Source organism: Diadema antillarum, unplaced genomic scaffold, assembly GCF_040938485.1.
Source record: "Diadema antillarum isolate AM-2024a unplaced genomic scaffold, OU_Dant_1.0 scf00000057, whole genome shotgun sequence".
NCBI lineage: Eukaryota > Metazoa > Echinodermata > Echinoidea > Diadematoida > Diadematidae > Diadema > Diadema antillarum.
The window spans coordinates 2140964-2244877 of NW_027270946.1; the positions used below are offsets into that span (position 1 = coordinate 2140964).

Sequence of the window (103914 nt, forward strand, 5' to 3'; positions counted from 1 at the left end):
TTGTGTATATATAACAATGAATATAAAATATTTGATTTCTTTTCTGTTGTGAAAATCCAAAATTGAAAAAAAAATACTTAATGTATTTGTAAAATGTGAACTGAACAAAATAAAACAAAAATTACTCGAAATGTAAATTCAATAAAAGTTTATAAAACGAAAAAAGTGACAAAATGTCAAAATAGATTTGACTGCAAAGCGTTTCATAGATAACAACCTACTAAATAGCATTCTGTTTTCTTTATGCATGTGTGTGTGCGGTTTTGTGTGTGTGTGTGTGTGTGTGTGTGTGTGTGTGTGTGTGTGTGTGTGTGTCTAATCATCGTTGTCTTGTCTAAATATCAAATTTTGCCGCTATCACTATACAGTCTATATATCACGTACCAACAACAAACGTTTGATTGTTATTTGGAACTGAAAGCAATCTGACCATGTCTCATCATAAATTGTAGTGTCTTCACATAACTTCATCGGGTCAATCTGCAGTTTTGTACCAGGATCTGTCCCAGCCAATAGGTCGTGGACCGACAGGTCATTCGCGAGTAAAAAGGAGAAAACATCCCGTATTTGGAGTGAACTTCTCAAGCAACTATAACATAATGTGATGAATAAATTTACGCTCTTATTACTTCATATAAAAAGACTAATGGATTGAATACCTCATTGAATAGTACCTGTTCTCGGGGCCTCTCGTATTATTCGTGGTCAAAAAAGTGTGGAATGACTTATTTTTTAATACTTGCTATGATCTCTTTTCATCCTCATAAATTTTGACCTTCGATCTTTTCAATGATCGTTAACATGGCATAAGTGGGGTCCCGCCCACGCAATTGTGTAATTTGCGCTCGTGGACCCAGGGCGCCAGAACGAAGATGGATCGTCCTCGCAATTGTCTATTTCCGACTCAACTTCATTGTTTACGGTGATCACTTCTGTCTTTAACCTTCGTTCGAGGTCCCTAAAATCTTTTGGAGCAATCCGAGATTCCTTTGTGAGAACTCATGTGGAACAGTCAAAGAGAAAGTTGTTTTGATGAGTCAAAACCGCCTTCGATAATCAAACAGCACGCCTGATCAGCCTAATTCCAAGCGAAATTGGACAATGCATAGGCGTCACCGGGGGGGGGGGGGTGCGTTGGGTGCGAACGCACCCCCCTTCAGACCCTAAAAAAAAAAAAAAAAAAAAAAAAAAAAAAAAACTTCAGTCTGCGAGCACGCCGGACCCTAAATAATTATTAATTTTCATTTTTTTTTTGAAATTTTGCATCGGGGACAAAAAAAAAAAAAAAATCGTGGGCAAAAACAATTCGCACCCCTGGTTCTGGCAGCACTCATTTTATACATATCTACCAGTACAAGTGTATACAGTGTTTACTATTTAGATAGATTTTGGACATCCTTCCCATGCTTGGTCACTTCGACGCCACCTCGTTGGTCATACCTCCCCCAGTCATGAACATAAACCGACACCCTTGACTACCAGTGGCGGATCCAGGGGGAGGGGCGCACCGGGCGTTCCCCACCCCCACCCCTTCTTAATTTCCGAAGCGAAAAAAAGTATAGCTACAAACGGCAGTTTTTGGACTGTAAAATGTCAAAATTTTCAAGCTCGCTCGCTCCGTTCGCTGGCATTTAGTCGTAATGCCATTCTCCTGAAGTTGCTGCCAGTAATTGCCGGCAGTTCCACAAGGTGCGCCCCCCCCCCCCCTTACTGCAAAAAAAGATATGGCTACAAACGGCAGTTTTCGGACTGTAAAGTGTCACAATTTTCAAGCTCGCTCGCTCCGCTCGCTCGCATTTAAATTCTCCTGATATTGCTGCCAGTAATTGCCAGCAGTTGCGCCCGGTGCGCCCCCCCCTTAATTTCGAAAGCAAAAAAGATATAGCTTCAAACGGCAGTTTTGGGACTGTAAAATGTCAAAATTTTCAAGCTCCCTCGCATTTAATCTTTATGCAATTCCCCTGATGTTACTGCCAGTAATGGTCGGCAGTTGCGCCCGGTGCGTCCCCCCCCCCCTCCTTAATTTCCAAAGCGAAAAAATATAGCTACAAACGGCAGTTTATCTACTCTAAAATGTCAAAATTTTCAAGCTCGCTCTCTTCGCTCGCGCGCATTGCTGCAATTCACCTGATGTTGCTGCCAGTAATTGCCAGCAGTTGCGCCCCACCCCCCCCCCTTAATTTCCAAAGCGAAAAAATATGGCTAAGAACGGCAGTTTTTGGACTGTATATAAAATGTACAATTTTCAAGCTCGCTCGCATTTAATCGTTATGCAATTCACCTGATGTTGCTGCCAGTAATTGCCAGCAGTTCCGCCCGGTGCGCCCCCCTCCCTTAATTTCCAAAGCGAAAAAATATGGCGAAGAACGGCAGTTTTTGGACTGTTAAATGTCAAAATTTTCAAGCTCGCTCTCTTCGCTAGCTCGCATTTAATCGTTATGCAATTCACCTGATGTTGCTGCCAGTAATTGCCAATAGTTGCGTCCGGTTGCATGCGCTCCACCCTCCCCCCTCCTTAATTTCCAAAGCGAAAAAATGTGGCTAAGAACGGCAGTTTTTGGACTGTAAAATGTACAATTTTCAAGCTCGCTCGCATTTAATCGTTATGCTATTCACCTGATGTTGCTGCCAGTAATTGCCAGCAGTTCCGCCCGGTGCGCCCCCCTCCCTTAATTTCCAAAGCGAAAAAATATGGCTAAGAACGGCAGTTTTTGGACTGTAAAATGTAAAATTTTCAAGCTCGCTCTCTTCGCTCGCTCGCATTTAATCGTTATGCAATTCACCTGATGTTGCTGCCAGTAATTGCCAGCAGTTCCACCCGGTGCGCCCCCTCCCTTGATTTCCAAAGCGAAAAAGTATGGCTAAGAACGGCAGTTTTTGGACTGTAAAATGTAAAATTTTCAAGCTCGCTCGCATGTAATCGTTAAGCCATTCTCCCGATATTGCTGCCAGTAATTTGTCGTTTCACAGCGTCATTCCATAATCCATTTATAGGGGGACAACCCCCTCCCACAACCTCCCCCTTGCTCGTTCCGCTTGTTCGGGCTCGGTAGCGTTCATGACATCAGTGTAAGAATTATTACTAGAAGTTTATTGGAATTATACCATTTATAGGCAAATTGTTCAATAACAATTTACTTCAAAATGTACTGATACCTTAAACAAGTGGGACTGTTTCAAGTCGATAAAACACGCAAAATACCTGCATCAAATTGCACCATTTACAACATAAAAATGCAAAAAAGTGCTCACCGTGGGAGGGGGACACTCCCTCCCACATCCTCCCCCTCGCTCACCCCTCTCGCTCTTGCTTGGCCGCGTTCATGATATTCAGTGTAAATATTAAAACAGGAAGTTTATTTGGATGATACTATTTTATAGGCAAATTGTTCGATAATAATCTACATTAAAATGTACTGCTTTACTTTAAACAAGTGGGACTGTTTCAAGTCGATAAAACAAGCAAAACATGCATCAAATCCCCCCTCGCTCTCTCCGCTTGCTCGGGCTCGATCGCGTTCATGACATGAGTGTAAGAACCAATACAAGAAGTTTATTGAAATGATATAGGCACATTGTTCAACAACAAATTCCATCAAATATGTACTGCTACCTTAAACAAGTGGGACTGTTTCAAGTTGATAAAGACACGCAAAAAGCCTGCATCAAATTGCACCATTTACAACATCAGAATGCAAAAAGTTCTCACCGTGGGAGGGGTGGGGGGGGGGGGGGGACAACAGGCACTTCCACACCCCGCATCCCTCGCATACTAACACCCCCCCCCCCCCCCGCCCCAAGATGAAATCCTAGCTACACCGGTGCCCTTTCCCCGCTTGGTTTCCCTCAAAAACAGTAAAAGTCTAGGGATTTAGAGCTTCCTATATTCCAAAGTCTGTCCAAAAAAACAAAAAACAAACATCTCGTTACATTAGGGTCAAAACGCACCCTCCTTGAAAAAAAGCTGGTGACGCCCCTGCAATGTTAGTCTATACACACAAAACGTCTGTCAGCGATTTGTGTGAGATACATCACAGAAACTTTCATTCAAAGCACGGAGCTACGTAGCTCCTTGTTCAAAGTATAGTCTTGATCTCGTTGTATAGGCTTCCTCCCTTATACCTATACCAATGACCAGATGTGAAACGAAACGCAACCGTGCCGTGACACGAATCAGAACAGAGTATGATCAAACATTTTTGCAGCTGCGAAATACAATTGCCTATCATCATTTTTGATTTCATTGCTCCAATGATGACGACAATGATATCATTAATTATAGAATCACGATCATTATAATCATAACCATAAACAAAATGGTATTCATCGTACACATGCAACAAACATATCACTTTTCAATCATTTTTTCACAATTATAATTATGACGCATAAACGAAAAAAAAAATAAAGGTAATGTTGCAAATTCCATGAAGGGTGATCGATGTTACACAAGAATTCATCGGAATCACCACATAAAAAACGGTAAAAATGAATACTAATGCTAAGAACAGCAAGGCAACCGGGTTAAAAAAAAAACAGAGGTAGGTGAACTGTCAATAGTATATTTCGAACCATACATTTTAGGCGATGATCCAGAAGGTCATTCCTATAGTGAACTCGATCGCTGAACTTTTGCTGAAGTGAGAGGTCTCAGGGCTGTCTTATAGTACGTCCTGTCATCGGAAACTGGTCATTCAATAGATGCAATACAATGGACTCACAATAGAGTGTAAGGCACGTCCAGTTCTAATTTGTCAGTTTTCCTTTCTGCTCCGTTGTAACATTTATGCTACTCGTTATACAAGGAAGACGAATAGGGAAAGAGTGCGCATGACGAGATACTAAAAGCATAACTGGTTATACGGTGAACTTAAACAGCAACGTCATAACTAACGCTGATTGGCTGTTGCCTCTTGAAGTTGTAATAATACTATTTGCAGTAAATGTGGTCACTTTTATGCAAAGAGCCCAAAACACAAGCAGGAATAAATTGACACATGAAACCGATGCCGGCTGTTCTTCATGCGACTCTTGTTGTTTACTTGCTTTCGTTCAGATTTAGCACCTGTTGTCATGGGAACATTGATGCATTCTGAAAAACAAGATAAATCGATTCGCATGATCAAGGTTTAAAGATGGTCTGTCTCGTAATCTCGACGACGAATTATTCTTGCGTCGTCATTAATCACGCTTAAATCTGCAAGGAAGTATATATATGGAGAGTATGGAGAGAATTCAATTCAATTCAATTCAATTCAATTCAATTCAATTCAATTCAATTCAAATCAAATCTTATTTCATTTTTTCGAAAAGAAAATGAATATCTTCATAACATTTGGAATCGAACAAAGAGCAGTCTTTATACGGTTAAATATATATAGAGGTGCCATAAGACATGCAGTATAGCGCAGTGACTGGCGGGACCACCGGCAATATTGTGTGTGCGGCAGTTTGACATGATTAGCGTAAGACCACATCACGCTGTCATCTCCTTAACTTTGACTCTATAATAACCTGCTTGCACACATTGTCAGTGACGTTTTTGAGTTGATGGTTGTGAAGTGGTTAAACAAGAAAATGATGTTTATTTGCTGTCATGGGGAGCGATTGTTGCCTCATCAAACATCCCTATTTTGTTCATGTTTACTATAAAAAAAAGGAAAAAGCATAATCATATATATATATATATATATACACACACACACACACACACACACACACACACACACACACACACACACACACACACACACACACACACACACACACACACACACAAAACGTAATGTGCCTACCCCAGTGATTTCCAGGGGAAATGCATGGGATCAAGTGGAATAGATAGAACGGTGAGGCCCAAGAGTGCCCTTTTTGAGGAAAAAGAATTATGAGTCAAAAACATGATGATATTCTGTGTGATCACACAAAGCTAAAAACAAGTGTAATGGTAATTGCGAAGTGTCTCTTATACAGTTGACAGCTGCTGGTGATACCGGAAGTGCTGTAGTAGATTCAACAGTCGTATCATAGAAATGGAAGTTCCGTATTCCGCACACCGTTTAAGCGGCGTTTAAGTCTAAAAATGACAACCAACCCCACACACCCACCACACACCCCGCCATATCACTCCAACAACTCAATTGTTGATTATCTATGAAAATCCGCAGACACACGAGATTAAAGATTTGAAAGAAAAAAAAAAGTTGTGGGCAGCTCAAGAGTTCGCCCTAAGAAAGATGGATCTCACTCTTGCTTGCATTAAAGTGTATTTCTCAGTCTGTTCGGTGTCTTTTCTCACTCTCTTTCGTGCATGTGTGGGTGTTAACTCCATCTTGATCTCTAAGAAAATATCAGTAGACGTGACGCACTTCTACCAATTTAAGTGATTGACCGAGACCCCGAGGATTGGCGAGACACTAAGGAGAGGGGTGCGTGTAAAATCCAACGACGGCCGCGCTCGGGGCTGGGAGGTGAGAGCGCAGGGTGGTGGGAAGCACTCCCAACAGAGCAGGATGGTGGAGGATGAGAAGGTACCAATGTAGAGCAAGATTGCTATTTTTTGGCCCCACTCCCTCCCCCCTTTCCTCTCTAGCTCCCACTCTCCTCCCTTCTCTGTCATTCCATCCATCTACCTATCTCTCTATCTATCTAAGAATACTCTTTCTCTCCTTTCCTCATCTTTCTTCTCATTGAGTAGGCCCTGTATGTAATGTGGACATTTTTTAATCATTTTTTTTTTACAGTTATGGTATTTGTTCGTTGAGCTACAGGCATCAACAGACCCATACTCATCATTCGACAGTCCCTCTGTTATTTTTTTCTTCATTGTCTTGGTTGTCATTGTCCTATAGTCTGCATGTTTTACAAGAGGATGGTAATAAACATTCCTATAATTATAAATAATGATGTATGTTCATGCAAAGCGGGAACTGGTTATTCATACCACATCCCTTATCCCCGTCTTCAACCCCCCCCCCCACATTCTTTCTGCTATTACTGTCTATTGATAGATGTTTAATAAAAACAATAATAATAACAACAATGATAATGATAATAATGATAATAATTATTATCATTATTATTTTTGTTTCTCTTTATTTTGGTCCTACGTTGCATCCGTGCTCATCTTTACACTCTGTTCAGAATTTGGGACCTACGCTTAACAAGCTCGCTTTTAAGTAGGTTCCGTCATATTTCTTTAGCGTTATACATAGAACCAAACGTACGATGATTGACCACTATATGTTTTATATTCTTACATTAATTTACTGTACATCCAAGCCGGATATTATGATTCACTATGTTTTTATTATATTTGATGTACCTTCCTTCATTGAGAAGTATGAAAATAAATTGAATTGAATTGAACTGAATTATTATTATATTTATAATAATAATAATAGCAGTAATACGTGTAGTGTACAGTAGAAGTAGTAGTAGTAGTAATGATAATAATAACAACAATAATAATAATAATAATAATAATAATAATAACAATAATAAGTGATAGTGTACATTTCTATAGCGCAACAATCGATCAGAAAGATGTGCACGGTGCTTTTAGACTTTAAGGTTTTAAAAAAAAAAGGAAGGAGAAGAAGAAGGGAAAAAAGTGACATGATCTTTCCTTTTTTTCCAATAATGAAATTTTTTAGAGAATTTTTAAATGATTCCACTGAGATAACTGCCGAACAGTAACAGGGATATCATTCCAAACTTTTGGTCCAATGTGGGAAAAAGAACGAATTCCCCATGACTGTAAGGTATCATCAATAAAAGGTTTCTGAAATGTAAAAGAACTGGATGATCGAAGCTTGCGGGGAGGGTTATAACAGTACAAAGAATTCTAGAGATTCAGGTGCAGCTGAATGAACCACATGATAAACAAAAAGAGGAATTTTGAAGATAATTCGCTTTTGAACAAGAAGCCAGTGGAGAGAAGTAACACTGGTGTGATGTGAGCAGTTTTCCTATTTATAGGTCAGTAACCTTAACTGCAGCAGAGTTTTGAAGACATTGTATGTCCATCCCTTTCTATATAAATAACATTTAGTATCTCTCCTTTTGTCTTTATCTGCCTCTTTTTCTCCTTGCTTTGCATCATCTTTATTTACCTCTCCTTTATCTCTCGAAGCTTCGGTGGCAACGCTCTATAGTGCATCGTGCGTCATAACTGTGACGTCATACAAAGTAGTACGAGAGCTCTCTTAATCTGCTCTCGAGCAGACGTCTTCTTCTGGTTGAACACGACGAAATATACTGGACAACATCATGTTTTATGTATTGCCACTTCCGATTTCAACCATGACGTTCGAGAATCTCCACAACGTGAATTTATCAAAGTGGCTTTCCTTTGTTTTTCGTGCGAGAGCCGGTGCTTTCTTTTTTTTTTTCTTCTTCTTCTTTTGAGAAAAAAAAAAAACATCTTTCGCCGACAGTCTTTGCCAATGTGAAGTGGCTGTTCATCGTCTTCTGGGATCAAATTAGGAATCAATCATACTAATCACAATTCTTGTAAGAAATAACCAGAATGGCGAAATTCAGCACAGTAAATGTAGACCCTCAAGTACATTCCACTTCAGTGATGTTCTTTTTCTTTTCAGTACTGCAAAAACAAGTGAAGCTGCATAAACAAGACCATATCTGTCAGGTATGTTTATGATTTAATCGGTTTCTAATTCAGGGTTGTGACGGACAAGACTAAATGGCAAGCAAAGTACAGAAATGCATGTCCCATCATTGTGCTTATTGGCGCGAAATGAGGATGGTTTCGCTTTTCACTTTCCGTCCGTGATCTTATATGCGTGCGTATGCACAAGCGAGACTTGACTAAATGTGAGCTAGAAAAGACGTGTACTGCCCGGGTGTTCAGTCGTAAATCCACATCTATACCTTTGATGAGGGGAAAGTTTGAAAGAATCATTGTACAGCAGTCTGCAGAGCACACACCAAAAAGTGATGGTTATGTCGCGAAAAAAAAAAAGTCAGAGATCAAAGGTCACTATACGTCTGTCAATAAGTACATTGTATTAGTAAATACATTTTCCAAATGAATTGTGTAAATATAGCTATATATATGTCGCCAAAGAGCATCATTTCACAACAATCGTCTGGAGGATGCAAAAGGTATACTAGTATAGTGGCGACAATACCTTTAGGTATAATACACAGCAGAGTGAAAAAAAAAAGAGAGACAGAATTCAGGTCACAGCTAGAGTTATGACCTTGATCGATTACAAAATTATTGCGAGCGATGGATCAATGCATTTTCGATGATACGTTGTTTTACATGGATGATCGTCACGTGCAACTGATTTGGCGAGTGGCTTTTAGTTGAACTCAGTTTTGTGTTTGTGACTTGGGTTTTCAAGTGTGATTATTCCGTTCTTACTCGTCAAAATGTTTCAAACGTAGACGAATCCTGCTGGCATGGATCATCTTATCAAGTTGTCATCATATGTCAATAAGGACGTCATTATTATGATGTGTTTTTAAATTAGAATGATTATGATCAGTTATTAGGCTTTAGCGCGTAAAGAAAGAGCAATGCATACGAAGAACAAGCGTCGTTCCAAGATTTCAAGAGCTGCCCGCACAATTCCTGTCAAAATTCGTTACAGTAAATCTAATTGAAGTTTTAAGCTGCAATGAGAGCTAACAATGATATGGGCTCGAGATTTATTTTAGTTTATTCACTCTCGGAGTGCTTTCTGTGTTAAAGGAGGCTACTCTCTTATGTAAAGTTCAAATACAGGACTAGTATTGATTTTGATGGAAAGAAAGTGAATATGGATGGTATAACTATTATACAACGACTATTTGGTGTCATTTCTAAACGAAAGGTCTTGGTGTACATGCATTACAGCCTCACTACATTATCATGATCAAATACTACCACTACTACTACTACTACACACACACACACACACACAAATGTCACTTCAACCCGCACATACAACAACAACAACAACAACACCATGAAAATGAGACTTGGTTCCAAATATCATGTACTTTATCTTTGCCAATAAACATGAAGCGTCAAATGTGTTATCATGTTGGACCTGCAAGCATTTCACGATATCGAGGGACCCAGTATCATTAAGTCCTCTGATACAGTCATGGCATGCTTTTCCCAATCTTCGTACTTTTGGTGTGAGTACAGGGGATCAGGGGGACGTGGCGCCATTTTAACTGATCATTACATCGGACCGGTACCAGAACCAGAAGCAGAGAAGTCTTTGCAGCTGGTGAGACAAACAGCATTTCAAGAGACTCGCAGAAAACAAGCTCACAGTTGGAAGATGACCAAGTACCGTTCCAAATATCTGCAGTAATGTCAGCTTTCTTCGCCGTTCTTTCCCCGTCCTGTTGTAGACAAATCTAAACTGGGTCGCAATCCAGTGATTAGTTTGCTCGGTGATGTGGAAGCCGCCATACAAGTAAGTACTGGACCTTCCCCCGTCACGAATCCCACGTTCTTTCACAGGTCTTCTCTGGCTGGTCGAAAGAGAAGTCGTAGTAGACACAATCCTCCCAGGAATCCGTCTCCAGCTCCGACTGACGCACCTCAGCAGTTGTTGCACTAACGCCTCTAGTGTCCCCAAGCTGTTCAGATTGCGAAGCGTCACCCAAGCAGACGGACTCGTTAACACCAATCGAGCGTCCGTCCGCCGGCCTCGCGCCGTCCATGAAGAAAGTTGGAGTGCGACGGGGAGAAGGAGAGTACGTTTCCTTTTGCTCATGATATCGATCCAGAATCACGTCCTCATCCCCGAGAGTTTGCGTTCTAGATCTATCCGCGTTGACGACCAGCTGTGGACGAGAAGGGCTCATCGAAGGCGAGGGCGTCGGTGGAAGGCGGAGACGCGCGCCAAAATTTCGTCTCGGTGGTGTTGAACACACAGGTTTTCCTTGCCACTGTCTGTCCAACTCCGCGGTGAAACTCTCTTGGGTTAAATCCCCAGAGTTGTACGTAACACCTCTCTCTGCATTCAAGTGAGGATCCGCCTTGACGTTCTCGAACTGATACGCCTTATGAATTCTGGGTGACGCGACTGCCTCAATTACCGCCGGATTCGCAGAAGACGCCGGAGATCCTCTAAATGCGGAGAATGCATTAGCGACCCTGAAATTGCGGTAGTCCTCGGTAGATATTTCGAAGAGCGAGTCGTCCTGGCCAATGATAGAGGAGGCGTTGAGGTCCTCGGAAACCCTCGAGTTGTCGTAACTCTCGAATGAAATATCATAGCTCTCATCAATGTTTTGATAACTGAGGTTGGCAAAATCGTGATCCCAAGTTTTCATACTGATGATATTGTTGTTGTTACGTTGGGGACTCTCGCAGGGAAGCTGGGTTGTCAAGTGTTGAATCTTCTGCAATTCGCTCTGTAGGTCAGTGTCACTTTCATCGCTGCTGATGTCCACTTTGTTCGAGTTATTCTGATTGCTATGCTTCTTTCTTGTCTTCATACGTTGGAATGCTGTGACTGCTTTGACTTTGTTCACGGCAGCCTTAGCGAGGAGTGGTCGTGTTTTCGCGGCTGAGTCGGAATCAACTCTATCGCTCTTCTTTGATTCACCCTTCTGCGATTCTTCATGTTTCTTCGATGATGCTTTGATTCCACTCACGTTCGACTTGATATCAACCTTAGGTAGAAGGCTTGTGGTCTCCTCGACGTCGCTATCAATGTCATGCGTTGTGTCTATCGGAACGACTTTGGCCAGGAGCTTTTCTGCAGGAGCGTCATTGAGTTCAAGCTCCTGCTTCATCTTCAATTTCTTAATTCTGGAAACAAGTAAATGATAAAAGAAAGTAAGTCGAGATGAAAATAGTTAGTGCGAATAAAAAGATTTAATCAAAGGCATACGTTCGTCGAAGGACTCGTAAGAATTACTAGGGATCTTAGTTGATATACATTGCATAATGGCCCTTATGGCACCTGGTGTAGAGAAGGGCAAAGTTAGAGCAATTATAGTGCATTTGATTTGCTTTCCTCAGTTTGACTACTAATGTTGAGTGGGAAAACACAGTAGTTGTTCATTAGGCATATGACTTATATCGTTACTATGTCGAGCTCACAGAGGTCGCATGCATGGAGTATAAGTGAGAGGTGTTGCAAAATAACGCCCATTAAGGTTGACATAGCATTCTCATCCCCAGCGAGCACTGGGAGTAACGAAAACGCTTCTGTCGCTGACATAAATGGCGCCATTTGCAGGGCCGCTGTACTTACCGTTTGTTACAACAGACCCCTATGACGACGAGGAAAATAAGACTTGTGACGACGAACCACCCCATGAGAGAAAAGAGGATGACGTCACCTTCAAGATAGGCAGCTAGCGTGTAATGGAGAAGCAAATTTTGCGACCAAAATGGCAGTTAAAATCAATTTAATGCGATAAACGGGATGTGTTTGTAAAAGTTTTTAATAAATGGGTTATTTCCGCAGGGCTTTTGTCAATGTCGAGAAAGTTGCAGTATTATGTGTGGTAAATAAATGACGTAATGCAAGCACGGGTTTCGGACACACAACATTCTGATGTTTGTCACAAATGTAGGCCTACTTGGTATGAAAATGTACACAGATATGTTTAATGGAGCAGCCTTTATAAGATTCTTGTTGCCAGTTTGTGGCATTATCTATTAATCCATCAAATTCCTGGGGAAATTTTGTTGCAGAAATCATTATCGCATCATCATTCAAAATCACCCTCTGAATTTCACTCTACGCTTTACAAGTTACGCTTTAAGCGGACTCTTCCTTAAACAGGAATTTATCTCAAACATACATGTGGGTATACAGGGACTGTAAGAATATTATAATAGTACCATGGAGCTATATATAACATGGAAGTTTTGGTTATAAATCCATGTGCAGTCATCACTGATAAGCCTTCAACAATTCGTGATATCACAGTAAGTCAACAATATAAAGACAATATAGAGAGAATACCACCAAATTTCATTTTTAGTTAAAAAGTACACATTCGTCGAATTCCTACTGACATTATGCAATATTCAAGGGCACTATCATTCCCCCTGCCTTCTGAAGGAGGTATGTCAAGTGCTCTTTCATTTTGCCGGAAAAATAAAGATAAATTATGTTGATGATGGTACTGATTAATTCCTTAACTATGTACAAAGTCAGAAAGAAATTCAAGAAGTTCCAAATTTGGTAAGAGAAACAGAAACAGTGATCTTCTATTGCCAATCTCAGACTATTATTCACAACTTTTGAACCAATGTTAAGAGGGCCTTGAATATTTCGCTGCCGAAACAAATAATTAGATATGAACAGTAAAGGCCTCAAATGAGAGATGGTTTCTTACTCCACCTTATGAATCGGGGGGGGGGGGGGGGGGACAAGAAAATGAAACAAAACAGCACCATACCACAGAACGGTTTTTTTTTTTCGGGACTTGATTTGTTAATTGATTCGTGTTGCAAATTTCTGGTGGTATTACCTAAACGTCGGCGCACTTACACATGTGACATCGGAGGCCTTCATACCCAGCGGCGCACAGACAGGTGTAGGGCGTCCCGTCCTTCGACGGGCGGTCGAGGCACACACCGTGACGATGACAGGGGTTAGATCGACAGCTTCCCGTGGCTGCACGAAAGTCGGGGGGGGGGGGGGGAGGAGGTTAAGAAAAGAAGGAAATAAAACATTGGACTTTCGTTTTAAACGATATCTTGGGTCATTTGATTTTCGAACTGGTTCGTTTGCACGTAAGGATGCATGACTGGAGCAGCCATGGCGATTGTCAAGCGAGTCGAAACGGCCTATGGCGATTAATACATTTCACTGAGATTCAACAATTTAACACGCGATAGGGGTTTTGATTCACAGACATATGCGTCCGTGACGCAGAATTATCACGTATCGTCTGGACAGACTTCCACTTCTGTCTCATACAAGAATCTATAACCTTTTTCTTTTCTTCTTCGATTTCCCTCCCAAACTGGTTCATTTTCTTGCATGTATAGTTATTCACGCCCCACATCAGTCACCGGGCTTTCAGGTCCTTTGAACCAAAACACAGAACCCCTTACATGCCTTACGCGTGCTGTTTCAAAGCATGAATCCTGCAGAGAATGCTAAACCTCATGTCATGTCTCTTGACTAGGCCTATATCCACCATTGCAGTGATGAACAAGAAAACGAATCTCCCATAACCGAAGCCATGATGTACTTGCTGACTAGAATTCTTGTAAGCTACGTACCAGAGGGGAAAGCGAATCGAAATAGAATTACAGATCGAGCTTGCCGTTTATAATTCGGAACTGGAGTTTGTGAACTGTCAATTACGAGTAAATCACACAGATTTCATGTCCGCAGACTCCATGGTCGCTGTATCATGGTATACAATAATTGATCTATTAAAAACTTAACAAGTCAAACCTATATTACGATCAACTCGTCAAGGAATCAATGGAATGGTTCGAGGCGCTATTACTCTCCAGGCATGTATTTATTCATCAAATTTAAAGAGTTTAGTTGTTTGAATCTGCTAAGAGCCTATACAGTTCTAATATGATTTAGTGTCAGAAACATTAATTATGTAAACCTTCTCTTTTGCAGTGTTTTTTATAACGATATCATTCTAATGGGCTATATAACTCGTCACTCCCTATACCTTCTCTTCTGCCACCTCTGGAGCCATACACCACATGACAGTTATAGCTGCCTTCACTCGGATGACTGTCGTAAACGATGAGCGTGTCACCTTCAATCCGGTATCTATATGTAAAAGAATGATAATGATAATAAGTTGTCTGCCTGTGAAGGACAGTCTCAGAAGGTAAGCGTGCAAGAAAATTGAGGACAAAAGGTAACTCTGTGCTTTGGTGTCAATCAGCACTCATGATCATATGACTAGACATTTATTGCGGCTTCATGGATGAGATAATAAAATCTCACTGTGGACTTAGCTGAAAGGAATCTGCCTCTTGTACCGCCAAGAACAAGACTTTTGATGATAGTAATGGTGGCGATGGAGAGGCGAAAGAGAAAAGACCAAACGCTTGCAAATGAAAAGAAGAAGACGACAAACGTCCCTGCTAATACGCTTGTAAATGTGACCTGTTGGTTTATAACCATTCACCAATACTTATTTCCAAATGACGAACCTTGTCCTGTTGAATACCCACAGTACTCGTCACTGCGTGTGCACCTACCACTGAAATGAACGTGCCTCTTCTGTTTATTTGATTTTACCCAATTTATCAAAATCAAATCAAATCTGTTGGGGAATTGCAAAGATCCATGTTACTGCTGATCGTTCTGCTCCCACGGCTTCTCTTCGGATTCACTGTGCTTTTGCTAGTGCCTGCAATTGCTCCAATTCCTGTAACCAGGGGCCCGTTTCATAAAACTTGTCATCAGTGACAAGTTGTCATAGATGTGACAAGCTACGGAAATCCTTGCATCTGATTGGCTGAGAGCAAATTTGTCATAGAAATGTGGCAGTTGTCACTGATGACAAGTTTTATGAAACGAGCCCCAGGAGGTAATAATTTCCCTGATATCAGATTGCCTTTTTATGTATGCAGGGGTGGGGATGGTGGGGAATGTGTTCTGTTGATTTCTTTTTGTTTCGATTTTTGGGCCTGCTGCATGTGTATCTCGCATTAACTACTTCAAATTAAACGAAGAAATAGTGACAACATGACTAGATGCATTACACGATGATATAACATCCGCGTTTTTCAATGTCCGCTTACAAGGTTTAATGAATGTAATGTAAGATCGGGTAAACCTTTGAAAAAAAGCAACAGCAACAAAAGGTCATTATAACGGTTACCTCGAGCTCTGCCGCGCCATGGCGTGCGTAATTTTCTCTCCAGTAGGACCAGTCCAGAAGAGCTCCAAGGGCAGCTGGGCTCTAGTTCCGTCCACGTGACACTTTATTCGCGTCACATGACGGTCGTCGAAATCACGTGACGCACGACCTTCGTCGTAAACATTGCAATAAGAAGTTTTACTGATGTCAGCATTCATAAATCAAAACAACATGAACAAGATGCAAATTTGTATCATAGACACACACATACTCATACACTTTTGTGAAGCAGCAGATTGTCTCGAACCCAGAGAGTTAACGACCGTTCTAAAGAGTGAGAAAGACTACTGCTAGGGGCCCGTTGCATAAAACTTACCGTTGAATTTCAATGGTAACTACCGTCAAAATTAGGCATCACAGCCAATCAGCATCAAGGATTATAAAATTTACCGCTAATTTGAAGACTTACCGCTAGAAAGGAGCGGTAAGTCAAGCGGTAAGGGTTTTATGCAACAGGGCCTCGGTCTATGCACATCTTCATAAGTCTCAAGAGTGCTGAAAATATCAACTATGAGAATATTACATGAATTTATGAAAATTCCCTCCTTAGCCATTATTGTTTCAGTTTTGATTGGTGGATTTAAGAGAGACGATGGTCTCATCACAGGTTTCAAATGCCATATATAATAGTATAATACGTGCATATATGGTAAGTAAATATAAATATGATATGTAGGCCTATACATATCGATCGAGAGATAGAGAGAGAGAGATGCTAGCACGTATGTAGATGTGTAAACATACCAAAATAATCGCACTCCGTGTTGTGACATATCTGAATTTGCAGGCTCGTGCCGTCGCAGGGGCTCGTCCTCCCGTCGTCGGAGCCGACCAGGCAGGACCGCATCCGCTGTCGCCGTCCGATCCCGCAGGAGGGGGAGCAAGGACTCCAGTCGGACCAATGACTCCAGGGTTGCAGGGAGTGGTCCCCGGGAGCCTCATCCTCGTCCCAGCTTTCTGGAAGAGAGAGAGAGAGAGAGAGAGAGAGAGAAGAGGGTAGAGAGAGAAACAGGCAACGAACGAGAGATATGGGAGGAGGATGAGAAAAATAGAGAGAGGGAAGGGAGAAAGGATAGGGGGTAGAGTTGTTATAGAGAGTGTGTGTGGGAAGGGAGGGTGAGAGAGGGAAGGCGAGAGGGGGAGGAGACGGGATGGAGCAGGGAGGAGACAGTGAGAGACACGGGGGACAAAGACTTAGACCCCGTTTACAGTGCAGGGTTGGGCCGAGCCCGGCCTCAATTGAGGGCTCGGCCCGGGCTTTTAATTGATTCAAACCTTTCAATATTTCTTCGTAGTGGCGCTCTGCTTGTAAACAAACGACTACTAGTATTATTGGGAGGGCGCCGGTCGCAATTTGGTACCGCATTTGGCCCAGTTTGCGTTTACAGTGAGAAAAGGCCGGGCTCGGCCGCGGCCGAGACTACCTCCAGAGCTTGGCCAAATGCGCGGCCGATTTGGATACCGCATTTGGCCTTTTGCGCGTTTACAGTGAAGCAGGGAGGTGAGAGTCTCACCTCCCTGAGTGAAGTGAAGGCCGGGCTCGGCCGCGGCCGAGCCCGGCTTTTCAAATCACTGTAACATAAACGGGGTGTAAGACACAAATGGAATGGTATAGCATTATGATAGGTGGTCATTCTTACTTGCTTAAATTTTGGCTCACATGTACGTGTGGCGTCGTTCCGATGAATCAACAATCTGCATCCCCCCCCCCCCTTACACACAAACATATACCTTGATATACACAAACATTGCAGCAGCTCAGCGTTCGTAACTACAACGAAATAATATGTTGCATCAGTTGTCTTTCTCGAATGAGCATATAGGTCGAGACAGGCACGAAATGACCCTACAGCGGCCATCGCGCACGCGATGAACGCAAATACTATTTGCCACCCGCATGGTGATAGCATTCAACAACAACAACAAAAAAAAAGGAAACCTACCTGGGCACCTCTCCAGGGTACATCGTAATTCCTGTGTCTGCATGCTGTTGACTCCGCGGCAGCCCCCTAGGATTGGACTGTGACAGAGACGCACCCGCGTCTTGATGCCGTCATGCCCGCATGACTGGGAGCACAGCGACCAGTCGCGCCAAGCTCCCCATGCAACTGGACCGGCGTCGTGACCTCCTGTTGGTCAGTCCAATGTACAGACTGTCAAATTTCTGATGTTGTTCAATCTTCAAAATCATTTCGGTCAAATACGTTTAGAAGATTCTTACACTATAATGAAGACTTGAAATAATGACAAAGCGGTGTGGCCGGGGAAACACACCTGCGTTACATTATGGTACTGGGCGCAGTATCCGGTTATCCGTGTCTACCAGAATTGATTTTGAGTAAATCTTGTGACACTTCAAACGCTCTATCTCTCTCTCTCTCTCTCTCTCTTTCTCTTTCGAGTTCGTTACGGGAGTTACATTGGGATTCTTTATCATCAATGTATAAAATCCCACCGAGAACTAATAATGAGGACAGGACCTTAGCATTGCATCTTTGTTGCAAAATGTCTGTGATTTAAAAAAAAAAAGACCAGGGGAAACTTACCTGAAATTACAACGCGAACAGAGGAAAGTTCCAAAAGGAGAAAATCTTACATTGTAAGAGATTACAAACGGCGTACGAACCTGTGACACTAAAACGTCGGGCATAATCTCGAAGGAAGACATCATTGTAACCTCCAATCTGACTGGAAGGGGCAAAACTGCGATGCTCTGTGTCCGTTCTCGCAGATGGTAACGAGTCTCCGCGAACAGTCTGTGCTGACGTATCGTCAGTAATTCTGCTGTGCTGCATCGAAGAGGTTGATTGACCAACTCTTCGGTCGTTGTAGATACTGTTCAGATTACGCGCCAATTCGTCGTCGCGATCAGAGTTCGCCTGTCTGCCAGTATCAAGCTGATGCCCGTCGCCGGTTCCATCTTCATCCGTCGGATCGATTCGAGCGAAGGCCGAGCTCAATCTCTCGCCATGTGGCGACTCTCCAACTGTTTGTCGAGCTGCAGAATCGTGTGTCTCAGCAGACGCACCTGGGTATACCTGGGCAGCTGCTGAACCGTATGGAAATCTTTCCTCCGTTATAACTTGTCGATATTCTTGGGGTATTTCAATCTCGCTGTCGGAATTACGTTCTTCTTGGTGATCAGTATAAGAATCCACGAAATAGTATTCACCAAGGGAGCCTTCCATCGTTGCAGTGAAAATTCCCTCTCGGCTATTCCGCCACTCATCCAACCCGGGCCGCGATGCCCTTAGGGTTCTAGGTCTTGCACGTTTCCTATTGTCTATTGATAACACTTCGTTAACAGTTTCGTCATCTGCAGTGCTCTCCGATAAATCTTGATCATCTTTACGAGTATCAGGAATTGTGTCTGCACTCACAGCAGCTCGTCGTTCTTCCTCGACCACAGAACTGATCGTGTCATCGCCGTAGTCACCGCCGTAATTATACTCATTCGGAAGGCGATGCATTGTTTGGTCGACGGACGACACAATAAAGTCAGGGTTTTGTCTTCCTCCGTCGTTATCCTCAATCGGTTCTCCCCACGTATCCGATGGAATGACTCCTATTGTCACATTGCTATGATGATCGCTTGGTGATATCCTGACGGTAGACTCTTCCAAACCGAGGGCATCATTCTGACTTGTCCTTGCCTCTTCATCCGCCATAACCGACAGTATGGTGTGACTCTCGGGTGAAATGAAATGCTCCTCATTTTCGGCTATCGATAGGGAATTGGCCGCAGATGGATTCAAATTTCCGTAATCTACTGCAGGACCGTTGGGTAACAGGGCTATGTAATCATATTCTGGAGACCCATAAAGGGTTCCGCGTGGAACATTGTCGTTGATAGGCCTTCTCATCTCTTCCCTAGTTCGCGGATCTAGCTGCAAGACGCTCGCTTCATCTTCCCGAGTATTGCTGCTCACGGGTTGATCGTGAGGCCTGCCATGGCTAGGCCGGGTTCCTGCGTCCTGGTCGGGCGATTCCCTATCACTTTCTACAGGACTTCTAGCGCCTGGTCGATGTAATCGAGATCTCATTGACTGGTATCGCAGACGATCATTCCTCATTCTTTCTAGATTGGTCATGGCTTGATAACTATCAGGTGTGGTACTGACATGAGATGGTGAAGTGAACTGTTCAGTAGTTTGGATACGTGGTGCACTTGTTTGCAACGTAGCACTTGTTGTGGTAGATGATGTTGTAGATGTTGTACCACCTATGGAGAGATCACTCAAACTATACATTCCGATGTCGGACTGTGTTGGAGATCTACTTCCGTCGTATGCCCTGGAATGCAATGTATTTTGTAATCTGTGTAAATATTGCTGACGAATGTTATGCATCTTCCTCTTCTTCACAATCTTCTGCCATCGTCTGTGTTCTCTGCCTTGTCCATGTTGGTGACGAGTGGGCTTTTGAACCGGTTGCTTTTGCGTGTCTTGTAGACTTTGCCTTTCCCGCGTCTTGTCACGCAAGCGCAAACGTGCGTACACTTGCTGCAGTTTTCGCGCTTGTTGCTGGATGCGCTCATGTAAAGAGGACGTCATCGTGGGATCACTGGAGGTGGTCTCCGAGTCTTGATGATGTTGTCTGTTCCTTGTCCAAGGACGGACACGCCGCAGATGACTGAGGTACGTTTGATGGTTACGTCGGAGATTGTGCACAGAAACGCCCGGAAACCTTTTTCCTCTATTGCGATGACGACCGCGTGATTTATTGCCGAACTCTCGATGGTGGTCGACATCTGATCCTGACGGTCCATGGTGACCACCCTGCTGGCCTTGATGGAACTGTTCCGCCCCTGATGGCTGCGGCACATGAGACTGGGAACTCCACTGATATGGAACATGCTCCCTCTTCTCTCGATGTCTGCGGTCTCGAGTGGAAGCTTCTATGATGCCTATGGGAAAATGATGATAATGATAATAATGATAATGACAATAACTCACACTTAAAAAGCGCATAATAATTGTCATTGATTATCTATGGGCTTGACATAACATGTACAATCATCAATGAACAAGTAAGTTTTCAGCGCCTTCTTAAAAGAATAAACTGATCAAGGGAAGATAAGCTCCTTAATGATAGGGGTAATGAATTCCAAAGAGTGGGAGCTGGTGATGTGAAGGATCGGTTACTATAAGTCTGTGCGTTTACAGGATAGACTGACAAAAGATGTTTTGATGATGATCGAAGAGCTCGTGTTGGAATGTGATGATGAACAGGCCTGTTAGTGTAAGAATGAGAGAGAGAGATTGTTCTGAGCTTTAACCCAATGCGTGCTACATCAATTACCTCTCCACAGGTTTGTGTGTAAAATGCGTGCGCATGTGATTCACTGGCACAAAAAGGGTTAAAAGATCTAAAAAGTATCTTAAAATGGAACACGTTTTCAACTGATAACCCATGAAGTTTACGCAGAATTGGTATTATAGAGTCCCTATTAGAGCGTACACCTAGCTCTATCAATTTAGCTGCGGTGTTCTGAATTCTGTGAACCCGGTTGACATCTTTCTTCGGAAGACCATACCGCAAAACATTACAATTATCTACAGAGACTCCAACTCTCCCGCTTATGTTGAAAAATAAGCCTTAGATAGCACGAGAGAGCATCAAGAACCCTAATTATAAGAGCTTCCAGGGCCCAAGTGGGCCCTGGACCCCGGCCACAAGGAACTTGGCGCTCGTGATATCAAGTTGGAGTCTCCCGTTTGCTATCTATAGAGGTTTCAGGCGGGAGAATCTCCAGATCAGAAGGTGCTTAGGGTTGGAGTCTCTGTATCTACATGATATGTTGTTAGCAGTATAGTGTAAGGTGTGCAATTCTTCTTCTGTTTGACGAGATGTGCATCTATTAAGTATGATGACCGTGCATTGCAAAACCAACAAAAAGTCGCACGACCTGATTTTACTTGAGGACTAAAAGTATACTTAGGTGATATGGATCAAACTTAGTCTATTTTAAGTTTATGTTTTCTAAAGGATCAATCTTCTTCTATATAGTTTTAAAGTTTGGGATCATAAAACAAATTTGAATTTGTCTTACTTGCATCAGTTTTTGTAGAACACTGTCTTGTTAGTGTGCAAAATTTCAGCCTAATCTTACAATCCCTTCATATCAGTGGCTGCTATTGAATTTTATATCCTGATTTTGTCCCATTCATTGCTCAGAGCACTGCAGGGTGAGATTAAGAAGACACTAAACTTCAAAGCCTCTTTTCTCAGTAAACACTCTTCCAAAGGGCCTATACATTCTTCCCATTATGTATAGGTGGGTTAAAATCCATTTGCTACTTTTTTTTTTTGGCAGGGCCACTATCTGTACACCTATCATTTTTTTTTCCAGGGGTGTTAAAAACAAAACATTACCACAGCACCCAACCGTTCACATCAGCTTACTTATATTTTACGAATTTTCTTGAAAAAAAGAAGAAGGAATGAATGATTTATGCTTACTGATGGCAAAATTGGACAAAACAGATTTGTTCATTTATGTTACTCGTGCGTTTGGATCGCGAGTAACGTATTTATTCTCCTGTAACTGTGACATTTGACAAAACGGAGAAGGACACTTATACTCATAGCTCTCGATGTCGTTATTTATAACCGATTGTTTCTGCCGGTATGAGTGATTTCATCTGGTAATGATTTCCAAGTCGTATTTTTGCCGAAATGTAAGGGCATACAGAAAATGGGTCATATTCCATGGGCGTCACCAGGGGGGGTGCGTTGGGTGCGAACGCACCCCCCTTCAGACCCTAAAAAAAAAAAAAAAAAAAAAAAACCTTCAGTCTGCGAGCGACCTCAACGCCGGACACTAAATGATTATTATTTTTTATTTATTTATTTATTTATTTATTTATTGAAATTTTGCATCGGGGACAAAAACAACAAAAAAGAAAAAATCGTGGGCAAAAGCAATTCGCACCCCTGGTTCTGGCAGCACTGATTTTATACATAATTATCTACTAGTGCAAGTGTATTCTATACGTGTTGACTATATACATAGATTTTGGACATCCTTCCCATACTTGGTCACTTCGACGCCACCTCGCTGGTCATACCTCCCACAGTCATGAACATAAACCGACACCCTTGACTACCAGTGGCGGATCCAGGGGGAGGGGCGCACCGGGCGTCCCCCCCCCCCCCTCTTAATTCCAAAGCGAAAAAGTATAGCTACAAACGGCAGTTTTTGGACTGTAAAATGTCAAAATTTTCAAGCTCGCTCGCTGGCATTTAGTCGTAATGCCATTCTCCTGAAGTTGCTGGCAGTTCCACCCGGTGTGCCCCCCCCCCCTTTACTGCAAAAAATATAGCTACAAACGGCACTTTTGGGACTGTAAAATGTCAAAATTTTCAAGCTCGCTCGCTCCGCTCGCTCGCATTTAAATTCTCCTAATATTGCTGCCAGTAATTGCCAGCAGTTGCGCCCGGTGCGCCCCCTCAATTTCGAAAGCAAGAAAAGATATAGCATCAAACGGCAGTTTGGGGACTTTAAAATGTCAAAATTTTCAAGTTCGCTCGCATTTAATCTTTATGCAATTCCCCTGATGTTACTGCCAGTAATCGTCCAGTTGCGCCCGGTGCGTCCCCCCCCCCTTAATTTCCAAAGCGAAAAAATATAGCTACAAATGGCAGTTTTTCTACTGTAAAATGTCAAAATTTTCAATCTCGCTCTCTTCGCTCGCTCGCATTCAATCGTTATGCAATTCACCTGATGTTGCTGCCAGTAATTGCAAGCAGTTGCGTCCGGTGGCATGCGCTCCACCCCCCCCCCCTTAATTTCCAAAGCGAAAAAATATGGCTAGGAACGACAGTTTTTGGACTGTAAAATGTACAATTTTCAAGCTCGCTCGCATTGAATCGTTATGCAATTCACCTGATGTTGCTGCCAGTAATTGTCTGCAGTTCCGCCCGGTGCGCCCCTCCCTTAATTTCCAAGGCGAAAAAATATGGCTAAGAACGGCAGTTTTTGGACTGTAAAATGTAAAATTTTCAAGCTCGCTCTCTTCGCTCGCTCGCATTTAATCTTTATGCAATTCCCCTGATGTTGCTGCTAGTAATTGTCTGCAATTGCGCCCGGTGCGCCCCCCCCCCCTCCCTTAATTTCCAAAGCGAAAAAAATATAGCTACAAACGGCAGTTTTTCTACTGTAAAATGTCAACATTTTTAAGCTCGCTCTCTTCGCTTGCTCGCATTGAATCGTTATGCAATTCACCTGATGTTGCTGCCAGTAATTGCCAGCAGTTGCGCCCGGTGGCATGCGCTCCCCCCCCCCCCCCCTTTATTTCCAAAGCGAAAAAATATGGCTAGGAACGACAGTTTTTGGACTGTAAAATGTAAAATTTTCAAGCTCGCTCGCATTTAATCGTTATGCAAATCACCTGATGTTGCTGCCAGTAATTGCCAGCAGTTCCGCCCGGTGCGCCCCCTCCCTTAATTTCCAAAGCGAAAAAATATGGCTAAGAACGGCAGTTTTTCTACTGTAAAATGTCAAAATTTTCAAGCTCGCTCTCTTCGCTCGCTCGCATTGAATCGTTATGCACTTCACCTGATGTTGCTGCCAGTGCCAGTAATTGCCAGCAGTTGCGCCCGGTGGCATGCGCGCCCCCCCCCCCTTAATTTCCAAAGCGAAAAAATACGGCTAAGAATGGCAGTTTTTAGACTCTAAAATGTAAAATTTTCAAGCTCGCTCTCTTCGCTCGCTCGCATTTAATCGTTATGTAATTCACCTGATGTTGCTGCCAGTAATTGCCAGCAGTTCCGCCCGGTGCGCCCCCCTCCCTTTATTTCCAAAGCGAAAAAATAGCAACAAACGGCAGGGTTTTTTGCTGTAAAATGTCAAAATATTCAAGCTCGCTCGCTCCGCTCGCTCGCATTTAATTGTTATGCCTTTCTCCTGATGTTGCTGCCAGTAATTGCCGGCAGCTGCGCCCGGTGCGCCCTCCCCCTTTATTTCCAAAGTGAAAAAATATAGCTCCAAATGGTAGTTTTTTTTACTGTAAAAGATGAAATCCTAGCTACGCCGGTGCCCTTTCCCCGCTTGGTTTCCCTCAACAACAGTAAAAGTCTAGGGATTGAGAGCTTCCTATAATGTATGTCAAAAAAAAAAAAAAAAATCTCGTTACATTAGGGTCAAAACGCACCCCCCTTGAAAAAAAGCTGGTGACGCCCCTGTATTCACTTATCAAATGAGGCTATGATAAAACACAACAACAGCATATCAGGGCGTCATCGCCATGTAACCAACTCTGCGAGATTGTTAAGTACTGTTGACGGTGCTTGTGCACGTATAAAGTAACTTTGGTTATGGCCCGTTATAGGGTTCAATATGTCATGGCTTACAGTAGTTTCATTGTGGGAAGGATGTACACAAAGGCGTCCGAAGACTTGACCATCGCGGCAATTTAGACAGTTTGTATTATAATTATGTACCAATCACCGAAATTAAATCAATCTTTGACAATGTTTGATATCATTGTGTTAGCTCAGTATAGTGTACACGGGGACGAAGTGTGGCAATCTGAAAACATTGATATTCTCTTTCCCAACTACAAAAGATCGAAAATAGAGGCTGGAGAACTATTCTAACAGCTAACTATCATCTTCATTCGGTTCCTATCGATAAGTTAATCATCTAAATTGTCGGTTACAATATCTGAAAGACGAAATATCCATCTTTTACCATTCACGTAAGAATGCACGACAGGTATTTCATTAGTATAAAAGAATCGCGACATTCACTCCATATTCAAAGCGGTATTTGTCTGTAATTTTCAAAAAAAAAAACATGAACACAAAAACATATTGCAATATTGTAATAACATGTTGAACAGATACTTATTTTTCTTCTTCTCCACTGTCTATTCATTATTTTGTCTGTTTTCACGAACGTATGTATACGTCGTGTTTAATAAATTACTCAAACCGGGCCCGATGCATGCATCGCAGTATCACTTTTGATGGACTATCCGCCGTATTCTATGATGACGATATTAGATCACCTGTCTCGCATGTATTTGTGCCTGATGATTTCAATCCAGAAAAACAGCAGCAACAACAATTTCTCGGAATGTATCAGATCACCCTCCAGAAATAGTTTGATAGCTAGGTGTTGAAAGTGTGGGCCTATATATACAAGTAGGATCATCCACTAGAAATAGTTTAATAGCTAGTTGTTGAAAGTGTGATGGGCCTACAAGTTCTATACACATTTTACGATATATTCGACGCATCCTGTTCTCGTTTCTTTTATTTATGTCTCAACGAAATGAGTGTGGTTTAAAATGGGCTTCAAGAACCAGTCACGTGATCCCATTATGCTTGATATGGCAAAATTGCTTATCGGTCGCAATTCAGTTTCTGTGCAAGTAGACAATAAGATTAAAACTAATTGTAACTCCTTTGTGATCAATGGATGGAGAAAATTACAGGGAGTTGCCCGACAACTGGATTTATAACTGAGGAGTATCCACTGTTTGGTAGCGGCGAATTTTCCGATAAAAAGTGTTGTGTTTCTCGGATCGCCCAATTGATAGTTTATATCTTGTCTATATATAGAGTTTGACCTGCACTATTAAATTCAGTTCAGGAGCGTCGAACATGTGTGTGTGTTTGTGTGTGTGTATGTGTGTGTGTGTGTGTGTGTGTGTGTGTGTGTGTGAAATTAAACTTTATAATACGATAATTTTTATTTTGAAATATATTATTTTTAGATCTAGGTCGGAGGGAGAAATACCTACTTCTGAGGAAATCTATAAGAGAATGATAAGATTTCGGCATGAAGAAAAAGAAATTGCTGTAAAAGGAAATAAGTTGGGATTACATTTGCTGAAATGGGAAAATGTTTCTGAAACAAGGGCCTGAGCATTTTTTTTTTTCTGTAGTATTTATCATCGGTGAAGGCAATATCATGTGTTATTGGCTGCGAGCAGGGAGGGGTAAGCTGTTGATGGCATAAATGTTATATTGATTTTATCAGCAGCTTTGAGTTTGATGAGTTTGTTTGACGGATTTGTATTTGAATTCGGAGCGGTGCTTGCGTGCGGGCAGATGCTGCTTTTATGCATATACGGTCCATTATGTTTTAAGGCCGTGTCACACCATAACGCGGGCTTGTGGCGAGGAGGTAGTTTCCAGCACGTAGAAGATTTTCAGCGGGCGAACAAGATATTTGCAATTTTCATTCATGCCTTGTCATACCGTACGGGGGAACTTCTGCGGCTTGACTTGCGGGGAAACAAATTTACTCCAAGGAGCTCTCCGCAGTTGGTCCGCACCTGGCAGTATCTAGCGCGTAGTTGCCCGGAGGTGCTCACGCAAGTCCGATTTAACCGCAGCCAAGTTTTGAGCATGACCAAAACTTTTTCCGGGTGAGTCGCGGGAATGCCCGTAGAGGTCCACGCAGAACGCCAGTAGGAGACCCTTAGCGGCAGTACTTCCCAGGCAATTCCCACGCAGGTACTTCGCAGTCCCGTATGCAGCCAAGATAATGAAATTCTGTGAGATTTCAGCCATTCCATTAGAGGAATCCCTTCACTAAGTTGTCAGCCCCCACCCGCGACTGGTACAAAGGTCACACAGTATACTCGCAAGTATAACGCGTCCAGCAAGTAAGACACATGCGCTGACTCGCACAAATCCTTTTCCGCCCTCAGGAATGTCCGGTATGCTAGAAAATCCCTCCACGTAACAAGCCCGAGTAGCTTGCCCGGAAAGGTGTGACAGGGCCCAAACACGGTTGCGGGTAAAAAAAATATGCGTGCGCACCTCCGGGCGACTACTTTTGAGATACATGCTAGGTACTGTCATGTGCGGATATCTACGGGGACCTCCGGGTAGTCAAAATTGTTCTTTTATTTGCAAGTCGCACGCAAGGCTGGTGTGACACGGCCTTTACGTATCAACATTGGGAAGTCGTTTCATCAGGAATGAAGGTGGTATCGGTTCGGGTGTGTGTATATGAGTGTGTTGTATGTGTGTATGTGTGTGGGTGTGCATGTGTGTGTGGGTTGGTGAATGTTGGTGTGGGGTGGTTTAGGTTTTGGTTAATCGGGGGTTGGTGGGGATGGGGATTTGATTTAAAGAAGGATCAAATGGTATGATAGATATTGGTAGGATTTAATATTTAGGATAGATGTAGATTTGTTTTCGGTTGGGAGGGGAAGGGTTGGTCGTTTGTTTTGTTTTGTTTTTCTTATGAATGATTTCATTCTAGACTTGTATTTTATGTATTTGTTTTTTATGTATATGCCCTTTTAAGTGAGAAGGAGTTACATTATTCAATATGTTAAAACTTTCTCGTGAAGAAATTGTTAGTAGGGTTGATTTATAATCGAGTTATCTATGTTGAAGAGAGATTATTTGCAATATAAATTGACAAATGGATTTGTTTGTGTTTTGAATTACATTTGTACCGGGGTTTCTTTGTTTTGTTTGTTTGTTTGTTTGTTGTTGTTTTTTTGTTCATTTTACGCCCAGAATGGATTGATTTATGAATGATTTAAATGAAATTAATAAATATCAAGGGAAAAAAAGTGTGTGCGTGGAAGGGTGTTGGGAGAGATGGAGGGGAAGGCAAACATATCACTTGCCCCCTCCCAAAATAATGCCCGAGATGTTGAAAATTTTCATGCTTTTTTGATAATTAGAAAATTGTTCACACATTGGACCCAAAGTATGCACCAGATCGCAAATTTCAATTTTGCAATATCTCCCTTGCGTGAGAGGGGGATAACCACAACCTCCCCCGTTCGGTCCTTTTCCCTAGATTTCATTACACTTTTTGAGATTGACAAAATTTCGAATATTTCATCAAATATGTGTACCGGATCTCTCATTTCAATTCAAGAAGTGCAAAAGTTCCTTCATGTGGAAGGGAATATCCCTTTCCAATTAACCTTCCCCCTCGGTTCCCCTCCACAGATTTATTATACATTTTTGATTGGCAATTTGCCCAATATTCCATGCATCAAAAATGTATACGCAAGATCACTTCATTTCAATTCTAAAAATGCAAAAGCTCCCTCCCAGGGGAGGGGTTGGGGATACCCCCTCCCACACCCTCCACCTGCTCGGCTCATGCACCCCTCCATGCATAGAATATGTTTTAAGGATTGGCAATTTTTCAAATATTCCACTAAAAGTGTCCACCAGATCGTTGGAAATTATACAAATGAAAAAGCTCCCTCGTGCTGCCACATCCTTCCCTCGCTTGGTCTCCCTCCACAGTCTTACCACACATCTCTGATTGAGAAATTACCTAGACCCAATTTCATTAAAAAAAAGTTGATATGCCTATAGTAACTCTTGCTGGAATGGCAATTATCATGGTAACGACAAGAATCCAGCTTCAGACTGGCTGTAGCTATTGGAGGTTGCCATTCCGGCAAGAGTTGTAGTATCCTCACGTCTTTTATGAAATGGGGCCCAGATATTGCACCCACAGTGTGCTCCAGAGCGTTGAATTTCAATTCTAAGAATGCAAAAGCTCCCTCGAATGGGGAGGGGATACCCCTACCACCCCCCCCCCCCGACACACACACACACACACACACCATCACCTTACTCAACGGTCCCCCTCCATAGACTCAGTACACTGGGGATTGACACGTTTCCGAATATCCACAAAAAATGTGCATCAGATCGTTTTATGTCGATTCTAAAGATGCAAAAGCTCCGTCGTGTCGGAGGGGTATTCCCCTCCCACTCCCCACCCCGTCCACCTTCATTATACTTCATACACAGTGATGGCGCACATGCATGTGGAATACGCACGTAGGTGAATTACTAGGATTTAGCCATTCACAGTCATGTCCCTCAATATTCGTTATTCTTACTTAAGTGGCAGAAAAAAATCCCGATATTTCACTAAAACTGTGCACCAGATCGCTGAATTTCAGATCTGAAAGCGCAAAATCTCCTCCCACCACCCCCAATCCCTCGATCGTTTCGCTGCGCTCCCTCGCGCGTACATAGTCTAGTCCTCCAATATTTGAGTCCAAGTTTTATGCCCCCTCCCCAATCATAAAAACGAATCGACGTCCCTGCTCAGTGCTATTCACAATCAGAAATAGATCTATTCAGAGCAGATGGCAAGTATAAAATTTGGGAGGTTAGTCCAGTCAGTTTTGGGCAAATCTTCCGAGCTCAATGCACACAGGGATAATCCCTCATCCTTGGTGGTTTATGATGCCTTTTCCCGGCGGCGTTTTTTTTTAAGACGGCACAGATTGGGGCATGGCGCGTGTTAAACCTATGGGAAAAACGTTGGGTTAGGGTTTTTGGTTATGGTTATGGTTAGGGTTAAAGGTTGGAGTTAGGGTTAGGGTTAGGGTTAGGGTTAGGGTTTGATGGTTAGGGTTAGGATTAGGATTAGGGTTAGGTTTAGGGATAGGGTCCCCGATAGATTTTTAGTTTCCCCAATCTGTGCCGTCTAAAAAAAAAACACGCTTCCCGGCGATCACACCGAGCTAACGACTTCATCTTGCCCTGCTTACGTACGGGCGTTAATAATTAAATGCAAAATTCAGCACTGCATCTTCCACTATCAAGCTTATAGAAATGTAAAAATATCACGGATTAATCAAAAAGAAATCGAAGGTTGAGACACTCGATGTGCTAACTAGGCTAGTCCTACCTTGTTGGCGGCCGTTTCCTTTGTTGATGGCGACAACTTCGCGAGACATATCGGACATCAAGCCGATGTTTCGAGCTAATTCTTCATTGACATGGCTGTCAGCGAGACGTGTGGGTCGCGCGATAGAGCAAATGCAAAGAAAGAGCAGTAAAGACCGATTCATCTTTACAATATCATTTACTAGCGAAATGATTCAAACGCACGAATACTTGGCAAATATGGCAAACACCGCAAAGGTGATTTTCCAAGCCTTTCGTGTATAATTACATGTACACTATTTCTGTATTCTGCCCCTATAAGCGCGTCAATACAAATCGCGTCGAGGTCACAAGACGCGCATGTTGGAGAGCGTTTTCTTGTCATCTTCACGCGAGGTTACTAGTGTTTGCTGGGGACAATTTCTTGAGTCGTCACAATGGTGATATGCGCGCAGCTACGCATTGAGTATGACGTCATTAAACACCGCATTCTACTATTTCCTAAATACGGTGTACAGCCTACTACATGGTTGATGACAGGAAAAGGCAGCAGACAGGAAAAAGGAATGACTAAAAGAGAATGAATGACAGAACGAAGATAACGGAATATAGAAGGAAAGAAAAATATTAAAACTCCTTTCTACTAAAACAATAGGATCATGTGATCTGAGGTTTAAGGCCAGGTTTTCCGACACCTAGAGTCATCTGCAATTGGCATCCTCGGATATCACGAGGCCTTGTGGAGAGAACTTGTAATTATGCAGTTCGATTATGTTTTATGTCCATGGTTAAATAAGGCCTGAAGATCATCACATACGTTTAAAAAAAAAATAATAATAACTGATTTTTATAGAACTATGAAAGACACAACCAACTGACAAATTCCAGCCAAGTCGTATGGCTTCAGTTGAAAAGTTGCTGCTGAAGACATTTAGCATGTTAACACTCGGCTATATTACGAGTTATTCCAGAAGGTTCTAGAACTTCTTAGCAGCGCATGCACACACACACACACACACACACTTTAATAACTCCACATACCAACTACTATATGCTCAAACACCAGAATACAGACATACACTTCCCTCCTCATAATGGCTCCATTTACAGATTATATAGCAGAGAGTGGGATATGTGCAAAGATATTCTTAATTCTTATTTTTTATTTTTTACTTTTTATAGGTTTTTTGGCATTTAAATTTGTTTATTTTTTATATTGACTCACAGTGATGACGCACAAGTACTGACTTTCTCATGTATTCATGCATTTAATCATCATCGAGATGATTTTGCCAAGCATGAACAAATGGAAAGTGCCACACAAATCCAATGCTCGAAAGAGTTGCATCAAACAATTCTGAATATCAGAAGTCATCTCAAACACTGCCGTTGGCATATTCAGAGGAATATTTCAAGAAAACGTCCGACTGACTCTATTCCATCTCTTTTCAAGTGCACACCCAAGAAAAGGCTTCGTTTTATTGTCAACCAAACAAATACATATGTACACAATCTAGGCTCTCAAAAAAATCCTACAGACTTATATTACTACATTCATACAAAAGAAATCTTGTATTCCTATGTACATACTATTATATACACATGCGCAGTTTTCCCCGCGTCTCAAGGGCCTTCTTTATCAACAACTGAAGTGCTCTCAAAAGAATGCCTTTAGGAAAGTGAAAAAATAGATATACATAGACAATGCATTTGTATTCTAAAGTCCTATTGAAAAAATTGTTCAAACACAAATATAAAATTGAAAATGTAAGCACTGCGGATAGAAATGCTCCTCGTATTCGAAATTTGCCCCAATATTCTAGTGACATTGATCCAGAGTGATCTCTGTTCAATCCTTCTAATAAATAATGAGATGAGAAATAACCACTTCTTGTCTCTAGTTTGCTGTTCCATATCACAAATATAGAGCTATGGCCGAATGGATTATTCAAACTGATTATTGAAAAGCATTGAAATAAAAGGAGTACAATAGATCTACATACATATTTACATATACATATTTACATGGTCACTTCAAATAGACGACAAACAATTTGAATAGCTTCACTTTTTTCCCGAAAGGGTCCCTTTGCTGAGACATACAAAATGGCAAACATAACACCGTATTGCAGACAAAATTTACACAGAATTGACCAAGGTTGCAAGATGATCCAATGGCATTTTCCCCTTTCCTTTCATGACCAATCCAACTACTAACTTCTTCTTCTTTTTTTTGTACAGTATAACTTACACAAGACAAACACAACAAAAATGAGACAATATAAGTAAACGTTCATAAATATTGTGTACTGTCTGCAACAAAGAGGATACACAAGCCATTATTTTGGACTTCACAGCATTGGAAATGTTATCTACATATGCATTTCTTTCCTTGCTTTAAGTTGAAGCCAACTATGAATTTCCTCATTCATTGTCATTCAATGTTCCCCATGGAATGTTCTAATAGCGAAAAAAAAAAATTAAAGTGGCCTTAAAGAAAAAGATAACATAAGCTGAATTTGTACAGGAAGTATATTTTTCACTCACTCTTTTCCCAGTTGGCCACTGGCCAGCTGTCTGATTTGCAGTGTAGGGGTTACAAAAGGCCAGTACATTTACCCCACAACCAAAGGTTTTCAGATTCCATACATAGGCAGTGGTATTGTTGATCAAGCTTAACAGGGGTCTGAGATTCAAAATACTTATTTAAGAGATGTGTGAGACCCTTAACGCAAACCTGATAAAATTTCTAACCTTTTTTCCTTAAATATGAGAATCGTGGCTTTCTGAGCATTTGCAGCCATCTCATGGGCAGCATATCCAGAACTTGGACCTCAAATCAGAAACACATTTGGTGCCACAAGTTTTCATGTTTCAAGGCACATTGTTCCCCAATCTGACTTGGAATTCTCAAAAAACCTAAGCCACCCAATAACATTACAATCGAATCAAGAACCTCCAAGCGGAGGGAACACCCCTCAATAGTAAGGTACTCTGAACACCTTGATGAAATTTCAACTTTTACAGTGTTGGGATATTATGTACTACATGGTGAAAATGTTGGAGAACAACTGATAAAAGACTACACTACAGCACAAACAAAACAAGCACAACCTCCACCGAAACTGGGGCAAAATGCTGTGGTGGGTAAAAAAAGCAACTCTAGCCTCATCCAACCACGGCATCTGCACATTCTAAACATTGGAAGATACTACGCAGCCTTAGAACCTGTGACATCGCCTAAGAATTGTTTTTTTCTTTTTCTCTCACACAGGCTTTCAAGCTGGCAGCGTATGACTGAACGTCGAGTCTTGCATAAGCAACACACTCACAAATGATTGGAAAACAAAGTAAACAACAAACAATAACATGACAAAATAAATCACATACCATCAAAATTTGAAATCACTGGACGTGAGAGACAGCACTAGGTGTTTGTTTCTCCTACATGCTCTGGAAGTGGAAATGTCAAATGGCATGAAATAAAAAGAGATGGCATAATGCAAAAGTAATATGCTCAGTTTGGCATTCCACAAATGACTTATTGTATGTACTTTGGAAAGCAAGGAAACACGTACAACCCTCTCCTAACAAGCAAAGCAAAGCAAAGCAGATTCCACCGAATCGCATTGGAGGCAGATGTCTCAATAAATACTCCTCGTATGTTGCGCATGTCACATTGACATGTAACACACATGGTACAATGGCTTGGTCCTCTGTTGTATAAGTGTGATGGTAGAAAAAGAAATCCTCATCTATATACACTATGCAGCTTCATGAGAATTTACATCATAATTTATCCGAAGATTTGTACAGGATATATGATACATAGTTTGAGAAGTTCATTTTTTCTTTTTATTCTTATATAATAGAAAGACATTAGAAGTGGAGATGGTTATCGCAGAACACATTTTTTCATCCACACAAGTGACAAATATGTGAATTTCACCCACACACAAAACGAGTGTCATTTCAAACAAAGCAGGAAACGCCTCCCTCTACCATCTTCTGTTCATTTCTCTCGATTGATCCATCAAGTTGCCCCACTTTCTCAACTCTTTTTTGTGTGTGCTCAAACATAATTTAACATACGCATTATCAATCCTATCAATAAATAGCACGACAGAAATACCGCAAAGTCTTTGGAAATTTCTGCATTCTGTAGATGGTACCACCGTTGCATTGGAATGGGCCAACTATGTGTAGTAAGGTCAACTCTGTAGAAGTGGTTCTTCCTCAGTCAAGGACTTACATGCCACATTAGAATCTCAGCTGTGAGCTGAAACATTCTCAAATATTTCAGCTCCAGCATAACTCTCTTTGGCCTCAAAGTCAAAGTTCTCCCTTCTGCCTCAAAGGATAGAACTTCACCATGCACAATTTGACAATACCATAATGGACACATGGTCTCTATACTCTGGATACACTCTTCAATTGCAACATTCTTCAGAACTTCTAAATGTGGCATATACTAACTCGTATGACGATAAATTATTTGATGACGTTGTGGATGTCGTAATTGATAGCATCAGAGTTCTGACCGAGCAAAAAAACAAAAACAAACAAACAACCAACAATAACAACAAACTAACAGAAACTGCTCATGTGTTCATAGAAGTCAGTTTCCTCAGTTTCTTCCTACTCTTTTTTTAAAAAATTTGAATACATATCATCTAGACACGGCCTCTTAATGTTATCATTCTGTCCCACTACAGTCCCATCAAGGCATCGTGTATACGAGTATTTCAGAGCCTCATTCAAAATTGGCCTTGACGATACTAGGGGTATCGGTCCAGCTGCAGGAGATGGGAGCCAAAATTTGCATGCTGTAGTAGCACTGCTGCTGCAATCCCCTCCATTCATCCTCAAAAGTCCTGCATCATAGGTACTCTTACGACACAAGCTTTCCTGCGAACGCAGCCTGCCAAGCAAACACGTAAAAGTTGCAGATGAGCAGAAGCTGTCATCCAAACCATCTTCTCAAGGCAGAGCACAAAGGAGGGACTTCCCCCAATGGCAGCACTTTGTGTGCATTGCATTGCAACAAGGTAAGTACTGTCTTGACTTGTAAAATATGCACATGCAGCTTGGCACAGATGCTGCCAAAGGTCAACACATGGACACAAGGACCGACTGAGAAAAGCTTTCCAGCTTTCCGGAGAGGGTGACTAACCATGTGACCTCTGCAATGCTGGTATCAAAGAGTGCTTTGCGCTTCAATGCGACTCATCCCACATGAACTGCAAAACAAAGAGGGCACCATTACGCGGAACGTTTGCCGCCCACTGCCGCATGTGACGCATACATTTCGTGAGTCAAAGATTTGTTTAATATTTTCTTTTCTTTTAGTGCTTTTGCAGCCCCATTTACTTATTATTCCAACACCCCACCGTAACTGCATTGGTGGCACGATGCCTATGATGTTGTAATTTCACTAGTTGGTATACGCTGGAAGATTTGTCAAGGTTGCTGTAAATGGAGCCAAACTAATTTTCACAAGCATGACAGACCGTATAATTGACAGGCTGGGGAAATTGCAATCACAATGAAGTTGCAATCACATTATTTAGACCGTTGAGGACAAAAACTGTGTGAACCTGTGTAAGATGCATGGTTTTTCTGAGCTGATAAATCCTTTCACTTAGAAGAAATTTAAGAGAGCTTTACAAGATATCAATGGCACATTTACCAGCACTAATATAAGGGGAAAAAGCAAATAGATCATTATTCATTCCTAAACTTTGTCAAGTAAAATTGAAGCTTTCCGTTGTGAATTTGCAGTTCTAATGGGTTATCATTGAAAAAAAAAATAATGAAGCAAACTAGTTTTCAATGACTTATATCTGCTTTCCCTTTTACCAAGTATCTTTAAAAGTGGGAATCTAATGATTTTTGGTAACTGTGGCCTGTGACTCTTATGAATAGTTTGATATGGGTCAGAATGTGGGAACTTTGTTATTCAACGAAATTCTTCAGAGTTTCTTAATTCTTTAACAGATGAACAGTGACATGATTCTGTGAAGAGACTACATAAAAAAAAAAACAACACCCACACACGAGCCACATATAATATCTACACTAACCATGAAGAAAATCCTTTCAAGACAACAAAAACAAGACAAAACAAATAAAGCGAATGCCAGTAAATTCACACGAAGAAATGCATGATTTAGAAAGTGATTCCCGAGAGAGAACAATGTGTATGAATCGGAAGGGTAATGGACTACTGTACTCCAAGAGGTGGGGAGTAAAATGGAGCTGAGATTATTGCCAAAGTTTGATGGAACAGTGTCTCTTGCTCCCCCATGGCAGTGAAATTTGAAGAAAAAATAAAAATACAAGACACAAAACAAAAGGAGGGGAAAGAGAAACTGCCACAACAACCTCAGTGGCCGGCTTAAATCATGCAAGGAAGCCTCGAGTACACCTGGAATGCTCTGGTGCTGATAAGGAAGAGATTGAATGTCCTGCTGTAGAACACTAAATAGATAGATTTGAAAAGCAAAAAAAATATGTGGTAAAACCACAGGGAGGCGTTCAGAGAACTTGAAAACCCTTTGATCTAAAAGCTCTCACGAAAAAACACAACAAAACCAGAAATCAAACAGTAAATGGAGCGCAGAACTACTGCATGATCCTGACAGGTAATAAATAACCTGATGTTGCTAACCTTATCTGCTAAACACTGGATAATTTGTCACTTTAACATGATTGCTTTGTGCGTGCATGCATTTTAATCCATGCACTTTACCGTCAATCTTCTCGTCTCTAAAAGAAATGTGATTGTCAAAAGTTTGGAGACAAACGTTACCTCACATGGCAACAGGGTTCAATGGGACGTGAAAAATGAAGTTAGTCTGCCTGAACTACAAGCACCATGCTCCTTTTGATTGACTTCACAGAGACTTGGAAAAGAATCTGTCACAAGGTACCCAATCCGTCTCAGAGCAGCACTAAAAGTCTTTCAATACCCTCTTGCATTGTTTCTGAAATACGGTCATCACGCAGACACATTCACCTTCTAAATTTTACTCTTCCCTATGCCCTGAACATTTCATAACCGAGGAATCAGACACCTAGCACCAAACCATCACTCAGTGCCAACTGACAACATTTTTCTGTATCAATAAGATGCAGCATGACAGTCATTTACGGTGCAATGCAGCTAACTCTCTTGTAGCACTCTCATTCTTTGCCCAGGTATTTCACCAAGCTGCTCTATGGCCATGGATGTGTAGCACCTCTGTACCGCATTCTATCTCCTCCTCCTTCTTGGTCATTATAGGTAGTCCACGCGACACACGCTCCCTCGTGGCACAACGTCACTCTGTTGGCCACACATGGAGAGAAAGAGATGGGGCAGAGAGGAAAGGAAGAGTTGTCCGGGTTTGTGCTCCGCGACTCTTTTGTTGGTCGTCCAGCTAGTGTCACGAGTCAAGGTCCAGCTCCTTCAGACACTTGGCCAGCGTCGTCGACGACTCCATGTTGCTGATGGCTAGCCGCGCCAGGAGTAGTTCGTGCTTGCGGATCTCTCTGCAACAACAAAACCAGACGGTGAAAAATGTTGCTCAACATCCAAGTAACTGTTAACTTTGTATACAGTGAGTTTGAGTTATAATGTTACAATTCTTCTCTTTTTTTTAAAGAAAAAAGAAGCCAACAAGTTATTGTTGACTATTTACAGACACATCTTGAGCAGAAGGAAGTATCCTGTGCAAGTCATACCATCAAGAGGCACATGGCTGAAAGTGTTGAATTTTCATGACAAAATGAATGATATTCACAATACATTTCCCTTCATAATCAACTAAAAATATGAATTGTTACAACTTTCCAGCTAAAATATTGATATACAGTACTCTCCGCATAATCGGGTAGGCTCGGGCAGAGCGTTTCTTACCCGATTAAGCGGAGTACCCGATTAACAGAAGAATACGCGTCTCATTCACACACAATGTATATTTATATGCATTGTACACTCCACCAAACACCTACACTGTATGTTTAACATGCGTGCTTGCATTGCACATTATGCACACCTTACACTTGCTCAGTCACGAGTAATAATTTACACTCTTTTTATGGACAAATATGTCTTCAGAAATCTGTGTCGTTTGACTATGATAATAGACTCCTCGCTAACAGGCAGGGGTTTCCCGAAATGAACACGTCTCTTTGCGTGCACTAGTAACGTAGAACGTCGGGTTACTTTTCGAGAATTGACTGGGGAAAGCAAAATTATGGAGCAGGTGCATGGCCTGATTTTCGTTGCAAACTTCTCGTATTGTGAATGTTGTTGCAGAGCAAGGGAGGAGCGCAAGTGTGTTCAACTCCTGTCTGTCTATGCAATTGTGAGTGCCAGCTACATGTGTAATGTTCGTTTACGTGTCCAAGTCAGTACGTGTACATATATTTTCATGTTTAATCACTCCCCAAATGATCGGTTTTCTTTGTAAATTAAGCAGAGAATGCGATTAGCCATGGAAAATTTGACATGCATGATTTTTTAAAGTGTTATATGCAATAAAATGTGGGTAGAAATTCGATTAGAAGAAAATTATTTACCCCTTTATGCGGAGAGGCAACCTGATTATCAGGTAATTTTAATGTGCATTGGAACTGACTCTGACATTTCTACCCAATTAAACGGAGTACCCGTTTAAGCGATACCCGATTACGCGGAGAGTAATGTATATTGTACACTGTACATCTTTCTTACATCATTTAGTAAACTGATGCAAAGAAATATAAAATCATTTCCCGATGGCTGATTGAATGGAACTCTCCTGAAATTGCAGAGCTTCCATTTTGAACAAAATAAATGAGAACATAAATGAGTACAACAATAACTTGTCCATACAAGTTATTTTCATCAAGAGAATAACATAATTATTATGCTAACCATATCTATGTATGGACCATAAGGGGTATACGGACAAGTATGCATGAATGACAGACACGGAAAAAGAAAGAATGGAAATGATGAAAGCCAAGTGGGAGAAGAATATCCACTTGCCGAGGAAATTGTCATCTTTCCTTCCTTAATTAATAAACAGATGTGTGTCTCAACAAAAGCAACATGAGTTTCCTTGCTAATGACTCTTGAGAGCAGAAAAAGAGACCATGACTGAACAAGTGCCAATTATTCAGTATCCGTACACAAATGTATGTGACGACAGGCCTGTATTGTGAATAACTGGCCATTTCGTCCATGTGGCAGGCAGCATTGTGGGACAGTCTCAACTGTGAAAATGCCCCTCAAGTGAGAAACATTGATCTAAAGGAGGATCATCATTACCTCCTTCCCACCGCTGAGTGAGTGGCCAGATTCTTCAGTATCAGCGCTGCTGTCAGTCGTATACTCTTCGTGACTGGACCCTCATTCTCACCCTACACAAGGCAGAAAGAAAGAAAGAAGGAAATACACAACTTGACAATCAGTACAAAAATGCTATACATTTATCAACACATATTTGTTTGTTTGTTGTTGTTTTTTATGCTGGACTACATTTTTTGTTTCTTTGAGTGATTCATTCAATACAAGTCTTCCTTTTAAGGAACATGCTACTTTCCCTTACACTAAAAATGCACATATATCACCATTCAAACAACTTTTTGAATGACTGAGGTACACATAAGGCTGCCTCACAAATACAAGTTGAATGCAATTATGTAATCCACCAAATAATGCTTGCATTCCTCCATATGTTGATTTCAGGGACAGGAAATTAACCCATCAGATTAAACTGTATTGTGTTATGTGCATGCTTCTAAAGCAGCAGAATTGCGTAACTTGAAAGGACTTGAAAGTGATGACTCTCTACCTGAGCTTGATAAGGTGGAGAGATGTTCTACAATCATAATTATTTCAAAAAATTTTTTTCTGTTTTTTTGCCAATTCTGCTCTGTTCCTTCAAGCTTACAGCTTCTGGTGCTTGAACTCACACTGATCGGGCATCCTTGAACCAAAGTCAGATTTTTCCTTCCATTATGCCCGTCAGACCTGTCAATAATGTTACTCTTCGCTGATTCAAGGGCGATAAAACAATGAATGACATGATGCAAGTGCACAAATTGGAGCTGAAAACGCTCCGGCCCCTGAAGCTCAACAATGGCCTCTTTCACTGCAAGGTCAAAGTTGCCATGCAGAGTAGACCTTGGCGGCTATCAATGAATCATCCCCTTTGTGACCAGTCTTTCCAACTGCCTGCGAGCTAACTAAATGTTTCAAGTAGGGAAGTGATCCTTACCAACAGCTCCTTGAGCGATGGTGTGTGGAGGCTGCGTCGTATCGCATGGTAGGCCGTGTGGGCGTTGTAGACGATTGGAGGGGGTTGGGGCGAGGGGTCTTGCGATGGGGGTGGGGTGGGTTGTGCCGCACGCTGTGCCCGCTTCTCAATGGCAGCTTGAATGGCCTGTTCTGAGCAGTGCTTGTCCTTTACAGTACATGGAAATAAGGCAATGGTTATTTTTTTATCAACAAGATCAACTGGCACATCAAGAATTATATGTGGAAGAAAAGTGTATGTAGATTACATAATTTCTTACATTAACTCAGACAAAAACATTCTCCTACTCTATGTTGACGATACTCATCCATTTGGTGAGCTCTAAAGTTTACACATCCATCCATCAATATAGCTCTGAAGACAATAATGAAAGACGCTTCCACTTTACCCCTTCATACACGCGGGAATGGTCTCTTGCTAACTAACATATCCACTTCAAACATTCGCATACGTCAGAGCTACAGAAGCATATTACTTCAGAAAAAGGAAATGCAGGGAACCAAAGTAGATCTCATAGACAAGTTGGCCCGACACATAAATTACAGACGGAGGAATGATTACGGGGGGAAAAAAATCAAGTGATACTTTGTTGTTTTCCGTTGGGGGCGTTTTAGTCAATTGCTAATGTGGAAGATCACACACAAGGGAGTCAAGAGTTTCATCAATCTCACCATTATGTGGCTGACCACCGACCAGCGTTGCCTCTGTATTCTGTCACAGCCTTCCCACTCACAGAGCCCTCTGTAGCTGATGGAGAGTACATGGCTGATACACGTGTGAGTATGGAGAGCCTTGGCCGAGGGGTATTTCCTGGTGGTACGAGAAGCGAATAACATGATTAATCCCACATCAAAGCATTTTGTGATTAGACTAATGCATGACTGACATGAATCTATCTCAAGAATTGATTAGCACACATAAACTCTGAATGAATTGCAATGTGTGAGATTATATAGAGCCCCATACGGGCAATCAAAGACATCGACGATACCAGTTACAGGGCTCGACACTAACTTTTTTGTTTGGTGGCCCGTGGCCCGAGAGAAAAATTTGGTGGCCCCGAAAAAAAAACAATAAAAAAACATTAAAAGTCCTGTTTTTTTTAGTGAGTCAAATAGCTAAGTTTTATCCAGTCATAGTAAGAATTGGAAGTTGGACATACATCTACTCATAAATAAACCTCAACAAACTCGCAAAACTCACTCTCAGGCACTCATTCAGTCCGTTTTCATCCATCCTTTAAACAAATATAACTGCTAATTTCCGGCGCAAAAAGTTAGGAATTAATTGACGTACTTTTCAAAACATTTTGGTGGCCCGAGGCGGCCACCAAATTTGCCCTTTTTTTGAAATTTGGTGGCCCAACTTTCAATTTTGGTGGCCCCGGGCCACCGGGCCACCATTAGTGTCGAGCCCTGCAGTTATGGACAGAAAGAAAACCCTTATGATTGTATACTCCATTCCATATGAACAAAAATGTTCACTTGAACTACTGTTGAGTACTCTGGAATCATTTAAAGGAAAAGTGTGGGGTGTTAGAGGAAGAAGCTGCCTGTCACAAACTATCATACAAATTAAATGGCTTATTAGCTGTGTACAAGAGAACCATGTCAATGCATGACAAAAAGAGTAAAAAGCTTAGCATGGCAGATTCTGGATAAGGACAACAGAGTACATATCATGATGATGGAGAACTTGCTGAAGTGAATTATAGGCAATTAAAATCCTGTGCACATGTCTACTTTTATTTGGTATTTGGTTACCTTAAAGAAACTTTGTAACATTTAGTCCTCTGAAAATTGTGAATGCTTAACATCACCAGATGGCTACAATTATTACATTGATAAGCAGAAAAATTCTATTTTTTTAAACTTCACCAGATTTCTGCCATCTAAATGAACCAATAAAAAAAATACCACACACATACACACCTAAGATTAAAGCATGGCCCATTAGTCTTAAATATGTATGACAGTACTCCAAGAAGTATCAGGTATACAATATGCCAACTTACCTTATGCATCCCTTCCATTCACAGACATACTTCAGCACTGGAGCTGGTTTTCCACTGCTGCTGGACGACTTCCTGCTCGAGCTCGACGTCGAGGATGAGGACGAATGTCTCCTCTTCTTGGTGGAGCGAGGTGTTGATGGGGAGGGCGGTGCTGCAGCGGAGTGTGAGGGCGAAGCCAGGGGATTGGATGGCGCGGACTGCTTCCCGTCCGGCGACTGGAGGACGTCGTCAATGGGTCTCTTGAAGCAGGGACTCTGAGAGACCGCTGGACTGGGGACTTGTACGGTGAGAGGCAAGGAGAGGGATGATGTGGGCTGAGGCAAGGAAGCTTGGGTTGAGGTAGCTGACGTGGGATTTGCTGGTGGCATTCCTTGAGAGCTGGTCGCACACGTCGGATTCGCATCCTGGCCAGGATCGCCAGACTGATTCGCACTGTGCTGAGTCCTTTCGTTCAAAGCACTGCTGCCAGACTGTGGGACATCCCGTGTCTGAGAGTTTGTGACAGGCACTGACTGAGAAGTGTTCTGTTGGTTGTTATTATTGGCATTTGCCACTGCTCCCACAGTGACTGAAGGCACGGTACTGGGGATGGGAAAGCTGGAGCGTATATCACGGCAGAAAGCGACAAGTCCTGCTGTTTTGGGGTTAGGAGTACTGGTGTTTGGAATGTTAGGTTGGCTAAGGTTTGGTACTGCCCCATGTAAGAGTTTGTCCAGTCTATCGCTGACGGTATTATTGCCGTCATAATTGTCTTTCACTGTTGGACGATCTATGTCTCCGTTCACCACATGGTTTAAACATGGCTTGCCTAGCTTATCAGCCAGGATACCATTCTCTGCAGAGTCCCTCTTCATTCCCACAAGACTATCCATTTTATCGCCAATTGTCTGAGGAGCCTTCTTCAGCAGGCTCTCAATGTCCTTGGAAGCCAGTGGTGAGACAAAATTATCCTTTGCCAATTTGACATCATTGTGCAAGGTGTCTCCAATATAACCATTTGGCAATCCCTGCTTTGCCACACAGTCTTGGCTTCGATTCCTTGCAAGGTCAACGGAATTATTGCAATCGCCACTTTCTGTGCTTGGAGGAACAGGCAGGCCATTGCACACAACGCCAATGACCTTCTTATCCCCTTCTTCAGATATCACATGAATGGAGTAGTTGTTTTTCTTGCTTGTATCTTTGCCAGGTGTACTCTGTCCATCATCATGTCCCCCTAGTGACCTGAACTTTGCAAGGTCATCCTTTGAACTCCCATTTTTTGTTTTATCTTTGTCCCTTTCTTTGTCTTTGTCTTTGTCTTTCTTTTTGTGCTTGGATTTACTCTTCTTTGACTTGGCCTCTTTGGAGACTCTGTTTGGACTCGGTGAGCCAGGGAGAGCTGGTAAGATCGGTTGGTGATGCAACTGAATCTGTGGAATGTTTGCGATGGTTGGAGCAGTCTGAACAGATACTCCAGTAGGCAAATGTGTAACAACTTGAACGTGAGACAGAGGCATCGTCTGTCCCTGAGTCTGCACCGTCATGGGTGCACCTTGAGAATGTCCAACAGTGTTCAGAACAATCTGACCTTGTTGTGGTTGAATGACCTGCAGCTGAGTCTGTTGGGAAATTGTATTTCCAGGGGCTGGGTGAACAGGACCTTGCTGCAGCAATCGCTTGATGAGTGGTGAATCTCGGTTAGTTGGACTCAATGGACCTTGCAATCTCTGCAGTCCTTGAAGACCAGGCAATCTGTTGATTTGGACATTCTGTGTCGTCTGCACTTGGGGCATGCTGGACACTGGAGGTTGTGGAAGGATTGGCTTAGGACCGGTGCGAGGAGGACCATTGACATTCTGCACAACCAACTGACCAGAATTTTGGGACAAGATGGTAGCCTGTGTGATGTTGCCTTGCTGTGAGTTGGTTGTCATTATCATGGTTTGGCCAGGTTGTAAGTGTGGCACACCTGACACCACATTCAATTGTTGCTGCTGAACTTGTTGCTGGACCTGCCCCTGTGGTACTAATGTAACTTGCAAAGGCACCTGAGCCTGGAACTGTTGTCCTTGAAAGCTTGGTTGAGTTTGGATAACCGCTTGATGACCCTGAACCTGAATTTGTGGCTGCACTTGCACATAACTGCCACTCTGCGTCTGGATTACAGTTCCCGTTCCCGCGTTTCGAACCACAGTGCCAGCCTGAAGGTTCCCAGAGTGAGACTGAACCAAGGTACCTTGCTGGGTCTGCAAGATAGCCTGTCCAGTTTGCACCTGTCCTTGCACCTGCACATTGACAACACTTCTTGACACTACTGGCATTTGCTGTTGAAACACAAATTGTGGCTGAGGTTGTGATTGCCCCACTGTGATCGTAGTTCCAGATTGTTTGTTTGTTGCAAGTTGGTAGTGATGGTTAATGTGAACCTGTGGCTGTGGCTGACTCAGCACTCCAATTTGTTGTTTGGGCAGTGTTCCTGGTGCAACTGATTGCGCGTTCTGGGATAATTGCTGTTGTGCAGGTTCAGGCGTTGGTGCAGTCTCACCATTCATGTCAGGCGTTTGAGAGCCTTCCTCATCGTTTGTGTCCACTTCAGACACCAAGCTTTCACTCTCCTCCATTGGCACATGACATGAGCTCTGATTGAGGACTGGGGATCCTGCAATTTGGCGAATGATGCCCTCCGTTACATCAGTCCTGTCATCCCCATCATCATCATCGCCATCAACTCCCATGGCATGGACATTAGGGATCTTTTCGATCCGCACCTCTCCGTCTGGCAGTGGTACTTTCAAAGGGGGCTGACACTTCTCTGTGGGTGCATCCTCAGCTGATGGCTTTGGCGATTTGTCCGCTGCCCCTGGACTCCTATTGGGGCTGCTAGATTGTCTGGAAGGGGTATTCCTCCCCGAAGACTTCTTCCCACTATTGCTCCTGCTTCTATTGCTTCTGCTCTTAGAGTTCAACTCTGTACTGGATTCTGACATGCTATCAGAAGATTGGACATGCTGGCTGGTACCATTCTGTCCAGGAAGCGATACATAGTGTTCATGAGACTGATTTTCAACAGCATTTCCAAGCACTGAGGGAGATCCATTGTGCGCTTGCATTACAACTGTAGGTAAACTTTGTGCTGTCATAGCTGTCGCCTCACTGATGTTTGAAACAACTTGCGTGTGTTTTGTCAATGACTGTGATGTACCACTAAAGTTCTGAGGGCCATTGACAGTGGGTCCTGCTCCTTGCATCTGCTGTTGTAATGCCTGTCCGTTCAATTGCTTTGAGTTATTCTCCTGCAAGTTATAACTGAGATGTTGCTGTGGCACTCTCATATTCCCAGCTACAATATCAGCAACACTTACACTATTAACTCCCTGAGGTATATGCGGTACTGATTGCTGCTGGGGTGGTCTGGCCACAGCGATACTTGTGTATCCTGCTTGAGGTTGGGACTGGCTGAGTCCACTCTGTGGAGTTCCAACATTTTGTTGGACAGCCTGTAGATGCTGCTGTTGTGGCTGATTCTGCTGTGATTGTGTCTGTGGCTGATGTTGTTGTACCTCAGGCTGTGATTGCTGTTGTTGAGGTTGAGACTGCACCTGCTGTGGTTGAGGTTGTGGCTGATGCTGCTGCAATTGAGGCTGCAGCTGATGTTGTTGCAGTGGAGGCTGTGACTGATGGTGTTGTGGCTGTTGCTGTTGCAATTGAGGCTGTGGCTGCAGCTGTTGTGATGAAGGCTGTGGCTGATGCTGTTGTGACTGAGGATGTGTTTGATGCTGCTGAAACTGAGGGTGTGGTTGTTGTTGTTGGTGTAACTGTGACTGCGGCCTGAGCTGAGGCTGCACTTGTTCATTTGGCTGTGGCTGTAACTGTTGCTGAGCATGTGGTGTGAACTGTGGCTGGTGTGATTGATACAGATGTGGTTGCGTTGCAGGAATTTGAAGTTGCTGCTGCTGTGCCTGTTGTTGAAGCTGAGGCTGGAGCTGTTGTATTTGTGGTTGTGGAGGTTGAAATTGATGTTGTGGTGGATGGTTCAACTGCTGCTGAGGCTGTTGCTGCATCAGTGTCGGTCCAGCCTGTGGGTTTATCACATTCTGATGTTGCACGACAGCCTGGTTTGTTGCATGCTGCGTTTGCACTACTTGCTGTGGTTGTTGGTGCTGCTGCTGCTGTTGCTGCAGAACTTGTTGAAGCTGTGCCTGAGTGAAAGGAGGGGGCAGAGCACGGGCGCCTGTTGTCGGGTTAGCAGCAGTGAAAGAGATTGCTTGACTGCCTGCATGTCCTCCTTGAACTTGCAGCTGCACCTGCGTTGGAAGTTGACCGGTTTGTCCTGGCACCTGTCCCTGACTCGGCCCAGTGGGAGGATTCTGCACAGTCATGGCTGCACCATGTATGTGGCCGGGAATCTGCCCGTTGACTTGTCCCGGGAGTGGAACATTCTGCCTCTGCGGGACAGCCTGCGGGAAGATGCCTCCCTTGGGTGGGGGTGGACTGGGTGAGACAGTAGGGGAAGGCGAATGCCGCTGAGCCATCCTTGCTATCATAGCTGAGGCTGCCATTTGACCTGCATGAGACATAAATATACAAATAAAAAAGATAAGAACAATATACACAGAAACACTAATTCAAGGTATACTGTATAAGTTTTTTTTTTCCATGAGGGTTCAATTTTTGCAAATTTTGCGAATCACAGTTGGATCATGAATTTACAACACACAAAAATATTACAATGCGCTAGGGTAATAGTGCATTTACGATAGCGTCAGTGTCAATTCATGAAAATATCTGTATGCGAAAATAACAGCTTACACAGTATTTCATGTTACATCATACAAACTATAACATACTGGTTTGTTTCCTTACCAAACTCTAATTTGAAGTATGTAATTCAACACATGCATTTTCCCCACTGAGAACAAGCTACCACATGCTGTTTCTTATCAAGGCCAAACCAGTTGAATCAAGAAATTAAAACAAGCGGATGTGAGTTGCAGATGACCTGTTACAGCTGTCAAGATTTCTGATGACTATCCAGGACTTAACATTTTAAAGCTGCTTACAAAGCTCACTTGATATAATGTCTTAACAATCTTAGTGTATGTCCTGGCAAAACTCACCAGCAGGAGAAGGTGCAGACTGACCGGCTTGCTGGTATTTCCATGGCAACGGGGCACGCCTTCTCTTGATTCCAGCGATGAGGAACTGGGGCCCCGCTTCGTTTTCTGTTTTCTTGCCCTCAACTGTGGGGAAGACAATCCTGCAAAGAGCGCAAAACAAGATTAAATTGACATTGTACAGATGAGGCGAGGAAATCATTTCCATATGATTCACAGAAAGCCTGACTGTAATAGGTCCCCATGAACTCATCTCTTGATTTATGAAATACACAAGTATGTACCCACAATAGGGTTTAATAAAACACTAACATTTTTAAACATTTACATAACATTAGGTTTCTTCTTTCCTATTTTTCATTATTATGATTGTTTTTTCTTTCATTTATTTATTCTTTTTTTGCTTAAGACCTACACTACATTGTCCTTGAAGAAATCTTAAGAGCACTTCAAGGTTAACCTAATCCAAGAAATGTTGCAATTCAAAGCAGCGATTTTCAAATTGTGACTGCTGATGGCATCAATCCAATTGACCAATTTGAATTAGCTTTGGGGAAAAACAAAACAAAAAAAAGTTCACCAAAGTTGATGCTGTGACACTTTTCATAATTCATATCGTGATTTATCTTTCCAAAAAGTTACATCAACAAAAATGCCATGGGAAGTGATGAGCAGCCCTCATTTTTTTATCCTTTACAGATAATAATGAAGATTACGAAAAAAAGACACACAAAACAAAACAAAACAGATCAACTATATGCCACATATTTTCAAATATTTGTTGGCTGGCTTTGTAGATAAAATGTACAAACCAAAAGTAAATATATAAAATGTCCTGACCAAAAGTTAATAGATAAAATGTCCTGACCAAAAGTTAATAGATAAAATGTCCTGACCAAAAGTTAATAGATTAATAGAGAACAAGGAACATGTTGTATCTTACAACATGAACGTAAAATCAGATAAAGTATTGCAAATATATTCCTATGCATACATGGAAGTGGCTGACAAAGATGTTGCAGAGAAAGAAAGATGTATATATCTGCTGCAGAAACTATTCATGTAAGAAGCTGTGAAAGTACTTTCACTTAAGTACAAATCTTAAATACAGAATGTTATGAATAGTTTACTATCAGATGCCAGACCAAATGCAAGAAATAACTAGAAATGTCGCTATGGCGACTGGTATGCCTCCGCCATAATGCATGATTCTCCTAATAGGTCTATAGTACATGTGGACAATGTGTGATTACATTTTCACAACATTGGCAAAATATTAACATGACATGTTTGTCACAAATGTATTGAATGTTTACCTTCCTTGACCTATGTTTAATTGGATGAATAGGAGAGCATGTATTTGGGGATTTAAGAACTTTAACTTGACATTGACCATTTCATAAGTTTATGCACTGAGTAATTTTCAAGGTATGGAGAAAAAGCGCAATTTCTGTATTGAACAGTAAATTGTTATCATTTTCATCTGGCCTTTGATTTATAAGAGAATCACTGTCAGGCAGAACATACATAAATTCAGCATGTACTAGGTTTCAAGATAACTTGAGCCACTTCCGAGATATGGAGAAAGAAGTTCAGCACTTTCACTTGATCTTTGACCTTTTGACCTTTGACGTTCTTGGCAAAAAAAAAAATCCCAGAGAATCTCTATTGGGTTATACATGCATACATCGAGTTTTAAAAAAAATCCTGCTGGCATTGCATAAATATAAGGAAAATAATATAATTTTGAAGTATTGCCCTTGACCTTTGACCCCTGACCTTTGACCCCATGAACCCTAAATTCCCTAGATAACCACTGCCAGTCAGTAGATGCATATATACTATGTTCCATGAAGATACCTTGAACAATTTCCAAGATACAGAGAAAAAAGTGAAATTTTAACATTTTGCTTGACCTTTGACCTTTGACCTTTTGACCTCATGACCCCAAACTTTCACCAGAGAATCTTAATTGGGTAGTACATGTATACACTAAGTTTCAAGAAAATATCTTCAGGCATTGCATAGATATGGGGGAAATAGTAAAATTTTAAGTATTTGACCTTGACCTTTTGACCTTTGACCTTGAGCATGTGCACCCAAAAGTTGATAGGCACAACTTCACCCCCTAATACACATACATGCCAAGTTTCATTAGGATACCTCAAAAGGTTTTGGTAGTTACCCTGTCCACAAAATTCATTACGGACGGACGGAAGGACGGACGGACGGACGGAAGGACGGACGGACGGACGGAAAGACGGACGGACGGACGGACGGACGGACGGACGGACGGACGGACAACCCGAAAACATAATGCCTCCGGCACCACTTCGTGGCGGAGGCATAAAAATGAATACTGATCACAGTTTAGTTGAGAGAGAGAAGATCCGACTTACTTGACACATCTCATGAAGTCACTTGAGTTGAGGATGTTCCGCCCTACGATCTTGCCGCAGGACGACAGGTAATCCGCGTAAATGTCGATATTGGAAATGGACGCTTCCGGTTCTGAGTCGTAGTGTGCGACCAGCCTGTATAGAAGATACATCATAGTACAGGAGATTATTACAATCCAGTGTTCCTATCGATACTTTCACACAAATGTTTGTGACCAGAGGCTGTGTGGTGACACAAGGCCCCAACATTTCTGGTTCCTACATTGACAAGAGTGCAAAGTAATGACATATGGTCTTGTACATTGCCATCCATCAGTGTCCGTATACACTACAAACACACTGCACATACATAACAATCACTTATCCCATGGTATATAATATGCTACAAAGTTCGGCACTGTGATCTCATCAGGAATGAAGAAAGAAAGAGAGAAATCAGATTTCTAATCTGTTTCTTCTTGTGCACTTAAGTTTTAAGTTGACTCACTCAAAGTGACTGAATGATGCCACTATAAATATTAAAGAAAAGAAGGGGGAAAAGCATATGCAACAAACTTGACTTTTCATGACGTGCAAGTCTCCGACAGGTTTGTACAGCACCTGCAACGTAATGGTCTCTCCCAATAAAACACCATGCGTATATTCTATATCAACATTCTAAGAGGTAGACAAACTTACTTTAGATTTTTTATTCTCAAAGCAATAACTTCATGCAGTTTGCTCCTGAAATCATTCTCAAACAGCGGAGTAAGAAATAGACCATAATGTTCTTGAATATTTTCATTGTGCATGGAGCTGACACTACAACGGCACTGACAGTGATAGAACATGACTGAGCAGTCTGCTTTTCTAAGAAAGAGACATTACTCACCACTGGCAAGCCACAGTCTCCATGTCGGCCTCTTTGAGTGCACTTCCCTGCGGTGGGGCAGGTGGGGGCGGGGTAGGTGAGGCTGATGACGTTGAAGCAGCAGGAAACGGTCCTGAGAACGTGACAGACAATTGTATACAGCCATCACCATGACATGCATACACACAACCAAAAGTGACTGTTTGTGACCCCATGTTCTATTGTAAAATGTCACATTTTTGCACACATAATTTTTTCCGCTTGGGTTGGTAAGAGGAATTTTGCTTTTGTTTATATTTCCACAGTATCAAAACATGAAGTAGCATCTTAACAAACTAAAAAGTTCATGTATTTCTATTTTGCAGCAGTTTAATGTTGCACGAAATGTGTGAAATTTTCCACTGGAACAGTCATGCATCACAGCCACATGGGGTAAAAAGACAGTCGTAACAGTGTAATCAAAGAGTTACTGTAAAACGAGTCATTTTCGCGTGCATTTTAATTTCGCGAATTTCGCGAGCGCCAAAATTCCCGAAATTAAAATGCACGCGAAAGTTTTTGTCTACACTACATGCATTGAACACCAGTGGCAATTCGCGAAAATTTCATGCCACGAAAAGGGCTGTCAGCTCCAATTCGCGAAAATTTCATGCCGTGAATATATCATGTTTTACAGTACATAGACCATCTCATCCCTCATACCTACTGTACAGCATACACTGATATTCATCCAATAATGAACACACACTGGGGCACTGATATGATTTCAGCATGACAGGGGTATGTTTCTGGGTGTACGCATCTTGTATTGCCATTGAGCTCGTCATGCATTGTGCGAACAATGCACAAAAACACTAGGATATCACCCCGGTAGTTTACAGTTTAAATAAGGCTACACTGCCTTCTCATTAGCCACTTCACTTAATAACTCTGTTTTTATCTGTCACATTTTCATATAGCATTTGTTCATATCGTTGCCAAATCTCTATGTATGCATGTTCTATTACGTGAAAACTGGAAAAGCACTCGAGAGCTCACGCGCAGACCTTCGCCAGGTAGCTCATTTCTATCCATGCTGAAAATCGCCCAATTTCCCGATGACAAAGAAGTCTTGTGTTTACCTCATCAGCTTCCTGCTGCGCTGCACCTCGAGCAGAGCACGTACTTCAGTGCTCATTTGCAAACCTCAACTACGCGCAGCTTGAAATCCCAAGTTCATTGACCCTATTTTCAAAAAGATAAAAAATCCTTCAAAAATTCATTAAAAATTCCCAGATCACAACCAAAATTTAATCATCTGCCCCTTCTGTCATTATCAAATTTTCCTGTAAGATTCAGCCAAATCTGTTCACAACTTTTTTGAGTTATTTTGCAAACAAACAAACACACTTGAACACTTGACAAAACATAACTTCCTTAGTGGAGGTAATAAATTAATGAATGAAACGAATGAATGAAAATATCACTGAGAAAACTCACTTGCTGGAGGTACGGGAGGTGTGTTAGCCTTGTTGGTGGAATGGGGAGGAGGGGGCGTACTCGTGGCCGTCCCGTGGGCGCTGCCCATCGTCACGATGGGGTGGTGGATTCCATCTGGTGCATGGTCCACAATCTTGATGCCAACAAAGGCGTCTGCACCCAGCGATTGTGCATCCAGGGTAACAAGGCATACTAGAACATCTGGAAAGGATGAGAATTGCAAATGCATTCGTATCATAGATGACCTTATCAAACAAGTGATATTTCCATGGTGTGGTGGCATGGAAGGACAGATATGGCAAGACACTCCAGGAAAGTCAAAACACAGAATAGCAATCTTAAAAGTATCCTCATCGAATGCTTTTAATTTCATCTGTCATTTCAGGGAATTGTCTATCACATGACTACACCTTGTTAGCATCAGCTCAAAATGATTAGTGATACAGCAATGCAACTGATTTCAGCGTGCAGTGGCTAGCACGCCATTCCTTGCTGCAACTTCATATTTCCTAGTGACAAAAGTAAGTGCAAGATATCTTGTTATTGTTTCATAAGATTTTGTTTATTCAAAAAAAAGTGGATTCAATGAATTCAACTTAGAATTTGCTTTCTCCTGAATTGAAATGCATGAAACAAACTACTACCATGGGCTGGGAAAGTCTGCATGTAGCACTATCATTAGTGGTAAATTATAGCCATTTAACTGTGATCTTCTGACTTGATAAAATGAAAACATGATTTCACTTTGTCTAATACATACATCTGATGCCCATTTAGTAATTTGATGCTCACAGCAACAACAAATAAGTAACTCTTTACCATATATTAAAATATTCAAATTGAAAGCTATATATTTTGAAAAAACATTGAATTAAGTATTCAAATTGATGTGATTCTTTTTTTTCACCTGAAACCATCAAGAGTGCCTAACTCTTCCTGAATGCTTTGTTTCCAAACAGCAAGGGAGTAATTTAGTTTCTTAGCCAGGGCTCGACACTAACGGTGGCCCGGTGGCCCAGGGCCACCAAAAACGCACGTCGGGCCACCAAAATTTCAGAAATGAAGAATTCGTTAGCCTGATCGGGCCACCAAAAGAGGTCGGATGTTTGCCTTTGGGCCACCAAAAATAAAAGTTAGTGTGGAGCCCTGTCTTAGCTATTAGTGGACAATAAGGTGTCTTGTATGACCAGTCTCCTCTAGTCAGTGGTCTCAAAGAAGTCTCGTGTCCTGGCACTTCTGGACCAAGCACGTGGCAACAGGAGTAAAACGAGAGGGATTTTGGGAGGGGGGTAGTGTACCTATGCTGCGGTGGACTTGAGACAGCCGCGTGCAGAAGGGCTCCTCTCGCTCCGACATGACCAGCATGACCTCCAGGGCACCGAGCAGCAGTTGGATGTCGTGGATGGTCAGCAGGGTGACCACCCGGACGTAGACGGACGGCTCCAGGCAGCGCTGGAACGTGTCCAGGTTGTTGTCCACCGTCATCAGCTTCTCTATCAGCTCCATAGCTATGGCAACGACATGAGCATGAGGAAAAAAATGAGTGTAAGATTTCTCTCTTGGTCTGTCTATGGCATCTTTGCCACTAATGTGCACACATTTTACATTACGTGACACGAGTCATTTTTTGTAAATGATTTTGGATAATGTGAAGCCAGGAACCTGTTGCATATAATTTGGGATCACATGTAAGTCAGGAAATCAAGCATACGTCTCTGAACACTCAATTCTGAATGGTCTATGCATGACTTAAGTTTCATTTCCTGACTTATGTTTGATTGCATCTTCTTATGCAACAGGGGCCAGATCTCTATGAATGCTGACTGACAGGTGAGAGACAGGTTGCACCTAATAAATGGCAAGCCTTTTGAGAATTAAACAGAGGGATGGTCATGTTTTAGTCCTCCTGTCTTTAGTACAAACTTTGCAGAATTTAACTTTGGAGTCAGTAACCTCTGGCTGAAACATAGTACAGACAGAAATAACATTGAATCATAATGTGAGGCATCACCTAAAAAAGAAACACACCATACATGCATGTGGCATTAACCTTGCTTCTTAGTGTTCATGGAACATCACAGTAACTTTGTCGCAGCAAATTGTGCATGATCAACAGTTTCCTGACTACTAATACAATAACCTTAGTTGCTGTTACTGTAAAAGATACATGTAAAAGTAATAGCACACACATCATTCAGAATATATCTTCTATAAAAAAACAACAACCATCTGAACCAAAAAGACTGAGTCATACAGTGTGAGTTTGTGTTTAACTTTACATAGAGCTATAGAGGTGCAGTAAGTACACATCATGAATCACCTTCCCTTTCACAATTCAATTGCCTGCAGCTCCCGTTACAGTGCATGCAGAAAAGATGAAATACTTACACCTGAGAATGACAAATTTGTCCTTGTGTGTTAGTCCCTTGTGAATGGTGTGCAGCATGAGTTGTGTACTGACGTAGTCTACCGAGTCCATAACAAGCTGTAATGAGGCAAGAATACCCACCGTTAAAAACATTTCCTCTTCCACACTGCACTAACTTGTAAGGAGATTCCACAGGTGCTAAATACATACACATATTCTGAAACACTAAATCTGCCACAGAGACATTACAAATACACACACACACCCCACTCAAACACAGGAGCACAGATGCAGTATAAAATTCAGTGGATTTCCAGAAATTCACAAATAGAACTTCTAAGTAGAATAGGAAATGGAATAAATCATGAATACAACTTCTTTCTTTTCTAATGGCAATCGTAATTGTATCATCATTTGCTTTGAATGAGGGAACTCTTACTGAACCATGAATGCTGACTGACATGAGACTGAAGTAACATAAAGGCAAGGTTTAAGCACCCAAAAGCGAACCAAACTGTACCGAACAATACTGTACCATCACATACCATGCCAAATTGGGAGCATTTGAGCACTTTGTGGAGAAAGAGTCCTTCATGAGGTATTTTTAGACACTAGTCACTTGGGGTCACACACTTGTAGCACCAGGGTCATGCACCTGGTGCACTGAACGCTCATACTGGCATCCCAAACAAAGAGAATGAACTCTTTGCATCATGACATAGCATGTGTCAAGCACATTCTTCTCACGCCAACTTCTGGTATGGTACACTTTTGGACCACTTTCCGTTCGAGCGTTCTGTGGCACAGTGGTGACTGTGGTCAGCTTTTAGCATGGTATGGTACAGCACACTTTGGGAATGTTTTTTCGAGCGCTCCTCTGGCGCAGGGAGAGTATAGTACGGTACTCTTCGGGAGAGCACTCAAATGCACCCTATGAAATCATGTGCACTGATTTGGGTTTAGGAAAGCGTTCAGGTTTTATAAACATATAGCCAATTCAAATGGACAGCCAGCACCATGATCATATCTTCCATAAGCAAATCCCTCCCAAGTCTACTCAGTTATGAATGCATCAAGACACTCCTCCCAGTTTTGCAAACCTTCACATCATACAAACACACACTTCATTTAAGTAAGATATCAAGTCTGGTTTGATTCATAATTTCTCTTCCCATTTGCTCCCCATCCCTTAAAAACAAACAAACAAACAAACAACAACAACAAGGGAAAAGTAGTAATAATGACATATCATCCCTTGACTTTGTATTTCAATTGGCACACATTTTGAAACCTCATGTGACTCAATCTTAAATATCAAAAATACTGATTTGAGTTTTAAAACATCACAACTATTAACACAATCCAAAATGATGTTTCTACATTGTTTGACATCAACACTGACATTATTTTTGCACGAATGCTCCGAAAATGAAAGTGTCATGAATTTTTGAGACACAAGATCTTTGTCACCCCTGGGGACAATATGCTGGCACTGAATTCATGCAAACTCACATGACTGCATATATTGGTGAGGGCATCCATGCCAATTTGCTGCAGCATCGTGCAGTTGTTGTGGGACAGGAGGAGTAGAAAGCGGTACAGCGTCCGGTGGGCCGCCATGGTCGCCAGATTGTGCGGCTCAAAGGACAAGTTCCGGAAGATGATGGCAATCTGTCATGGGGCAGGGAGGAGAGGAAAAAGGGAGAAAACATTTCAGTGCATTATGTACCAGTTGCATATCAACGTGGCCAAGCTGCACATACTTCTGAGCTACAGTACTGTATATACCGAATATTTCGCAAGGTTTTTATTTTCGCAAATTTCGCGAGTCAGGTGCTATTCGCGAAATTAAAAACACGCAAAAATATTGACTCTAATGCCGATATGAATGTGAGGTACACGTATACATTTCTCCGTTCAGTACAGACTCCATGATAGCGAATTTAACCACTTGCGAAATTGTCGGGAAGTCGCGATTCGCGAACTTTTAGACTCGCAAAATATATGGCGTAAACAGTATACACACATTTCCTCATTTTCACTTTCACCTATCTTGTGTTCCGCCTTCCATTCGTGCATTCAGTTTCTACTTGGGATATAATCTGCCATGTCAGACAAGGCAACATTCATTCATTCATTCCTGGGAAGTACAGTACTGTGTGGACTGGCCCAATACACAACAAATATGTTACACTGAAGTGGAGAGATTGATTCTCAATAGAAATTTGAGTCTCAAAATGCATGGTGTACAAAGTGAACAATATGTATGAGTGTTTAATGCAAGCAATCCAAAGAAGAGAAGTGCCACAGCTCTTCAGCTTTGCACTGACACATCTTTGAAGCACTTATACAGTGAGTCACGAGACTTCCACTCACACTTTGTTGATCCCAAAGGACAAAGTTAAACAGAGAGAATTTTACAAAGAGGAGAAATTGCATATATTCGTTCAGCTTTGCATAGACACATCTTTGAAACATCTATATGGCATATGAATTTTCCACTCACACTTTGTTCATTTAGACGGACAAAGAATAACTTCAGATTTATGCGTGTATGTGTGTGTGTGTGTGAAAGAGGGATTTACTGTACCTGCAATATCCTCTGCCCCTCAACGTCTGAAAGACCAAGCTTCCTGACTGAGAAGAGCTCTGGATCTTTGAAGTGTCGCTTATCTATTCACAAAAAAAAAAGTATATATGAAAAGAAGAAACATTAGTTTGTATTCAAAGAATAGTACTTCATTCAGTATAGCACAACTGCTCACATTTGGTTGTGCACTACCTCCTCCCCAACCCCCAAGAAAAACAACAGCTCCATGCAAATGCTTCTCACAGTCTGGTCGGTAATTGTCCCCAGACTTTTAATACTGAACAAGATCTGTTGCCATCATTAATTCTTGGTGCTTTCAAAAGCCATAGTTCGAATAAAAGAGCATAGAGTATAATGATAATAAAGTTTTGACAGCTTGAACACTAAAGCATCATCTTGCAAGGCATCCTATGTGAATCTGAAATCAAAAATTTGGTTGCTTCATCTCACATCACTCGCAAAGACGTTCTCCCTGATTTTTTTTCCTTTTTTTCCAGGCACAAAACTACCACAATGCCAGAGGTACATACATGGACACACAGAATGGCCAGACCATTGCAAAGCACAATGACAACAATTTTTGAGATCTGTAACTGTGACAAACTCAATTCTGTAAAACCGTGAAACTTCTGCATATTGGAGCCGATAGTCTTCTTTGCAGCATTAAACTTTAGCAAATTACCACTCGGCATTCAATGCATCATGTAGACAAAAAGCATTAGAGCGCATTTAACTTTCGCGAATCTTGGTTCCTTGCGAAATTTGTCTGTTTCATGCTCGCAAAAAAAAAAAAAAAAATGGGGATTTTACAGTATATCACAGCAAATATACAACTTTTCAAAACACATAGCAGAATAAACTCACCATCTGGTTTCTTGGAGCTGGGCCCTATGACCTCGCGGACCTCGCGGTCACTTATTGTGTCATACCAGAACTGGACAAAGTTCCTCTTGGCGCGCTCGGTCCAGTCTCCTTCGTACAACTTCCTCAGACTGCCTGGTCCTGAGTAGAAGAAATGATGGAAACAGCTCATGAATATGACCAAAAGAGGAGAGCAAAGAAAAAAAAATGAATAAAACAAATAAATAGAAAACACACACAAAAGAAACATAAAAGCACACACAGGCACATACACACAGAGTCAAATTTCAGATTTGATAAGTCTCTGCAGTGACTTACTCTCAAAAGGGGAAGGGGGGGGGGGTGAGGGGAACAATTTTTAGAATTCATTCCCTCCTAATTTACGGTGCACTAGCAGCAATCCTGGGCATGTCAATATCACTCTCAAGTGATCAGAGGTCAAGTGCTGTGGCCAGTCCCTCACAAAGAGTTGGGGCTATCATCCTGGCGAGTGTTGACTTTCCTTCCCAATCCCATTTCATCTACAGCTTGTAGAGCCAACAGCGCTGGCTGCATTCAAAGGGACTCTTGGCCTTAGCAAATGGTGAAGGAGCAGATATACTAAAAAGTTGTAGCTCTTTCTATGATTTTGTGATTGAAATGCCCTTGCACATACCCCAGACACTGGGTATTACCGCAACTACATGCCTGTGAGTGTTATTAAAGCTTGTTTATGTGTGCGCAGAGAAAGAGGCAAGCTTTTTTATGTACTTCAGTGACCCTAATCTCTTGGCTAGAATCAATTGGATACACAGCAGCGATATAAACAAAGTCACGAAACGCAAGGCCATTGTATCACAGCTAATGTAACCTTACACTGACTTCCATTAAGCTGCTGGGAGAAGATCTTTATCTTAATTTTTTTTTTTTTGCTTTTTCAAATACTTGTGACAATATAATAGAAGATCTTCCCTTGTAGCAACATCACCCATAAGAGGCCACAGACATGTCTATCTGCGCAAACATTACATACACTGTACAAGCAGGTATTCACACCTGTATATTAAAATGAGATAAGCTGCTTATATATCTGCAGAATTATCTAAGGAGCTAATAGGAACCAGGCACTGGTGTAAAATTGGGACCACATCCAAAAAGCCAAGCAATGGAAGGGGAGGAACTCTGAGAATTACAATGTGATCGTGATATTTGCAACAAATGCATGCTGTACCTGTCCCTTGGTGTCGTTAAGAGAGACTGTAATTCGTGAACCACAAATTTAATCATCATGGAAATGCTGAATCGCAGGCATTACACACTCACAATGACAAACTTATACAAGCAAACACTTCTGAGCAAAATTACAAATGTATGCTCCTTACATTCTCACACACAGCTCTGATTGCATTTTAAACGAGATCTCATGGGGTATTCGTTGATGTGATCGCTTATCACAAATACTCGGCACATAACAAGTGATTCACCTGTGTTCCCGACTCTACCTATCATTATCATATTGAGTCAACACACCTCTCACCCATTCTTTGACCTTATTACATGACAACTCCGATTGTCTGCTCAGTTATGGGGCATTACCTAGTCCCACTGTATGCTATCAGCGTGGGAGACAAAATTTATGGGGTCACCCTACTTGACAAGGGGGTGGGGGTGGGAGATGGAAGGTGATTTGCGTCAATTGTACATGAATGATGACAGCACCATGGCGACAAACAGCACAGCCACATTCTTTGAGTATGTCAGCAGTTAAAAGGAACACCTGGGATTTGTACATGGCATGAGGGTACATGAATTATGAATAAACCTTATAATGTCTCCATTAAGCTGCCGATCCATATTCTTCTCCCTGATCCTCTTTCCCTCCTCAAAAATGGAAAATCCACAGGTTTCTGACTTACCTTCCCTCATCTTAACATCACGTTGGCCTAATAAGGAAGGCAGCGAGACAGTACATCAATTTCAAAATCTTCCATTTGCAAACATAAAAAAGTGTCTGAACTCATCAAACAAGCACAGTATGACTACATGTATGAGTTTGTTCTCCATTAATGTGGATAACTAATAGCTGTTTAATGTGAGTGCAAGTGCACATACCACATGAAGACGGGTGTCGCCTCTGCCCTCGGGCCAAGGAGAGAACATCCTCACACAAAAAGGCAGAAAGGGTTATTTGCGCATTCAAAAGAACTGACGATGCAATAACCAAATGCCTTGTCAGTGGTTTAAGCTGCAGTCTGGAAAGTATTCACCATATTCCTTATTCTATTGCCCCCCATTCCAGTAACAGGTTAATATGTTGATCCATACTGCACTACGATGTGCAATATATGATCAATGCCATATTGAATCCCTGCAGTTCTGACAGGGTCAAAGGTTATCTCTAAAGGGCACCAGGAGTGTCATCACTTACTGTATAAGCTATTATTTTCACAAGGGTTTAATTTCTGCGAATTTCGCCAATCTCAGCTGGATCGCGAATTTAACAACACATAAATGTCTCCATGCGCTAGGTTAATAGCGCATTTACGTTAGCGTCGGCGTCAGTTCGCGAAAAACAACATCTCACAAAAATGTCTATGACCTTCTCATTCGTGAAAATAACAGCGTTTACAGTATCCATGACTACATAAGTAAATGTTTGCATGTCTGGAACAGGGCATTATAAACACATTTACCCAATATTGGCAATGTGGACAATTATGCAAACATGTACTGAATGTTCTGGTTCCCCCCCCCCCCCCAAAAGACAGACATATCTTCGCTACATATCTTGCCTCTGCCCTAGGCATGCTGGTGTGTGGGATTTGTGGCAGCCCCTGTATCAACAGCTGTACAGACAGTGCATACTTGAATAAAATGCACAAGAGATCTGTGCAGTGGGAGCGTTTACAAAGCGGGGCACAGCCTGATTTCAATCACAGCCACTGCCAGGCTGACAGGGTGGCTCTGCTAAGTGCCAGGGATGGCCACATACATCACGCGCTGCTTCCCCCTAAAATGTAATCTGGCATCTTGGAGAAAGAGAGGGAGAAAAAAAAAAGAGCTGCCATTAATGCTGCACTTTCTTTTCTTCCCTATCCCCAACATCAGACTGAAACCATTCCTCTCTTGACCTCCTTCTCAATCTACCCCTCCCCCCCCCCCCAATCTCTATCTCTTTTCTTTTTCTTTTTTATTCGGTTCATATTTGTTGTTTTTTCTCTCTGAAAGCAGCTCATAGCAATGGTACTGAACAATGGCACTTTGGAAGTGTGATACGGGGTGCATTTCAGCATCTATATTTGGAAAGCTTTTAGCTCATGTTCTCTTTACCTTCACACCACAATCTGCCACTTCGCCACCACGGGCATTTTTGTTTTGCTTTGTTGTTGTTATTGCTTTGCATTGTTTTGATTTTTTCACACAAACCCTTCATAATTAAGCTGAAAATCCTGCAAGACGGGGGTATTTGATCTTGGCACTTTCAACAGATGGTACATGAACACAAACATGTAAAAAAAAGAACAAAAATAGAATGGGAAAATAAAAGTGAAATACAAAGTACGCTATGCTCAAGCTCAACCAGGCACGTATGTTGGAAGTGATCATGTCCATGATGTCACTGCATTAATTATTATGTGGATTCCCCGCATGGTTACAGTGACAGGAAGTAATGCTTGAGCAGCAAATCCTTTTCAACTTTTATGATTATGGAAGGCATTAGCAATGACATTCAGCTCTCTTACGACACGTTAACAACACTGTCAAGCACGGGTCTAGCTGCTGACTCTGCAGACGGAGAGAAGGTCTCGCCTTGGCAAAATGGAGAGGCATTTGTACGGCTAAATCCCAAGCAAGGTCAGAAGCAACGCAGGCAAGTTGCAACTACCTCGTATCTGAAGGTTACGACTCATCAACGTCTGAGGCTCAGTACAGAAATGCACCTCTACTTCAAAGTGCACATCAATGACTGTCTATCAATCAGGGAAATTACATTGGACATCATTTGAATGTAGTCAAAATATAGGCATTCCATAACTGATCCAATCAAGACAGAACCATCAACACTAAGACACCTGATGGTTAATGGATGAATGAAGAACAACAACAAAAAAAGGCTGATACATTACAGAAGAGACAGGCATTACACTTCCTACATTTGAACTTTGGATGTTGATTAGAGCATGACTTGGACGTTGATCAATCATCATATTTGCTCACAGGGAAATCACTTCCTTCACTGAACATGAAAATGTCACATACTGTAAAGCAACAAGGTACTGTTTGATATTCACTTATATCATATGATTCCAAAGGTGTAAAGAATCTCACCAAAAGAAAAAAAGCAAACGCAACCAACAAAGGTAAATGCACGTTATGAACATAGATACTGTAAAAGCTGTTATTTTCACATACAGATATTTTCGCGAACAAGGTCACAGAGATTTTCGCGATTGATACCGAAGCTATCGTAAGTGCACTACCGTAGTGTCTGTCCTTTCAATTCGCAAATTAAATGCCATTAAGATCAAGTGGCAACGTTATCACGTGCTGTTAAATTCATGAACCTACAGCAATTTGCAAATTTAATGCGATTAAGACCAGGTACCAATGTTATTATGTGTCTTTGAATTCACGTACTTGCAGTGATTCACGAAACTTGCAAAAATTAAACCCTCGAAAAAAAATAACAGCTCTTTCAGTACTACACCGTTGTTTACAATACAAACCTTCATAGAAGACGCCAGCATGTGCCAGGAGGAGGTCAATGAGCAAGGGAGCCTTCTCCAGGTGAATGACGTGTTTGCCTTCGTTGGACAGCAGCGTGCAGATATTGATGGCGAAGTCCACTTCGTTGGGTAGGCCGGACTGCAGCGAGTGGACGATCCGGTCGTACTCGGAACTTCGGCACTTCTCCATCGCAAAGCCATTCGTCTGCCTGACTTTGTCTGCACGAAAGTTTTCGAGAAACAAGGAGAGGTGTGGATCTGTTCCATCATCTTCCTACTTTTTGTTTTTTATCGATGGCATACAAAATATGTTCATCTCAAACTTCAAGTAGTATGGCTCTCTTCACCACAGATGTGAGACCTTCTCAAGCATATGACTCAAGCTATACACATGTGCATCCTAGTGACCCTACAACATTGATAATCATTGCCTGGTGGCATCTGAACTGGCATTGAAACACATCCGAGATCGAAAGCAATGTTAACATCCTCGAACCACAGGAAATGAAGCATAGTCACTCCACTGCCATCATGTGCGTTTTGCAGATGTGAAACTTGGAGCGGCAGTGTGGACTGGGGTTCATTTTTCACATATTCACTACAAGCCTACATGATTTCACACTTGCAGTAGTTGATCTTTGATATCCCGGTAACAAAACACAAAATTAGAAACTTGCACATGTACCAGGTCAGGTCTGTAAAAGATTATTCTCGCAAGCAAGCGCCTCATATAATCTGCAAACATTTAAATGAAAATTTACCCTAAAAAAACAAAAACATTAATGTTTGGCAGTACAGTGAAGTGAATGAGCCGACCATACAGACACAGGTCATACTGATATTCAGATGATACTCTCTTGCATATTCCAGTCCCTCGTACTTGTTGTAAAAGCACAGAGAAGATTGTGTTTTCAACCTGCACGCAATATCTTGGAAAGGCAAAGAACCTTGAGGTGAGAGTTAGCCCCAATAGAAGTGCTTCAACTGCTCAAGTTCGCTATCATGTCATTTCCCATTACTGGCTCGAGAATGTGTTTGTCAACCCATGAGAATGCTTTACTTGGGTATAATTATGCAAGGGCAAAAAAAACCTTGAGGCTGCCCAAAATTGAAGTTATGAAGAGAATGACTAGATGTTCATATCCTAACGCTCTACTGCAATTTGCATGTACATTTTGTGGAGATTTCTGAATATTGCATTAATCTTGGCTCCAAAAATATCTTGACAGCAGAGCCATGAGAATGACATATTCAAAGCATGAACGAATCAAATGCACAACGGAGCTTCAGATAGGTACTGAACCACGACGAATGGAAATTCAATTTTTTACAGGCATTTCCTATTAGACTCAAAGGAAACGCTTCAGGAAAAATTAATATCCCCCTCTCTCTCTCTCCTCACGCCCCCCCCCCCCCCCCCCCCCCCCCAAACAGCATGCCTCGTATGTGGTTACATCGCATAGGACTCAAGTTTCTGTTGCAGGCAATTACTGCACTACCTGTTTCGCTCATCACGCCACTCACTTCAGCAGCACAGAATTGGACTTCCACAAAAATTGTTCTCAAACATCTCATTTCATGCAAATCTTTTCCTACACTAGAATCCTTCCATCGCCGACTGCGCTAAAAGCCTTGGTATATATCTCTGTCAAAACACATAGCTTCCATCCTGTCTCAGGAAAAGCTCAGACTATAAAATCGTGATTTGAAAACTTAAATTATACGGCACTCCGGTCGATTTCCCCTCTTTGAGACTGCCAGCTGGGTGTTGCTCGTTTTGACGCAGTACGGCACTTTTGACTGTGGATTTGTCCATGTATCTCTGAATAAATCTCGCCATTATGATGTTGGCATTACTAGAAGGGACAAGTCGTGATTGCCTTGAGGGGTCGCCCGTCGCACAATGGTTTCGTGGATCATAAATGCTTGAAAAGGTTGAAAGGCACGCTCAGGCCAGGGAAGAAGAGATAAGTGGTGGCATGTCAACGAATGGTACTGACTAGTACTGGATATTGCGTAGCTACATCAGTGGGCATGAGGAGCTCATTTATTTTTTCATTACAGTGAGAGGTTCTGTCAAGATCCATAACCAATTATCATCATCTACAGTGTACAACAAATCCCTCCTAATGCTCAACAACACTCCCTAAGCCTTATGCCCCGTGCCTAATATCAATGTGAACTACCAATAGTGCAACCTCTTGTGTGCAACGTGGCAAAACGTAATGTCATGATGCAGCATAACACATGTATGCGTCAACATTAACTATTTGAGACCCCCCATAAACAACAATACATCAAAACCACAATAACAACACAAACACACACACACACAGACAAACACAGGCACAGACATCCACATTGTTGTGCACATGGCTCGTCCTCCTCTACATGAAATGGGAGGAACATAGTCGGAGGCATTTGATTGCCACAGAGCAGGAGAGCTGTCACAACTTATAACTGGGGAGGAAGCCCTAAGCCCGGAGTCTGGACAGTCCTGTGCAACAGGTGACTCAAAGTTGAGGTAGAGCACATATGCTGACCTTTAGGTTAGCAATGTTTTGTTTTGGAGTTCTTGGTTGTCTTCTTTTTTTTTTTCTTTTTTCTTTTTTGCTCAAAATGTCAAGGCACACTGGAAGCACAATCGTGGGTCTTTGCACACCTATTGTATATTAAATGTGCAGATTTGAGAGTTTCTGCATCTTTTCAGTGCAAAATCAAATGCTTCTAGCTAGTCTTGCAAAGGAATGGCTTTCAGTGATCTAAGAAAGAATGAAAATTATGATGTCCTATGAGACACAACTACACACGTTCGATATATCTATCTAACAGTCATATCATCAACTGAATGATGCAAATGCTTTGGGTAATTTTTTTTATTTTTTTTTATTTTGCTACAAAGATACTGACTGGCAAGTTATAGCAGAACTAGAAAGGCACTCTGTATACCTCCGCCAAGCAGTTTATTTCCACAACACATGCTGAAAATCGCCCAATATCCCGATGATAAAGAAGCCTTGTGTTTACCTCATCAGCTTCCTGCTGCACTTCGCCTTGAGCAGAGCACGTGCGCGTATGAAAACCTCAAATACACGTAGCTTGAACTCTCAAGATCATAGACCCTATCTGCCAAAAGATTTTTTTAAGAACCCTTCAAAGATTCATAACAATTCCGGGATCACTACCATCTGCTCCATGTGTCATTATCAACTTTTCCTGTAAGTTTCATTCACAACTTTTGGAGTTATCTCGCAAACAAACAAACAAAGACAAAACCATTACAAATGGTAATGAACATTCATACATGAGCATTCATACCTGACAGTTCTTTCCTGTAGGCGAAGCTGATAGGGGTGTGGGGTCTTTTCGTTCTCGAGTCGTCATCATCTTCCCCTTTGAAATGAACCTTTTCGTAGGCCTCAAGGTATCTGAGCAAACAAGAAAAGGAAAAAGAGGATGATGACCAAATTGCAGGATGTTTGCATGAGAAGAATACGTACATCAATGAGAATAAAGGAGTATTATTGGTGTGAAGATCACTCTCAGAATCATTGCTGAAAGAAATCAGGGGAAAAGTTTAGTTACAGTCACATTGACTGTGAAATACTGTGGCATTTTGCACAGTATTTCACAATGTGAAAACAAAAAACATCGGGGAAATACATCACAAAATAATGTGGCATTTAGGGTGGGAACATCAAACTAAGCATGAAATACAATGCAAGATTTTTTCACGAAGTACCACCGATCATACAGTGCGTGGTGGTGTAGTTCTCAAGTGACTCGACACACTTTGTGTCTTTTCCAGTTGGAGATATGCCCATGCGCAATGCTTAAAGGACAAGTTCACCTTCATAAACATAAGGATTGAGAGAATGTAGCAATATTAGTAGAACACATCATTGAAAGTTTGAGGAAAATCAGACAATCCGTTCAAAAGTTATGAATTTTTGAAGTTTTTGTGCAGTACCCGCTGGATGAGAAGACTACTGCAGTGTATGAATAACTTAGATGTCACATGCGTACAACAATATAAGGAAAATATAAAGAGAATTTCACAAAATTCCATCTTTTGAAAAAAGTACAAATTCCCCTGACTCGTTACCGATAAATGTTATGGGTAATATTATTCCCCCTGCCTTTAGAAAGAGGCAAGTCAATTGCTCTTTTATTATGCGAAAAAAGTGAAAATATGTTGAATTTTCTTTTATATTTTCTTTATACTGTTGTACGCATATGACTCACAAGGTGTAGTAGTCTCCTCATCCAGCGGTTCCAACACAAAAATTTAAAAAATTCATAACTTTTGCATCGATTGTCCGATTTTCCTCAAACTTTCACTGATGTGTTCTACTAATATTGTTGCATTTTCTCAATCCTTATGTTTATGAAGGTGAACTTGTCCTTTAATGAGAAATACATGTACCATGGTATGCAATGTCATGAATGAAAACTGTACCAAGTGAATTACCACAATATCTATTACAGGAGTACTTCATAAATGAAAACGGTGCCAACAAATTAGTGTGGTGTTCAATATGACAGTTGTTTCGAGACACACAAACTACTTTGGGATGCAATACCACAGTAATTCTTAACGTGAATGCACCTACTGCTACTACAGTCTGTCTGTAGCAGAGGTGGCTTTTTGACATTTACATTGAACGTACAGGTCTTTCTTGATATAATTTTGTGCAACTTTTGTCAGCATGTTGTTTTGTGTATCAATATGTTCATGTGACAGGAAGAAAACAACATACACTTGTAGTGTAGGACCTACTACTTTTTCACTTTGTTTAGAGATATATCTAGGTGAATGCTTTCATCTCTCTTTGACTCTTTATCACAGAACGAGAAGAAATGATTGCATCCATATCATTTGATTCAGCCTTTACTGGATAATAACAGAAAGTATCCCTTTAACACAGTTACAACACTAAAGAATGAATGAATGGAATGTGATGAAATGAATGCACCTTAGCTCTAGTTTGAGTTTCAAGATTCTGCAGAAAACAAATTTGATCTGAGTAACGAAGTGAAAGTAACTGGGTTTCATCTTTCTCCATCCACTTTGAATATCCTCACACAAACAATCCTACCCCCCCCCCAATAAAATTTTGACTTTGTGGTCCACAGTGAAAGTGATTCTAGCACTGAACACAGTTTCCTGAATATTATACGAGTATACCTTGCCTTGATAGTTTCTGATTTTATAAAACTATGTGCCGAGGTGAATCAAAAATAGTACTATAGATTCAGTAAGGAAGGACTCACATATGTACAAATGTACATTGCATTTCCTGGGCGAGAAATAACAGCAGACACACACATTCAATATCTCCTTAGCTCCTGGTGTACAAGAAATCATATTGCAATCACTATTGCGTGTTCTTTTTTTTTCTATAAAAGATAAAACCATCACAGATGAAGGAAGCTACAAAAGCACATTATTACAGAAATTAATGAAAACATGATCAGATCTCCACCGCGATCCAATTTCATGTGCGAGAGTGGCTACTGCGGAGGAAGTTTGGGTAAGCGCTCCCATCTCCACGGCACTGCCGATCGTGCTCGCCACAGACTACCATTATGCGGTTACCTTGAATGCCCCCTGCTACGAGAAAAGATGCCACTCTGCCTGGATGGACCCAATGAATGGTGGGAGAAAAGTGGAGCGCTCTATGAATATCAGCACCTGACAGACCTACATTGTACAATGTCAACACGAACAAGCCCACCGGCTGTATCAAAACCACGTTCCTTTCTTTATCCATAGATAGAAATATGGTTCGACCCACAATCATTGTCCATATCCCTTCTGTTCTTTGTTAAGCTTTCAACAAGCGAGTAAGAATTATACTCTTTCGTCTGCTTGGTTTTGTTTATTTTATGTATTAAATAAAAATAACCACACACGCAGACAGACAGACAGACAGACAGACAGACAGACAGACAGACACACACATACACACAATTCATTGTTCACATCATCATTTTTACAAAGGAGAGTTAAGCCAAAATATTCATTTCTATCAAGCGATGGTTTAAAAAAAAAAAAACAAATTTGCATCTCGCTTTTTCAATGGAAACAACAAAGACATAATTCAAGCTCATCCTCAGTCCCACTGCAATTCCTTTTCTTGGGGAGGGGGGGGGCAGGGGGTGGGTGGGTACGTAATAGATGATCATGTAACAGCACAACCTCTTCCTCCTCTCCCCCCCCCCCCCTTCTTCTTCTTTGTAATCTGCTTCCCTCAATCCTGACGATTCTTGCAGATTTTAAAAGTGAGTGTGACGAAAAATTTTATCAAAATTTCTGCTCATTTTGTATACCCAGGAAAAGCAATAACACACATACTGTACAAGTACTTTCCATTGGGTAGCTACATATTCTAGCATAATTTGGAAAATGTTCACCAGCCAGAGATGGCGATACACTGCGCACAATGTAATTCAGCCAGTGGCAAGTAAAAGATGTTACTGTACGAGCTGAAATTTTCGCGGTGGTTTTATTTTCACGAATCGCCTTTGAAGCGCAAAAATAACAACACACGAAAATAATAATGCCTAAATAAGTAAGTTCAGTTAGACCCTCGCAACCGCGAAATTAACAACACGCGAAAATGTCCTTCAAGTACAGTAGCAATTCGTGAAAATATCTGTACGAGAAAATTTCAGCTCATACAGTACCTGGATGTTACCAAAAGCAAGCGTATCATTTGCATAGACAGTGAAATGATACATGCTCCACAGAAGAAGAAGGAAAAGAAGAAGATAAAAACAAAACAAAAACAAAAACATATTAACCGTACCACCTGTGTCACTTCAGTGTTGGAAGAATACCAATCAAGGAAATCTGTACATAATGCAGTAGGACAACCTACCTCTTTCCTAGTGCTCTATGAAATATCCACGCATACAACTAACCAATATACATGGAAAGACATTTGTATGCATTCACATGCAATGCGGTACATGTATATTGTATACTGTAAAACGAGGAATGTTAGTGTGCATTCTAATTTCGTGAATTTTGCGAGCGGCAACATTCGCGAAATTAAGATGCACGCGAAAGTTCTTGCAACACACAGTGTGCATTGGACGCCAGTGGCAAGTCGTGAAAATTTCATGCTGCGAGAAAGGCCATCTGCTCCAATTTGCGAAATTTTCATGCCGCGAATATACTGTGTTTTACAGTATGTGGCAGGGGGAAAAAAGTGAGACAGTGACCTTTCTGCTGCTTATTTTACCTCATCGTTTTCTCCCAAAAGCATACAAAATGATGTTTACTGATTATCAGAGATGGACGTCATTGAGTCCCTCCCCTATCAAGCCATAAGCAATTCCTTACTAACTCTTACTATACAGCTGTACCTCCCACAAATTACAAAATGTTACAAATGTAACAGACTGCCATTTCCTAATATCCAACATATTGAAGGTGCTGTTACTAGTGTTCAAAGAGCAAATCCACAGTATACACTGTATGTATACAATGTAAGAAAGGAAATGTGATAACTTTCAATATCACCTTCAAAATGCTTACTGGAATCCGTGGAATAGGCCTACTTTCTTCCATTTGCTGCAATAGTGCAAAAGCCAACCAAGCTTCAACTTCTTTACATTACACGTCACATCGTATCCCTGCTGTATTATACACAATACTTACAATTGTATGTGTCTTGTAGAGGTCATACGCCTTGTATCTGAAGTGCTCAGTTCAAGTTCAGAGTCCATTCGGGCTATTGTCAATGGACAATGTGTGAATACTGAATCACAGTTGGTTGGTCTGAATGAAGGGTTCATGCGAACACTTTTCTCATAGTACAAGGTGAGGCTATTCCCCTTTGACCCCAACTGACCCAAGAGAAAACCCCTGCAGATATGATGTCACCAAACATGACACTGACCTGCCAACCATGATTTTGATTAGACGCAGGTTTGTCACCATCATCAATTTCATCAGTTGATTTCAGTTGTACTTGTCAGCTGTTTTTGAAATAAGGCAACATAGCGGTTCCCACAAACTATAATAAAGGCCCAATGAATCTCAAAAGGTTGATGTCAGACAACCAAATCCTTAGTGGGCATCACATTTTGTTGCTGGAATACTTCCATAAAACTGACATCAAGAACAAATTATCACTAACAAAAATTGTGTTTTTCTTTTAAAAGCTGCCTACTAATGCACTTGTCAATGTAATGACTCACCCCACTACCCCCAGACATGGGTGCGTCATTTCCTCGTTTGGTCCGTCAAATTTGTGACCTAGGTGTTCGTCATTTTACCAGCTTTGTCCGTCAAATTTTTGACCGAGGGGTGCGTCAAATTTTTGACCGAGGGGTGCGTCAAAATCCCATCATTGTCGGTCAAAATTTTGACCGAGGGGTGCGTCATGGTACGTCACTTGGCTATGGAAAATAACACGCATTATTTTAAACCGAGGGGTGCGTCCTGGTACGTCACTTGGCTATGGAAAACTGCACGCATTTTTGCACGCTACCAGTACCAGATACACGTACCGCGAGTGAAATTACAGTGAGCGCTGTCCTGCGGCAAGTGAAAATCAAATTCGGAAAGTGTTTTGGAATAAGAGGGAAAAATGCTTGCCAGAATCTGGCAAGCACATAATTTAAAAGCCACCCTTTCTCCTTACATTTTCCCTCCAACAAACCCATGAAATCTGTGGTGACAAAGGCGAATTCTTGACAGTAAAAGAAGCGGCAGCAGAAGAAACTGCCTGCAGCATGCCATTTTCTGCTCGCGGGATAGCCCGTCCAGACGTGCGACGCTGTTAGCTGTGCGAATCTCTACGTACAGCGACTAGGCTGTATGTAGTTACTCGCGGGAATGCCGTGGCGTGGTGTGTACCTGCGCTGCAGCAGTATGTATCCACCGCACTAGCAATGGCCGCGCACACACAGCGCATCTGCACACATGTGATTGTCATGTATGGATTGCATGCACAGAATACATACTACTGTACGGAATATCGTAGCAGCAGCGTGATGTACGGTGAATGACGGTACGGTGCTTACAGGGTCATGGTAAGGGAAACTTGCCGAAACTTTTACAAATTATGTTTACGAACCAAAAGAAAATGAAATTGCGTGAATAAAACGTATGCAAAAATCGTTTCAGTATTTACGGGGGAGCGTCAAATGACAAAGTGACTGTGGTGTCCGTCAAAAACCCCGTGTGGTCAGTCAAAAAATGACCATGACGCACCCATGTCCGGGGGTAGTGGGGTGCGTCATTACATTGACAAGTGCATAACTGTAAAGACAAAATTCAATTCTATATACTTTTGTCTACCAATGTAAAGTTCGAGTTGCTTCCTTTTTCTGTCACTGATTCATACAAGATGTAAGCTTATTTCTACATTCTTTGAGAAGGTATTCACTCTTAGATTTTCACTTGGTTACCAAATTTTCTTTCTTTTCTTTTTCTTTTTTTTTTACAATGCAGAGGTCATTTCACTATTGCAATTTTGCACATTTCAATGCTGCCCACAAGAGCTAAAAAGGATTTTTTTTTTCAGAGTGACAGCAAACTTCAAAAGCAAAATTCCATCCTGATATTATGTTGCTTTATATGGAAACAGAAAATGACAAAAAGTAAATCCACAAAAATTACGAAACAACAAAAATTTGGAATCCACAAAAAAATGATGTTCTCTTAAAATGTAGGCCTACAGCATGAGACAAAATGGCAACACTTGTGTGATCATGCTATACTAGCTCTCCACTTGTTTTGTGACAAAATTTCACTAATTTTATTATTCTTTTATACAGTCGTATTAGTGCACAGACAGAACTTATTCGCTGAGAACACACAAAAACATATGTCCATTATGTACCAAAAACAGGAATGAAAAACGACAACAATTTTCAGGATAGAAATTCAAATTGGTGATCTTTTGTGTAAAACTAGAATGGAGAGCTGCACAATACCTAGATCACAATTAAAGTCTTGCCATTTCATCTTACTGTCTAGTACTCTAGACTTCAAACAGATCATACCTTTTTTTGTGTCTGATATTTTCCCAAAAATTTTTTTACTGATCTAATTCTCAGATATGTCAGTTTCCTACACAGCAACACAAAATCAGGATGGAATTTCCCTTTAAATGTTGGCCTTTACCTAATCATAATCCAGTCTGGTCATTTCTGCACACTATATCCTGTTAGTGTAACTTGATAATACAAAACAAGAGTGACTGATTGACACTACATGTCTTCAATCTCATCTGCACTAGTTTTCAAAGTCACAAATGTGTTGTTCAAGGGCCTTTGAGATAAGGGAGAAGTTCAGCAGTTTGTTGTATCATACTGTGATACAAGCATGATGAGAGCAATAATCAAAAGTCTAACTCAAAAGCAAGCCATTTGCAGCATCTCCCCACAAAAACAATCTCTTTTACATTCTCAGAATCTTGTTTAGAAATGCAATGCATGCTACAGAAGTCACCCCCTGTACCACTCGAATCTTTAAACCGATTCGCCATCACTAAGTGGAAACAATTCATGTTGAATCACTCCCGAGGATAACACAGGAATTGCCTTAGTTAGGTGCACAATACATGATCATATCAGGCAAAAATAGGGGCAATCCGCGTCAGACTGACTAAACACAGGGGATAGAAGGTACACGGGCAGTCAGTCATTGTACGTACACTTGTGCACAGTTTATATGCCTCCTCAATAGGGCGCAGCATGGTTGGCTATGCCATTGAACGCCACTGTACACACAAACACACACACTCAGGCATTCCTAGTCTCGCCCAAAGTCAGTGTATTATCCTGGCATGTGGCTTGTATTACAAGTGCCACCCAGCTCTACATTGTATCCCTACCGCTGCAATGCACTCAGCACAGTGTGTGTGTGTATGTGTGTGTGTGTCTGCGAGTGTATGTGTATTTGTGTGTGAACACTTGGGTCTCTCTCCACAAGAATGAATACAAGAAAGTGTGTGTGTGTTTGTGTGTACAGTGTGTCTCACACGCTACAACCACACAAAGAAGGTACCAGGATACTTTACAATTTGTAATGTACAGAGGGGCTGCAGCGCTTGCTACAACACACATTGCTTTGTCTGCCTACAGCCAGCCGGAGAGTAGTGTGGGAAGAGAATAGCAGTTTGTATTGGCAAAGAATACATGGACATGTGTAATGATTTCGCGATGCAATCATCACACTGTTCCATTTTCGAACCAAACTGTTCGGCGGTAATAGACAATATGATTTTATCCCTGGCCTGCGCAACCTGTAGAGTGTAAAGAGCGTTGGCTTTATGGCTTCCTTCTTCGCATTACTTATAATGCCATATTTGTGTGCTGTGGAGTTAATTTTTCAGACGTGTTATGCACTGTACGCTCTTTTCATCACATCTTGCCACAAAAAATTACTTTTTCCTACAAAAATATATGCTAATCAAAAAATTTCTTCTTACGTCTGTATGCATCTTTTCTGCTCTTCAGTTAACAACCTCACCTCATGAAATTTTTTTACCTCAGTAATACTGATAAAAGTGAATTCTTTGAAAATGCCAGTTTGACTTTGCCACAGGATAGTTATGGCATTGTTACACCAAATAAAAAATACATAAAATATAATGCTTCAGGACAACATGATAACATTCATATAAAGAAAACACATAGAAGAAAAGTGTAGAGGAAGGGATCTCCCCACCTGTTACAGTTCTACCTTACTTTCTAGCACTTCTAGCTTCACTATGTAAACAAAGCAGATTATATGTTTTCACGTAGGGGCCTATAGAAGAAAAGGTAAAAATCCAGAGTATCACAATGTACACAAACATTTGTCATACACGATGCATCCTCGGGACACATTGTGCGGTACCGCAGCAAATGTTTCGGTTCTACTAAATGAAAGTTCTCTAATGTCTGCCACGAAACCCTGGATAATTGATATCTTGAACAGAATGGTGCACAAACAAAAAAGAGGCGGAGATCATGACCTTTACATGCAGCACAAACGCGATGACAATTTATGAAACCTTGTAGGAGGCGAAGGTAAAAGATTTTGCATTGTGTTTGCTGAATGACATTCTTCAGACGCTGTACTCCTTTGAATTGTGCAATAAGATGTTCTACCTCATAACAATCCTCCTTTCTTTGACATGTTTGGTGACGAAGCCACCTTTCATTAAAAAAAAAACGGTACAGGGATATTTTGATTGCCATCATGATAGAGTATACGTAACACTACAATTTGCACGCCTTCATTTTTTTCACCCTTTCATCACTCAAACACTGAGTTCCGAAACTGAAATGTGAAGGCTGCTGGGCAAGTAAATGATAATCAGTGAACCTGACTTGTATAATCACGGTGCATATTTGCACGCAATTCACCTATTGGCATGTGTGGTCTTTGGTGTTTCAGCAAAGATATATTCACTGGTAGTGATTTTGCTTTGATTGTGTCACTTAACATAAACCAGTCCATGGCTGAATTTAATGCAGACTAAATGTTGAAACAGAAGAATTCTGTTAATTTCTTGCACAGCATGTTTACTGTATTCGAACCAAAAAAGAATAATGATAATAATACAACTGGAAATCTTATTCCTGGTGCCATTCAAAGTGTCAATATCTGGTATTTGTACTGGCATTTCTACCCAAACTCGTAAACAACAACAAGAAAAGACTTTGCTTTATATTCTGAGTGTATTCTTTCCAGTTTAAGGCATGATAATCTAGTCATAATGGAAAAGTAGCATTTGGACTCAAGTCAGCAAACTTGGCATTCGGAAGCACAGAGTGCCTACAGCTGTACAACTAATAGGAGAAACTGTTACAGAATATCCAATACAATGGAAAAACAGAACTGCATCTCTTCACAGCAATGTGAGTTACATTGTTCACAAGAGCTGACGTCTCCCTGCAAAGACATAATTACGTGTCCTAGATTAGAGCCTTTAGCCTGAACACACTGTACCAACATGTGCATAAACCGTGAGAAAATTATTTGCCAGACTGTTTGAAACTAGCACTGCAGGTGTAGACATTTACATGTAAGAAGATAGGCGACCTACAATGTGTTAACTCAAATTTTTAAAGGTTGGCTACAATATTTACATGCATCTCTTTTTCATGCTAAATGGTACGGTAATCTAATATACTGATCATTAAGGAGCACGCAGTTAGCAGGAAATTTACCTTCTACGAGAAACTTCTGCTAATGAATCTATTGAAACTAAGAGTTTTAAAAAAGTCTGAAGTTGGGCATGACAATTTAACTGTCACAGAGAATTTGACAGGTTTTGAAACTCTACAAAATGTGGCCCTCCATTAGCATCATTGCACAAATTAAATCACTTCAGCACAATATTCATCACACAAACAAAAACAAGAACAGAAAATAAGACAGATGGCCAACTCATTCCATAGAATGGGCAGTTCCCACCATCCATTGTAAATTCAGCATGGACACCTTGTTTTGGTCACATTTCACATGACCTCAAAACTGGTACTTTGTCTGGTAGTCCTTCCCTTAGGAATCAAGATTTTGAATAAATGTATGAGGTTACCAAATATTCATGATGGGATATATTGCGTTACCCAAGCTGGAAGCCACCACTTTCAAATTTGCATGAGTCAATTACAGGGAGCTTTTCTGCAGTCTTTTTCCAAAAATCTTACAAGAAGCAATCACATACATGTTACTTTTAATACAACTGTACGTATTACAGACTGTACAAGGTAAATTGCAGGCCCATGCCCTTCCAGTTCACCCGAGTGTACACATTGCTTACAATGGGAATATGTTTTATCCACTGCAAATGTCGAATTTTTTGCTGCTTGTGAGAGGGACCATTCCACATAAGGTCTGCTTTTCTAAAGGTCTTTTCGTCTTTAGGCCAACTCTTTTCACTTTAGTATGTCTAAAATGTCCAAACTGTTGTGCTGTTGGAATGAGGACGTAATAAATTGAATTGAAGTTCAGTGGATTGAATTGTGTTCATCACGCAAACATATCTCCGTTGTACACAAAAGGGTTTCTGTATACTGTACATTGTATGACAACATACTGACATACTGGAGCTTTGTAAACAAGTTCAACCTACAATGTACAATTGTGATGTACATGGTGTATTGTATACCTCAGCAGGGGCATATCCAGGAATTCCATAAAGGGGAGGCGCCTTTGCAAAATTAAAGGGGGGGGGGCACATGCACCCCCTTTTTTTTAACTTCTTTTGTTTTAACCAAAAATAAAGAGGGGGCGCGCCTGGTGCGCCCCTCCCCCCCCCCCCCCCCCCCCCCCCCCCCCCTCTCTCTCTGGATCCGCCACTGCTCAGTGTGGATCAACATTGCAAAAAGGCAAAGTCACATTCACAGGGATGGTAATGAAGCAACCAGGGTACAAAACTATTTGTTTCCAAGCAAAACTAAATCTATACGTTGTCTACAGTTTCAGGAATGACAGAGTGCATTTTACCTACACAGATTTGTGGCTACAGTATGACAATCTACTGAAATTCTTCAAATGACAATAAAAAAGCTGATTGCAAACACAGACTACATGTACATTTGTCTTGGAGGTACAAGAATGTTTTCATTCACACATTTTTATGCATGTACATTGTACAGTGGTGGCAGTGTACTTTGATAATCATGTAACTTCTGTAGAGGACTATGAAATGAATGCCATTGCATTTTAATGACTGTATCCATCCACAGTCCAACGCATGCCTCATATCTATACATTTGAATATATGTACTTATATATATGTACATATGTGCTTTATTCCATGCAGTTTGAAAGCAGATAAAGAGGGAGAAACTGTAGCACTATCAATGTGTTAAAAGACATTTTTAGAACTGACATTTTCCTGTACAATTTTATACCAAATCAGTGAGGCAACAAGCAGGCTCATTAACAGCTTTTACAATGTAAGTATTCTGGAGGCTTAAATGGTATGTTTTTGGTGGAAAAGAGTATTTTTACCATTCATGCAATAGATATGTGTAGGGTACATACAACTTGGGTAGAACAGTATTTTTTTCATGAAACATGCAGTAGTTTTGTGTTGTTGTTTTTTTGTGGGGGGGGGGGGGGAATTCTGAAAAGAAAAAAGTAACAGTTGGCATCTCTGGTCCCCTCTGGACATGGAACAAAAATAATTGAGCCTCTTATTATGCCATATCATTATACTCCAGTACCGACTAGGCCTACACCTAACCCTGGGGTGCTCCACTGTCTAAACTGTGGGAACACCCTGAATAAATAGCAGGCTACTTGCGTAGGTGAGAAAAAACATAAATTTAGACACCTCTAAAAGTGCCCTATTTCACCAGCAATAGGCCAGCATTTATAGCCTATAGATGTTTATTGCTATTCACTGATACCTTACACTAAATTTGCACATATCCAGACTGTACCCATGGTCTCGGAAAGACATTTTTCTTCGTTCATCTTCTTTCCATGATTCACAATAGAGCATCCAGGGTTGAATGTCTTTGATGGTTCAACAGGCGATGATCAGCTAGCACATGCGCATAAGTTCCACATCGCTTATTCTACATTTAATCGAAGTACACGTATAAAGATTTTGTGGCGGTTTACATTGTAATAGATTAACTGAATCAAGAAAAATCATCAATTTGGATAGTAAAGGACAAGGCCTATTTGAGGAACCAAATTTTACCCCCGATGAGTTAGTAATAATTGGCCTACAATTGTACATGCAACTATACATATTCATATCACAATAATTTAATCTTTCACTCTTAAATTTCATGTCAAAATTATACCACCTATGATATTCTCAAATGCAAACCTTTGCAGCCTGAACACTTTGCGTTCAAGCTGGTCGTGGTTAGACTACACCAATGCCATTACCAATTTGTTATTTATTACTGGTAGCTGAATGGCACATGATTCACAACTGTATGCTCATTTCATCTAAATCAGGTATAGACTAACACTGTGCAAATATATGCCATCAACTTGCTATCATTTCATATGAATTGCACTTACAAGGTCCTTTCACTATGAATAGGATATGAAACTGAAAAACAGAAACTACAAACTTTTTTTAAAAAAAGAAAGAGAGTAAACACACCAGCAAGCATGAGGCCCAATTCCTGCCAGGATGATAATTGGGCCCCTTCACAAATGGCCTGTCTGACCTCTCCTGGCCACAAGCTACTTGTACAGATTGTAAAGCAGCACTGAAGCTTGACCTTTCTTCCAGGACAAATTTAATATCTAGGCTCTACAAATGCAGCACTTGCCACAATAAATGGATGGAGGTTTTGACTATCAGAAATGGGGGGGGGGGGAGGAATCATTGCCTAAAGAAAGACCTCATTTTAGTGTCCTCTGCTGTTTGTATCATATTTTGTAGTAACCATCACATCTATTGTAAGCACTAAGCAGCCCAAATAAATGCTACATACAATACAGCAATGCAATTATAGTAGTCCTACCAAACAAGCCCAACTCAGAAACACACACATTTATAAAACTAACCTTTATGTATCCACTGACTGTAAATAATTGTATATAAATACGTTCATATAAATATGTGTATCAGATACACCATCACATTATGTGTTCAATTTATGTGTTAATATATAAATTTCAATTTTCCCTACACTTTATGCTCACATTGAGAGGAAACAACTAGAAAATTTTTAGAAAAAAAACAGCAGAAAATTTCTTGCAAATGCACTTCCTCACATCAACAAATCATTACTGCTCAACACTGACAATGTATTTGATGCTTCAGTCAGATGTTGTGATGAGAGAGCAAGTACGAAAGAGATTCATATTCTGGTACAACCGTACTGCTATTCAGACAAGATTACAGTATACCTGGTAGCCAGGATCCTTGACATTTATACCTGCAGGCTACAATTTATTGAATGAATGTACAAATATGAACTTCTGTGACAAGTTGGATGAACAGTTCTCAGGATACTGTACAACTGTATGTGTCATACATAGACACACCTATTATACCTTTTTACATGTACAGTATATGGATACATGTGCATGGACCGACACAGACATTATTTAGAGAGTACAGCACTGTTGTATCACACATCTGTATGCTAAAAATAAATGTATCTATAAATTTGGTCTTTCAAAACAATCCTACAGTTAGACGAATTGTGCCATTCAAATAAAAAATAGCATGTAGAGTTTCATTGCAAAAATCCCCACTTACCTGTAATAAAGTCTACAAGATGGCAAAATTTCAAGAAAAACTGACTGGCAACTGCCCTGAACATTTATCATGAAATCCTACAACTGTTAGCAACATAAGCATGATTATAACTTGACATACAATGTACTGTAGGTTGCAAATATTTACCAAAGCCTGGACTTACAAAAAGTACTGTGCATCTACAATCAATTTCTTGCTTGACCATATTGCATCAATATGACATGCCATCTTTTTACAATTGTAAAGGCAAGGCTGCATAATACGTCATGTGATTAGTACATACCCTTTTATAATTATGGTAATGGGTCCTGGACACCATACACTAGCTGTATCAAATTGGAACACATTGCATGTAAGTGAATAAAACTCACATAAACGTACTGTACATGTAACAGAAAAATGTAACACTTTGATTTTTTTTTAAAGAGATGGATTAACAAAGGCTCCATGTAACATCTTTATGAGTGAGATTTAATTATGCAAATCAAAAAATAATTTCAATAACATGCTGTAGCCACAAAAGGGTGTGTGGGGGCATACAGTATCTACATGTACAGATGAATAATCAAATTAGTATTCTTTGAAATTCAGTGCTTACTTACATCGAGGCAGGGCTATTTGTTAATCAGTTGCAATAAAAAGAACTCGACGGAAGAATTTCATGAGTTTGAGTCATTCACTTCTTCACAGCTGCCACTTAAATGTTTTACATTGTTTCCTACGGTCGCTGCTAATGAAATGAGCAATGCCTGTCACAATGGACAGGTTGCTGTACTTCAATTAATTTAGAAAAACTTGGATAATTTTCGATGTGACTGGAATATATGCAAGCACACTGTTCATGCGAGTGCGATGCCACATGAGGGGCATAATAATGTGTGGGTGCGTTTGAGCGCTCTAAAGCGAACCCAAAGCAAACTGAACCAAAGTGTACTGTACCAAACTGTGTCAGATTTGAAGCATTCGAGCACTCTGTCGAGAAAGCGTACCTCACGAGTTATTTTTAGAAAAGGTCATGCATTTTTGTAGCAAGAATGTCATCCACCTGGCGCTTAATGAACTACTTACAGCTGTCTCGAACAAAGAGAATGATGTCTTTGCATTGTGATGTATGTGCATGATACACGCATGCTTTACAGCGAACTTTTGGTACGCTTTTGGTACGCTTTTGGAGCACATCGAGAAGTGGTCCACTTTTGGCTCGGTACAGTACGGTACGGTACACTTTAGGAGCGTTCGAGTGCTCCTCTGGCACTGGTACGGTACGGTACAGTTCGCTTTTGGAGAGCGCTCGAACGCACCCTAAGATGCATACTTCCCTGCTGAATCACTCTCAATCAAACAAGGTGAAATTACTGACTACAAGATTCCATACAATGTACCAACACAATACACACAACTCCACCATCATCAGTGATCTGAAGCCATGATGATGAAGATAAAAAAATAATCCCTTCATTATACAACTGCAGCCTCCCTGAGCTCATTTACCAAGTTCATAAAAAAAAGACAGTGCTAATGACCAATACCCCAAGCCACCCAATTTCCTCTTTGTTGCTGGCTACCTATTGTGGAGGAGTGCCAGGCTATTCTCTTGGAAGAGAGGGGATAACCCCAGTGTGTCAGCCTGAATGGGTCAAAGGGGCCTTCTTTGTTATCAATAGACCTTGTTGGCATATTGAATCTTTTGTCAAGCCAGTCAACACATCTGCTATCTGTGTAATCATGTCACACAGGCTCAATGTGGGGGGAGGGAAGAAAGAGAATACCGGAATAATGCATGAACATCACAGCAATATAAGAGTTACAATACACCGTATCTGGAGTGGTGTGTCAGGTGAATGTGTTTTTCTATAAATAGGATGTTGTAAACATGTACGAAAAGCAACACTTCTAGTAAGACATATTTGATCTTGACCAAGGTGTGGAATGTAGGCTTCAGGAACACGACATTGAAAGTGTCCTTACCACAGAGTGATAGAAACTAATGAATTTTCACTCGTTAGCAAAACATTGTGCTTGTATCAAATATCAAATATCAAATATTTTCTGATCCAGTCACAGAGATTAACATGCATCAAGCTACACGTGTGTACATGGTGGCCTCTTTCTTCATCACAAAGCAAAACACAGTTCAAACTGAATGATCATAGTATCTACATGCGTATGATTGAAGGGCTGTGTCTGCACATCAGAGTTTTCTTTTCACAGCTCTCTATAGACATTTGCAATTTGTGCGTTAATTATCATCTGCTGCAAGCAATATTATCATTCCGTCACATGTATGATGGAGTTTGCAGGCTATTGCTGGCCAAACGGGGTCAACTGCAGGACAAGAGGTCGGTAAATATCATCCTCCCATTTTCTGTGGGTATTTGTGTGTGTGTTTCCAGTGTTATTCGCTCCATGCTCTTTGCAAGAAGTTATAAAGGGACCTTTCGTGTGATAGCATTTGTGATTCTCTAATACATGAGACCTCAATCTCATACTCGTATACCTACTAGTACTATAAACATGCAGCACACCCTCGGCAGAAAGACAAGGTGTGAAGCAATGTTACCATGAAATCAAACTTGCACAGAGTGTCAACGAAAATTTTGAAGTTGGTGCATTTGACGCCACAATAAAGCATCCTTTCATCAGTGGCGAGGTGAAGCAGTTGAGGCAAGATTTGCGTGTTCTTTCAATCAACATGTTTATTTTTCAGGGCAGGGCAGATTGCAAATTGTGTTCATGTGTTGCAAGATAAGTTTCATGTGCAGGGAGGAATGGCTTTCACAGTCTTTTCTCAGGAGAACTCATGGATATGTTCTGTTCAACATGGCTCAAGGGTTTTAAACTCATGTACCAGTGAGTCTTGCAACTTATACGAGACTTTTCCTCACATTTTGGGTCTACATTGATTGTGCATGTGGTAATTACTGACTAAAGCTGTAACATAATTTTCAGAAGGGCTCAGAATTTTTACCTTCCACTGAACTTGCTTTAAAGGGATCATATAGTTTTGGTTGAGACCTAATTTCAGGTTTCTAACATTTTTTTGTGAGATAATGAGCAACCTCTTATGGCATATGAAAGAACATGTAATTATATGAGGAATTCAACGTTTATTTGATGAAAATTGGTTTTGCAGTGGCTGAGATATCCAAAAAAGAGCGATTCTAGTAAAGTGTGGGACCCACACTTTATTATGATCGCTTTGTTTTACTTTGTTTTTTGATGTTTCAGTCATTCCAAACCCGATTTTCACCAAATAAACTTTGAATTCCTCTGAAATTGGTATGCTCTGTACTATATCATAAGTGTTTTCTTGGTATCTCGCAAAAAGTTAAAAGCCCAATTCTCATCTCCACCAATACTGTACCATCGCTTTAATAAATCAAAAGAGTCTGTGTACCAAGAAACTTGTCTGGCTGATGCAATTTGCCAGGACATTGACTTGTTCTGGAGTAATTTGAGTTAAAAAGTGGAAAATGATTTCAATCACATTCATACAACTTTGATTTCTGAAGTGCCCTTCCCATTCAGTTAGTAGTGGGTAGGTAGAACATTATCATGTGATGACTAATCGTGCCCTAGCAATCATATTTTCCAACAAGCTCCATGTGATTCACTCTGCATGGAAGATTTGTGTGTTCTACCGAGGCCTGATTTGTCAATTATCGATAATCGATTATAAAACATTAGTAGCAACCATGATCTGGTATACTTTAAGACTGTAGTATATTGTACTTCTGCCATTTTTTTTTTTTAATATTTCACATATTGTGTTATTTCAGCACTCTTCACACATTTCTTTTGCATTATGTCAGGCCTGCACACTAACTCATTTTTTCTACTGGTCCGACCTGTCTGTCGGACCAGTTAGTTCCCAGTTTTTCCTTTTTTTTCCAATTTGTCCATTCATGAAAAAGTTACTTGACTGATAGTGACTTTTACTGGTCATGGACAATTGGACCAGTGCCAGTGTGCAGCATTGCACATGTGGATATTTTAGAGCAAAAATCGACAGTTCTGCAGGCATATGAGATCTACCTTTTTCCTTTAATGAGAAAGGGTGATTATATATAAAACAACAAATAATATTGTTGTACTTTTTTTGCTCCCTCAGCAGTTTGAAGATATCCCATGCCTTCATACATGTACCCCCCCCCCCCCACATCTATAAATCATACTGCATGTGTAGTCAATCTCCTTACAAGCTGTAAAATGCAGACAAAACAATGATGTCATGCACACAGGTTTTACTGATCTACGGTACTATGGTAACCAAACAAAATTCATTTAAACAATTCTATGGTTGCGATGTAGATTTCAACTCTGTCTAGCATTCATATCAGTGGTGTCGAAAGTCCTTTCCACTTGTGGAAGAGTAATTGGAATGTTAAAATTTACTGTCTAACAACAACAAAATATGCAGCCGACAAAACTTTTTTTAAACAATTTTTTTTTCCCCTTTTTAGAAACACTTTTGTCATTATGATGCTACTTGTTCAAACAAAAATTGAGCTGTAAATAAACTTGTACAGAATGGTTGGACTTCGCACAATTCAAAACTGTGTGCCGTTATACAAATGATGCACAGGATAGAGTGCGTTAGTGAAGATGTAGCACACTCGAGGGTATTTACAATTGTGAAACATGCACGAGGCGAGGCGGAGTGCATGTTGCACTACATTGTAAATATCCGAAATAATCCTGTGCATCATTTGTTTTATAAAATGGGTCGAAAACTAACAGCATTTTTCACGTACCTTTGTGGGTCAATACCAGTCAGCTACATGTAGCACTCGCTCAAGAGTCAAGATGTCCGAAGATGTTCGTCCCAAACATTTACGCACGTCGCACTCGTCGCACATATAAGTACTGTACGTATAAGAGTATACGTACGCCACACATGTTATGCACACAAGAAAGGCCGGCCGGCAGCCCGAACTAGAACTTGTTTACAGGATTGACAGCGCTTACAGTAGCGCGCGACGCACTTGTAACAACTGATTTAGTGCGCACTGCTAGTGCAAACATTGTGATGTCAGGCCGTGCATGTTAGTGAGAAATTAATGCACGCACACGTGACTCACTTCAGCGCTTCCAATTGGCTACATTCTTGAACCCATTTTATAATGCTCATTCAAGTCAAGGACAATACAGTAAATCTGGATCTCTACATGTACATTTCAATAACTTTGGGCTTCTACAACATGTAGGATCCTACAATGTACCAGGTAGTTTTTATATTTCCTTTCATACATCCCTGCTAATGATTCCTGCAGGGTCCTATTGAGACTGTATAAAAACTTTATGGCGCATAGTCCCCGTAGTGTACAGGGCACTGTTGATGATACTGCCAATCACCGCTAGCAATGATATGAAGATTGCCGAAGTTGAGCTGTCATCAAGAGTAAAGCGCGTAGGTGTTGCTAAGTAACATTGCCTTCGTTGTCTTCTTTGCGCATCACGCAGTCTGTAGTAATGCCAGGGTGCGTGCATGTATGTGCTTCTTATTATGACATCACGAAAGAAGTTTGCAAAAGCTGTCATCCCCCTCAGCCCAATCATGAGCCGAACTGTGATCGGACCACTGACTACAGTGGATCGGACTTCTTCGGACTCAGGGAAATGGGTCACAGCGTAAGTGCTAAAGAGGAGTCAATAGCGTACACCAGGTCTCTATAGGGAACTTGCGCCGTGCGCCTGCATACGCATTTGACTAAACCACCGCGACCATGTGCCTTTAAACAACATTCAGTATCTACCAACAATGCAGAGTTTCCATGGGGAAAAACACATGGGGGGGGGGGGGGGGGAGTCTCGAATATAAAAGGAAATAAACCCCCGAACAAGAACATTATGTTTAATGGCTTTTGTGAGACATACAAACACATGGATCCCTGATTTATCTGAGGAAATACTCCTGACACACATTATCTAAAAAGTGAAGTCCACTTGTATATTGTTTAGTGAGTAACAAACTCATCAAAATATTTCTCGATAGCTGCAGTCACACGATGCGAAACCATGTGTAGTTTCACTGCCCGGCATTTTGCTTCGCATAGTTTGGGCAGTCTGGATGAAAACTTCTTGAGGATTTACCGGCCAAACTTCCCACAAAAATTCATGCATGCACTTGGGAAGTTTCCTATTTCTTATAAATTGTATGCATACATACCAGTTTCATGTACATTGTAGCATGAACATGCACAGCTGAAACTTTGAGCACATTATTTTGCACGCTGTTGCATGTCTGTATGTTTGGTATTCAATTAATGTTCAACGATGGCACACAGTTTTTTTGGCTGTGAGGAGCAAAACTACGGGTTGTTACGCATCACTCAAATTTACGTGTCGTTTTGTCGGTAGTGTGGTCGCGTGCTCAAATTTCTGGAATTTATCAGGAATCAAACTGACTACAAGCCGTATATTTAGCGGGTCTAATTTTTCACAAATCAGGACTTCTCAACAATTTCACGGGTGGAAAAATTTGCAGTTGTGGAGTGCATTACTGAATGGAGAAATGTATTCACATTCATGCCGAGATCAGAGTAAATATTTTCATGTTTTTATATTCAGGAAAATAAAAACCTTGCGAAATATTCGGCGTATACAGTATGCATACTTCCTTGTAGTGTGACTATGACCATGGCATCATTTGAATATTCATATGTACCTTTTGTTACATCTAAGAAATGTTGGTGAAACTTCACTACATACAAGACAAAACTTACAAGGCAGTCTTGTAAGTCTTTGCTTAATACCCGTTCATTGAGATTCACTCATATCATGATTTCATCATTTATCCTACCAAAAAAAAAAAAAAAAAGAAAGATGTTGCTATTTACAAATCCTTCTGAATGATTCAAGAAAAATCCTCGTTTGGTCTTCATGTACATACATTGTACAGTACACACTTGCCAAAAAGATGAATTCTTACAGTACAAGTGTCACAGTTGTGTGACCAAGATTGCTGTTTCGATGTCTCTGTTTGGCAAATGAAGCCTTGGATGATTGCTTTCCAGTTTTTCATGATATTGATTCAATTTCTGTGATTTCATTCCATCAACTTACCCTTGCATGCCATACATGTGCAGATTGTACCTGTACATTGTATGTTCAGATTTGACATTTTCCTCTGTCTTTCTCAGTGAACAACAAAACCACATAACATACACACACACAAAAAAAAACAACCAGATATGTTGAGTGTTTCAAATGATATTGAAACATTGGCATTCTCTGAGCTCGAAAAGAAAAGGTATTGATCTCCGAAACAAGATGTTGGTACTACAGTACAATACTATTCACATTTACACGTATGATTCTTCACTTGTTTTGAACACAGATTTTCACACATTTATGTGTCTGCTTGTCTCTTCCTTTGATTTGTATGAAGGCCAAAACTGCCACTGCTTTGAAAGATAGAAAATAACATATCTTCTGCAGTGTCCTTGTTACACAGGGCAGACTAACAGAAAAATGTGTTGAGGACTATGAAATCAGCAATGCATTTGCACAAAATAAATAAATGAGACATTACAAAATTCTATAGAAACGTGATGAATATCATGTGTGTATGTGTGTGTGTGTGTGTGTGTGTGTGTACCTCGTCCTGTTATGGCAATATTCCAGTGAGAAGCATTCACTTACCGAACATACAGCTGTCGAATGACATACGCTATCTGACTGCAGGGAGAAGGGAATCCTAAGCTTTCGCACACAAGATCCCACTTGTATTCGTTGGTCACCTGCAAAAGCAACAATCAAAGTATATTTGTAACGATGCACCTATTTCGACATGATGCTACATGTGTTAACAAAATATGTATCTTTTTGATTAGTTAGTCCATGAATCATATGCTGTTATTATAAACAAAGTGAAAGAGGAAATGTCTTCAGCTTGCATGGGGTATAACACAATAACCTGCACAAAGTGAACGTTTTTGCCACAAAAGTTGAAATGCACCCACTGAAAATTGCTTACTTCAAACCTTGGAAGCAACTTATAATGCTTTCCCTTGAACTTAATGAATTTAGCTAGATGCAAAGAAAATAACATCTTAATCATCAAAATTACAAATGCAGAAAAAAATGGCATGCTTTCTTCAAAGTGACCCATTCTCAAAAAAAAAAAGGTCATCATGCACAGAACATGTTGATATACAGACACGGGCAAAAGGAGCAGCACAATGTTTCTAGATGTGTAGGTATGTTGGTGGGGGGTGTCAGGGGCAGTGCTCATGGTTGGGTCAAGGGTCAATGTCCAGAATTGCAGGGCTCTTACTACAAAAAGCTCCAGTCCCTACCAATCCCTTCTGTCCTCCACTGGCACAGAAGGGGGTGAGTAGGAAGGTCTTTGAGTTCTGCCATAAAGGAGCATTTACCAGACAAATTACTAGGCCCATTTACACTTGCTTGGAAAAATCGCGATTTTTCTAAAATCGCGACATTTGGGTGTAAGTTGCTAAGCAACTACACCCAAACGCCCTCGAAACATCGCCAGAAAAATCGCCAGCCGGAGTGCGATTTTTTGAAACATCGCGAAGTTTGAGGCGAAGTTAGCGAGTGTAAACCCAAGCTGCAGAAATATCGCGATTTTTCATCACGTGACTTTCGGTATCGGATTGCACCGGGAGTTTACGCGCGCTCCCGATCCCTCTTTGGAACGTGTAGAGAGTACGTCGGTCACTGGCCAGAGTACTGTCAGTACACACGGTTTCGACAGCTGTGTACAGGTGGTCTAAACGGCCGATCCTCGATCGGCTCGTGGTCTCTCACCTCCCTCTCCCTGATGAAACTAGTACGTGAAAACTACTACTAGTAGCAAACCTGAAGTTCTCCAACCACGTATCATCACCCCATGACAACTTAACAAAATAATGTTCTCCCAGAAAATGCGTTGATTCAGATTGCGGGAGTGCCCGTACTGCTCTCGATATACGTTGTTAGGAGAGTACGTAACAAGTGTGAGTTCTTGCTGTCGCCTGATAAAATACCAGTCCTAACTTCCAAGTCCTACTTCTCACTTTCGTCATATCGGCAAAATTTCATGATCCTCCTGAATGCTGCTGTAGATGAAATTTTACACACCTACTACGTATGTGATCTAATATAGCAAGCTCTATAGTTTTACCGTAAGTAAACAGTCTCGAGAAGCACAAATTTATGTGTGCATTGCACTGATAAAAAGCCCTGGCTCAACATTCCAACCAGCTAGCTGTGATCAAAATACGTGTATACTGCACTGCAGTGAAAACGAACAGAATAGCGCGCGCTTCCACTGTACTCAGCTACTGTGTTGAAAAAGAGGTGAATTACGCATGCGCACTACCAACCCAAAAATCGCGATGTTTCGTGAAGCTCAAACTTCGCATGCTTTTGCGCAAGTGTAAACGGTGGACCAAAATATCGCGATTTTAAAAATCGCGATGTTAGTAAGTGTAAATGCGGCTACTCTCAGCCTTTTCAAATACAGTAGAATCTAAAGGTCATCACCCTCATAATTCAGAGCACAATGTCTGTATGATCCACAATTAACAGAGATGTGAAGAAATCAGTGTGGAAAGACGATGGAGCTATTCCTCTTATCAAGATACAATTGTATACAATGCGCTGATGCATGATATCTGTACCATAATGATACAATCTTCTTTATCCAAGGTATTCATTAGACTGTTGTAATGTATTTTCATTATCTTTTCTCATTTTGTTCAGTCATATTCCAATTCATATTTCAGGTACTACTCTCCCATCAGATCTTAAATCATATAATGTATAAAAGGGTGTGTAAAGTTCTGGTTGAGGTGAGGATTTAGCTTTAAGCGTTTTGCGAGATATTCAGAAACCACTCTATGAGATGTCAAAGAGCATGCAATTCTGGAAGGGGTATCAAAAGTTTATTTGATGAAATGCGGTTTTGAAATGGCTAAGATATCCGAAAACAAGGTGAAACAAAGAGATCCTAATAAAAGGCGTGGCCTGTCGCCTTTTATTATCATCATCATCACTTTTTGGGGTATTTCAGCCATTTGAAAACCAATTTTCATCAAATAAACATTGAATCCTTCTTAAAATTACATGCTCTTTCATATTTCATGGGAGGTTTCTCATTATCTCACTTAGGAATGTTTAAAACATGAATCCCCACCTCAGCCAATACTGTACAGTCCCTTTAAATCAATTACTAAATAAGAACAAATGAAAATATACTAAATGCCATCTGCAACTGAATGAGTAAACTTACTATACACTGACACACACAAGCCACTAAGACATTCTCATTGTCATAATCCACTGACATGTGAATGGAAATATTTCTCCTTCTTACGAATTGGAACACTGATTCAAATTCCATGCAAGCACAGATCCCAGTATGACATACATCACCTTCACCTTCATATAAATTATGTTGCATCAACGTCACCTTCATATAAATTATGTTGCATATTTGCATTGGAGCTCAAAACATAGAACAGGAAAAAGTTCCGTCTGGAACCAAACGAGGAGGAAAACCTCTCTGAATATGGCTGGGTTTGGAGTGAGTACCACAGATCCTGGTAAATTATTCCATAGTGATTCTAGTGATTCCAGGTTCCAGTAGACCTACCAACTTTTAAAAAGGCTCAATAAATCAATAACCAAAAGAGACCCAGGCAGTATTCAAACAACAAAACATTTCCAGCATTTAAAATGATTCTATAATAATACTTTAACAGAGGCTATTTTAGTATAATTTGTATAAACTATAGCATGGCCCTTAAAAAAAGGAAAGACAAGAACAAAAACAAACGATGGACAAGCAGACATAGACCCTGGCTAAGCCAGATACTGTAAGTCTGGTTACTGTACTGAAAGCTTATTTATATAGGTCTAGTGGATATGTTTTTGTGACTAATTTTTTGCGCTTGGCCAGGTAAAAAGAGTTTCGCGAGTTTTTAATTCTGCGGAATCAAGACCTCAACTACTGGAACATACAACTTGTATGACAAGCAAAAATATTTGCGTGCTTTTATTCCACATTAGTTTCTAGTTGCGCGAAATGCACGAAAATTTCAACACCACGAAAATTTCCACCTCTTCGTAACGTTACAGTACTAGTGCTACGTTAATAACACAATTTTTCTGAACATTCATTTTCTGGATAAAGTCCTTTGCCTTGACACAACACTCAGAAGTGTACTCGGATACAACCTGAAAATAGTCTCCACTGCCATACTCTGTTGAAGTCTCTGTAACTAGATTCACTCAGTAAATTCAGCATTTCATCAATTTCAGGTCATCATAACAGTCAACGACACTTCGTGCCCAGTCGCAGTCCGTGCACAGTGGTTTACTCCAGCCTGGCCTGGTAGACATAGTGATGGTAAACTACTTCAATGCCGCATACGGTGCGGTTCACAGTCTCCATGCATTCAGAACACAAGGCAAAAAAGGCTGACATTGTTACAGTACCACGACTCGTGTACCTACCTTGACAATTCCCCCCAACGATGTCACCCTGGAATACAGCATGTACAAGTCAAGATCCCTGCCCGACACTTTAGGAGTACGAAACATAGCCGGCTGAACACTGCGAGACAAAAGAAACAAGAACACACACGTGAGAATTTCTCTGAAAAACAATAGTCAGCGAAGAGAATTTCAGCCAGAATGAATGAGGGATGTGTGAGCGAGAGAACGAGACACAAACCATACACAACTTACCCTTTCGTGGCATGATACTGTCGGAGACCGTGGAGAAATGTCTTTTTCTCCCGTTCATAAGTATACGGATCTTTGTCCAGAAACTTAGCCATATTATCCTCCAGCTCTTCCCGTGCACCTTTCGGGAGAATTTCTTGAGCTAGGTCATTTGTTAATGAATTTCCTGCTGCTTTAAGTGGCGCATCGGTTTAAATTTCGGAACAAGAGACCGCTGCGAAAACTACAAACTGAGCTGAAATTGTGGCACACTCGATTGTTCTCACACGATTTCAACGTAATGTGCACAGGTTGAATTCCATTCGATTAGACGACTTTCTTGGCGAAAAACGAGTGATTTCTGCTTCTAAAGCATAGACCGGTAAACGCGCTGATTATTGATACGCCGAGTTCCAATATCGAACGAAGGTTTTCGATGAAACGAATCTACTCAAAGTTCAACACCATCGGAAAAGCGGTCCATGAAATCTCGTACGCTAACAAAAAGCTTCGAGCCGAATGTGGGGAACTCATGCACAGTTCAATTCTCTCGATAGGGGATACGCGTAATGCCCAATTCCCCATAACCCTTTCCAAGATGGCGGCCTCCATGAGCTTAAGACTGGTAACCCTTTCTATGTAGTGATACTGGTACTAGGGCAAACAGGAAGTTTATCGATTGCGTTATTACAATCTATCACGAGGACTCCTCGGCATGCAAATTTTCCACGTAAGTCGAGATATATATTTGCATTTTCCATAAAGGGAACGTATCAAAACCTTGATCTGCTCAGCCATCGCGCTATATAAATCACTCGTTTTCAAGGTGAAATAGCTTTGCAAGTGAACTTATGACAAGCCTTGGACATTTCTCATATGAGATGACCAACATCCCATAAATCTTCCTGTTTTTAATAAGTTGAAGACTATTTCGTATTGAAAATATTTAGTTCCCCTCAAGGTTGAAAGGAAATCGAGATGTATACGAGTACTCTGTTGCGAATGTAATCAAGATTAGATCATCTGTTTCTAACACGATACAGAAAATTTGATGAAGCAAATGAACACAAGTTAACCGAAAATCTAACAACAAATTACAGTACACACATAGATGTTCTTGTCTAACCCCTAGTTTGCTCATGTTTTTGGTCAGATCATACGAGTTTATTATCACTGCCTATGTAAACAAAAATTATATGATCTACACCTCAGTGGCAGGCATAATTCTACATTATTTTCATCTTGATTGTTAACAGGAAACATTTAACATTTTTCCTGTTGATTACCGAATTCTGTCCCTTGGGATACCTCAAGAGCACTGTAAAGAAAGTAGTAGCATAAACGATGATGATGAGAAAGAGCTATTTTTTTCTTTTAAAATCATGCAAACTGAGACTAATGAAGAAAACAACAACACTGCGCGAACAAGCCTTGCACGTGTGCGGTAGAATTCATGAGTCGGGGCTTCCCCCCGAACCCTTCTTGTTACCCACAATGACATCATAACGGGGTTTGTAATCTTCACACACTGGACCGAGTTTCTAACTAAACGAGAGAGAGAGGGAGAGCAAAAAGAGCATACAGCCAACCTCACTGTACAGAATCTAGACGATGCGACAGCCCAATCCACCCCGATACCGTAGACGCACTAAGGGACGGTGTGCGCCGGTTCCTTCCTGCCAGCCAACTCTATTCATGAACACAACACGCACACCACCACTTCAACACAAATTCATTATTCATGAAAAGTCCGTAGAACATATACACTAAGGCCTATCCACACACCAGTGGATATTAGAAATGGTCGGGCACCCATGCTTACTGGAGATACCTTCTGGAGACATGGTCAGTGACTGGAGTAGTTTACCATGTTATGTCTTCATATTCATTATCGTGTCACATCACTTTGGTATATTCCGAGCTCTACATTACTGTTCCAAGGATGTGGTTAGTGTAAGGCGCCTGCAAGTTATAGGGACCTACATCATGTTTTGATCACACTGTCACATCGTAGCCGTCACATTTCCACTATACCTTCATGGCTCTACCCTCGCAGGCCTAAGTTTTTATACGACTCTTGGATGACATCCAATCTATACCACCAACATGGGAAAAATTATGGCGTACGATGTGGCATTATCCCAAGCAGCATGATGTACCTGTTGTGGATGCTGATGTCTGTTTTTCGCTCTATGCTGGAAATCCTGAGACAATCCTATTTGACTCAGTGAGTAACTTAGCTTGTCATTTACCGGACAGTTTTCACGGTGGAATAGCATCCATTGTATCTTATATGATTATAAGACAGTGATTTCCCTATTAGCTGATGGTTTACATTTTAGATATAGGTCTTATGTACCAAGACACATTGACAACGAAGCACTGTGGCTACAAAGCGGGACATAATTAAGGTTAGCCGAAATATGCCTGATATAAAAAAAACATCCGACTGTATCATCAACACTCAGTCTTGCATGTTTGTCTTCCGCACTGATGATTTAGGCGAGATGATGATGGTGATGATGATAATAATTACTGTTCTGTAATATACGAACAGAGTATTGGTGAGGAGAATGAGAAGAACAAGCAGAAGCAGACAAAGAAAAAGAATATGGAAATAAAAAGAACAAGAAGGAGAGGAATCAGCAGAGGAATATTTATCTTTAACGATGACTGTAATAATGATCATGATGATGAGGATGATGACAGCGATGAATGCATCAGGCTTACGATGAATTGAGAGTATTGATGAGAAGAAGCAGCAGCAGCAAAAGAACAAGGAAATAAAAGATCAAGAAGGGAAGGAGAAAATGGCAGAGGAAGATAACTTAATGATGACTGTGATGATGATCATCATGACGGTGATGATGAGGTGAGAAGAAGAACAAACGAGAAAAATAAGAAGAACAAGAAGGCAGGAAAAAGTACGCACAGAAAGATGACTTCAATGATGGTTGTGATAATGATAGTGATGATGAAGATAACGACGATTAAGTAGCGCCGATGCTGTTTAGAAACAGGGAAGACAAGATGATGAACATCCCATCGAACGAGAATTCAGAAGACAACAACGTGACGAATATGATAAATATTATTAATACTCGTAGTTTCAATTTAATTCAGTTAAGTCATTTTCATATTTCTCAGTAAAGTAAACAATACTTCAATTTGCGGTGACGCAAAATACATAACATTCACACTGATACATGACATTGTCTTTATGCGTTATTTCTACGTGTAGCATTAGTTTACATTTATTTCAAAAGTATATAATGAACAGTGAGTTATAGCGGAAGGTAAGGTATGCATGGCAGTGTGTGTATAGCTTCATGACGAACCTGAAACATGATTGTGAAAGGGCATGTGTTAACATATACAGTAAACCTCGCATGAGTCGAAGCTCTCGGGACTGACAAAAATGCGTCGACTTAAGTGAAATTCGACTCTCGCGAGAGTCGATTTTTTTTTTTCGACTCACAGTTATGTACATGTATTATAGTACATTTGCATGCATGTGTGCATGTGTGTGTGTGTGCGTGCGTGTGTGTGTTTGCATTCAAATTTGTCTGTTCTTGAAGATAATGTTCTTATTTTGTTCTGAATTGAACATGAAATTTGTATCAATACTAGTAGTTAAACGTAGTTCTGAGAATGTCTGCGCTAATTTATCAATGTGGCAATGTGCATGTGCTATGTCTATGGTGCAACATAAGTAGCCATCTCTGTCAACCTACCCTGAGACAAACACTCTCCCAGGTCCATCCCACCTCCATTGAACAAAACTATACAGCCAGCCGGGCACGCACAAACAAGCTCCGCCCACTTGGCCTGTCACTAAAATATTAAAGCAGTGATTGGTTGACCAAGGAGTTCTGGCTTGACATGGATAAAGTATGGATGTGCTGTGTGTATGGATAAAGTATGTGGATCGATGTGCTGCGTGTATACATGTATACATGTGTATGTATTCGACATGCGTGCAGAGCGGTACGGTGAGTGTGCATGCTGCGCTTACCTGCAGCAGGCCAGGGACGGGGTTCTGCGACATGCCGATTTTTTTTTGTTCTCCTCTAAATGTAATGAAAATGCCAGACAAATCTTCTTCGGCTCAAGTGATGTAAACTACGTGTATTTTGTACAAAAGGCACTGAATGTTTTACTTCGACACAGCCGAAATTCGACTCTCGTGCTTCGGCTTATCCAAATATTTCTTAGAGAAAATACATAGGGAAAAATCGGGACTTTTTATTTTGCTTCGAGTTAAGTGATTTTCGACTCACTCGACGTCGACTTATCCGAGGTTTACTGTAGATGCAAAATCAGTTTACTCTCATTGTTTCGATTTATCACGCATTATTTACAAGTCGTTCATCTCTAGGACTGAAATATAATAATTGAAAATGAGAAATAACACAAAAGACAATGACTGTTTCTACATCAAACAAACAGAACAGTCTAGTAGACTAAAGGAAGGGTCCTAAAGGCGATTCTGAAATTCTGAATATAGGGCATCTGGAGACAAAATCAATGACAACTACGCTAAAGTATGTGACTGTAAACGATAAAAAAAAAGAAATGTACAGAGCGTGTATGACATAATAATATTTATGAGTTGATAAAATAATGAATCCCACTTTTTTTTTCCCAGATGCTCATCATTTTTTTGGCAGTGTATCCACGGGGCTAATTATTATCATGGATTGTATTGAGTACATCAGAAATAGAAATACCAGTATGCATGTGTGCATGTGTGATTGTGTGTATGGGTATGTTTATATCGGCGCGATGTGTGAATAGAGCGCGATGGCATCCTGTTGTAATTCGAGACTCGTTTCCTCTATACACTCGGCTATCTAAAACAACGAGCGCTATATCAGAGTCGCAAAGCAGATGTTATGTTGCTGCCGCTCCACACATTGTACGTGAGATAATCACGTCACAGCCTCATAAGTGGTTGAATGACAGGAAAGTTTTTTTTTTTTTTTAAATCATGCCAAAAAGTAGTAATGAAAAGAAAAGAACGAAAAGACACAAGACGCATGCGGGAAATTTATGGCTCGAAACAGGACTATCATTATAAGTCGTTTTGGGGTGCTTTTGTTTTGTTCGGTTGATCAAAATATAGAGAACGTCACTAACGCTCGAAGAAAGTCATCTCATTGCTATGAAATACACTGTACATGAACACACACATCAGCATTGGGCGCTAGTATTGGTTCCATTCATTAATAGGAATGTAATTTCTAACGCAGCACAATGTAGTGATACAATAAAGTTTTGAAGGTCGATAGTTTTTCGTTATCTCTTTTCTTTTTGAAATTGGTTTTTGTTATTTATTTTTCACGTTAAGTGTCACGGTCAAACTGATGAATAAAGCAATCAGTTTCTGCTAAGATAGAAGGAGGAGTGAAGATGCCTTTATTTTGGTTTGACGTGAGCTAGTCAGTTTTTGCTGCGCCAGGTGCAAAATGCATATCGAAAGTTTAGGGAATATGTCTCGATGGAAGAGCCTTTTGGATTAAACACAACTCTACAAGTACGTCCCCATGCTGAGAAACCGTACAATCCATGGTGCGTGTTATTATGCAAATCACATACTGCCGTAAAATGTGTGAGCAGTGAGAATGAGGGTGGAGACTTTGTGTACTCGGTGAGCAAGGATCGGAGTGCTCTGATTGGTCAAAGCGCGCCTCAAGAATTTCTCCCACACACGATGCGGTCATTCAGGGGGTTCCCCTACACGGGCTCTCTTTGGCGTATCATTTTTGTTTGGGCCCAAGTTCATCGAACTTTGATTTGGAGGCAACATCTTCATTGACGGCAAGAGACCGAGATAGAGCAGATAATAACGCATGCGCGCACAGCGGTAGACACAATCTTGATTGTACAATGTACAGTACTCTGCTCAAGCTCAGAGTCAGTCATCTCCTTTCCAAACAGGGTGACTATACTAGTAGTCGTGAACTCTATGTAGTCATGGCACTGACGTAGACTCGCTACGTTTCGGGGATAACCACTCGCTGACAGAGCGAGTCTTACCAGCTCAAGCGCACAAAATGGAGTGACAAAATTTCGCTATCACGAAGAGGATGAATTGGAAGAAAACGATATTGACTTTAACTGGTAACAACTCCGCATTGAACGTTTTACGTGTTGTGATGTTTTGCAACGACATCACGAAATCTCAATGACCACAGCAGAGTGAGGGATCAGACTTTGACTGAGGCACGGATAGGAGGGAAATTCACCCGAAAGCAGTATACTTGTAATATGTGTTTATATTCACGTACATTTATGCACATACATGCATGTATATCTACATAATTATGCATATCTCTCCCCCTTTGGTTTTTGTGTCCCCCCCCCCCTTTTTCATAAGTTTTATTATCATTATCTTTACCGTTACTATTATCAACATCATCTTTATTGTTATTATCATTATTATATCATATACACTTTAATATGTTTGACAACCTGCATTTGTGGTTAACTCTTACTTTCATTTTGTTGCCTCTTCTTGGTACACCAGGTTAGGGCTCGCTGCTTGCTCAGCCCCCCCCCCCCCCCCACTCTTGCCTGTTGCTATTTTACTCTTTTCCTTTCTTTATCCCTCAGTTGTTCCTCATCTTGTTTGATGTTGCCTCCTTGTTCATCCTTATCCTTCAAAGGTTCCTCCCCCCCCCCCCTCCAAGGTCCTCGGGATCATCACTGACCCTCCTCTGCCTTTTGTCTGTCCACCCTCCTGCTTTAATCCCCCTCCCTTTACCTGTTGGGCTCCTTGCCCTAGACCTTCAACCCTCCTCTTTTGTTTTCTTTGTTCTGTCTCCCTAGCCCTACCCAGACTGTTCTTGTTATGCGTAGCCCTTATAAGGTGATTGCTGTCCCTGCCTGTTTGTCATTAATATTTTTGCCTCTGATGAAGATCCTGCTAGGATCGAAAGCTCAGGCCCCTTTTGACTCCATTGTAATAATATAGCGTAGACGAGCGCCAAACACAGTAATTAGTCATTAGTCGGTCATCACAATAGTCAGGGGCGGATCCAGGAATTCCGGAAAGGGAGGCTCCTTTACAAAAGGCGGGCAAACGCGTCCCCCTTTTTTCTTTCTGTTTCTTTTGTTAAAAATGAAAAATAAGTAAGAGGGGGCGCACACCCGGTGCGCCCCCCCCCCCCCCCTGGATCCGCCACTGATGATTTAGCAACTCTTTAACAACGCTGTGAGATCCTAGGCCTATATTCTTCAATACATTTTCTTATTGTTGTTGTTGTTTTTGTTTTTTTACATGATTGCATACATAGAACTCCGGTATTAGTTATTGTCTATTATTGCTATCATACTAACTAACAGAATTTTATTGATGTTACAAGACAATGGGCGCTGAAAACAAAGGCAAGGTACTTGGGGACGGTTCTGAAACATTTATCAGAAAGTTTATTATCTGAATCCGACATGAAGGCAGTTTAATTTTTCTTGTAGATTTGTTTACAAGTGTACATTAGATAATTTTCCATAACATCTTGAAAAGAAAGATATTTGAGTACTTTTCTTCTTGATTATTATCTAAAACATTACCAGGGCTTAGATTACCGAGGATATTGTTTTCGAAATATTTTACCGTTATCAACTCGAGTCAACTCCGAGATATAAAAAAAAATCACTGCAGTCACCGGAGTGATGGATTGTGTCATCTTAGGCAGTGGTAAAATACTTAGATATTAAGTTTGTGACCATGGAACTCACCTTAAAAAGAAGATGATGTCAAATGATTCACGAGGATCGCTGAATATTATAGTTCATTCATTCAGCAAACTACTTCTAAACGAAAGATGGGAATCTCGGGCTGCGTTAATGTGTATTTTCATGTCCTCGGCTGGGCAGTCGTTATTATCTCATCACTTCACTAGCTATACGTATTATACAATAGATCATGTTTAGCATTAAACAAACAATAGTGAAAATGTGTAATCCTGTCTTCTTGCATGACGAATGGTATTTTAGAATGGATAGAATTATATGGCTATATCATCTTCTGATTACAGGCTATACTCCAACCGAAAGTAAACAAGCGGCCTTCATAGATTTGTATAATAGCCCTATATTATTACTCTCGCCCTAAGGATGAGCAGAATATTTCACAAATGGCTATCTTCATCTGCAGTAAAGGTATAATGACCATTAGCAACATGAATGCAGATTGCATGTAAATAATGATTTCGTTTTGTTTGTTTTTTTACTTTGTTTTCTTTGGCTTGTTTTTCTTCTGCTCTAAAATTACACATCGTAGATGCAGATTTTTACCTGCGGGGGGTGAGCCATATACGGGGCTCGGAAATCGTTCGCTCCTTTCCCGGAAGGTGCCTGTGTGAAACGAAACGGGTTGTTGTGAGTCCGAGGCATAAGATTACCCGAGGCTGCGGCAGAATGCAGAGCGCAGGGATGCGCCATTCTGGAATTGAAAGTAAAATAACGAATCAATACATGGGGTGGAAGGGGAGGAGGAGGGGGGGGGGGGGAGGGGAAGAAGATGGGAAAGACATCTGCCTATATTCTCAATCTGACTCTTTATCTTTATCATTGCTGCCTGAATAATAGCTATGGCCACGTGGCTTTCAGTTCATGTCTCCTCTAAAGTAAAATGTACTCTCTTAACAATCAGTTGCCACGCGAAACTTATTGTGATTACTTACTTCACAACATAACCAACAAAGAAGCACGTAAATTAATTCCTATGAGTAAGCAACTAAGCAATTGATAGCTGTATATAAGTCCCTTCAAAATGACATGACCTGGACCTCATTGCACGATTGAGAGTATCTATTGTCTTATACACTGGCACCACTTGGCAGTGGTTCCTTTATAATTGCAGTGTGCATATACAGATAAAGAGAAATATAAAGACCAGAAGTAATCACTAAATAATCATTCGTAATATTCCACATTCTTGATCATAATTATGGTTACACGAACTGCTTACTTGGTTTTCGCCGTCCTCCTTGAGGGGAATGGAGTGGTATCTTAACGACCCACACAGGAGTGCATCTCTCCTGTAATCCGCTCACATAAAGACGACATTTTCACAACAAGTGAATTTGCTTCGACGATTGGCTATATAAGAAAATTTCTCGCAAATTTTATAGTATACCGGCTATTGTGTGTGTGGAGACTGTCAATTCATCCGATCTTGCACAAGCAAGATTAGCAATGAAAAAGGTGGCATACATAATCGACAATATAATATCATATATATGTGTGTGTGTGTGTGCGTGTGTGCGTGTGTGTGTGTGTGTGTGTGTGTGTGTGTGTGTGAGTGTGTGTGTGAACTCATTAACACTGAATTTAGCGTAACTATGTTCTAATCTTAATTTTATGGTGGCGACTGAAATTATATGTATGGAGCTTTTAAAGGGATGGCGTATATAGTTTTTAGTGAGATAATGAGAACTCTTTTGTATAGAATATAAAAAAGCATGTAATTCCAAGAGGAATTCAGCGCTGTTGTTTTTTTTTAATGAAAATTAGTTTTGAAATGTCTGAGGTATTCAAAACAAAGTGATTCTAATAAAAGTTGGGGCCCACCTTTTATCATTATTATTATTATTATTATCATCATTATTGTTATTATTATTATTATTATTATTATTATCATTGTTATTATTATTATCATCATCATCATCGTCATTGTTATTATTATTATTATCATTATTATCATTATTAGTAGTAGTATTAGTATTATTATTATTATTATCATTATTATTGTCATCATCATCATCATCATCATCATTATTATTACTATCATTATAATTGGGACCACTTTGTTTTGCTTTGTGTTTGGATGTCCCAGCCATTTCAAAATCGACTTCCATCATTCAAACTTGGAATTCCTCTTAGAATTGTATATGCTGTGTAATATTTTATCAGAAATCCCCATCTCAAACAACACTATACCATCCCTTTAACTTACTTCGACTAAACAATGCCGTTTAGATGAATAGCGAAAATAAAACGAAAGCTCTGATTTGCCATCACAGAAACATAAAACAGCTTGGTCCAAAGCTTGATTTTGGGAAATTCGTTTACCAAACGTTCTCGAGTATTTGTTCAATGTCGGCAACTTTCGAGGGAGTAGAATGAGCGCACTTCGCACGTAGTGGCTTCTGCCGGTTTTACGTACATGATACAATAACTGTATCCCCCCCCCCACCACCACCACCACCACCTGCCAAATCACCCTATATGATTATGCCTCTTACGCAGCTTAGATCAAGACTAATACAATAATTATCACGAACAATCGATATCGCATAATTTGATAATTAGACTTGTATGGCACGTGTATTATCTTTTTTTTTTTCCTGGATCATAGGCCTAAACATGGAACTGGAGAAGTGATATACGTACAGCTAGTTTCCTGTACAAAAGTGATATGAAGTCAGACCCATAGGGACATAAACAACAGTATAAAAGTACAGATTCAGTCTGACAGAAGAAAGCTTTCGTTTCGTTTCGTTTTATTTTTGTTTTCTTTTTGTTCACTTGTTCATGCTTTCAGTATACTGTAATAGCTTTTTAAAGTTCGAGGTAAGAATTGCCATGGCATGGAGTAAAGAATTAAGAAATGGCGATGCCCTTGGGTATCCAAATCATAATATGCTCCTCTGTAATTTGATGTGTCTTTTTTTCTTGATAATACACTGTACCATTCTCCAAGCACATTAAAAAGATGATAGTACTCTGAAATGATTTAGTATGATCCTTAAATACGTGTTTTACGATGGCGATGGCCGTTCCAGCATTCAGTCATTTTCGTTACACATGTGTGGGTGCATAAGAGCGGAGTCTGAACGTTGTACACCAAGGGGGTATGACACACATGAGACATAACCCACTATGAAACACACACACACGTATTTTTTGTGTGTCCATACCTACACACACGAAGGGCTCTCATCCAGGGTAAGCTGTTAGTTCAAGCATGTATCTTATGCAAATGACTCCGCCGCATGAGTGAGACAATATTCCACAAATTTCTGATTGGTCGAACGCGCTCGAAGAATTTCTCCTCCCACCGTACACGAGTACCTGACACCGCGCGGTCATTTAGGGGGTTCCCCCATTATGATCACGTGATTTTATGTTTTGATGTGCGGAGTCGATCAAGCTCTTTGCCAGATGAAGGTCATTGAACTTTTCAAGGACATGGCAAGCAGCCGTTACTGTCAGGTTACCTGCGCGTAGTACACTTCGATATACACATCGTAGCACATGACATGTGTTCAGTTGGGCAAAAAAGCAACCTGAACACTCCATTCGATTTCATTATTACCATTTTCAGGAGCTTTTCACGCTTTCTGGCGTCACGCCTGTCAGGTGAAACGAAAGTTATGAAACGAAAGTTATCAAAATTATGGAAATGTGCGAACGGAAATACGGTATGGTAAACAATACCAGAAATGATAAATGGAATTTTGAAATGAAAAATGAAAACAAACAAACTCAAACAAAACTATAATCAACTAGCAATTAAAAAAAAAAAGAATTGGGACACCAACAGGAGGGGTAGTTGCCATTATCTCCCCCTTAAAAAAAGGTTTACATTTGACGAAATATAGTAATCAATTCGACATGCATTTTTGCTTTCATTCCATTTCCATTTCGTTTAGAGGGTGCGTCACACCCATTGCAAAGTTGGTGATTATTAATGTTTGTCTAATCAGCTATTACTTTTAGAAGTTTTGTCTGGCTGAGAAATAGATCCAATGGTCATTTCCATTGTGAATGCAAGATTTCTGCGTTGTAGGTTTGTCACTGTCATGCAGGTGATGAAATAGTTCTCATAATAGAATGATTTCTTGATTAGAAATAAAAGTTGCTTTCAAACACCATGTTAAAGTTGACTTTAAAGACTTGCAGAGTTTCTTCAGAC

General features: G+C 40.9%; 1 protein-coding gene across 1 annotated transcript; it reads right to left on the reverse strand.

Moving 5' to 3' along the window:
- Positions 1-37332: 37332 nt before the first annotated feature.
- On the reverse strand, positions 37333-92442 carry LOC139715882 (uncharacterized). Its single transcript, XM_071627432.1, has 19 exons — positions 92016-92442; positions 91782-91881; positions 87963-88060; positions 66436-66545; positions 63118-63336; positions 58415-58552; positions 57551-57633; positions 56473-56631; positions 54981-55077; positions 53891-54100; positions 52593-52793; positions 51135-51246; positions 50264-50398; positions 47868-48007; positions 42769-47314; positions 41426-41564; positions 40716-40901; positions 39764-39855; positions 37333-37998 (listed from the first exon to the last, which is right to left on the reverse strand). Exons 1-19 carry the CDS (start codon positions 92105-92107, stop codon positions 37893-37895), a joined length of 6963 nt encoding a protein of 2320 aa, XP_071483533.1. The 5' UTR covers positions 92108-92442; the 3' UTR covers positions 37333-37892.
- Positions 92443-103914: the final 11472 nt, after the last annotated feature.

Excerpts from the sequence above, each read along its gene's own strand:
- LOC139715882 (XM_071627432.1), bottom strand. The coding sequence starts at position 92,107 with ATGGCTAAGTTTCTGGACAAAGATCCGTATACTTATGAACGGGAGAAA. Across the intron at positions 63,337-66,435 it reads CTACAGGAAAGAACTGTCAG|ACAAAGTCAGGCAGACGAAT; the intron begins GTATGAATGCTC and ends ACTTTCGTGCAG. Across the intron at positions 51,247-52,592 it reads ACCTCCCGTACCTCCAGCAA|GACCGTTTCCTGCTGCTTCA; the intron begins GTGAGTTTTCTC and ends TCACGTTCTCAG.